Source organism: Dipteris shenzhenensis, chromosome 23, assembly GCF_047967505.1.
Source record: "Dipteris shenzhenensis isolate YYH24624 ecotype China chromosome 23, Dip_SZ_1.0, whole genome shotgun sequence".
Lineage (NCBI taxonomy): Eukaryota > Viridiplantae > Streptophyta > Polypodiopsida > Gleicheniales > Dipteridaceae > Dipteris > Dipteris shenzhenensis.
Window position 1 is genome coordinate 50,450,849 of NC_141618.1, and position 144,179 is coordinate 50,595,027.

Consider the following 144,179-nt stretch of genomic DNA (forward strand, 5'->3'; position numbering starts at 1 on the left):
ATGGGTGGAAGAAGAGTAGGTAGAAGTGGAAAATGCAAGAAACCAAGCTTGAGTAAACTCTTGGTACAACTATCAAAATCATGGGATGGCACCCTTGATGGAATAAGAGTTCCTGCTTGTTGGGAGCAACTACCATATATCTTAAACAAAATAGAAGGTATTCCGAAGCACTTACATGACTTGGGTATTTTGTTGATTGATATTGCACATAGTTTCTATAATTATAGCCGTGACAATGGTTGGTCAAAGGAAACTATGAAAACAGTACGTGCTTTACTCCTTGCTTGGAGAGTAAAAAAAGAAGAGTCATTGGGAGCAAATTCTTCACCATTAGAGCATGTTGCAGGTTCGGATACCATCTTACTAGATGTAAACTTGTTGAACATTTGATGACTAGTGTTCCTTTTGTATCTTTGGTGTAGTCTAACCAAATTCTCTTATGTTTACAGGCAATGCGGAAATATTAGATGATGTTTATAGACATGGGATGCATGATGTATTTTGGTGCTATCTATTTGAACGCCTGGTTTCATCTTATGTGGGTGTCAATACCAATAATCGAAATAATGAAGTAACATATGCTCACTTCTATATGAGAACCCATTTTACTAAGGTTTTTATACCATGCAAGAAGAAATGGATGGTCTCATGCCACATGAAAGGTTGTTAATGGAGGTACATGGATCTATTTATCTCCCTGATGGTTATGAAACAACCAATCAAGAAAGTCCATCATGTCATTCAATACATGAGTTTGGACTTTTAGAGGTTTCTTCAATCATGAAAGCTAAGGATTTTTGGAGAGTTCTTGTCATGCATAATGGAAATCTTCCTTGCTACAAAATGATGAAACTAAAAGGCATTCCAATAACAAGGAAGAGAAGAGTACATCGATTGCTCTCTCAAGAAGAACAAAAGTATCTTGACAACTTTGGTGTACTGAAGTGGGTTTTCTTCAAGGACGTCATGTCACAATATATCAAAAGGTCTTTTATAATGGTGATATTTATAAGGTTGGAGATGATGTAGTGGTAAGAGTGGATGGAAACGATGCAACGGAAAGTGTAGGTCATTGGAAGGCACACATTAGGGAGTTCTTCTCTACACAATGGGATGGAGAGTATATGGTTTTTTTTAGTGCAGAGTACTATAAGCAATGCATTACAATGATAAATGACAAGGAGCATTTGTTGATAGACCCAGTAACAGGAATGAGTGTATTACAAGCTCAACGTCTTCCATACTATTGGGATTGTATAAGATCCATAAGTTCTTTGTTGCATAAGTTTATGCCTTTGCCTATTAGTAGTAAACTTATTGCATATGAAACAAAAGACTTGGCTAATCTCCTCAAAGCAATGCAGATAGTGGTATGCATGTATCACGAAAAGGAAAAGAGAAGGTAGACCAGCCCATGTTTGATGTGAATGCAGGTCACTCTTATGTGGATGGTGAATCCAGTGGCTCAGAACAGAGCATTGATGATGAGTTGGGTATTCCTTCTGTTGTTACACCTGGAGTAAGGAAGACCTGGGATGTTTTGAGAGCACCTGGAAGTGAACCCATTTTGCGCAGGTCTACCAGAGTTAGGTATCCTGTGGATAGGCTGAAATATGATGGATTTACAGCCATTCACTATGCCTATATGGTCAAAGTGATACAGGAACCAGAACCCACTTCTTTTGAGCAAGCCATGGGAAATGAAAAATGGGAGAAAGCCATGGATGAAGAATGGATGCCTTGGAAGCAAATGCTACATGGGAATTGGTGCCTTTGCCTAAAGACAAGAATGCAATTGGCTGTAAGTGGGTTTACAAGATCAAGCACAATGCAGATGGTTCTGTGAATAGATACAAGGCAAGATTAGTTGTCAAGGGGTATGCACAGACATATGGCATTGATTATGAAGAAACATTCAGTCCGGTTGCAAGGATGGCAACTGTAAGAGCAGTCATTGCTATGGCTGCATCAAAGGGATGGTCTTTACATCAGCTGGATGTAAAGAATGCCTTCTTGCATGGTGATTTGCAAGAAGAGGTCTTTATGGAGCAACCAGCAGGTTATGTTCATGCTATTCATCCTGACTTTGTTTGCAGGTTGAAGAAAGCCTTGTATGGCTTGAAGCAAGCACCTAGATCATGGTCTGACAAGATAGGACAGTATCTTGTCACTATTGGTTTTCAGATTTCCAAGGTAGATTTCTCACTCTATGTGAGAAAAACAGAGAAAGGGATTATGCTGCTTGTCATTTATGTTGATGATTTGATCATCACAGGTGATAGTGATGAAGATATCCTTCATGTGAAAATGCTATTGAGGCAGAAGTTTGAGATGAAGGATTTGGGAGAGCTGCGTTATTTCTTGGGCATTGAGGTGATTAGATCACCAAGTGGGATACAGCTCTTGCAGAGGCAGTATGGATTGGACATGCTGTCCAAATATGGGATGACAGGCGCTGTAAGCCTATTTCAGTTCCTTTGGAGCAGAATAAGAAGCTGAGCAAGGATGCAGGTGAGCTTTTGGAAGACCCTACTATGTATAGACGCATAGTAGGAAGTTTGATTTATATGACTATTACCATGCCAGATTTAAGCTATGCTGTTGGATTGGTAAGTCAATTTGCTCCCCAGGAAAAAAAAGCCCCTCCGCTTCTTCGCTCCTCGCCCTCCCCGCTCCCAAAAAAAGACGACAAAAAAAAAAGGACCGAAGGGTAAGGAGAGGGAGGGAGAGGATTCACAATCGAAGGGGGCAAGCAGGAGAAGAAGAGGGGAGGGGGAAGTGGGAGGAGAGGGGAAGGGAGGGGAGGGAGGAAGGAGGAGAGGGGAAGGGAGGGAGAGGGGAGGGGAAGGGAGGGGAAGGGGAAGCGGGAGGAGGGAGGGGAGGGGGAAGTGGGAGGAGAGGGGAAGGGAGAGGTCAGGATTCTCAAAATTTTCAAAATGTTGCAAGAGGTGAGTTCATTTCCAACCTATTGTGTATGCAAGAACTTCTAAGAATCATGTTTTTGTAAATTTGAATTATTTTTTTTCAAATCCGATTCGTTTCTCAAAAACCTGTTGCGTACGCAACAACTTCAAAAAATCATCTTTTGCATTAAATCTTTTTTCCCACAAATTTCCCTCTTTACCTCAAAACTCTCACAACCTATTGTCACAAATTTCTCTCAAACTCAAACTCTCCCATCCTATTAGCCACGCAATAAAAAATAAATTAGAAAACAATCTATTACAAATTTCTCTCTCAACCTCAAAACCACTCAAACCTCCCTATCTATTGCGTATGTAACAACTTCAAAACAAAATTTAACCATAAATCTCCCAAAAAACTTGTAAGAAAACAATACAACATCTGTGCTCAATAGATAACAGGATCTCGTATGCAAGAGAGAAAAGCAGATAGTATGGAGAATCAAAAATTTGATTACTATAGAATTGATATAATAGATGGTGCTGCCTCCCAGCCATGTGCTCCTGTGTGAGAAGCTTTGATGGTGTGCTAGAAACAGTAGAGGACGGAGGCTGAATGCTAAGGAATCAGGGTTGCTATAACCAGTGATGATGATGGGCTTCATGGGCTTGCTCTTATATAGCCACCAGTCATAGTTAGACCCAATTGGGTGACCGACCCAGTCCGCCCAAAACGGCAGACTAGGCATCGGTCCCAAAATAGGCCACTACCCACACGATAGAATCGTGGCATAAAAAAGAGCCATCCGGGATCATCTGGGGCTCCAAACAGGCCCCGCAACCTGAGAGTGGGCTACCCCAGGAAATGCTTCGTCTACCCTTAGTGCGATCAGTCACGGGATGCCTTCCTACACTTGCATGTAGCCTAGTTGGCAGTGTGCCAACTCTATCTGAAGCCATCCAGCCATCAGGCCACACATGGCCCCCATCTAGTGTCTAAACCAAGACCTACCGGATAACCCGCATAGTTACATGAGAGTGGAGCATTGATATCTAACCCCCCCTCAATGTCCACTCGCAAGTGAACTTACTTTTTCAGCCCAATGCCAAGTCGATGAAGATGCCTCTCCAGCAAGTCTCCTCCAAGAGCCTTCGTAAAGATGTCCGCAGCATTATCTGTGGTCGAACAGTACACCAAGTTGACCTCTCCATCCATGATGAGCTTGCATACAAAGTGATATTGAATCTCAATGTGTTTTGTGTTAGTGTGGAATACAGGGTTCTGTGCAATCGCCATGCAACTTTGATTATCACATGATAACTGCGTAGGCTTGTTCTGTACTACACCCATGTCCCCTAAAATCGTCCTCAACCACACTGCCTCACAGGAAGCAAAACATGCTGATTTGTACTGAGCCTTGGTAGAAGAAAGAGCAATTGTAGGTTGCTTCTTGCTGACCCATGACACATCTCCAGATCCAAGTGAGAAACAGTAACCTATCACTGATCTCCTGCTATCCACGTCTTATGCCCAATCCGAGTCACGGAATCCGGTCAAGCTGTTGCCCTTGGTATAGGTGATGCCATAATCAAGTGTGCCTTTGATGTATTTCAGCACCCGCATCCCTGCCCTCCAATGGTTCCCCTGGGGCTTATTGGAAAACCTGCTTAGTACACCAGTCGCAAAGCTAATGTCCGGCCGCGTGTTGCACAACTAAATCAAGCTGCCCACAAGTCTTTTGTACTTTGCTTCGTCCACTATTATGGATAAATTTATTTAAGGAAAAAAGGCATAAATATGTGTGTGTGTTTGTATGTGTGGCAATAGTATAATAAAATATGGAGTGCATAGGGCCCAGGGTTGAGGTGGCAGGACATGACCATGTGCCACCCTTCCACGTAAGAGGACCCATAAGTTGTGTTGTACATAATCCATGGTAGTAATATTATAAAATGTTGAGGTGGCATGGCTCCTCCGTGTGCCACTCCTCCACCTAGGCGGTCCCATGCCTACATTAGTGAGATATGGCTCAAAGTCCATGGGAGAAGTAATATAAAATAGGTGGAGATGGATATTATATTGGGTTATTCCCTCCATATAGGATAGGCCCATGTGGGGGAGGTATAGAAGGTCCAAGAGTGCAAGTTAAATAATGGAGAAAGTAGGATGAGGTGGCAAGATTCTTATGCCAACCCTCCACTTGTCCTCCTAGATGTTTGAACGTATTATAAAATTGGGAAGAGACCAAGGGAGTATCATAGACTTGGGATATGGGAGTCGATATATGTGGAAAAATGTGGCCAAGCATTATCGCACACAATTGAGAGTGCGTAACCGCCTAGCCCACATGGGAGACTCTTCCACACACACCATGCATGTGGGAGGATGCATTTATTGGGAGAGACCCTCTCTCTTGGCTATAAAAGGAGGAGGCTATTCCTTGATGAGACACGCTCATTCTTGTAAAGCCACCTAGCTAGTACTTTGATTTCCCCTTCCCTTCCTTTTAGATAAAGCATGGCTCTCTTCCCTTGATGTCTCCATCCTTACATTCCTCCTCCCATCATGTACATGCTTCTCTTTCCCCTCTCCCTTTCCCCTTGTGCCATAGTCTCCCTCTTCATTCCCTCCCCTTCTAATCTCTTCTCCCCTCCCATGATAACGTTTCGCCCGCACGTTCTCCTTTCCTCTATGGCCATTGAGCGTCGCCATGCTTAGTGTCTAGCCTCTTGTCCTGATTTCTTTTTCGGCTAACAGAAATGGTGTGGCTGCTAGGATCGAAATCTCCACAGCTAGTGGTGTAAAATATGTTACTCCTATGATTGGGTGTGGCTCTGCGGCTTCTTCCATGTGCAGTTCTCTACTTTTGCACCTCCAAATTGTGTGCCTTCCCTCTCTCTACGACTGCAAAACCTCCCTGCTTCTGCGCTTCCAGTCTGCCTGCTTTCTGCTCACGATTGCTATGTGTATTCTGGCTGGTGAATCTTCTGCTCATACCGGTCGCATCTGCAAAATTGTAACATCCGTGCTCCCCCTGAGTTCCTGCACGTGCATTCGTGCATCTCCTATGTACACCCACGTGCATCACGGTCAGATCATGACAATTTTTTGGGCTCCTGTGTGTTCTGGTCGCAGACAGTTTTTTGGGCTTCTGCAAAACTGTAACAGATCTCGTGCCCCCCCTCTCCTCTCTTCTTCTTCTCTTTCTCTTTCTCTTCTCCTTCTCCTCTCCTCTCCTCTCTTTTTATTAAAGAGTGGGATTTGAACCCAAGACCTCCCCCTTCACAAAAGGGAGACTTATCATTGGGCTAGCAGATAAGAAGTGATGAAAATGTAATGTTTTTTGCTTATATATTGAAATCTCGGGAATTGTAACTCTAACCGTGGGGAGTTTTCACATGCTATAAAAAGCAAAAGTACTTCACTTCATGTGCTCTACTCATATCTCCTACTAGATCGCAAATTCTGAACTTTTTCAAGTTCACTTCACAAACGCACGCCACACGAGGAGGGTGGATATTTATGTCACTTCTTGATGAGTTTAAGGAATTGGTGTGTGGTCCTCCACGCCTTATGGCTACCAATGGGCGAGATCTCTTTCTTGATCTTCACGTCAATCTGCAACAACTGATTATACAGTGCATTGCTCAAGGAGACGACGGGTGGGATGACACACCGTGGATGATTTAAGGTGAAGAACTAGTGATACACTGGGAGGACTTTGATTTCAATTCTACTCATTGTGCGGTGATCGAGCTACTTGCTACTTCAGAGGTAATTAAAAGGGTGTCCTTATTTGAAGGGTGGGATGCTCCCCAAGCTTGGGGGGAGATTTGGCACATCTGCTTATTAATTCCTATGGATAAGCTCGTCTTGAATGGTTTATTCCTCACTACAAAGGTTTCTAGGGCTCGGCTATGGTTGGTAATGTTTCGACCAAGGAATCCCTTTGTACCTAATCAACCCTTTGTGCCTCATTTTGAGCTTCAAGTTGTAATTCTTTTTTGTCTAAAGATAAACTATCAACAAAGGATTGCAAGTTTATTTGGTGCTGAATGTTTGGCTCAAGTATTGAATTCTCCCCACCCTCTCCTTCTACCTATCTTGGACTATCGAGAAACTTGGGATGTCTGGATTTTAGTCTTGGTGTGATCACATCTTGGATCCTTCAATTTGATGGAGCTTACAAACCTTCGACCAAGGCTGTTAGCATGGGTGTGAAGCTCACTTCAGCGGGTGGTGAGGAGTATTGTTATAGCAAGTCTACACCTACAAGTACTTGCAACCAAGCTGAGTACTTAGCACTCATTTTTGGGCTACAAAAGGCACAAGAATATCACGTCAAGCAACTTGAGGTACAAGGAGATTCCCAACTAGTGTGTGAACAAGTTAGTGGAAGGTGGAAGGTGCGGAGCAAAAAGGCTTGGTTCCACGACATCAACAAGCATTGGAACTTTGCAATCAATTTGAAGAGGTAAAAATTTAGCATATCCCTCGAGCTGAAAATCTAGTTGCTGATTTCTTAGCACATGAAGCTTGTACTTCAATCACGCATGAAGTGAGTGGAAGCACCGCCCCAACAAAGCCGCAAGCCACGAATGAGGGTGATCATTTGTAAGTAATGCAAATGTTGTGGTCATCATGAAACTAAGTGTTGGGCCTATTTGATACGAGTTTATTGACTTTGGAAGATCATCAAAAAGGTCCTCAAGGACATTGCTCAAAAGAAGGATGCCAGACCGCACACCCCTTGAAGAAATAGCATGGCGATTACAAGAACTGGAAGAAGCTGAAGGTGATGTGCAAGCTCTCCAACTGTTGACATTTGTCATGGCATTCTTGTTTGCCTTGATAAACAACCTCATGCAATGCCGTATCTCTAACCCTCACTTGTGAAGATGGCTGCGATATCATGAGGGTTGGTCCTTTTAAGATTGTCTATGAGCTATTCTAAAAATTCTTCCCAGGTACCCTATCTATGTGTGCTTTGTGAATGTATCTTCACTCGATTTTCAGTTCAAGTTACCTCTTTCCATTGTTTGCCCATAGATAAGCCTCATTTCATCTCTCTCTTTTCCATTTTCCAAGCATGGCTGACATTCCCATGTTTTGTGGACAAGTTGAAGAAAATCCAAATCAGTATCTTGTGGCCTTCAAGCGCCATTGTGTTTCTCTCAACTTTCTTACTGAAGACAGATGGCTGTTGGTTCTTCCCACATTTCTAGAGAATTTGGCTCAAGTGTGGTATGAGAAGCAGGTCAAAGACATCCGCCAAAGCTGGCCAAGGTTGACAGCAGCGATGATTGAGTATTTCGGCAAAGAAGAGGAGTCGGAGAATGTGTACCTGTAGGTGGCAAACTTGAAGCAGTCAGAAGGTGAGACATTGCATTGATATGTGGACCGAGCGGCCGTGCTCCTAGACCGTTTAATTGCCACACAAGAGGACAATGCTGAATTTCGAGCTGCAATGACTCAGCATGTGTTGGGCTACCTTGTAGCAGGAGCAAGTGACAAATTTCACCTCAAGCTTAAATGGGCACGCAACCCCCTCAATTCTTGCAACAACAATCTGGGGGGTCTAACTCAGGGGCATACCCCCACCCCTCATTAGGGATGTATCCACAGCCTCCACCTCAAATGTATGGTCCTCCCTTAGATGCTTACCCTCAACAAGGAGTATATCCTCAACCTCCATCTGGAAGATTTCCCCAGCCTCACCCACGAGCCTCCCTCGTTCCTACTCCCCCGGCCCCTCCTGCTAAGGAACCTGGAGTCAATGACCTAGCCAAGGCCCTGAATGATCTTTGGCTTGAGATGGTGGGCATTAGAAATCAAGCCAACCGCCCTCCAGGAGACCGTGCTAATGTTGAATGCTACGAGTGCCACTAGAAGGGTCACTATCACATGGAATGCCCCAATATTCCAAGGGTGAATCTTCTAAGTGAATCTGGCACTGAGTTCTAATTTTGATGTAGAGATCCTTGACTTGGGAAAAGAAGTCGTACCACCTCAGACCCCTCTCCAAACCATGGACTAGGCCACCCCAGGAAGAAGGTGTCCTTAGAGTCCTCAGATGCTGAGATGGCAGATCCACCAATAGAGAAGACTAAAAGATCTCGCAGGAGTAAGTGGTCTCCCTCAGATTTTCCCATCGGCTCAGGGCAAGAAGACTATTCGATCGTCTAGGACCTTGCTCGTCGTTCTTTGAGCATCACACTCCCTCAACTAATAGCATTAAGCCCTAAGGTAAGACGTGAGCTACAGCAAGCGCTCTCAACAAGGAGGAGCAAGAAAAAGGGAAAGTTATGAGAGGTCTCTTCTATCTCTAAAGAAATTAATTGACACCCACATACAGTAGATGTCATCATAGATAATTGTCGTGTCAAAAATGTGTGTTGATGGGGGAGCTGCATGTAATATCATGGTGCCCCAAATCATGAATAAATTGAATTTGAAATGCACAAGGCATTCCTCCACTCGAATCAAGGTAGCAGATGGTCGACGACTCGCCACCCTGGGAGTCATTCAGGATTTTCCCATCACTGTTAATGGGTTGACCATCACTGTCAATTTCTATGTAGTGGACATTGAAGATACAGGCAGGAGTTACCCAGCCATACTTGGGAGACCATGGTTGAGAAAGAGTGATGCAGTCAACTATTGGAAGACAGGACACATGTCTTTTGGTGCTTCTAAGGAGAAGATCCCAGTGCAACCAGGTGCCACAGAACCAGAAGAAGAAGAGGAGCAAGATAGTGATACTCTCTCATCCTCGGTGTTTGAATCAATGGAAGAATCAGACAGGGGGAGGAGTTCTCAAAAGAGGAAGTTTACATGATGGGAGTGTCTCCGACCTCGTCGCCTGTAGAAAAGGTAATAGCTAGTCCTCAACAGCTTAAATCTATGCTTTCCCTAGATCTCACTCCAAGTGAGAAAGATGAGTTCCTAGAAATGTTCAAAGATTTCCCTGACCTCTTCGCAACTAGCTACCGCCACCTTCACCATGTGACTACCATAGAGCACAAGATAGAGCTGAAGCCTGATGCGAAGCCTGTGGCTTAGAAGTATCAGAGATTAGGGCCCCTACAGACTAATGCTTTGTGCTCAGAGTTGCAAAAACTTATAGAAGCTAGGTTTATTGTTCCGGTTCACAATACTGAATGGGTTTCACCAGTGGTAATCACCCCAAAGAAAAACAACAAGTGGATCGACTATAAGAAACTCAATGCGGCCACCAAGAGGGATCATCATCCTCTGCCCTTTCAAGACCTCATTCTTGAGAAGGTAAGTGGTCATGAGATGTATACTTTCTGTGATGGTTACTCTGGGTCTTATTAAATCAGAATTGCCGAAACAGATGTGCTTAAAACCACATTTGCCACATCTTGGGGGACATTTGCATTCAAAGTAATGCCATTTGACCTCACCAATGCTCCTGCTACCTTTCAAAGATTTATGCAGATGATGTTTTCTCCTTATTTGGGGGATTTCTTGGAGGTGTTTTTAGATGATTTTTGTATATTCTCATCACGTAAGGAGCACGTCATGAAGGTAAGGTTGGCCTTCCAAAGGGTCAATGATGCAAATGGTAGTCTCAACCCTAAGAAATGCACCATTGGAGCCACTCAAAAGAGGTTAGTGGGACATATTCTCTCATCTGAGGGCGTCAAGCCTGACCCCGAGAAGGTAGAAGCCATCCTCAAGCTCTCCCCACCAACAACCAAACATCAAGTATGATCATATGTCAATCTCGCAAGATACTATCACCGCTTCATTGATCAATATGCTGCTTTGACATGACCCATGACTATGCTATTAAAAGATGGGGTTGATTTCTCTTGGGATGAGGATTGTGATCATGGGTTCGCACAAATCAAGAATTCTCTGGCTTTAGAACCCATTCTACACAATCTTGATTGGTCAAAGACTTTCTATATCAATCCTGGGTTTGGTGAGCACACTCTGGTGAGTATTCTTCTCCACCAAGGGGAGGATCGGTTCATGTATCCTAATTCGATTTACTTCTTGACAATTGCTCAAAATTGAACGACGCTACTCTGAGGCTGACAAGCATGCCTTGTCTTTGGTGTTTTGCATTGAGAAATTTAAGCATTATGTGGCTGGAAAGTCCTTCATTATAATCTCTAGCAATGGTCTTGTAAAGCAGGTTCTTCAATCACCAAATCCCATGGGCCGGTTAGCCAAATGGTTGGTAGTTCTACAAGAATATGATTTTTCTTTCAAAATTGTAAAAGGGGGTTGTTCCAACTTGAAGAATGCTTTGATTGATTTAGAGGAGTGCCTCGATGTAACCCTTGTAGCTGCTATAGAAGTTGGGGATCCATGGTATGGTGGTATCTACAGGTTTTTGACTGCTTTCTCCTTTCCTCCGAAAAGTACTAGCTATGAGACAAAGAAGATCCAAAGAGATAGTAGGCGCTACACTCTCTTTGATGGGGACTTGTACCGTCAAGGCATGGATGGGGTACTAAGACGAGCCATTGATGCAGATGAAGTGCCTAAGGTATTGTAGCATCATCATGATGGATTTTGTGGAGGCCACTACGCCAGTGACTATACAGTAAGAAGATTTTACATGCTGGGAGGTCACGCGTACCAGATTGATGAGGTCTCTCTAGCTTACCAGATATAGGGTCAGAGCATTCAGAGGATAGGGCTCCATGAGGCGGTCACTCGTGAAAGCCCAGATCCTCATCCCCCTCCAGAGGATAGCGTGTGGGAGGTAGTAGCGAGTATCACGACATGGAACATTTGGGTTGCTTGTTGTAGTCTGGTGATGGGCGAGCATCCGGTTCCACCCTCGGCTACCTTGGTCGCCATCTAGCAAGATATCATCTACACCCTGTGCTGCACTTGTGAGTGTGGCCGGACCCGAGCTCTAGGGCGATTGTCGTGAGGTGTGCACGTTTTTGCAAGGCTTGGCCCTACAAGAGTTTTCTACACTTTTACTCTGCGAGGGATTCACTGGCTGTATAGTCCCCCCACGTGGCTGTTAGCCCCTGTACTAGATTTTTCTTAGGCTGTGAGCTGGGTTTCTTTGGTACAGGCTAGTTTTTCTTCTTTCAACCTTGCTCCGGTTTTTTCCATACTGAGCACCTTTGGGGCTGCTGTTTTGTATGAATTTTTTCAAGCATTAATAGACAGTTCCTTTCTTTGCCAAAAAAAAAAGGGATTGCCGCCTTAATCTGTGCAAAGATCTCAGAAAATGAGTCTTCCTCCTCGTACCAGCCATTGGATAGCCCTTCATCTTATGCATTGCATTATCATGCATGACCTCGTGTTCTTTTATCTCTTTGTTGGCCTTTGTATCCACCTCTACAGTAACCTCTGTCTTCATTGATTGCACTTCTGCATTAATCATATCCTTTACTGTAGAACCACTTAAGGAGTAGTGGGAGAGTCTTGCATTTTTGTATTACCTCATCTATCACTGCTTGCTTTGCAGTCCCTTCTAGATCTTGTAGTCATGATTCCATTGCTACCAAACGTAATTCAAGCTCTCAAATCTGTTGTTGTAACTTTAAAATATGTTCGTGGGATCTGCTAATGAGTCGATTTTGCCTTTGAATACATCTTCCTGTATGGAGTGGGGGTGTGCATAGCAATTGCATAATAGGAGATTCTATTCGATGGAGTCAAGGCAATGGGGTTCATGACATTTGGCATTTTAGGGGAGTTTGGCTGCTCCATTTTGCTGATGATATGAACTATACCCCCTAGCTGGAGCTAACTCTCGAGGTTGGGGCTGGGGTTTCTATTTCGCATCCTGATGACTACATGTGCCTTATTGTAGATGGCATGGATCAGAATACAACAACATTGCCTCGTTATGTTGCCACTCCACCTAAATTACAAGGAAAGCACTTTCTAAAGACACATCTATGTGGAGTGTTAGTGCATGGAATTAAGTTCTTTGCAGATATATGGATTGATTCCTTGCATCTACATGATAGCAATCAAGTTGTAACATCTATTATGAAGGCAATTCGCAATGTACATGCAGAAAAAGGTTGCCTACCACCGACTTTGAGAATACAAGCTGATAATTGCTGGCGAGAAAATAAGAATGTACTCATGTTTGCATTCTGCTCCATGCTAGTTGCTCATCGAATCTTCAATGAGGTTGAATGTGGATTTTTGTATGTTGGGCATACACATGAGGATATCGATCAGGTTTTTAGCACAGTCTCAAGGGAGCTTAAATGCAAGGATGTGGAGACAATAGATGACTTGGTAAGAAGATGTGGCAAGCAAGTTGGTGGTCGCAAGAAAAGTACAGTATGTGAGAGGCTCGAAAGAATGTATGATTGGAAGAGCTTCATTCTACCTTTCATACAAACGGGTGGTGATGCATTGACAGGTCATACCAATCCACACTACTTTCGGTTTTTTTTTTAAGATGAAAAACCCGTAATGCAATGGCAACAGTATTCTCATGATACAAAATGGGAACCTGAAGAACCTTATAGTCTCTTAACTTCAATTCCCAGCAAGGAAAGGTATCCAACATGGGCTCCTATACAAGAATTCAATGAGAGGTCTAACTGTGAAATAGAAGGATTAAAAGCATTATACAAAGAGGAAATGCTCCAGAGATATCCTGATTCGAAGCCTACTTGGAGAGAACACACTACCACTGTAATTAACAAGACACGAAATTTAATAAAGGACCTTGAGAGAATGCGAGGCTCAAAGGATGTCAAGGAAGAATGCAATATGTTTTGGCCAAATGCTCATAACGATTTGCGCCCAGCTCCAGTCTTTGAAAATGAATTTGTATCATTACTTCCACATCCATATTGTGGACCGAAGAAGAGAGAGTTTATGCCACAAGTAGATATAGAGGTCGATTGTTTTGTTGTGGTTCGGCCATCGGATCATGAATATGAGAATGTGACGTTTTGGGTTGCAAAAGTAGTTGATGTGCAAAGAGATGACCAAGGGAGAGCTACAACATTTACAGCAGTATGGTATGAGCCAAAGGGCAGGAAGGAGAATATGGATAACAACACATTGTATACTAATTGTATAATGAAGGAGTGGGTCCCAAATGATGAAGCGATCTCTCAAGTTTCGACGGAGACAATCATAGTGTCTCGGCATTCAAAGGCAAAGAAATCAAAGAAGCGCATGGGATATGAGGTAGAAGGAAAAATAAAAATACCACAGCAAACTATTTTGCATATACACGAATTTTTAAGGATGCTCGCCATGGAGGAAGTAGAAGGAGACAACGCAAATGAAGAATGTCCATGATTAAAGCTTTGTATTGAAGTCCATTGAAGGATTTTATTTGGATACTAGGCAAGAAGCCAATCCAAGACAATTATAATCAGAGTCATCACCTCCTATGTCAAATGAGAGTCAAAATATGCACTGGATGTCACCCAAGGGTCAAGGCTTGCCAAGACAATAGGAAGTTAATGCAGAGGGCACCTAGCAAGGGACTATCACATTGAGCAATAAGACAATGGGGACTCAATGCACCCAAGGGGCAAGGCTTGGCAAGATAACTTGTGGGAGTTAATGCAGACGGCACCTGTATTTTGCACTGGATGTCACCCAAGGGTCAAGGCTTGGCAAGACAATAGGGAGTTAATGTAGATGGCACCTGGCAAGGGACTATCGCATTGAGCAATAAGACAATGGGGAGTCAATGCACCCAAGGGGCAAGGCTTGGCAAGACAAGTGGGAGTCAAATTATGCAGATGGCACCTGGCAAGGGACTATCGTGACATTGAGCAATAAGACAATGGGGAGTCAAATTATGCAGATGGCACGAATTGAGGCTCTTTAAGAGCAACAATTTAAATTGTAAACATATGTTCAATCTAGATCATTTTGGATATAAAGACTCTAGCTGAGAGCAACGTCTCTCAATGTAATCATATAATAATAGCTATAATTGCTATTATACCTCTTTGGTTCAATACAAAACTTGGGTCTTATGGCATCATGTCTTTTTTCTATTTATTAAAAGTTTTAAAAATTTTGTGCATATTGCGAGTGACAATGTTATTTTTATGAAATATTTAAGTCTCCTTTCATGGATTTATAAATTTATCACATCAAGGAAAAATATTAAAAATAATTAAATTAGCAAATAACTTAGATATAGCTAGAATTTCTAATATAGGATTATTTCAAATTCTTGCATGTTGATGCAAAAGTATAGATTGAAAAAACAATATTTTTATGTGAATATGATAGTGCCACAAAGTGAACTTTTGATTTGGGAAGAATATTTTCAGAAAGTAAAAACAATATTTTTATGTGAATATGATAGTGCCACAAAGTAAACTTTTGATTTGGGAAGAATATTTTCAGAAAGTAAAATTTTGATCTGGGAAGGATATTTTCACAAAGTAAAGTTTTCATTTGGGAAGGATTTTTAGGCTTCGTCCAAAAACAACACAAAAAGTCCAAAATTAATGAAATAGGTGTTGAATACAAGCTGATAATTGTTGGAGAGAAAACAAGAATAAATATATATTTGCTTTATGCTCTATGCTGGTTGGTTTGAAAATATTTAAAGAAGTGGAAGTTGGCTTTCTTCTTGTCGTCCATACACATGAATACATAGATCAAATCTTCAGTGTTATCTCTAGTGAGTTGAAGTCAATGGATGTTTTGACAATGGAGAATATGCTATTTCGAATTGGGAAAAAAATTGGAGGGTCTTGCAAAGAAGAATCAGAAGTGGCTATCTTAGAGAGGATGGTAGATTGGAGAGCATTCATAGAGCCACATTTACAAATAGGAGATGATGCCCTAATAGGACACATAAATCCACACTACTTTCGGTTTCACATGCATAACAATATTCCAGTGATGCAATGGAAGCACTACTCAGTAGATGGAGATCATTTATGGAGTGAGTCATATGCTTTATTACAACGAATAATTCCATTGGAGGAAACTAGATTTGTTCTTGCAAAAAACAAATCACTTGACATAGATGAAATGAAAGGCTTGAAAGCCTTCATTAAACATCTTCAAAGTATGATGCAAAAATATCCTAGGCAATCAACTAAGAATTTGGAGACAACTAAATCAACTGAAGCACTTATCCAATCTTTAGAAAGACAAGAAAACTTAATGAGCATTGAATACTGTGAATCCTTTTGGCCGGAACAAGCTAGATCACCAAGTTTTCCTTTGGATATAAATATGTTAGTAGATATGGAGGAAGCAGAGGAATGCCTTTTACCTCGAAAATATTGTGGCAAGAACGTGGCAAGAAGGGAGACAAACCCTTACCAGAGTTTATACCATCTAATGAGATTGAAGAAGATTGAAGAGGGTCTATTTATTGTAGTTTGGGCATCTGATCCAGGTTCAGAGTTGGATGACCAAGGTGGCCTAATTTGGGTTGCAAAGGTTGCTAAGATTGCAAAAGAAATGTGAATGGGTTCCAAATAATGAGGGATTAATAGAGGTGGAAGTTAGTAGCATTATTCATTGCTGGAAATCAAGGACACGAAGTTTAAAAAAGAAGCATGGATACAATGTTGAAAAATGTATCACAATCCCTGATCCAAGTCATGTCCATATTAAACATCATTTGGCAAGACTTGACCCATCAAGTGCAAATACATTACATGAATTTGATGACTCTAAATGAGATTCAAATGCATAAGATAATGTTCTGTATGCTTTTTTCCATAAAAATGGTATATCTATACACCACCAATAAGATAATGTATTGTATGCTTTCTTTTTCAAAAAAAGGGTGTATCTATACACCACTTATATATTGAATTCAACAAACTCTTTTTTTTTTTTTAATGGTGTATCTATACATAACTTATATGTTGAATTCAACAAACTCTTTTCATATGGTGTCACATTTTCACTTGATAGTGTTAAAATTGAACTAGAGTTAGGAGACTACTATTATTATTATTATAGTTATTGGATGGGGGCACCATGCACAAGTTTGGAAATTATAGCTTCATTGAGCCTTTTTTTTTTAAATTAGAGGTCACCACTTGACTTTTTAGCTTAATAAGGCCATACTTGTATATAAGTGACCCATCTAGTGCTCTAAAAAACCCAAATTTTTAGCTCACTAAGTGAAGTTGAGTGGAGAGGATATGCTCCAAAAAAAAGTCCAAACTACAAGAATTTTGAATAGTGTGTTTAAAGATAAATAAAAGCCCACAATCAATGGCAAGTACTACAGGCAGCTCATCGGATCTCTTATATATCTGACTATCACACGGCCGGATATTTGTAATGCAGTAAGTTCACTTGCACAGTTTATGGCAAATCCAAAATAGTGTCACTGGAATGTAGCCAAAAGAGTCTTGAGATACATTAGAGGTACAAGACAATTTGGGATAGAATACAGAGGAATTCATCCATGGTTGCATGGATACTGTGACAGTGACTATGTCAAAGATCATGAGACTAGGAGATCCACACAGGGATATGCATTTTTCCTTGGTCAAGGTGCTATATCATGTTTGTCAAACAAATAGCCAACTGTTTCTTTGTCTTTGACTAAAGCAGAATATAGGGCACTCACAACAGGTGCATGTGAGGCTATATGGCTCAAAAGACTATTGTCAGAAACAGATTACTTTGACGAATCAAAGCCAACAACAATATACTGTGATAATCAATCGGCTCATGCATTGGCCAAAAATCCAGTATACCACTCCAAGACAAAGCACATTGATGTCAGAGAGCACTTCATCATAGAAAGAGTGTTACTTGGTGACATCACACTGCAACATTGTGATAGCAAAGAGAATGTTACAGACATCTGGTCTGCATTGGCCTTTATCTACTTGAGATGTGCTGACATAGGGAGACCCTCTACAATAGATTAGAGAGCAGTAGGAGGTGATCATACCATAGGACAGAGAGGTTGATAGAGCACAGTGATACATCACAGACCTCTATGCATTTGAGTCAGCTTCAGGACATAACAGGATGTAGGTGGAGGAGATAACTGACATGTGGGCAACCTGGATTACTAAGAGAGGGATACAAAGACCACCTGCAACACGGAGAGTGACCAAAGCACACTCTATTGAGGCCCGTCCTATCACAACTTTTCTTAGGGCAGACCGCCTGAGGCGAGGGGTCACTCTAAACATAGCCTACCAAGTTCAAAGATCGAGGAGACCATGTCCCTTCCAGCAACACAGCATGATATAGCTTTTAGAACACAAATCTGAGATTTTTTTGCCACTCATAGATGAGCCACCACAATAATGGGCTTTGGCTTTTGAGCCTGAGTCTTGGCACTCAACATGCTATAGCTCTTAGATAATTGCTAGTCTCTTGGTTATATCTAATTTTGCTTGAGCTTTTGAGCTCTGTAGATTGATAAGTTTATCAGTTTTTTTGTTTATCAGTTTAGTAGTCTTGGCACTCAGCAAGGGCCTTAGCATGCCTTGTGCTCTAGCCCCCATTAGGGCTTGTATGAGATAATCCTTTTTGGTGTACTTTGTACCTTGTCCCATAGGCCCGTGAGGCCTTCCGAGGACGTTAATACATCTCTCTCTCTCTCTCTCTCTCTCTCTCTCTCTCTCTCTCTCTCTCTCTCTCTCTCTCTCTCTCTCTCTCTCTCTCTCTCTCTCCTATTTATCTATCTATCTATCTATGTGTGTGTGTGTGCGCGTGTGCAAGTGCGTGCACATGTGTATGTATGCGTGCATGTACGTGTACGTGTGCCTATGCATGTGCATGTGTAGAAGTGCACATGCGTGCACATGCATGCATGCTCGTGCGTGTGTGTGTGTGTCCATCCATCTATCCATACGTTCATCCATCCATTGATCGGGGGGCCACTATGTATAAACCCTCTATATCACATGCGTTCAATGCCTTTTGTAAACTCCCTTATCTGTAAAATTTTCCTTAATAAAATGTACCCTTCTTCTATACAAATCTATAAATTATTTTTAAAATTATTTTAATTACTCCCTTATGTAAATTACTTTTTGTGAAATTTAGAAATTAAAAATATCCTTCTGTTGGACTCACTTGATAGGGTTACATATGATGAGTGACTCACCCAAGTCCGTTCGTCGGTCCATCCATCCATCCATCCATCAATCTATCAATCTATCTTCCTATCTATCTTTCTTCTATCTATCTATCTATCTCTCTATCTATATCTACCTACCTACCTACCTACCTACCTACCTACCTATCTACCTACCTACCTATCTATCTATCTATACTATACACCCATCCATCCATCCATCCATCCACCCATCCATCTATTTATCCATCTATCTATATATACTTATTTATTACAATAATAAACAAAATGTGAACTATGATAATAATCAATTTCTTGTGTTTGTGTTGGTGTTTCATTTGTTTTCTTATATGTATGTTGGTTTATTTTTGTTACCTCGTGTTAGAACTGCATGTTGTTCCCCTGCCCTCTCTCCTCCCCCGACCCCGTCCTTTTTTTGTTAGGCTATATTGTGGTGGAAATTTAACCTAATTTAACTCTTTGTCTCTCTCTCTATCTGTTTATATCTCTCTCTCTCTCTCTTCTACATTCAACAGTTGCAAATTTTAAGAAAAGTAGAATCAAGAAAATGAAATAGAATCAAAATGATATTTTATTACATTTTCATAACAAATGTATGTAAAAAATATTTGCCTCCTATTAATACTCTGCAAGCTATGGAACAAGGGCTGCATACCCAATTGCTCATCACATCTAAACACCCCCATTGCTTCATCAAGTGTAAGCCTCTCTAATTGAGTTTTTTCCATCATCTTCTAACCAAAAGGGCATTTTCAAGATGAGAACACCCAAAATTGAATAATTACAAGCATCATAGAAAAACCTAACCATTTTGGTGATAATGCAACCAAGGGTAGACACATTGGACTTTGGACCACCGTATCCCCCCTATTTTGCACCTATAACTCTACCCGGGGGATTCGCATGGGGGAACTTATGATATCACATGAGTGTACAATAGGGGGTTTTTTTGAAATGAGGAATAAGCTTATACATTAGGGGTGGGGGCCCTTTTTATTTTTTCCCAATATTGAATTTAAGTTAGGGGGCCCATGCCATATTTAAGAGGGGGGGACATAGTATAGGCTACCTTGGGTAACTAGTCCGAACAAGTTTGGTTTTGTGTATGGTTTTAAATAGTGACAAGGAAAGTAATCTAAATTTTCTTATTGTGTAATCTAAATTCTTGAGAAAGAACGCAGATTTAAAGGAAAGGGGGAGACATAATAGAATTTTGGTGGTATCTTATAAGCTGAAATAGGGGTGTTTTATCATCCTACATGGATCTTAAATAGGGGGTTTTCTTGAAGTTCATGCACACAGGTGACATCCCCCTTTAATGAAGAGTGAATCCCCCAGGTAACTCTAGTGCGAGCCAATGTTTTTGAGCATGGTCTTGCTCACATGGAGAATCCACTCATGCCCAATTCTCATCACTCTCATCTTGTAGCCACTTCCTTTTTTTAAAGGCCTCCCCACAGTCCTCTGAAATGTTTATGCCTATTCTCGAATCAATTATTCCAACTCAACAAGCACTGTTTGGAGTAAAATCGAGCAAGATGTTGCTAGGGTGCAAGTCTATATGGAACCATTGGGCCCGATGCAAGTGTGCTAGTCTAGCATGGATTAAAAGTCGCACATTGACACAAAAGAAGTCAATGCTCTACACCACATCTCCTGACCCTTTGATTTTTTTTCCTCTCTTCTAGCATTCCGTGCACAACAACTGGGATTGGATTATTGATGTGGCAAGCGGCTACCATGTGGCAGTTGAGCTGGAGTGACTCACCAGCTAACACAGAATCGAGTCTCTGTGAGGATGATTCACTCCCCCTCCAACCCCTCTTCCATATGCATGTGGTGTCTGCATGTCGGGCATGCACAAGACTCCAAGTCCAACCTCACTAAGAGTTCCAACATCAACTAGTGCTAAGTGCAGGAATCCATGCATTCTTGTGAAGGCATGATGTGGACACGTGATAGTGTAATTCTTAGTTAATGCAATTCGAAGCATCAATGTTGGAATTTACACAATTAGAACTAAGGATTGCAATCGAAACTAACGAAGATGTAAGCAATCCTATATTTTTAGGACTCCACAAAGGACAAACCTCTGCTGGCCTAGAGGCACGGTGCCTGCTACTGCTGCCCACCCAGAGCACGATGCCTGCTACTGCTACCCACCCAGAGTAGGCGTGGGGACCTTCATGTGCCCGCCGTATCTGATATGTCGAGCAAAAATGTCATAACTAATTCAATGAAGCAAGGCATAGGTAGCTAAGCTGCAAAGGAGTTGGTTATACACATTAACAAAACTTAAAAGGATGCTAATAATAACATTATTGTGAGGATCAATGCATGTTCTTACTCAAGCAAAGAGGTCCTCGGCTACATAATGCACACATCCGAGGGGAAAGGAATCAATGCGCTGCCCAAGCTCTGTCAAAAGCTGGTGGGAATTCGAGCGCTCCGGTTACCACTCACTTTGCCCGACATGTTGCTGTCCAATCGATGGAAATGGTGTAATTGATGAAGAACTCCATGCAAGAGGAGAATCAAGGGGTGGAAGCATCGAGCTGGGAACGTTGTGTGTAGGTTCTCTAGTGGACGTGAATCCCAAGAGCGCCCATCGTTTGAAACAAAGTTGAATGCCAATGCAAACATTTTTGAGTTGTCCTCAAAAAAATTTTTGCGAGCAAGAAAAGGAAAATTATAATATGAAAAAAAAAACGCTCACTTACATGTTGCTAAGGCCCAAATGGCAATCACGTGTGGGCAAACTTGAACATAGGAAGACACAATTATTGCGATACAACCAAATACAACGAAAAGAAACCGCCTTGATCAAACAACAAACAATATTATACTGCGAGTTAGTGAGAGCTCGATAAGCATTGGAAGTTAAGTGGAGATATACGAATTGAGGGATATCCCCACAATAGATGGAGGTGATCTTCAAAATGTAACTGATGAGACATAGAGAGTTGTCCTGAAAATTGAAAGTGCCAAAGCTAATAACCAAACCAGAAGTGAGACTCGGGGATTAGTGGGTGCTTAGGGACATTTGTCAAATAAACCAAGTAGTAAATATAAGTGAATGCATACACTTGTGACCAAATTATAATCCTTTAGAATGACAAATTGACGAATCCTCATCAACAATGCGATGTTTGGAACATAGCTTTTCTTGCTCAAGCATGGGATTACCATATAAGGGGCCCATAAGGTTAGATGATAGCCATTTCGCAAGATCACCACCATTAGTAGGCTCTCCCATAGTACTCTTTCATTTGCATATATAGAAACTAGCTTTATTGCCTAAATTGCAAACGATTCCTTGTTATTGAGCACAAACTTGTAGTTATTATGATTCCATTCATTCGAGGAATTGATGCCAAGTTGTGGGAGAACTTTCATATCAATAAACTACGACTAAGGTGTTGACTCTCCACGCTCTTCCTACCATCTTCATGGCAGCATGTTTTTTACCAAGACTCGGGGAATCACCTATTAGTATGTTATGATGAAATAACATGAACAATTAAAGTAAAATAACAATTAAAATAGCATAAACAATTAGAGACAAGCTCAAGGTTGCAAGTTACAGTGCACGAGAGACTAGAAGAGATGTTGGAAGTGAAGCTCACAAAATTCAAATTGACATGCTAAAGCAGTCGTTCTGCCAAGCCATCTATCCGCCAATGGATCGAAATCTGTAGGCAAAGCTCTTCCTACAAACACACTTTGAGTTGGAGGTGCACTGGAGGGATACTACGACAAGACAAGGAAGAGCGCAGAGTATGAGAGCAAGAGTCTTTAATGCCATGGAGAATCTATCGAATGAGAGGATTATGAGAACAACACTGGCAAGAGAGAGAGGAGCAAATATGTGCTAGGGAAGACGCTCGAGCAAAGAAAAGAGATGCTTTGTTTAGTGCTCTGTATTTGTCGAGCTTACCGTCTTGGCATTCACACACGAATATTTTTGTGGGGTGATTCAAGGAGCCTGCATAGTGCTGCTTTCTGTCACTACTCTGGTAGAAAGTGGATTTCTGGAGCGGATGCCGAAAACGTGAACAATGGATGGATGGAGACGATAAAGCTGGGAGCGAGGTCGCCACTCACATCATAGTTGCCAATTATCGTGTGCATTTGAAGACCAAACAAGAGGATTCGTGCAAGCGTTGAAGTTGCAGTTGATAGAAAAACAAAGCTGGAGCGACGACCCTCATCCGCCCTCTAAATGCTAGGATATGCGTGCAACAATAGCAGGACGCAATGACTGCAACGACACACAATCACAAGACTCACAACCAAGATCTTCTTCATTCTCAGTCTGACCTTAAGTTCAAGCGGCTAAAATGGGTGAGGTTCTTTGTGAATCTATGATGATGTTCACGGTAGCTGTTTGTTTTACTACGATTAGTATCAGCATCAAGTTTAAATTTTTGCCCAGCATTCAAGTTTAAAAATTTGCCCTATTGGCTAACTAATGAAGGCGGCATGCACGAACTATTTTGAAAGGTTTCCATTAAGTTCTTGAGAGTTTTCTTCTATGCAGGAATTCATTTCGTGGCAAAGCCACGGGTGAGCAACCAGCTAGTGTAGACTGACGCAAAGCTACGTGATAACATGTAGACTGATGCAAAGCTACGACATCTTCCATTGCACAAGTGTTGGCTTCAGCAAGCAACTTCAATCTCTTTTTTCAAATTTAGTATCAGAGCCCTGGCGAAGACTCGCAAGTGCGTGAAGCTTGAACTTTGGAAGGAGATCTCAATTCAGGATAGTAGTTCAGTCATCTCCTACATTTGAAGGATAGGTAACATACGCGCTGATACGGCCAACTCTACTTTGAGGGAGACAAGATGCTTCGCCTTGTATTCCCGACTTATGACAAGGTGGGCATGAGCACAAAGAACGTCAGATTGTAGCACAAGTTTTACACATGGAATCCAGTGGAAGGAGGTTGGAGAGAGGGGAAGGTGGAGTGGTGATTCTTGCAAATCCAGCTTCTTCAATTCCTACACTGACTTCGCCTCTCAAAAACCAGCGTAAGCTCTTCTCCCTATGACTTCGCCACTTAAAAACCAGCATAAGCTCTTCTTGAGAAAGCCGAATGTACTTACTATTCAGTATTTGGACAGCAGCACTGCATTCTGCGTCATGATATTTGTTGATTCGATCGCGAGAACATTGAATGTGAGGTAGTGCGCCCAGATCTTTAGGCAGGCAGCATAGTGCCATCAAACACAAAATCCAAGCTCTCCTTGAGCCACGTGTCCCTCTAAAATCCAAGCTCTTTAGTTTCAATCCTCGGGCGCTATTTTCAGTTTGGATTCATCTAATTCAGTTTCGTCCCTCGCTAAATAAGGTGGTGCTTTTCTTTACTTCCTCTGCCTTTTCCATGCCTTGTGGTCCTTTGCTTTACTTCTTCTCCTTTTCCTTAAGGCACCTTTGATTGTTGCTTTCTGATCTCGCATCATCATCTAGTGGCCTGTTTTCTCAAAGTGGCAACAAGCTTTTATTCCTTCGGTATCTGCGTCTCTACATCTCGTTCAGCGTTCATTCCTTCGGTCTTGGCCATTCACACTCTATTCTGCCTAATCATCTTCCATAGTATTAAGGTGTCTACTGGCTACTACCAGATCGTCAGCTTAGAGTTTTCGCTGTTGAAATTGCTTCTTTTTCGCAATACTTGATCCCCCACAACTGTCTATATTTGAGGACTGCTAGGGAGTGTGACATGAACGGCTAGTCCAAGACGTTGTTGAGGACATTCGATCGAGGAGATGAGAACTCAATTAAGTGAAGCTCAAAGGCCTAGATTTCAAATTGACACAGAGTCAGATTTTTGCATCTCGAGATGCACGTACTTCGCAAATCAAGAGGTCTTTTCTCACAAATCTTTTGCCTAAGAAGGTTCTTTAACAATAAGGATTCTTCTCCATGCTTTTTCAACACAACTATGAGAAGTGCCACCATGAGCCTTTATAGACTGCCGGTACATGTTGAAAGCATACGAAGCATGAGACACTAAAGTGTTGGGCTGAAAGCACGGATGGTTGTTCACCTGGAGCGTTTCGCAGAACAGCATTTCTTGTCCACAAACATAGTCAAGTGTAGCTTGCAGAGCTACGGGGCTCGCTTCAGGATTGGATACACACTATTGTTGTTGTTGAAGCGTTGATCATGAATCGTGGTGTTTTCATATTGCGCAAGACTCACGAATCCTTTGCCTAAGAAGGTTCTTCAACGATAAGGATTCTTCTACTACCAGATCGTCAGCTAAGAGTTTTCGATGTTGAAATTGCTTCTTTTCTGCAGCACTTGATCCCCACAACTCTCAGTCCGTGAGAAACTATGAAAGAAGAATGGTGGTGTTTCCATGTTGCGCAAGACTCTGAGGATTTTTCCGAGATTGATGAAGCTTACCAAATAACAACTTTCCAATATCTCAACGTGATGGGAAGATTGTTGAACTGTGCTATGAGTAAAATTCTGGTGCGATGGAAGAGGATGCATTGATGCTAATCTTCCTGGGCAGACGACCCTCATTGCCAAAAGTAGATTCGGCTTTGGGACTTGATTTAATGGGTTTTGTGTGGCGCTCGATAGAGTTGACGTGTGCATTGAGAAGGCAAGTTAATGAAGGATTCAGCCATGGATGAGGCAAGGCTAGTGTACGTTGCAAGGACATATGCTAAATCCATGAGCTTCACATAAGTTTTTACTCATAATTCATTCCAAGCGTAGGTGTGTGGCAGTGCTTGGACAATGTGGACCTCGAGTACCTCGCCTCAAGTCACTGTTCCACTCCCTAAGGTACTCGGATGAGATTTCGCTCCTTCAGGGAGACTGCCATGTTGAACTCCAATTGATCTGGCAGGTAGCTATTACGAGTTTAAGGCAATAACAGCTGGTTTCTCGCATGCATCATTTTTTCTCATGAAACTTTTGAAATTTTTTTTGATCAGGAAATCGGTGAAGACAAGTATCAAAAGCTTGAAGAGCTCCGGCAATTGGTATGAGCTGTAGTGGACGATGTATATGAAAAGGTGTGGACTTCTTCTGCTTTTTCACTCCAGAAGACCTTCTTGTGATCACTTTGCTTCGTCATTCCTTTCTTCTTGCTAGTTGCTTATGGCACATCATCAGTGCTCCAATTTGTTTGTCCGATGAGATAGGGATGCTCCTCAAGTGCATCCTTAAATGTTACAAATTGATGGGTGTCTCAGGGAAGCTAGAAAGTAATTGGAAAGAATGAAGCAACTGATACGGAGCGTTGACCTTCCTCATCAAAATAAAAAGAACAATATTCTTACAAAATATACATATTATGCAATGTGCAAAATACATTATGTGATTTGCAAAATACACAATGCAAGATCCCAAGGTACATTATGCAATTTGCAAAATACACGATACAAGATCCCAAGGAATGGCACATTCCTTGGTCTTATAATTTTTTGAGAGAAAGTGTGCCAGCTCTCCCCCCACATGAACATGTGGTTATATATCATGTGAAATTTGTGCCCAGATGATCATCTTTTCACATGAGTATATGGTTATATGTACTCCCAACTTTCTATCCACATCAATGTGTGGTTAGATACAAGAGGTTATCTACACACACATCTAAAGACCAGATACTCTATCATTCATAGAAATGAAGCGAACATTTACTTAAAAGTGAATATGTGCTTATTATAATAGTATCCAAAATAATAAAAGACAATTATATCCTAGTGTTATATCATGGCCATTCATCGATACATATTTACAAGAGTGGCAAAAGATGTTCTCCAAATTTATAACAAAATTGAATACTTCTTGAGTTCTACCCTCGAACATCAACTCATCATTCACTTTCACAATCTTACACAGCTACCTACTTGGATCTAGTTCCTCTTGCTATCGATGCCCAAGGAGATAAGGTAAGGAAGAGAGAACAGTTGCCCATCAAGACAATAAATACAAAGAGAGAGCTTGAGAGTTGAGAGGCCACACTAATAAATGCAAGTGCTAGAGGATGGGTTGATCAACTTGGAGACTGTGCATGCGGGCAACGAGGAGAACAAAAATAGGATATTTGCTTTGGGCATGAGAAATTGCCATGTGGTGTTTCGGCGGCCGAAATGCCACGTGGCATTTTCATAGATCAATGTTTTTAAAAACAGTAAAAATTGCATGGCGTTTGATGTTTTTAAAAGGGGTGAGGCAATCGTGTGTTTGTGTCTTTCTTGGGGGGGGGGTTATAAGTAGCACTAATAAAGCATATTTTAATCATTTAACACTCTCTACCTATCCTCCTCCCCTCTCTTGCTAGATTCATGTCCCTTCCTCTCTTCTCTTCTCTCTTGGTAGTCTCCCTCTCTCTCCTTTACTTTCCTCCCCTCTCCTTTCTTGTCCCTCACTCCCTCCCTCACCTCTCCTTTCCTATCTTCTTCTCTCCTTTTTTGTCCATCCCTCCTTTACCTCTCCTTTCATCTCTCTCCTCTCCTTTCTTGTCCCTCCCTCCCCTCTCCTCTCCTCTCCATCACGTTTCTTTTTGTCCATCTGTCCCTCTCCTCTATTAGGAGTTACTTGTCCCTCATTTCCTCTCTAGATCTCAATATGTTTTGTCCTCCACTTCAGTCCTATTCCAAGTAACTCGGCCCTCCATCTTTTTCTCTCTCAATTTGCATCATGGCTGCCACTATAATGTTGTGCTCTTGAACTGGATCCTCTTTTGTTGTCTCTCTAGGCAATGGGAAAGCCATTGTGAGTAAGTCATACTTGCAAAAATTACTAGGAGTAGAAGCCACATTCACAACATTGGTGGCAGTGCAAGGAAATTTGCCGAATCGATGCACGATGGAGGTAACCCCACACCGTGATGTGGAAGGTAGGGATTCTTTCATTCTTAAAGAGAGTAATTCATTACAGTACGAGGTAATGTCCGTGCTCCTCTAGAACAAGATGCTAAATTCAATGAGTTTCTCCTCGTACGTTGTTCTCTATTCTCTTTCATGTTAAGAAGACCATTTCAATGTTTTAGTAAGGTACATGTTGAACGTGTCTAAGATTACTTAGTCTACAAAATGCAAGCCATCACACAATGAAGATGATGCATATGGGAGGGCCATGAGCTAGCAATAAGCATTGAGAGACTCCATCTCAAGAAATGTGAGCATTTGCTTCAAAGGAAGCTTCGACTTTCAAGGGCAATTGCAACTCTTCAAAATACAGACCATCACACAATGAAGATGATGCATATGGGAGTGCCCATGAGCTAGTAATAAGCATTGATAGTGGGACTCCATCTCCAAAAAAGCAAGCATCTATTACAAAGGAAGCTCCGACTTTCAAGATTGCTTGCAACTTCTCAAACCCTAACACATCTCATTGCAAAAATGTTTTGGGTGTCGAGGATGTTATGAAATGGGGGCCTATGGGGATGATGAGAGGTTCATTGGACAATGTTCCTTCCAAGTTGAACATAGTAAGATTCCAATCTTCAAGCATCGGTGTTAGGGGTGCCCTTAATGCAAATGAGGAGCAAGGCAAAGAGTTCTTCAATTCACAACCCTCAGGCAAGGACCCACCTTCATTGGACACTCCCATGGTGCCAATCAATCTTGATAGCCCTGAACATGGTCCAATGGAGAGATTGCAAAGGAACTTAGTAAGTATTTTGTTGGCCTCCAAGCAATCAAACACTTTGACAAGGCTCTTGCAACAATCACATGGTAAGGAAGAGTGGTGGAACTTCCAAGGATGTACAACAAAAACATTGTTTGATTTTCCACCAACATTTGGAAAGTTGGCCCCAATGGATGCCATTTAGCACAAGTGCACCTCTGGACAAAAGCACGCACAAGCAATGTAAAATTTGTAGGGGTTGTGCACATAAGCTATTGTGTGGGCGTTCTTGAGTGCCAAAGGTTGGCATGCCCACGTTACAAGGCAACAGGGAGGCATAATCAGACATTCTTCAAGGGGACCATGAAGAACAAATGCCCACTTGGACTACCAGCTAACATCCAAGGAATCATTGCTTGCCATTACTGCAAGTCCAAGGATATGCATAGTGACATGCGGGTGCAAGGTGTATTTTTGGGGGTTAAAGGTCACTGTGCCTTTACCCCAATTATGTACAATACTCAAACACATATATAAATGAATGAAAAAGAAGATGAGGGTGTTCTGCACCCACCAAAACTTGTGTGGCTCTTTGTTTCTCTCTCTCCCTCTTCCGTTCTTACTTTCGTCGAGAGCACTCTCAACTGGTATCAAAGCCCGGGTGATCTAGCTGAGCGTGCGTGAATGCTTGAAGCTCAACAACTCTGTGGGAGGAAGAAGAAGCTCTGTGGGAAGCTTTGTGGGTGACTTTACTTGCATCCGAGTGTGTAGAGACCTTGGAGGAACCTTTGGAAAAGTCACTTTGGTTTTGCGAAGTGGTTTTGAGAGCCGGTTAAGTGTTTTCAAAGAAAAAGTCGTTTTTTGAGCTTTTCCCTATTGTGTTCGATGACAGAGACTCCGTATTGACTTGTAGAGGCAACTATGGCTTGCTTTTGGTGTCCACTTCACTTCAAGAGCTTGGAAACACCTTCATTCTTGAATCTAGGATCATTTCATTGGATTTCTGACTCACTGTGTCAGTTTCTGCGTTTTTCTGCCCGGGTGTTGGAACTCAAGTTTGGAGCAACCATTTGTAGATCTGTCAGTTCCGGTGGACTCAGGAGGTCCTAAAACTTTTATGTTGCTCATCATTTGCACTCCGGTGGAGTTTATAAATAGCTCTGTTTCCAAAAACGTTTTTCAATCCATGTGTTGGACCCAATGATTGAGACCACGGTTTCCAAAACCGTCTGTCCCATTGCATTCCGGATGACCAAAAACTTCTGCCTGTCAGTTCTTACATGATTCGGTGGAGGATTTCCAGAGTTATAGATCTCTGTGTATTCGATTTCATCTGATTTTCAGAGTTATAGATCTCTGTGTATTCGATTTCGTCTCTCTATTATGCATTTTTCATTCTAAGGTTTTGAAACCTTAGATTTATGCCACATGGCAGTGAATAAGTGTTGACTCCCATTTCTCACTCATCAGTTGGGATTTTGGAGTTCCGGCGGAAGAAAGATATTTGCAGATTTTCTTGCTAAGTCCGATTATGCAATGGCGCCCATGTTTTGAGGCATCTCAGGTTCTGTTTTCAGTAGCGGTCATTACCGTGGGACTACGATTTCTTGAGCATACCTTATGCAGATCACTTTGGTTGCAGTTTGAGCAGTGCGCACTCATTCATGGTGTGCATTGGGTTACAGTGGATGATATATAGGCCATTTGGATGCATTGCGGTCCTTATTGGACGCACTGATAAGCCCAAATTGCCTTGTGGGATGCTATTTTTATTGACGCTTTGCACATGGATGCTATTTTATGCTGAGGGACAGGTTTGACACATTGCAGGTGATGCACTGATAGTGCTATGCTCTCTTGGATGAGATATTATTAATGCATATGCCTATGGACGGTGTTTATGCTTGAGTCATTTGGCACTTATTAGCATTTTGGATTGGCATTGCAGTTGGCATTTTCTTTTGGGCTAGATTTGCTCATATGGATGCATAGTATATGCACATGAGTCAGATGCTTTGAGACATGAGTTTTGGTGATATTTCACTCTATTGTGGCATACACATTTCGGTGCACCTGGTATTTGGTGTGATTCTCTCTTGTAGGCACTAGCATTTGGGATTTTTGCTTGATTTGCATCATGGCATCCTCTTCCATGTCTGAAAAGGAGTTTTTTTAATGCAGTTTGATGGGACAAACTTTTCTTTGTGGAAAGAACAAATAAGGGATGTGCTTATTCAAAAGAAGCAGATTAAACCCTTGGCAGGGATTGAAGCTAAGCCTACAAATATGTTTGAGGATGATTGGAATGAGTTGGATGCATTAGCAAAATCTACTATTAGACTTCATCTTGCAGAGTCAGTTTATTTCATGGTAGTAAATGAGTAGACTACAGAAGATTTGTGGAAGAAACTGTGTGCCACTTATGAAAAGGAAACTGCCTCTAATAAAGTTTACCTCATGAAGAGGTTGTTTGAGCTACAGATGAAGGAAGGGTCTCCATTGCTTCTCACTTAATTGAATTCAATATTATTTTCAGCCAGCTTCAGGCTCAGAAGATGAATTTTGATGCGAAGATTCATTGCCATCCCTATGGGATACCTTGTGTACAGTTGTCAGTAACTCTGCACCTAGTGGAGTACTGAAATTTGATGATGTTGTGGGTAGCTTGTTGGCCGAGGAGATTAGACAGAAGTCTATGGGCAGCAACAAGTAGGATGCAGCCTTAAATGTGCAAAGGGTAGATCACAGTTCAGGGGGAAGTCCCAAGAAAGAGGAAAGTCTCATAGCAAATCCAGGGCATGGAACATTGAGTGTTACCACTGTGGCAAGAAGGGCCATATGAAAAAGGATTGTACAAGCTGAAAAGAGAGCAAAAGGATAAGAAAAAGAATGCAAATTGGGGTGCAAATCAAAAGGAAGAGAGTCCAAGGGAGGACAAAGGAAAAGTGAAGATCGAGGAGATCAATGCAGTCACACATGATAGTGACAATGATGTTCTCTTCATGTCTAGTTTATCTGCAGAGTTCCTTACCACTTCAGATGATGCATATTCCTAGGATTGGATTTTGGATTCTGGTGCTTCATTCCATGTTACTCCCCATAGGGAATGGTTCTCCACTTATGACAGTGGAAAGACAGGTTGTGTGCATCTTGGAAATGACTATGCATGTGACATAGTGGGAGTAGGTGACATAAAGTTTTCTTTTGCAATTGGGTCTGCATTTATTTTGAAACATGTGAGACATGTGCCTAAGTTGACCAAGAGTCTTATTTCAGTGGGTCAGCTAGATGATGCTAGTTTTCACACCACTTTTGGCTTTCAGAGTTGGAAAATTCAGAAGCGCTCTATGCTTTTGGCCAGGGGTGCCAAGTGTGGGACTTTGTATCCCTTACATGTATCGAGCATGTATCAAGGGTATTTGATCATGTTGTTGCAATAACCGAGCAGCCAAGCACTTCTTTGTGGCATTGCAGGTTGGGGCACATGAGCCAAAATGGAATGAAACTCTTATGCCATTTGGGTTATGTACCGCATTTGAGTTTCTCTGATTTTGAATTTTGTGAGCACTGACTCTATGGGAAGCAGACTAAATCAGCCCATAAAAGAAGGGGAAAGAAAGAGTTTGAAAATCTTGATTTGGTGCATTCAGACGTATGTGGTCCCATGCCTACACAGTCATTAGGCGGGGCTGAATACTAGGTGATATTCATTGATGATGCAACTAGGAAAGTTTGGGACTATCTGTATGACTCAGTTTCACATATGGAGGCAATGGAGTACTCACTGCCTTCCCCCCCTCCATATTGAAATGCTACAATACTTTTGTAACATAATCATTCTGTGAAAGCCAAAGGAGTTTCCTACTCCGATCACGCGTGATGCGCATACCAAGAATATGACCTGCCAGTCCCAAATCCTTCATATCAAAGGCCTCATGCAACTTGGCCTTTAATGCATCTAGCTCATAAGTATTCTTGCTAGCCAATAGCATATCATCCACATATAGTGTCAAGAGTATCAGGCTATTATCCTTAGCCCTTTTAGTGTAGAGGCAGTGATCAATTTCACTCCTTCTAAAACCCTGGGACCGAATGAAAGCATCAAACTTTTGATACCATTCTCTAGGCGCTTGCTTAAGACCATAGAGACTCTTCTTCAGCTTGCAAACTAAATGCTCTTCGCCCTTTTCTTCAAAGCCTTCCGGCTGCACCATGTAAATTTCCTCATGCAAATCCCCATGCAAGAAAGCTGTCTTGACATCCATCTGCATAAGCTCCATATCCTTTGATGCCACTAGTCCAAGCATGCATCTAAGTGTGGTCATCTTCACAACCGGAGAGAATATCTCATCAAAGTCCACACCCTTCTCTTGCTTGAACCCTTTAGCGACCAAACGGGCCTTGTACCTAGGCACATCATCACCTGTGACCTTCATTTTGTAGACCCATTTACATGGCAATGCTTTCTTTCCATGTGGCAAAGAAATCAAGTCCCAAGTCTTATTCTTCATAAGTGAACTCATCTTTGATTGCATAGCATACTCCCACTTGCGTTGATCCTCGCGCATCATAGCCTCTCTGTAGCAAGAAGGCTCCCTGCAAATCAGTAAGCATCACATAGTCTACCCCTAGAACAAACCTATCAGGCAGTCTAGACACTCTAGATGATCTTCTCAAGGGCATTTCAGCTTGCTGTCCCACTTGCATATTAGCCACATTTGGCTCATCATTTCCACCAATAGATGATCCATCATCTACCCTTGATTGTATACCTGTGGGAGTACTTGGTGGTACCATTTTTTGCACATTTGGTGCATGGACATCTTGCTGTCTATCAACATATGCAGGTGGATTCACATCCTAGAAAGTGATTCTCCTCATTTCCACATCCCTCATGGGTGCCTTATGCATCTTCTTCTCATTAAATACTACATCATGGCTGTGTATGATCTTCTTTGCTTCTCGATCCTAGAGACGATAGCCCATCTCTCCACTTTCACCATAACCCAGAAAGATGCATTTCCTAGACTTAGGATCTAGCTTCTTTCGAAGCTCTTTTGGCACATGTGCATATGCCTCACACCCAAATATATGCAAATGAGAGTAAGAGGGCTTCTTGCCACTCCATGCCTCTTCAGGAATACCGCCATCCAAACTCTTACTAGGTGATCTATTGATCACATGCACTGCAGTCTTCATTGCCTCAGCCCAAAAACCACCTGAAAGACTTGCATTTGAAAGCATGCATTGCAACCTTTCTTGAATGGTACGGTTCATCTTTTCTACAACTGGATTTTGCTCTAGAGTACGAGGGGATGTGAGCTCCCTCTTAATCCCATGTGTATCATAGAAATGCTGAAAGTCATGAGAGAGAGACTCTCCACCATTGTCAGTCCGTAGGCATTTAAGCGTTCCACCTGACTGATTCTCAACCAAGGCCAGTCATTTCTGAAATACCTGGAACACATCACTCTTCCGAGCTATAGCATAAGCCAATCAGATGAGGAGAGGGCCATGATGGCCAAGGTTCCTTATGCATCAGCGGTTGGGAGTCTTATGTATGCTATGATAGCTACTAGACTAGACATTGCATTTGCAGTGGGAGTTGTTAGCCGGTATATGGCTAATCTAGGAAAGAGGCATTGGGAGGTAGTTAAGTGCATCATGAGGTACATGAAGGGTACCAAGGAGGTGTGCATCTGCTTTGGTAGAGGAGACATGCGTGTACTTGGGTACACAGATTCAGACTATGCACGGCATTTGGATAGTAGGAGATCCACTTCTGGTTATGTGTTCACCTTTGCAAGTGGTGCAGTGTCATGGATGTCTCGTGCACAAAAGTGCATTGCTTTGTCTACCACAGAGGCTAAGTATGTTGCAGCCATAGAGGGTTGCAAGGAGGCTATATGGCTTGATCCGCTAGTGGGAGATTTGGGGATTCATACAGGTGTACCGACATTACATAGTGATTCCATGAGTGCTATTCAGCTAGCATGGAATCCGGTCTTTCATGCAAAGACCAAACACATTGAGGTCAGGTACCATTTCATCAGGGAGGTACTTGACAAGTGCATAGAGCTTGTCAAGGTTCATATAGATGATAACCTTGCAGATATGCTGACGAAGAGTCTACCTAGTCAGTGGTTTGAGTATTATCATGTATTGATGGGCATTGGATAGTATGCTCACTAGTTGTTCTCCCTTAAAGGCACATTGTCCTTTAAGTGGGAGGTTGTGGGGGTTAAAGGTCACTGTGCCTTTACCCCGGTTATGTACAATACTCAAACACATATATAAATGAATGAAAAAGAAGATGAGGGTGTTCTGCACCCACCAAAACTTGTGTGGCTCTCTGTTTCTCTCTCTCCCTCTTCCGTTCTTGCTTCCGTTGAGAGCACTCTCAGTATTATGTCATGCCATGGTCTAACACGTCTCATGATTCATTTCAGTACCCACACTCACTCTGTGCAACCTGGCACCTCCAAGTTGGCAATGGAGAGGACCCAAGATCTAGTCCAATCAGTCGACAAGATTGTCGGTGCACGAAAAGTCCAAATGACAATTACCAAGGATATACTCATGTTTAGCCTAGTAAAGCAAGGCTGTGACACTCGGAGAATGTAGGAGAGCAAGAGTTCTTCCACATATTGGAGGAGATCACTCCCTTGGTAGAGAGTAGAAGGTAAGGGCTAATTTTTAAGCATAGATATTTAAAGAATTGACTATGGAGCTTTTCTCTAACCCATTTTCACAAAACGGGCTCAAATGGAAGTAGGTGAAAGAACACAAGGATATGACAATATTTTGAAGCTAAAATAGGACTCCATGTACAATTTTTTACATGGTAGCAAGTTTCCAGGCCAAGGGTCCCCTGAGGACAAGTGCTTTGTCATGAAGATGTCTATAATGGGGCCTGCCTCTGGGGTTGACCTTGTGAATAGGATGCGATAGAATGGAAATGGGAATTCGACCACACAAGGCGATCAAGAGAATGGGTTACCATGGGCTGCCATGTGTATGATCCAAGGAAAAAAAGATTCATTTTCAACATACCATGATGTTTGTGTGTTCTTGTAGTTAGATGTAAGCTTATCGTTGATTTGCACACATCTAGCTTGCAGGAGCTGCTTTTCATCGCAACATGTGAAATTAAGGAGGAGGACACAAAGTCACAAGTGTTGTTTTGTCAGATGCTAAATGAAGTCATGGATGAGTAGGGTATGATACAACTGATTTCTTTGGATTTATGGTAGATGAGGCACAAGCAAATTGGAATGCAGTGCACATGGTTTACAATGATGGTGTCATAATGGAAGGCAGGGAGTGGTCTTGCCTTTTCCATTGGGAGCAAAGCTTACAACTACACACCGTCAAGTATGTGAGGTGAATAGATCAACAAGAGCACAAAAAAATTTGTAAGAGGTGGAGAATTGCCACCACAAAGGAAGAAGCATGCTTGCAAAGATGCTTGATTAGACAATGGTGGAAGGCAAGTCTGATGCATGATAGTGGCATCCCTGCAATGGACTTATGGTTGAGCTGGTGGGAAGTGCGGATAGCTCATTGGGGAAACAATATGATAGTGGTAAGCAATCCATATGGGAGGAGTTTTGCTCATGGGTGAGAAGTGTGGATAGCGCATTGGGAAAACATTATGATATATGTAAGCAATCACATTGTGAGCATCCATATGGGAGGGATTTTCCTTATGTATTCTAACATTCAACACATTGATGTAGGTGGAGAGGAGTGAAGATAAGGCGAACACCCCACGTACAAACATGGTAGAGTCAAAGCACAAAATTTGGCTAGCGGGGGAGGGATTTCAGAGCCATATATCTTTATACGACACTTGTGTCTCTGATATGGCAGATGCAGTGCTCCAAAGTTATGCTTATAGTAGAGGAAAGCATATTGGAGAAGGACCTTCCATGGAGGAGCTCATCCAGAGGTCAAAGGCATGTGAGGCACCAACACCTGCACGGGTAGCACGAATAGTGCAAGATGTTGTGTCTGGAACTCCAATGTTTAGAGGTCCATCCATGCTAGAGGGGGATAGGGAGATGACACGATGCAAAATAAAACCAAATGTTGTTGTCGATGTGGAGGATGATAGCACCCATAGACAAGAGTTTGTTGTGCACATTGTCAATCGAAGACCAAAAGGCTATCCAAGGCAAATACAATTTGAAGGGGAGGTGGATCCTACAAGGGACAATGATTGTGCAATAGTTGTCATAAATGGGGAGCTTGTAGTGGAGCAGTCGATGCACAAGACATTTTGGGCACTAAGGAGGACCCAGATGAGAAGCCGTGGGAAGTGCATGGGGTGGCTGGATGGCAAGAGGTGCAACACATTTGTTGGGAGCTCATCAAAATCTGTAGTTGGCTTCCTTCTATGCAACAAGGGCACACCCCAATGGAATTCGTTTAAGATTCATATGGTTTTGTAGCAGCGATGTGACACACACTTGGAGTCCAGATAGGAGCATTAGCCCCATACCCTCAAAATGGCCAATCGCAAGTGGAACTAACATCACACAGCTAGAGGTGGACCTATTGATGGTTGGGGGATTCACTTTGGAGACATCAAATAATGCTAGGGCATGAGTCAATACTCCTGAAGCACATGTAGATAACATTCATATGGCCTCCGATTCCAACAACAATAATGAGTGTGAGGGACGACGGGCAAAATATAGAAGTGGCATGTCACAAGCAGTTCTACGCGCATTATCCTTACAATGAATGGTACTCAATGAGAAAGTGATTGAGGAGACAATGCATGAGGTGTTTCAAATTGAGTCTGTGGATGACTCATTGCATGCAATGGAATATGAAGTGCACATATGTGTAAGGCCTATGTGTACATGCCTAGACTTTCAAAAATGGCTACAAGCCCAAAAAGCATATCTAGCATGCAAGCATATCTACTTTGTGTTTTTAAGAGTGATGGGTCATCTCCACCAAAATGAGCACCCATCAGCCTATGCTCTCAATGACAAAGGTGGCTATGGCACTATCTTGTGAGCGGACTCACCCATGACTTTATGTGAATGATAATGCAAAATCAGAATGATATTCAAGGAGAGTCTTTGGGTTGTGAAAGTGTGACTTGAAAGGAATACAAGACTCCATAGTCTAATATCTCAAATAATTATAAGTTCTTTTTCAGTTTCAATTTCTTCTACTCAAGAGTCATTCATGTGTGAAGGTTACTTATTGTGTTTCTTTCTGCAATGATATCGTTATTTGGTGCAAGACTCCATAATCCAATCTCAAAAATTTATAAGCTATCACAAGTTTCAATCTCAAAGATGGCAAGATATTAAGAGAATACCACAGTGCAATACCCTTGACAAGGAATGCTAATAAATTATTTCCATGGAGAGAGAGAGAGAGAGAGAGAGAGAGAGAGAGAGGGGAGGGGGGGCAAGGGAGTGGGAGAGAACTTCAAAGAACCCTAAATCCTTAGTGCGATCCATGCAAAAATTCCATGCAACAAAATGAAAGAAGTGGATGGAATAAGTAGACAATAGGCATCAATAATAGCATAAACAAAAGCAAGAGTAGTAGCACAATAAAACACAAGAGAAGTAGCATGACCAAAAGGAGTAGTAGCATGATGAAAGTTAGGAGCAGTAAAGTACTGTGGAGGGTGGAGAGAGAGAGAGAAAGAAAGAAAGAAAGAAATTTTATTAAAGGTCCACGGAAGGCCATACATGGCCTATGGGACGCAAAATCATCCGAAAGGAAAATACATCATCAACGATGCGCCAACTAGGTGGCCTCATCGTAATACCGCTAAGATGCCAAAAATGGCTACAAAAATCCTAGATACAAAATGAAATGAAATAGAGTACCAAAATTGCCTAGATACAAAATGTAAAATATGGAATATGAGGAACATCGTCTTCCCTAAGGGGTCTGTGATCCAAAGAAATGATGGAAGTCATGGCCATCGACCATGCCTCCTACCATGAGTGTGAAGATCTGGGCAAGTGTCAAATGGGCTGCTGGCGGTGCCAAGTCTCCATGGAGCAATCTCCTCCGAAAATCTGCCATCATCCTCCATCGTCTAGAAATAAAGCGACGGGTACGGCCTCTGTGTAAGATCATCCTGCGGTGCTGCCGGATCATGTCATATGTACATCCTCGGGGTGGAACCATCGGTGCTCTCTGGCAAGATGGGCTATCTCTGTGCTCATGGTCCTGCGCCTCGTCCTGCTCCTCATGAATAACTAGGTCTCTGGCAGGGATGCGACGGTGCTCTCTGAGGAATCTCTCTCTGTATCTGGTGATCTCCCTGATGAACAACGCTAAGCAATATTGATCCTCATACTCCATAATCCGAGAGAGAGGTCCAAATCCGTGCCCAAATAAACAGTGAAATCTGCCACGGATCTCATAATATAAAGGGCATCTGCAAACAAAGTGCTCCTCAGTCTCCACCTCCCCCATAGTGCAACAAGGGCATATCCTAGTCTCTCGCCTGGGTCTATGTCCGGTAGCTGTACGACGCATCCTGCCGGCCTCAACGTCTAATTTGTGGGAAGATACCCTGAGCTGGCCCAAGGCAATCCTGAGTGAGTGCGACATATGAACGCTGATATATCCTGGGGATATGATGAAGCCATCCTCTGAAATCCTGAGAAAATGGTCACGATATGTGGCCATCTTCGTAGGAAGCTCCGAGAGAGAGAGAGAGAGAAAGTTTATTAAATTCTTTAGAAGGCCGATGGGTCTATGAGACTGTGAAAAACGTGGTACAATGAGCTGTGGTAGTGGAGCTACTAAACGAGCATCCACACCAATGCAAAATACAAAAAATAATGGCAATACTAAGTCCTAAGTACAACATAGTCATGTCGATAGTCGACTATATATCAATCTCAGCATCATCATCATCATCATCAGCAGTAGCAAGACGTCAGGATGGATGAGGCTGTAAGAAAACAATACGTATGTGCTCAACAGGTAATAGGATCTCGTATGCAAGAGAGAAAAGCAGATAGTATGGAGAATCAAAAATTTGATTACGGTAAAACTGATACAATAGATGGTGCTACCTCCCAGCCGTGCGCTCCTGTGAGAGAAGCTTCAATGGCGTGTTGGAAATAGTAGAGGACGGAGGCTAGGTGCTAAGGAATCAGGGTTGATGTATCCAGTGATGATAATGGGCTTCACGGGCTTGCTCTTATATAGCCACTAGTCATAGTTAGTGGTTAGACCCAATTGGGTGATCGACCCAGTCCGCCCAAAATGGCCGACTGGGGGGTCAATCCCAAAATAGGCCACCAACCACATGATAGAACCATGGCACAAAATAGAGCAACTTACCTACGATGTCTATTCGGCCCAGAGCCATCCGGGATCATTTGGGGCTCCAAACGGGCCCTGCAACTCGAGAGTGGGCTGCCCTGGGAAATCCTCCGTCTACCCTTAGTGCTGTCAGTCATGGGATGCCTTCCTGCACTTGTATGTAGCCTAGTTGGCAATGTGCCAACTCTATCTGAAGCCGTCCAGCCATCAGGCCACACATGGCCCCCATCTGGTGTCCAAACCAGGACCTACCGGATAACCAAGCTACTCAAATGCCTTCTCCCCATATGGGGGGCTTACAACTAGAGTTAGCTGGTTTCCGCGTAGTTACACGAGAGTGGAGCATTGATATCTAACACCCCCCCTCAATGTCCACCTGCAAGTGAACTTACTTTTTCGGCCCAATGCTAAGTCGATGAAGATGCCTCTCTAGCAAGTCTCTTCCAAGAGCCTTCGTGAAGATGTCCGCAGCATTCTCTATGGTTGGACAGTACACCAAGTTAACCTCTCCATCCATGATGAGCTCGTGTACAAAGTGATATTGAATCTCAATGTGTTTTGTGCGAGCCTGGAACACAGGATTCTTTGCAATTGCCATGCAACTATGATTGTCACATGATAACTGCGTAGGCTTGTTCTGCACTGCACCCATGTCCCCTAAAATCCTCCTCAACCACACTGCCTCACAAGAAGCAAAACATGCTGATTTGTACTCAGCCTCGGTAGAAGAAAGAGCAACTGTAGGTTGCTTCTTGCTGACCCATGACACAGCTCCAGATCCAAGTGAGAAACAGTAACCTGTCACTGATCTCCTGCTGTCCACGTCTCCTGCCCAATCCGAGTCATAGAATCCGGTCAAGATGTTGCTCTTGATATAGATGATGCCATAATCAAGTGTGCCTTTGATGTATTTCAGCACCCGCATCCCTACCCTCCAATGGTTCTCCTGAGTTGCAAAGCTGATGTCCGCCGGCCATGTGTTGCACAAGTAAATCAAACTGCCCACAAGCCTTCTGTACTTCACTTTGTCCACCAGTGATGATGAATCCTCCTTTGAGAGCTTCATGTCAACCTCCATAGGGGTGCCAACTGTCTTGCACTCAGCCATGCCAAATACCTTTAGTATCTCTCCAGCATACTTCAGTTGTGAGATGATCTGTTTTGGCTCTTGCCAAACTTCAATCCCAAACAGAAATGCATCAGTCCAAGGTCTGTCATTTCAAACTCTCTTCCTAGTAAATGCTTTGTCTGCAAGATCTTCTCTTCATGGTTCCCTATTATGACAAGGTCGTCCACATAAAGGACCACGATCATACACTTGCCTCCTTCTCTGTAGTTATACAAATTTGCATCAGATGGGCTCCTCCTGAACCCGTTTTGTAGAAAGTAGGCATCAATCCACTGGTACCACACTCGTGGGGCCTGTTTCAGCCTGTAAAGTGCCTTCTTCAGTTTACAGACTTTACCTTCTGAACCGGGGATCACAAATCCTGGTGGTTGTTCCATGTATACCTCCTCCTTGAGCTCTCCATTCAGAAAAGCAGATTTTACATCCATTTGAAACACAGGCCAACTTTCCTGTGTTGCTAAAGCCAAAACACTGCGAATTGTGGTTAGTCGAGCTGTGGGAGCAAAAATATCCTGATAATCAAAACCATGTACCTGTGCAAATCCTTTTGCCATGAGCCGAGCCTTGTACTTATCCAATGTGCCGTCGGACTTATACTTGGTCTTGTACACCCACTTGGTGCCGATTACCTTGTGTTTTGGTGGTCGATCCACAAGGTCCCAAGTGTTGTTCTTCATTATGGAGCCATACTCCAACTGCATAGCCTCCATCCACCTATCATCACCCTGTGCCTCTTCAAGACACTTGGGTTCTTCAGCACGGATCACCTCTGTCATCAAAGCGTAGTTGACCAAGTGTTCCTGTGTCCTTCTTTGCTCCTCTAATCTCTTGGACCAGTGGTGTTCAGATGGTTCGTCCTCAATGGATAGAGGTTCTGTGCTATCCAAAAGCTGCTTTACCCACTTTGGGAATGGCCGTTGCTGTTGTGGTTCTGCAGGCTCTTCTTCCTCCTCTTTATCTTGAATCCTCCCAAGCACCGTTGGGGGAGTTCGGTCTGCTGTTGGTGGTTGTACTGGATGGATATCCTGGTCCTGGTTGTCTAGGAAGGAAGCATCCTCCTCCAATTGATGTGGTTGTTCTGAGAAGACCACATCACGACTTACTATTACCTTCTTGGTAACAGGGTTATAGAGACGGTAACCCTTCGCCTCTTCACTGTAGCCCAAGAAAATACACTTCCGGCTCTTCGGTTCCCATTTGGTCCTGTTAGCATCAGGGACATGCACAAAACAGTCACATCCAAAACTCTGAAATGTGCAGCTGAAGGTTTCTTACCAGAAAAGGCCTGCAGTGGAGTCATCCTATTCACAGCCTTCGTGTAGCTACGATTGAGAATGTAAACTACCATGTTACATGCTTGAGCCCAGAAAGTCTTTGGCAAATCTTTCCCTTTCATCATACTCCTACCCATTTCGCAGATGACACGCATCTTGCGCTTTGCTACTCCATTTTGTTGTGATGTATGTAGCGGGGATTTCTGCATCTTGATCCCGTGACTTTTGTAGTAACTTTCGAATTCACTTGATGTGAACTCTCACCTTTGTCTGATCTCAACTTCTTAACCTTCCTCCCCTTTTCTTTCTCGACCATTACATGCCATTCTTTGAACTTACTAAAAGCCTCATCTTTAGTCTTCAGGAAGTATATCCATATCCTTCTACTGTAGTCATCAATCAACGTCATGAAGTAGTAAGAACCACCCAAAGCTTCCGTCTCCATCTTTCCGCAGAGGTCCATGCTAGAGGAGCCTTTGCCCTACTGGCCTCTTTAGGAAAGGGCTGCCGATGCTGCTTGCCCATCATGCAAGCTTCACATACATCGGGTAGATTTGTAATTTCTGGTAGGTCTGCAATCATTCCACTTTTATCCATCTCCTTTAAAGAACTAAGGTTTAGATGACCAAACCTCTCATAGATGACTAAGGCTTAGTGTTCTTCACATCGGCTCGAGCACTGAAAGCTGAGAGTTCATAGATGTTGTTGCACCGTGTACCTTTACCAATGACCTTCCCTTGAAGATCCAAAATCTGTGCACCATTCTCATCTAAGTGAACTTTGAGGTCCCAATCCATGATCGCAGAAACAGACAACAAGGTCCTCTTGATATCTGGCACATAAAGAGCATCGGACAACTGTTTTACAACTCCATCTGACTTGAGAGCGATTGTACCTTTTCCTTTTGCTGGAATTTTGCATCATTGCCAACTGCTTCCAGGATGTCATTCCCTACTGGATGTAGAGAGGTATACCAATCCTTACAATTGGTCATGTGGCGCGATGCACCACTATCAATAATCCAAATCCGCAGGTACATGAACTGCTTCCGTGCAAATCTCCTCAATTGCTACAAATAGCTCTACTGGTACTGCCTGCGCGCTGTTGCTGGACTCTTTCTTTACTCCATTCTTCTCATCTGCAATCTTCTTCCGGCACTCATTCTGCTTGTGCCCTGCCTTGTTGCAATAGAAGCACTTGATCTTCTTCTTTATCTTTTTATCATCAGAAGAAGATGGGTTACCAGAGTCCTTACCCTTACCTTTCTTTGATCCAGCCGAGAAAGCCGAATCTTCTCCAGTCCTCGTCTTTTGACACATCTCCTCCTCCAGAAGCATCGCGTTGAAATCCTCAAAGTTGAGGGACGGATTTTTGTTCTGCGTATTCAGCGTCATAACAAGACCATTGTACTTTGGTGGGAGACTCCGTATGCACCTTCGTGCTAGATTCTCACTGGTGATGGTGATGCCAGTCGTAGTCATCTGATTGCACAGATTCTTCACCCTGATGATGAACTTCTCTGCCATTTTAGACTCAGACAGTTTCTCGTTCGCGAGTTGAGTCTCCAGATTCTGAATCCGTGTCTGATTCGTGGTCTCGTACTGATTTTTCAAGACCGTCCATGCCTCCTCCACTGTGGTGACATGTTGAATTAACGCCATGACAGAATCACTTACACTGGAGACAATAGAACACAGCGTATCTGCATTTCTTCTTGTCCACGTGAGAATCTCATCTGCAGTTGGTACTATCTGTTGTGCTGCATTGGCTGGATTCGATCTCGCAACCAATAGCAGTATCCCAAAGCTCGTATGTGCTTAGGATGGTCTTTAGCTTGAACTTCCAGAGTGGATAGTTAGTGCCGTCCAACTTTTCGCTTTTGCCGAACGGTGGGATTCGTAGTCTTGCGGCTAGGCCATCTCTCACAATCTGCTCACAAACAGAAACACACTACCAAATCTTCTTGCTAGAGCCCAAGCTCTGATACCATGTAAGAAAACAATACAACGTCTGTGCTCAACAGATAACAGGATCTCGTATGCAAGAGAGAAAAGCACATATTATGGAGAATAAAAAATTTGATTCTTGTAAAACTGATACAATAGATGGCGCTGCCTCCCAGCCGTGCACTCCTGTGAGAGAAGCTTCGATGGTGTGCTGGAAACAGTAGATGATGGAGGCTATATGCTAAGGAATCAGGGTGGCTGCAACCAGTGATGATAATGGGCTTCACGGGCTTGCTCTTATATAGCCACCAGTTGTAGTCGGTTAGACCCAATTGGGTGACCGACCCAATCTGCCCAAAACGGTCGACGGGGGGTCGGTCCCGAAATAGGCCACCAACCACACGATAGAACCATGGTGCGAAATAGAGCAACTATCCTATGGTCTCCATTTGGCCCAGAGCCATCCGGGATCATCTGGGGCTCCAAACGGGTCCCGCGACCCGAGAGTGGGCTGCCCTGGGAAATGCTCCATCTACCCTCAGTGCAGTCAGTCATGGGATGCCTTCCCGCACTTGCATGTAGCCTAGTTGGCAGTGTGCCAACTCTATCTAAAGCCGTCCAGCCATCAGGCCACACATGGCTCCCATCTGGTGTCCAAACCAGGACCTACCAGATAACCGAGCTACTCAAATGCCTTCTCCTTATATGGGGGGCTTACAAGTAGAGTTAGCTGGTTCCCGCATAGTTACATGAGAGTGGAGCATTGATATCTAACAGAGGTAGTGGAGGCATGAGGTCAGCAATAGAGTGTTGTCGGCCCCTCAAAGGTGCAGTCCTAGCATGTCTCCTAGTCGTACCTCTACGTCTAACCAAAGCCACTGTGACCCCCATTGGTCGGGCTTTGACTCTAAACAAGGAGGGATGTTCGCAAGTATGATCTGTGGGTCAACCCTCTGTTTGAGTTGTCGGGTCACAGGCTCTAGGTCACGGTCATATCGAGGCCTCATCTCATGGGGGCCTATGTGATCTGGCTAAAAGAACTCCATACTAGAGCTCTGAGAGGGATCAGCCGAGGAAGAAGTCTACTCCTGTCTCCATGCTTGAATTATTCTCTTGCGGTGTCTAAGTACCTATGAAACCTGCCAAACACCGCTAGTTTGGGTAGGAGAGGAAACGGGCAAAAATCCCATAGCTATCTCTAAAGAGGCACCCTCGAATCTCATAGTAAACAGGACACCTGAAGAGAGAGAGAGAGAGAGAGAGAGAGACAGAGACAGAGACAGAGACAGAGAGAGAGACACACACACACACACATAAAGGGAGGGAGGGAGGGAGGGAGGGAGGGAGGGAGAGGGGCATGGAGGAGATGAGAGAGGAGAGAGGAGAGAGTGTGTGCTCGCCATTTTCTTGCAAGCTCGCCACAAGATGCTCGCCAAAAAAATGTGCCCGAGTGGTACCCTCGTCTGCCAAAGTTCTCTAGCATTTCATAACCCCCCTCCAAGAAGAAGGACCTGCTTTGTAGTGCCATGCCCAAATTGTCATTTCAAATAGATATCCAAATAATAAGCTTTATGTGGGCACACATAGTCACAACATAAGTGATAGGATATTATATCTTAAGGTTATGTATGACTATGGAGATACAAGGGGAAATTATGAACTACTCTCCAAGTGAGAGCATAGGAGTGGAGAGAAAGAAAAGAAAGAAATAGAGATGTATTAATGTCTTTGAGAGGCCTTGTGGGACTATGAGACAAAGTACGATTGCAAAGTGACCCATATAACCCACTGTGTGCTGAGAGAGAGAGAGAGAGAGAGAGAGAGAGAGAGAGAGGGAGATGATATATTTGGAAGAACTCAACCTAAAATGCACATCAGGCTGATTGGGTCTCGCTGGACGCACTACGGTCAAAATTTGCCTTGACACAGGGTGAAGAGGATTTGATGGCGGCAGTTTTGGAATGGATCCCGAAAGAGTGGCCATCTAATTAGATTTGAGGGTCTCCCAATGGAGGTTAGGGAAAACCCGCCTCCTGAAGATTTCAACAAAAGGCCATTCCTGGCAACCTACAAAGTGCTAACTCAAGGCCTATTCCCCGCAAAAGATCTCAACAAGAGTGGTCGATGAGACGGGGACCAAAGTGGTGTGGAGAAGTAGATTCTGAGAAATTTGGAAGCAATGCACAGTTGAGAAGGCCCAATTTTTACTGTGGAAAGTCATCCACCAATGGCTTCCATTCCGGGGCTATCTAGCCGGTCAATCCTGCATGCCCTCTCTATGGCAAGTCCAAGGAATTGGAGCAACATACATTGTGGAGCTACGTCATCACCAGGCAGGCATGGTTGAAGTTGGAAGCTACCATTAGGGCGGTGGGTCTGATGGGGCACTTCTTTCTGGGAGGTAAGTGGTATAGGGATTTGCTCGGGGATGTGTCCAAGCTCCCCTCCACGTTGGCCACCAGTTGGCCTTACATTTGTGCAGCAGTTCTGCTGTTAGTGTGGGAGGTTCGATATAGCATCGTGTTCTGCCAGTTGGCCTTACATTTGTGTGATAGTTTTGCTGTCGATGTGGGAGGTTCGAAACAACATCGTGTTCCGCCAGCAACTTGGCCTAGGTCTGAGGGAGACATAATTCTTATATTGATCAGGAGTTACTTGAAAGATTTTAGTAAGCTATTGATGGAGAAAGATCAGATAGTGAGTAATGCCCTTGTTGCAGTGGAGGATTGTATGATCATAGAGTAATTATCGGGGTCCAGACTGCTTATAGCATAGGTCATGGGCTTAGTTCCCATTTTTAACCCAACTTTGTACTCGATTTTGCGTTTAGAGATGGCCACCCTCTTAATATAAACAAAACCTTTTTTGGAAGGAAAAAAAAGGGCATGGCTCATTGCCAGTGCATGAGAGGAGAAGTGGGGAACCCATGAGGTAGAGGGAAGAGGAAGAGAGATGTGGAAAAGGAGGCTCATAATTGGAATGAAGCTAAAATAGGACATGGAAGCTAAAGTACTGAGATGGTAGTGAAATGTAGAGGCTAGCTCAAATATCAAGGCTTAGTTGATTGATGGCCCTTAGTTTATAGCCTTTAGGAACCCATAGCCTTCAAGCAATGGCCATTGATATGTTTGCATGGTAGCATCTTTTATGAGAGTGGCATCCAAGTAGAGGAAGGATCCTTGTGTGTAGGATAGGGTAGAAAAAATCATAAATGTCACATCTAGGCATAGTAAGGATCGTTGCGTGTAGGATAGGGTAGGCATGTCACATCCAGGTGCCAAAGTCAATCTCATTTATTATGTGAGATGCCCTTCTATGCATCTCCCAAATCTCTTGGCCTTTTTGAACTTGAATTCCTCCATACTTCTTTTTGGGCTATAGGGATAAAATTTATTGGCTTCTTTATTTAATTCCTACATTCAATTTCTCTATGTTACCTTTTACAACGTATAAAAATTTTAGTACTCTAACAATGCTCTTCACTCACATGATGTAGACTTCAACTAATTTATATATAGCTATTATTTTTTTACATGATGTATTTGTTTGTCCCTGCTTATTCAAGAGTCCATTACTTTACCTATAAACCACCTCATGATGGATACTTGGGAGAGTTTTGAGTTCTTATCAGATGTACTTACAAAAATGTCAAAAAAGTACAATCAAAGTATAATATAATATGTTCCAACTTTCATGGTGTTCTTGTGTCATATATTCTTAAATGATACAATCACTCAATTTAGAAGAGATAATCTCTCTCTCTCTCTCTCTCTCTCTCTCTCTCTCTCCCTCTCTCTCTCTCTCTACACACACACACACACACACACACAAGAAGTAAAATATTCTATATTCCAGTGTTCATGGTGTTCTTGTGTCATATATTCTTAAATGATAGAAGATCCCCCCCGCCCGCCCCTCCTCTCTCTCTCTCTCTCCTCTCTCTCTCTCTCTCTCTCTCTCTCTCTCTCTCTCTCCTCTTGCAGTTAGATCATTGAAAAGGGCCTTTGTGTCCATAGCTATATATTGGGGTAGTGTTGCAAACTTATTGGGTGCATGAAAAGGACTTTAAGAGGATAAATTGGTCTTGATCAAGAGCCAAGTGTAGATGGAAAAAAGACAAGCCTAAAGGCCATATGACATTGTGGTAGTTTTGTGGGAAATGGGAAATTTAATGCAAAAGTGGCATGTGGTCCCCCACCACTTTTTTCTGCCATAATAACTTTAAGTTCTTAAGGTCACTGGTTTTGTGGGAAAAAGGCTTTATGAAGCATTTGAGGGTTGAAAATGACATAGAATCCACATTTTGACCAAAACATTATGATATTTAACATGGGGAATTAGTCTTTCACATCCAAACCCTTTTCCCACCATGTCATTAGGGATTAAGGTCCTTTTGATGTATATGCCATGTGGGATTGGCTCTGCAAAATGGGGAGAATCCATGCAACTAGAGAGCCTCAATCCTCTTTCCATCCCCCACCCATCCACAAAATGTGTTGAAAATGGGATTCGAATCCCTCCCAGCCAATAGAACACCCACAAGTAGCCATGTTTGGTTGTTATTATGATTGCCTTTTTTTTAAATTTATTAGGACCATGTCTTAAGTGGAAGTGTTCTAATTGGATTCTCCTTTGTAAATTTCTACATGTAATTGTTTGAAAAAAGTTAATTGAGTTGGATGTTTCAAACTTTCTTTTATGGAGATCATCATACAAAGCTAAAAGTGCCTTTTAACAGCTCAATGTACTCCCAAACCCACTAAAAAAATTGTTTGCTTTCTTCTTTACATCTACAAGAGTGTAAGAGGATGTTTCAAGCTTCCCTTTATGGAGATCATCCTACAAAGCTAAAAGTGCTTTTTGACAGCCCAAACTATGAAAAAATTGTTTGCTTTCTCCTTCGCTATCTAGGAGTGAGTGCTATTAGCTAGAAGGACGTTTCAATCTTCCTTTTATGGGAGATCGTCCTACAAACTAAAAGAAGCCTTTTAATAGCCCAAACTCCTTAAAAAACCGTTTGCTTTCTCCTTTGCTATCCAAAGCGAGTGCTATCTTTTAACAGCCCAAACTATGAAAAACTCATCTGCTTTCTCCTTCACTATCCAAAAGCAAGGAGGCAGAGCCCTGCCCAACAGTGTGGACTTGTGCATTGAATGTAAAAACAAGATGAATGATATGTATCATTCAATAGGCCTATCCAAGAGGAGGAAGAAAGAGAGAGAAAGGAAGAGAGCGAGTTGGGACTCGAAGGGAGGGGGCGGTGGGGAGAGAGAGAGAGAGGAGAGGAGGGGGCTAAAAATGTGGAGGGAAATAAAACTGGGATCTCTAGATCTCTACCAAGTGGCGCAGGCCAAAAAACTCGTCCACTTTCTCCTTCGCCATCCAGAAGTGTGTGCTATGATATGAGCTAGGAGGTAGAGAGCCCTTCGCAATGCGGACTTGTGTAGGATTGGCTATGTGCATGAAAAAGTAGGCGAAAAGGAGCACAGACGTGAAGGGAAGGGAGAGGGGGGTGTGACGTGGAGGGGCAAAAAGAAGATATGTGTGTGTGTTGGGGGGGTGACGTGGAGGGGCAAAGGAAGAGATGTGAATGGGGTGACGTGGAGGGAGCCACGTGGGCATGATCTTCATCTTCATATATATATATATATTGCAATATATTGCTAAGCTGATCATCTTCTTCATCTTCATATATTTTGTGTGAAGCTCCATAGCTTCAATTCAACAGAAAGCTTCAAGTTCAAGCTCTGATTTCGTTGCATTTCTGATTCCTTGAGCTTCTCCATCGCCATGGATCCTCACCATCGCCTCCCCTGGCGTACCTCTGCTTCCCCCTCCCTCCTCCGCTCCCGTAACGCCATCCGTGACTTCCTCGAGCCCCTCTCTTCCCTCCCCCTCAATTGTAAACCCCTCATCCCTCTCGGCCAAGGTGATCCCTCCTCTTTCCACTTCATTAAACCCCCTGAATCCGCCGAGCTCGCTCTTATTCACGCTATCAAGAGCCGGAAGAACAATGGATACGCGCATTCGGCTGGTTCCGACGACTGTCGTAGGTAGGAGCCTTCTGCTTTCTATCCAACAATGAAGCGAAAATTCTCTGGATCATTCCGTACCTAGAGTCGCCGCAGTTTAGCTGATGATTCCCATTCTTAGACAGCTGATGTAATTGCCAATTTCCCATTCTTAGACAGGATACCGTTCAGCTGATATAATTTGCGTTCTTAGTCAGGTTAGCCTTTAGCTTTCATCAAAAGTGCTGAACGTGTAAATTCGAATTCAGCTGCGCCTAACAGCTTCAAACTGAGTAGAAATACGCCTTCGATTCTATTTGCCTACGAAAGTATCCAAGCAACTGCATGCATGCAATTCTCGGTTTACAACCACAAGTAGAAGTTGTACTTTTACTTTTGTTGCATAATCAGCTTCGCGAAGGGACATTAGGCTACACGACAGGCTGGGACTCGTGTCTCAAATAACTTATTGGTAGGATTGACACCTGCCCTGTTGTTGAAATAAAGGAACCCGTCATGTGATCGCCAACCTTGAACCATACTTGCCTACTGCGTAGCTCTTCTTTTTCTTCAGCGAATACACGTCGCGTGCATATCAATGAGGAGTCGATCGGCTACCTGCAGGCTGCAGAGGAATTTACAGTGTCGTGATGTTTCCATGCAGTTTTTCCTATCGTAGATTCTATCAAGTTTTGACTTGAGCGGAATTCTATCAGACGTAGAGCCTCGTGACAGACCTCTTTGCCGCTGACGATTTTGTAATTTCTGCCGTTAGAGAGAGTCATTAGATGTGACCTTAAGCATCTGTAGTTATCTGTACTTGGATGTGACCTTAGCCATCTGTAGCTATCTGGTGCTATTATTGAGCACGACATGTCGATACAATTGTGTAACCCCTGTCGATACACGTTATACTGGAACCTTTGGTCTAGACATGGCGTTCTTGGGAATTCGTTACTTGAATCCATGAACAAAAGGGGGCCATGAAGATACACAAAATGAGGTAGAAAATGAACAAGTATGAGGAATAATAGCCTTCAAATCTTGTTGAGAAAGCTCACCTTCAATTTCCAGACTTTTCTGAGGATTTAAGTACGAGAAACAGTGATAAAGTGATGGATTGTGATGTCAAGCCTTCATTTCCACTCTTGAAAGAGCCTTTAAAATTTTGAGTTCCTAGCGCCATCAAGAGCTGTCCTCTTAAGATAAATAGGCTTCACACCCATGAACTTGACACCTAGTGCCCAATTCAGCATAGGCTACAGAAAAAGCCAACTGCTCCATCTGAGGCACACAGAAGAAGCAAAAGAACTAGATCCCTCCAAACTGCACTATGTGTTGTGTGTGTTGTGTTTTTAAAAAATGAGTTTGGGCATGTTCCTGGATTCATCTAGATATATGCTTCTGCCGTATTAGCGGATCTAGATATATGCTTCTGCCGTATTAGCGGACATGCAAATCCCACTTTGTGAAGTTTTCATCTATGTTGCGGCCTGCTGATATTGCGATAAATTCTTTCTATCTTAAGTGGTGCGTTGCCCAGATGTCAGATGCTCGTTTGGGAGAGACTAAAAGGAAATTGTATAGACTTCAGGAGTAGTCGTAGCTTCAATGAAGAGAATGTGGACCTCGTTTTTATTAGCCTTCTCCTTTAGTGCTAGCCTTTGTCACGGCTGCGTTTGCCCTTCACCTCCAGAGTGCCGACAGAAACTTAGTACGAGGACCTTTGTATAAATGGATGCTCAAGTATGTGTGGGTGTGTGGATTTGTATATGTGAGAGCATATGTTTATACTATGGTCTACACCCACTGTTGGGCGCTAACGACATCAGTGGGGATGTCATAGTAGCTAGTCCCTGCTATGTGTGATGAAGTTTATGGTTTTAACCTTATGAATGACTATCATGAGATCGAAATTGCACACTGTGTTGTGTTTTAAAGGATGAGTTTGGCATGTTCCTGGATTCATTTAGATATATGCTTCTACCGTATTAGCGGACATGCAAATTTCACTTTGTGAAGATATTGTCCATGTTGTGGCCTGCTGATATTGCAATAAATTCTTTCTATCTCAAGTGGTGCATTGCCCTATCAGCTATATGTCAGATGCTTGTTTGGGAGAGACTAAAATGAAATTGTATAGTCTTCACAAGCAGTCATAGCTTGAATGAAGAGAATGTGGACCTCTTTTTGATTAGCCTTCTCCTTTAGTGCTATCCTTTGTCATGGCTGAGTCTGCCCTTCTTTCCAGAGTGCCGATAGAAACTCAGTACAAAGACCTTTGTATATTCAAGTATGTGTGGGTGTGTGGATCTGTATATGTGAGAGCATATGTTTATACTATGGTCTACACCCACTGTTGGGCATTGATGACGTCGGTAGGGATGTCATAGTAGCTAGTCCCTGTTGGGATATCTCAAGGTGTATGCCTCAGGCACACCTTATGTTTCTATGTGTGAGTGCTAGAGGCACAGTTAGGTGCCCACAAGCACAGTTAGGTGGTGGAAAAGCCACATAGGATGATTGAGTGAATCTAGGAGCAGATTGAGGAGATGATTGTGGAGCTTTGAGGTCATCAGTGATGTCAGTGACCTTGTATGAGGTGCCTACTTAAGGACCTCTTTCTTCTTCATTCTACAAGCAAGTATTCTGATTTTGTGTCAACTCTACTCTTTCCTTTCAGTGTTCCAACATGGTATCAAAGCCATTTGATCCCCCTTGAGCCCATTTCTGCCACATCATCATCTTCTTCCTCTTCTTCTTCTTCACCATCTCTCCCTCTTCTTCCAAAAATTTGCTTGAGCTTGTTCTCCTCCAATTCTCACCCATTTCCCACGCCCTTCCAGCTGAAGATCCACCTAGTTGGGGCGAACTCCTGGCTGCAAGGAATCGACGAATCATTGCGTCTGCTCGTCGCCATTACAGGAAGATCGTCGAAGTTCTCTGCTGCGATTTCTCTGCGCCTGCTCCGTCTTTGTCTAATTCCTTCCAGGGCAAGCTTCTCCATACCTAGAGCTACCTTGTGCTGAAATCTAAGCAGCAATGGCTGCATATTGAAGGAGAAAACAGAGAAAAACCAGTCGACTTTGTTCAAGAAGGTGAAGGCGACCTGACGCATATTTTCGCCTCTTCTTCCCAGAGAATCTACTGTGGTATACCAGCTTTCTTTTGCCTCAGAAAGCCCCCTTTCTTTTGCTTTGAAGAGTGTGATATGAGCCCTCGAAGTTCAGCTCTCTAGTTTTGACAGTTTTGACATACTTTTGAAAATGATGCTACATAAAATGCTACTCTAGCATTTCTGGTCTTTTGAAGTTTTCAATAACTTCACTACAAGTGTTGCTTCAGTTTTGTTTTGACTTGCTAGACCTGGTTGTGATTGGAAAGTGTTTATTTCATCCACTTCTATGAAGCATGCAAAAAGTAGCATCATTGTTTGAAAACTAGTCACTACTATTTGCTACATCAAGTGCCTATACTTTGGAAGCATTTCAGTTATTTTTGCCTTGTAAGAGAGATAGACACTGCCCAATATCTGGGTTAGACCCTCTCATGGCTACCTTATATAATCTTGAGAAGTTCAATGGAAAGGGTTTCCATACATGGCAAATGAAGGTAAAATTTGCATTGATGCGGGAGAACTTATGGGGACTTGTCAAACCTACTCCTACCGCTTCTTCTACGGCCTCAAATGCTGGACAATCTTCAACTCCGACACGACCGGCAAGGGATCCAGCAAGAGAAGAAAAAGCATATGGTATAATTGCTTTAGCTTTGGGTGATGATTACATACATCATATATCTGACTTGGAGTCTCCATCGGAAGCATGGCAGAAGCTAGACTTGATTTGGTGCAAGCTCTCACATATCTAAACTATCACTTAAAATCTCTTTCTTCGAATTAAAGATGGCAAGTGATACTACTTTAGCTGCTCATGTCAACTATATGCGGAGTCTTATGACTCAGTTAGCTTCTATCAACTCTCCTATCACCCCTGATGATGCTATGGCAGTGTTACTTAAGAGTATGCCTGAAAGTTTTGATCACATTGTTAGCACTTTGAAGAATCTTCCCAATCCTAACCTTGAAGGCATTATCTCAGCTCTCCAAGAAGAAGAAAGACATATGGAGCTAAGGAAAGGCAATGACACTGCTTATGTCATGAAATTCCAGAAGGGCAAGTATTCTCCTTGCAATCACTGTGGAAAGACAAATCACCTTTCAAAGGACTGCTTCAAAGTTAATCCATGCAAGCACTATGGCAAAAACAACCATAGTGAGAAGTTTTGCAAAGCCAAAGCAAAGACAGAAAATGCAAATCTACTTACAGTGAATGAGCTTCCACAAGATGAGGCATCCTTTGAAGGTTATGCATTTTAAAACATCTCTATGTATGCTCCAGATCTCTCTTTTTATGTTGAGTCAAGGTACTCAGCCTGGATAGTCCTCCAAAATGAATGAAAATAAACTATTGTGTGTTGTGTGTTTTGTAAACACCTCTGGTCACCTTATGATGTAGGCCATGTGTATGTTTTGTTCCATGGTACCTCCTGCAGACATTATGTGCATGTACATGCAGGGGAGATAACCATTGGAAGGTCTATTTGTATCCCTTTCTGTTTACCTTACACCCAAGGGAACCCTTGCTAGCATGAGAACCTAGCCATAGATTTATCCTTGACCACCATGAGATGGCATGAGAAACTATGAGACTAGATGTATCCTTGACATAGCCTGAGGCATTTCCTTGAGGGGGGGTTTGTTGGGATATCTCAAGGTGTATGCCTCAGGCACACCTTATGTTTCTATGTGTGAGTGCTAGAGGCACAGTTAGGTGCCCACAAGCACAGTTAGGTGGTGGAAAAGCCACATAGGATGATTGAGTGAATCTAGGAGCAGATTGAGGAGATGATTGTGGAGCTTTGAGGTCATCAGTGATGTCAGTGACCTTGTATGAGTTGCCTACTTAAGGACCTCTTTCTTCTTCATTCTACAAGCAAGTATTCTGATTTTGTGTCAACTCTACTCTTTCCTTTCAGTGTTCCAACAGTCCCTGCTATGGGCGATGGAGTTTATGGTTTCAACCTTATGAATGACTATCATGAGATTGAAACTGCACTATGTGTTGTGTTTTTAAAGGATGAGTATGGGCATGTTCCTAGATTCATCTATATATATACCCAACGCCCAAATGGGACTCATCTATTTGCACCATGACCAAACTCCATGCTGAGTACACTTCGAGAACCCACCACGACCTAGCAAACCTCCCTATCTTGTCAACAACTTGCTTCCAATAAGCACCTCCTGCAAACACAGCCAAATCCATGCACACAAATTGATCAAAAGAGCATTAGATTGCAAATTGCAATCTTTTCAAGACTCTTTGCTGCAAACCACCATCAATCAGGCTGCTTCTACACTAATCGCAATTGCAAGAAGCCTTTCCCTGTGAAAAGTGGTTTGCTCCAAGCTCAGCCTGCCCATAGAGTGATTCGGCAGTAGGCATTTAGCCTGCGATTTACACCTGGCTGACTCCGTGCTCACCTGACACCAAGCAGATGCCTTTGCCAGCCCCAACACCAGAGATTTCCCAATCGTATCCACGATTCATTTTGGCGGATGCTAGATGCATCAAATTTCAAGTTGTTTGGATCAATCAAGCAGGTGGCCTTTTCTTGCATCCAACAAGAAATCTGAAACGGCCCCACAATCACTCAGCGCTAATTGATCATCTTCTCTCTGGATTTCTTCCCAAAATCTGGCTCGGATACCAATGTTAAGTCCCATTCATGCAACCGCTGAGCGTCCAACTTGAGAAGACATAGGTTTAGAAGATAGATGACAGGCTCACCTCCCAGACATAGATCCAGAATTATGCTAGATCACTCTTGAGCTAAAGGTCTAGGCTATCTCTCTTCAGCAGCAGGAAGAAATCACGGCATCCCATACCACCATGATCTACCTCGAGGATGTAATGCGACTGCCACAGCCTATGGGCTATTAGGGAGAAGTCCAGGATCCACAATGATCAATTCCCAAATAATAAGAGCCAAGCCACCTATATAGCCACAACTCCCATAGCTGTATTTAGTGGGATTTAATTAGTCTCCCTAGACCTCCCCTTAGATTCTTGCTGTTGTATCTGTAGGTGAGATATGCCACTCAGGTTAGGTATGAACCAACTAGGGTTAGTTCAGGACGTAACATTTTACCAGAATCACCTTGCTCACTGTCTTGGAATTTTCAATGATTTCTAAACTGAGACCTCCTTTTGACATATCCTTTGGCAGCCATCAATACATGTGTAGGGCCAAAGGAACTGCAGAACTGCGTATAGTAATAAGTGTGTATGCTGCTTCGTTTAACATTTGTTAGCAGCAAGAGATGCACTCAACAGGACAGCTGCAGAGTGAGTAGGAGCACCGAGACTGAAAACTCTAGACATGCATTCCAGGAGAGAGGAGGTAGCTGGCAGATCAGCAGGGAAAGAGTCCACTTGTCTTACACAAAGCACTCCACCTCCGTGTGCCTCACATGCAAGGAGGTGATTACAATTAGCTGCCGCATAGCACCCACATGAGCCTAGCACATAACTAGAACCTTAGACAACCCACTCCATTTAGGTACACTTAGCCCCATTGGCTATGATAATCTATTTCTCAACACTCTCTTTTGATTAGGCATCCATGCGGTTGTGCTTTGGCCAAGGAACCACTAACTGCTTCTTGAGATAGTCCTCAATGACATGTCCAAGTCTACTTAAAATAGTTACAAATTTGCGGCTTCTTCACAAAGAGAGCTTGCTCACCCGGACGTTTACTTCTTCATCCTTAAGAGAGTTTGCATCTTTCTCTTTTTCTTTGCCATTCTCCTTTCTTGAAGCAATTTGTGTCTAACCAAGATAAGAGTAACAACAACATCACTAAGAGTTAAGGTGGATTGCTTTGCAAGAGTGGATACACATGCTTCATAATCACTCATGCTGGCTAGAAGAACGAACAAAGCTTCTTCATCCCTTAATAGTTAGCCTAGCTGACACGACCCCGTAGGATCTGACCCTATCACTGACCTAGAATCTCGTCCTCGAAACAACCAGAATCATAGCGCAAGTGCCTCGATCCTCCCGACCACCCCCGAGCACGTGGGCTACAGCTCGACTCATCCATAGGCCCGTATCTAACCCAGGTGTCCCATACCACCTGAGCCCGTCCAGAGGACCTTCGATACACCACCTATGATCCGCCATGTAGATGGCCAGAGTCCCGGCCTGGGTCCAAGTCCCATCCATCAGTTCAGGAGCGCTCAACTCATCTGCACAATAGCACTGGCCCTCCCTCTATATAGAAGGAAACCCGCTATCGATAGCACAATGCTATGAATAGCTCCCTCCATATAAAGCAAGCACTATATATGAATTAATCTCTATATATAGCAATCTCGGCTAAAAATAGCCATCCAGCCCTATGCTATCCCGTAACCCACGTTAACCTGTTGTCCAACCCTAGGTACACCATGCACATGACATACTCCCCTTCCTCTAAGAACTCACTCCTAAGTTCACCAGAAAGCCCGAAAACTCTCTGTGAAGATGAGTCCATGCGAATAACTATACTCTAACTATAGATAGCACAATGCTATGAATAGCTCCCTCCATATAAAGCAAGCACTATATATGAATTAATCTCTATATATAGCAATCTCGGCTAAAAATAGCCATCCAGCCCTATGCTATCCCGTAACCCACGTTAACCTATTGTCCAACCCTAGGTACACCATGCACATGACATACTCCCCTTCCTCTAAGAACTCACTCCTAAGTTCACCAGAAAGCCCGAAAACTCTCTGTGAAGATGAGTCCATGCGAATAACTATACTCTAACTATCAGTTTGAGTGTGCTATACTTTCCATGAGATTCAAATCAAAGAAATCTAAGGCCAAAGCCACAATCTTTGATAACCAACCCAAGGAAAGTAAATCTCTCAATCTAAACAAGGTTACGTATCATCGAGTATTCTCCTCGAGAAATCAAGTAATGCCTGAATCCACAGAGTTAGTTCCGTTGACATATCCATACACAAGCATGGTAAAATCCGTACCTGAAGGTAAATGTTTCTATCAACCTTATCTATTGAGTATCCTTGAACTCAAAATCTTAGGCTGAGATCGAGGAATCATTGTTCGAACAACCCCATCAATTGAACCCCTGGAGGCCAATTTTTGGGTTGCAATTTCTATCAACCCTAATTCTTGAATTACTTAGTATTCAGAAAATCCCTTAACGGAATACCCTTGTAATTCAAATTCTTGGGTTGAAATACATGTTTCCATCGCATAACAATTAGGTATCCATTCATAACTCATGATGGAAGAATCTTCATGGAAATATCAATGGGCAAAGTCCTGACAAAAAATATGATCGCCTTGATCTATCCTCGAAAGGCCCCTACATGAGGATAATCAGTAAAAATTCAGTTGGCTATATCCAGTCAATGGTACTGTTCTAGACATGAATATAGTCAACCATCATAGGAATAACATTCAACTCCTTGGTCCGACCTGCAGGCATGTATGGCAACCCTTGTTGAGGGCCATACCTCTCCGATACAGAGTGGACTCGAGTTGAGAGACTACAGGTTCTCTTGCTATCACGGATGATCCGAAGTAAGCCATCAGTTCCCCATCAGATCATTCAGGCTGAGTGCAAGGCATCTCCATTGCAGTTAGATGCGGCATTCTAGACTATCACTTATCTATACCGCGTTTGAGACTATGGCTCCTGTACTCTGCAGGCGAAGCAGACTATTCTGGTTGGCGTTGTCCTTTAGCAACTCCTCAGGGTGATCAGAGATGTTGGTATGCACACACATGCAGATGGTTCGAGCAATAGGGTTTCCATATAGACAGGCTGTCACTCTTCCACTATAGCATTGACGCTCTATTTATCCCATTTCGGGACAATGAGTTCAACCTGATCATCCAAGAGAATCTGTTACAGCTACACACATTCAAGGTCTGGTTGGCACAGATATAGCTTCATGTGAAGCCCAGCTTCTATAAGGACTACAGCCTATGCATCTTCGAGGAGGGGTTCATTGTCTCACCAGGGTACACTCATATCCACCTAACATACTCGCTTAGAATTGAAATTAGGCAGTTCCGTGTTTCATTCGCACCAACTCAGTATCGAGAGCGGGCGAGCAGAGGGAATCCCCAAAGACAATCGTATCTGCACACTGTGTTGTCGGCATGAGGTCGAGTAAGCACTTTGCCTTCCATTGTCCAATCAACTACAAGATTCGTGGATGATACCACTTCCTCTTCAGAGACGGCTTCGGGGCCCAGACCCAAACCAGAGGTGCATCACTGCTTTCATTCATGAGGCGGTCCGACATAGAAAGTTTCTCATCAAATCACAGAGACAGGGACGGGGGGCCTTATCAGACCCATCTCAGAGTGTCAAGGGATGATAAGTTTGAGTTGCATTCTGAGGACTTCAATGGGGTGCCCCATGTGCGAATTTGGTGTCATGAGTGTAATGAACTTTATGGTAAAGGATTGATAGAAGGCAAGCATGCAGCATACAATTGCTTCCTTAACTTCATGAGATTTCACATATTAGAAAGTAAAAAGCATGAGCTCAAGTATATGGTTGCTCGAGGACTACGAAAAGAAGATATGCCTAAAGTAGTGCATCAACCGACAAAGGATGACAAAAGAGAGATAGAAGATGCGATAGAGAAGATGAAATCTTTTATGTCGACAAATCTCCATGATCACAAATAGTAGGTGAGACAAAGACCCGGAGACTAAGATGCGACACACTCAATAGAGGACAAATGCACATATCATGCTTGCTGGCATCTCATCTATGTTTAGACCTAGGATACAACCTACTGGGGTTACTGACGCGCTTGTCAGGCGTCGAGCCGCTGCCAAGAGATCACAACCGACTACACTTCCAGATAGTAGACAGCGATCTATCACGAGGTTTTTGCTTGCACAGCCTAGTCCGTCACCGCGCCTACTTTGACATTTCATACCGCATCTGTGTTATATTGTATTGGTTATGGCAACATTGATGATCATGACATTGACTATGTCCTACACAGTTCTCTAGCATGGGTTAGGATGCTCGTTTAGAAGCTCCACCCTTTTCCTCATTGTATTAGGTTTTCTATCAGTCTCATAGACTCGTCGGTCTTTAGTAGACTATAATAAACTTTCTTTCTTTCTTTCTTTCTTTGTCTCTTGAAAATTTACACTCTCTCCCTGCTACTCTCTTTGCAACCTCTTCTACAACTCCATGATCTCCTCCTGCTGTCCAACTTGATGAATTGCTGGAGTTTCTGCTTCAGCCTACGTTTCTTCCTTTCCAACGCCCAAGACGAGTCACACTGCAAGTATTCTTCGCGTACTTCGCTTCTATCAATCAATGTACTTTTTTAACGCTGTTTTTCTCGAATTCAGTTTCATTTTTTGTCTTCCAGGCTATGAAAAAGGCCAAACATATTGGCAATCTCCATGCCTTGATGGATCAACTTGCTAGTGCTAGTGTCATGTGCATGGTGTACCTAGGGTTGGATAGCAGGTTAACGTGGGTTACGGGATAGCATAGGGCTGGATGGCTATATTTAGCCGAGATTGCTATATATAGAGATTAATTCATATATAGTGCTCGCTTTATATGGAGGGAGCTATTCATAACATTGTGCTATCTATAGCGGGTTTCCTTCTATATAGAGGGAGGGCCAGTGCTATTGTGCAGATGAGTTGAGCACTCCTCAACTCATGGATGGGACTTGGACCCAGGCCGGGACTCTGGCCATCTACATGGCGGATCATAGGTGGTGTATCGAAGGTCCTCTGGACAGGCTCAGGTGGTATGGGACGCCTGGGTTAGATACGGGCCTATGGATGAGTCGAGCTGTAGCCCACGTGCTCGGGGGTGGTCAGGAGGATTGAGGCACCTGCGCTATGATTCTGGTTGTTTCAAGGACGAGATTCTAGGTCAATGATAGGGTCAGATCCTGCGGGGTCGTGTCATCTGGTATCAGAGCCGTCCTATCACGATTGAATTCAACGCGAGGTATGCAGAAAAGATGTCTTCCAGGTACGCTTTTTGAGATTGCTCTTGCAAAACTGAATTTTCGCTCATGTATGGGCTGAATCGTTGGCTGATGATGTGCGCTCATGATTGAGAGATTTGTGGAAGAAATAGAAGTCAATAGGCTGTGTGCTCTCTCGGTTTTTACGTGTTTGGAAATCGTGATTCCTTGAGAAGGGTAGGCGATGAGAAGACTCGATGCTTTTAGCGCGATGAGAAGACTCGATGCTTTTAGCAAGAGATATGAGGATGGATTGTTTCTGACCTATAACTTCCCACGCTTGGGTTGTTGATGTGATTGGCTGTGTGGGGACGCGTGAGAGTGGGCTGGTTAGGGAAAGAATTTGCTCTAGGTTCTCAAGGATGAGATTCCTACCCTAGAGACCTAGATTTGCCGCAGTTGAGAAGTAGGAGGAAAGAGAGGGCGTTTGTAAGCCAGAGAACGGCTTGTCTAGGAAATTCGGGCATCAGAGAGAGGGGCGATATGATTGGGGGCAGGCGCTTGGCTTTGGGAAGGAGTGTATGGCCTGATTTTAGCGCGTTTTGGCTATTTTTGGCTGGCTGGAGAAAAGTGGGACCAGATCTATTAAAAGCGAGACTGTTTTTGTTAAAAAAAGCAGGTTGCTTTTTTTTGTTTTTCTCTAGTAAGGAAAGCACTTGCTCTAAATCAAGCACCCACCCTAAATTCGCCTAGTTTTCGATGGCCCTTCCTGGCTATTTATATACCCGGGATTTCTCTCTCTTTCTCACTTCAGCACTTCAGCGCATGAAGGCGAATTTCCCACCCTCTTTCCGTCTGAAATCAGCCTATCAAATTCTGCCATCTTTCTTGCTGTCCTCTACTCGCCTTCTTCCTTGATTCCACGCAGCACCAGATTCTCTTTTGCTAGTGTGAAGAGCACGTGTTGGACGCAGCTGTTTTTCTTCTAGTCCCTCTCCCGTGCGAGATATTTTCCAGTCATGGAAGGACATCAAAGTAATGAGACACCTACGTTGGATTACTGTTTTATTGAGATGGAGGATGAGGCTACATTGGAGATTAATCCTCGTAGACCTCATGACCTGCTACGAGAGATGGATTCCTTGATGGATGAACTCTGGGCAACTCTTCACTACTATAAAACCCCTCAGTACCAGAAATATATTGAAGAAGGCTCATGCTGTTCTAAATGTAGAGAGCTTGTTTTAGAGTCTATACCGCTTCGGAGTTATTGAGAAGCGATGAAGAAGTTGAAATCCTCAGTTTTGACCGACACCTAATTATTTTTTGCTCGACTTGATCTTTTGAACCACTCTCGGTTCAAGAAGCTCCCCAATTTTGTATGAATTATGTCCTAAATTGTCTTGTTATTAAATTGACTAGGTTTTGGTTAATTTGGATTTGATTTGTAACTAAGTGGCATTTATAATTTGATTGGTTTTTTCAAATTATATAACGTGTACCTTTGTTCCATATATCTTGCAGTTTTTTAGATATATGGTACATTGAGGATGCCTGAGACTTTGTTACATCTTAAATTGGACTTAACTAAGACAATTGGATTTCCCTTTCTCGAATCTTGGTGCGTAGATTCCTGTTTGGTTTCTATTTGAAGTTTTGATCTCGATGTGATTGTGAGTTATGGTGTTTCTTCGAGTTACGTCTGGACATATGAAGGTTCTTATTGATTAGACCAAGATGAGTCTTGTTGGATACCTTCTTTGAATCATGTCCAAAGGCGGGGTCATTTTGATTCTCTCTCTTTTAATCCGAGGTCATGGATAGTCAAGATTCAAGAGTTGTTAGGGATGCTACTACCTGCTTGTTTTCTTCTTTGACCTATTGGTTGGGGTATTGTAACACAAGGGGGTGATATAATCACATTAAGAAAAGGATTGAGAACGGATTCACCATCCTGACTCAATCTGGGATGGTCTAAGTAAAGAGGGATTGGCTACCCTGATTCACTCATATTGTCCACCGAGTTTTTTATTTGCAGTATACTTTGGTGGTATGGGACACTAAGGTATGTTACATTTAAGATTCTCTGATGTGGTGGTATAATCCAGCGTGAAATAATACCCAAGAACCTCTAGGGTGAAGTACAAGTAGGCTGAATTGAATTGGGGGCAACCTGATTAGATTTTTTATGAGGGCTGACTAAGATTCTTTACCTTGAGAGAAGCCATGTATTTTTTGGGTTCAACCATGGAGCTCCATAGTTTAGAGTCAATCTCAGGGAGGATTAAAGCATCTCTTCTAATGATGGTTTGTCAGTGCCTTGTTTGGAACTTGATGTTCCTAGATAAGAGATCCTAAGAACTGGATGATCCTGTGATCGGAGCGGTTTATTGTGCACAGCCTTAAGGACCTTGGTTTGTGGGTCCTAAAAATGTGAGTGGAAGCACTGTCTCTCCAATCGAGCAAGGGAGGTGTATCCTCTTATCGGGCGGGCTTGCACCGTCAGTCTCATCATGAAGATAGGGCCAAAAAATAGAACCCCAAGTATGTATATGATGAAACAATCTCAACCGGTGCCCCGTCAAAAGTAAATTGCTCTCTGTGTACAACTGCTCGATAGGTATTGAAGATCATGACCTTGGTTTTACCCAGGTTGACCTTCAAGTCATGGGACTCACAAAAAATCAGCAGTGCATCTAGGTGTCTCAGGAGCCCCTTAGCGGATGATGATAAGAGCACCATGTCATCAGCATATAATAAAATCTGGAGCAAGGAACTGGGAAGAGAGCAACTAGTTCCCCCTAGTGTCCTCATGAAAGACTCAAGCTTGTATATATAGAAGCCAAATAAGGTCAGAGAAACCAGGCAGCCTTGTTTAACCCTAATGGTGCTCATGATCTCATCTGTCCATCCACCACCCGTCTGAACTCTGCCGAAAACTGTCTCGTATAATGCCATAACAACCCATTCAATATCCTGTCCATAACCAAGCTCCTTTAACTGCCTAATGAGGCATGCTTGTGGCACGGTATCAAAGGCTTTACGGAAATCCACAAAGCAACAATAGACCCTCTACTTCCGTGCCCTGGCCCCCTCTATGACACTCCTGAGTCGGTCCATGGTCGCGTGATCACGTTACTCTGCCCCTCTACCCGGAGTCCCTGCATCTATGCATACCGGCTAACCTCCATGTCAAGTATTGAGGCATGTCTCTTGGACATGCCCAATCATAATGGTCCTATAATTTTATGGGCTCATGGGATCCCCTGTCTTGTGAAAGGTGTGATGGTGTTGAGGGTCTAAGCGTGTGGGAAACTAAGGCACACTACTTCGTTGAACAGCTGCAACAAACTCGGTGCATAACCATTTTTTATCTTTCACTCGGCCATTATGAAGCTTCATCACCGCGTCCTTGACACCCCCCTTTGTGATAGAGTGCAAGAGGTAGGTCGTGGTATGTTCTAAGTAGCAATTTTACTACTTAGAGCTGATCCCAAACTTTTATAGACCTTGGATGAAAGCTGAGAAAGCACAAAAAGCAGGCTGAAAAAGCTATGAAAAGCTGAAAAAACATTCGTGGAATGCTTGGAAATTATCCATGGGTTCTTAGCTTGGAATGGAGGATATGCAAGGGAATATGTTTGGGGGTATGCAGCCCGGAATGCATAACATATTGAATGGTAATATTGGCATGCATCTAGGAATGCAAGGTGGGATGCAAGGGAATTTTGGAGCTCCCACGGGTATGTTTGGAATGCTTGGGGCTGGTTTGGCAAGTCCTCCAATGGATAGTGGTAGTGCTAGATAGGCTGGAGAAAATGCATGCATCCTCCATTTTTGCAACCTGTTTATGACAATCTGACACCCCAAGGTAAGGTAAAGGATTACAAGGTCAGGCAGCATTGAAGTTTGAGACCTCTAATGAGGCTCAAGATAGGCAGAAGGCTCTAACTTTTGTGCAACAGATGGATGCAACCTTCTCAGGAGGAAACTTCACTGAGTCCTCCAAAATGCGTAAGGCAGCCACCTTTCTAAAGGGAAATGCTTTGCAATGGGGGACCAATAAGTACAATGCACAGACCAGTTGGGCTTAGTTCAAATAAGTATTCTCAGCTACTTGGCTGACCACTACATTTGAGGTGGACGTTATGACAGCATGGCATAAGTTGGATGCAACCAACTGCCACAACTTGGAAGAGTACAATAAAAAGTTTTTGGAAGCCCTATTGCCGGTTAGCACTTATTGGCATGTGCCTTTGTGCTGTGGGCTACCAAAGGAAATCAGAGACTATTGCACAAAGACAAGGGTAACCAACATGTCTCAGCTAATTGAAAAGGCTATCACAACTGATGCATTGTTGCTTGGAAAGGCCAGTAGGTATAAGAGCAGTAAGTCTAATAGCTTTAAGAAAGCAAGGGAGCTAGGGAATGCTTCCAAGTCTCCATTCAACAAAGTTCGTGTGATAGGCCAGGCTCTAATTGGCTGTCACGTGAGGAAAGGAAAGCTTTGATAGAGGCCAATAAATGCTTTCAATGTAAGGAAGAGGGGCACATGGCATAGCTTAAAGGGAAAATGGATGATAGGGATGAGCAGAAGGGCAAGAAGCCTAATGTAGGATTAATGCCTGAAGTTATCAGTGAGCAACCCAATGGGGATGCTATGGAGCTTTGCAGGGCATGGGACAAAGTGAGAGATCATATCTCATTGATCTTCTTTGACCTAGGGACTCATGCAAACTTATATCTCTCTGGAGTTGGTAGGCAAACTTGGAATCCGTGCAGAGGAGATGGTGCCTATCAGTGAGGCAGGCTTGGCTTGTCCTAGGTTTAGCACTCCAGTCACCCTTATCATGAAAAGCTCCGTTTGCACATTCAGATCTTTGTGGACAGCAAGGAATTTTATATTATGCCTCTTGAGGGTTGTGTGTTTTTCTGAGTATGCCTTGGTGTCATAGAGTTCATGCTTTGGTGGATACATATGATTAGATGATTACTATGGAGCATAGAGGAAAGACACATGTATTGGATGCCAAACTTAAGGGAGAGTCAATCCCTGTTGTATCTGCAGTATCATCATAGAGGAAAGACACATGTATTGGATGCCAAATTTAAGGGAGAGCCAGTCCCTATTGTATCTGCTTCAGCTATTTGCATAGTAATGAACATCATAGAGGAAAGACACATGTATTGGATGTCAAACTTAAGGGAGAGTCAGTACCTGTTGTATCTGCTTCAGCTATTTGCTCAGTAATGAACATCGTATTTCTGCGTATTTAGTTTTTGCAAAGGATAATAAGTTTGACGATCCACAATTTGTAATCTCTAAGCTGGATAAAGAGCGGACATATTTTCTTAATTAGGTTGGAGAGTGTTTTTGTGACTCATTTCTAGGGGAACTCTCACCTGAGAGGCCTGAAGATCATGGGATTGATCTAGTGCCAGGAAGGAGTTGACCCCAAACAGGCCACCTTATAGGGTGAGTGCAGCTCAACAGGAAGAGATCATGAGCCAAGTGAGGGATCTTTTAGAGAAGGGGCTGATTCAGCGTAGTTCATCTCCTTCAATAGTGTTGTTAGTGCAGAAAAAGGATGTTTCGTGGAGGATGTGAGTTGACTATCATGCACTGAATAAGATCACTGCCAAAAATAGATTTCCCATTCAAAGAATAGATGATATCTTGGATAGATTAGAGGGATTAACTATCTTTAGTCACAATGATCTTAAGAGTGGGTATCACCAGATACACATTCGTCCAAAGGATTTGTCCAAGACCAGCTTTGGGTTGTATGAGTTCTTGGTTATGCCATTTGGGCTTACGAATGCTCCTACCACCTTTAACCAGATGATGGACAGAATCTTCGGGAGCACAGATCTTTTGTGGGCGCTTTCTTTGATGACATGATAGTGTACTCAAAAGATGAGACAAATCTTAAGAAGCATTTGGCAATAGTATTTGTTCAGAATTCAACAAACATAGGCTGATCATAAATGCATTTGGCCATACTTGAAAAATCATGAAGTACAAAGCTTTTCAGGCTTATGCTCGTACTACAGGCGGTTCATATGCCAGCTTTTCATATGGGCTGAAAATCAGATTGTAGCATTTGAGACGCTAAAGGAAAAGCTTACTTTGGATTTAGTATTGATCCTACCAGATCTCTGAAAAGCCTACTTCGGATTCAGTATTGATCCTACCAGATCTCCAAAACGCTTTTGCTGTCCAAGCAGATGCATGTGGAAAGAATGGCCTTGGTGCAGTCATTATGCAGGGTGGATGAGTGGCGGCCTATGAGAGTAGGATTTTGTAGGATGATGAAAGACATCTGGGAATTTATGAGAAGAAAATGTTCACTGTAATTCATGCCGTTGCTACATGGAAGCACTATTTACTTCGGGCTGATTTCACAGTGTAGACAGATCATCAGTCTTTGAGATATTATTTGAGAAGCATATGCATTGGGCCAATTTCTTATCGATATGTCACTTTCAGATAGTGCATGTGGAGGGAGGGTAAAAAGAACGTAGTGGCCAATGCATTGTCAAGGAAACCTCAGGGTTCCACAGTAACCATTTGATTTGCTGAAATGTTGTGTGTCTAAGCATAAGACACAATGGGAGCAAAATTTGCCACTAGTGGAGTTTGCTTACAATAATACTGTGCATACTTCCACTGGAGAAGCTCCATTTTGAAATTGTGGAAGAAGGGAGGAAAGTCCCGACTTTCTTGCATACTAGAGATAAGATCTTTGAGGCTGATAAGTATGTTGCATGGATGTGGCATATTAGAAGGTGAAGCAAGCTCTCCAAAGACTCAAGCAAAGCAAAAGAAGGCAGTTGACACCACCATGAACTAGTTTTTTAAGAAATTGATTGGGTTCTTTTGTGCTTTGAAAAGACAAGGCTGAAAAGAAGAGGGGCAAAGACCGGTTGTTCCCCAAGCTCAGTATGAGATACTATAGGCATTTTCAAATTTTAGAAAAGATAGCGATGTAGCTTACAGGTTGAAGCTACCAGATCATTGGAGGAGTCACAATGCTTTCTATGTGAGTTTGCTTAATCCTTTCAAGGGGGTGTGCCAAAGGATATGCCTTTTGAGATGCAACTAGAGGTTGAGGAGCTGGATGTGATCCTCATTCCAGAGCAGATTTTGACACATTAAGGAAAGGAAAATCAGAGGTAGAGTTTCCCGTTGCAACTTGGTGAAATTTCAGAAAACAGCTCTATTTGGAAGCATTTCAGCTTGAGCCAACTTCGGTTGTGGCTCCTTCAGACTCAGCAGAGCCTAGATCTAGAGAGCATTGCCTGATGCTCAAGATAGGGGTAGTACCTTCGTTGCTTTGATACAGATAGGCTCAGATCTCTAGAAGTTGCTTGGTGATATTGTATGTTCACCCGAGGTATTGCTTGCGGATGGGACTTCTATGATTAGTGTACTAGTCACTATGAGAGAGTTTTTGTAGGGTATATGGATTGCTATCCTAGGCTTTGAACAATCATATTTGCTATGTCAATTTGTAATACATGCTTCTATGATGGCATATTCACAAGTATTTTAGTTATTGCATATCCTTGTAACATCCAGATGCAATCGAGGTCGCTTGCAGTGTTTCAAGAGAGGGGTATGTCATGAGGGCGTGAGTTTTTTAACTTGCATCTGGGCAAGACCCTGAAAAACCAAGTGGGCAAGGCCATGGGATGTGGATGTGCAAAGTTCTCTCTAGGGATTGCTGTCTTGGGGTGAATTAGTGAATTGGTCCAAAGAGGGAGCAAAGGGTCCGAAAGTTGTTAAGTTGGGCCAGTGGTTAGGCCCTTAAAATTGCCCCACTAGAGGGGGAAATGATGGAATTAGCAAGGCTTCCTGTGGAAGGATCTAAGGATTTTCGTGTAAGGCTGTTGGTGGATGACGAGGGGTACACGTCAGAAGAATCCAAGAGGCGGATTCATGTTGCACTGCTATGCACGGATTGGCACATGGGCTGTGCGGACTTCCAATTGTAGTACGGGTCCTTTGGCTGGAGTGGGTAAACACTGCGGCTATTGTATGAATTGATACGAAACATCTGTACAGCGTGTACGGGCTGGTACATGATTGATGTATGTAGCCTAGTACAAAGTTGTAGCACGAAACGGACTGTGTACGGGTTGGACAAGCTGCAATGCACGGATCAACCATACAAGGCATACAGTCATCGTACGGGCTGTTGTAAAGGGACAGCCACATAGTTTGTTCAGGCTTGAGACGGACTGGTTGAGGGCCATTTGCAGATGCATCGGGTTGCGTGCACAGGCAAGTGGGTCTTGGTTGCACGGGCAACTGTCTGTGAGGCAAGATGGAAAGGGTGCTTCCAAATTGGTTTGCCATAGCTCGTGAATGAGCTTAGTGGAATACTCTGAAGTTGTTGGCCGGTCATTTATGCCTTCTTTCGTGATTGAGAGCATATCAATGGGTCTGTGACCATTTGTTGGCAGGCAGGGGAGCAGTGTGATCCAGAAAGGATTGCTAGTAACAGTTCCAGGTTTATATGCCAGTGCATGGGATAGATTTGGATGCTTACTGAATGCTTGATGAAGGCAGAGCCCAATGGCAAAAGGGGCATTGATGCCTAATGGAATGTGGGGTCCTCTGAATGCAAGAGGATTTGTGACCATTGTGTAATCTTTTTCAGGGAAATCCAATTAATAAAGAAATTCCGAAAGGGGCACCAAGGGTTTGGGGCCAATCTGTGTCCTTGTTCTCGAGGAGGAGCATTCTAGCTCCCAATTTGTATTTGAAGTATTTGCTGAGTATTATTAATGTGAAAGTATTGGCTGGTTAGTTGTCTATTACCACCCTCTTGTTGGCCTCCTTGAGGCCGGTTTCACTATCTCTTAAATGTCACAATGAGGAACATCAAAGACCATGGTTTATTGTAGCTGCAAGCTGATTGCCTTTTCCCAAGACCTTATTCCTAGTACCTAGGGGAGTGATAGGCTCCAAACTATTGGATAATCAATTTTTTGCACCTCCCTTGCAATAAGATGAATGAGACCCTCTGTTAGTGGATCGGGTATAACACTAAAGAAAGCGGGTGTAAACTCATCTAAACCAAGACATTGTTCTTTGTGAAGGGCAAAAAGAGCAGACCTGAATCCTAGATTGGTGAAAGGTGCATCTAGACATTAATAAAATATGCCTTTCACAGTGCCTTTCACAGTGTTTGGACTGAAAGAACAATGTTGTTCCATCAAGAAATTAACGAAAATTAACAGCTCCATCAGTGTTCATGGATTGAATTCCGTCACGGGTCTACTTTTGGGTTCCTTTATGTCGTGGTCACACGCCACTATGGGTGCCTCTACAGCACCATTATACATCTAGGAATTTTGAGGTTGTTGATAGAAGTAATCTTGCTGTTTGTGAGATCCTTGAACAGAGTACTTTAAGTGTCCACCATTTTTCCTTGATTGAATATAATTTGGTAAGGCATGAACTTGGAGGTGTATTCCCAATATGTGCAATGTCTTGATTTGGTTCTTGATGGGTGCAAGATCTTCCAAAGGTGTGCTTCTTGAAAAGTGGAGCTATATGTATATGAAACATATCCATTAAATAAGGGTTTTGTTTCATGCATTCTCTTGTAGGATTTTTAGTTTCAGGGAACTATGAAGTGGATGAGGATGATTGATTTACTCATAAAATTTGGAAACTGCTTTAATGCCAAAGGCTTCAATCAGCCCTTCACATCTGCTAGGGGTCAGCAACAATTAAACAATCAGTAAGAAGATTAAATGATACTGTAACTCGATCTTTATCGTGAACTTATGTACTTTTTTGGGTTTCAGGGCTGTTGCTGAATATCATTCTGAAGGCTTACCAACTGGTCTTACGGTGGATGATGTATTCATTACTGTAGGTTGCACACAAGCAATTCAGTTTTGTATTGCTGCATTGGCTTCTCCAGGCTCAAATATTCTATTGCCACGCCCGGGATTCCCTCTTTATGAAACTTTCTGTACTTTTCATGGCATAAAAGTAAGATATTATGATCTTCGGCCAGAATGTGGTTGGGAGATTGATTTGGACAAGCTTGAGGCATTGGCAGATAGAAATACTGTGGCAATGGTTCTTTGCAACCCTAGTAATCCTTGTGGTGCAACTTACAGTTTCGAGCATCTGTCAAAGGTTCGTGTACAACAAATCCTGTGTTGCATTAGACAAACAGATGTACAAGATGCTGCTGCTAATTACCACCCCTAACACTTTTCTTTAACGTGAAATCGAAGTAACCTGAGAAAACTTTTATCAGTTATTTCTTGCATTATTTTTCTAGGAGGTGCTTGTTCCCTCAGTATGATCGAGTTTGAAGTGGTTTATTTTCTGTGAAGAGAACTTTGGTGTCATTACTCTGATGTTGACTAGTTGGATTGTCAATTTGTTGTTGAACTTTTGATTAGCCTTCTTCCTTTTTGAAGACTGCAGTAAAGAACCTTCATTTAACTATTTCACATAATTAATGCCTGTTTTCCATACTTTGTGTCTTAATTTTTAATGCGCTTTATACCACATATAGCACAGAAGGTTCATCTTGCTCTTTCAACATTATCGTGTGAGGTTGTTATGTTCTATAAGTTTTTAAATCATACACTTTTCTTTGCTTCACTCCAAAGAAAGACAGCAGTGGACCAAGACATGAGAGAATCTGCAGATGATGAGAAGAATGGCTTAATGAGAAAGGGAAAAAGATGTTGACTTAATGGGAAAAATAGGAGTTCTTTTCATGTACGTGCCACTGCAAAGGAGAGCTGTGGAGATCAAAATGCATGTGGAAGAGCAGGAATGATGTCATGGTTGCTAGATCAAATCAGGGTGGGCATGCACGGTAGTTGGATTCAAGCCTGAGCTGATCTTGGCATAGTGGCTCTTTGCTCCTCTCCTCATACTCCCTATTCTCTTATTTCCCACTACTTAGCAAGGGCATCAAGTGAGCTTTTCGGATGGAGGCTCACTAGATTGTGATGCACTCCACATACATACACAAGTAGAATCAAATATGCACACACTGAATTCCTTCAATATGAAACTGCCAATCGTTGGCTACAAGCTCTCCTATTGATGGAGGGTGCGCACATAAAAAATGCAGCAGCAAACTGCTCACACATGAATCCAGTGTTTGGAACCAAACCCTAATGTGAGGAGGTGGGGAGGTGTGAGAGTTGAGCTACCTGCTGGCTTCACACAGAGCTAGGGCCTCAGCCCCTCCTATATGGCAGTAACAGAGTGTGCCCAATTAGAATGTACTAACACGCATGCATGGATGCAATATTAACATCAGATTGGATGCCCTAGAGTGTGTGAGATGGTGAGTCCGTGCTCGTCTGACATGTGGCAAAGCCACCTAGGTTAGGCCAATGACATCGTGTCATGTGGCACTGATCCACTCCATCCAAGGATGCATGTGGGTTTCTGCCATCTCATGTGGCCCGTTAAAAATCTGTAACCACCAGCAATGACATAATGTCATGGCATGTTTTCCTAGAATATAAGGTTGAATTGCAATTATTTTGGAACCTTTAATAAATATAACCACCAAATGACCCCAAGGGTGGGTTAATGAACTAATCCATAGTTGATCATTAAAATTTCCAACACTTCTTTATCAACAATGGGTTTGGCTTAATAACACATCGTGTTAGAAAACTTCTCTTGCTTGATTTGGCATGAGTCTAGTCCAGATACACGATCCTTAGTAGGACAATATAATAGCTCTATTGCATTGCTCAAAATCTTCTCCCCTATAAGGTGATGTTGCAACTTAATGTGCTCGGTTTGTAAGTGTGCAAGCAGTTGTAGCTTGAATGAAGAGAATGTGGGCTACTCTTTTTATTAGCCTTCTCCTTCAGTGCTAGCCTTATCTTCGATAGAGTGGGTATTAGCCCACGGTGGCTCGTTTAGAGGGGTGTTGGAATGTAAAGGTCGTCCATTCCCTACCTCTGAGCCCCCATATGAGAAGGGACAAGGGGAGTAAGACCTGTAAGTATATGGGTGTAGAAGGTGCCATGTGGGCACACGTCATGGGTGCCACGTGCACATGTAGGGGGTGGAATGGAGCTGCCAGGTGGTCAGCAAGCAGGCTGCCATATGGACAGCACACAATTCTCCTTCTCATGTTAGTTTTGGGGCAGCCACATGGGCCACCTAGATTAGCACAAAGGGCTAGCAATTGGCCTTGGATTAGGGCACATAGGCTGGGTGATGCCCAACAAAATGGCACTAGGAGTGGGAGCTTTATAGGCTTCAAGAAAGGCTGGGTAGACTGCTTTTAGGTTGGCTAGAATGGCCTAGCCCACAAAGGGATACTAGCAGAGGCTCCTAAGTGGGTCGGCAATACCCTAGTCAAGAAGGTCCCGTGTGGTCCTTTAGAACCATCTTCATGTTCACCAGAAGCGGTGTTGGATTTGGATGTGTAATTGTAGTACCTGTCTACATTGCTTGGGGCTTCAGATGGATTCATTTTCACCTTCATAGTCTGAAAGATGTCAAAAGACTCTTGACCTTAACCTCCCATTCAAGCTTTCCTTTCCCAAAGCGGAGAAAGGGAAGGCACTTGATTGAGGCCATCTTATGTTCCTTGCCTTCATGATATGGTCAGTTTTGTAGAATTGTGAGTTGTCTAGAGTTAGATACAAGTTGTCTAGGTTCTAGGGTTGATTGAGTCCTAGGCATCTAGATTAATCAACCTTGGTGAAGGGTGAAATAATAATAATAATAATAACCATATTCATAAAGTTATTGAAGTATTAAATTATTAAAAGTTGATGCTTCCCTCAAGATCATGACCCGTATGGAGAGCCTTCAGAGGGACTACACTTGGGGGATGGTGGCCTGGTTGACTGAGGGAGGACACGTTGGCTTACCGAATACAGGGTCAGAGCATTTAGAGGATAGAGCTCCATGAGGCGGTCCCTCCTGATAGCCCGGATCCTCATTCTCCTACGGAGGATAGCGTGTGGAAGGTAGTAGTTAGTATCATGGCATGGAATATTTGGGTTGCTTGCTGTAGTCTGGTGATGGGTGAGCATCCGGTTCCACCCTCCGCTACCTTGGTCGCCATTTGGCAGGATATCATCTACACCCCGCGCTCCACTTGGGAGCATGGGACCCCGGGCTCTAGGGTGACTGTTGCGAGGCGCACTCGTTTCTGCAAGGCTTGGCCTGCAGGAGTTTTCTACACATTAACTCCATAAGGGTTTCGCTGGTTGTATAGTCCCCCCACCTGGCTGTTAGCCCTTGTACCAGAGATCCCCTAGGCAGTTAGCTGGGTTTCTTTGGAACAGGCTGGTTTTTTTCTACTTTCAGCCTTTCTGTAGTTTTTTCCATACTCAGCACCTTCGGGGCTGTTGTTTTGTATGAAGTCTTTCAAGCATTAATAGAAGGTTCCTTTCTTTGCCCAAAAAAAAAAAAAAAGGGGTTGATGCTCCTCTAAAAAGTTAGCTTAGCTTTTCTGCTTTTCCAAAAAGCTAGTTTAGCTTTCCTGCTTTTTGCTTTTGCAAAAAACCTACTTTAGCTTTTCTGCTTTTTGCTTTTCCAAAAAGCTTGTTTAGTTTTTCTACTTTTAGCTTTCTTATTTTTAGAAAAGCTACTATAATTTAGCCCTACCTCTCCTATAAAATAGTGGCCTAGCCCAACTGCTCCACATCTTCTCTCTCTCTTGCTGGACACCTTATCCCAGCCTGCCACCAGAGCTCTTCCACGTTGCTACGCTGCTGAAAGTGCTGCCCCAGCGCTCTATCTTCGCTGCCCTGTCCACCCTTTTAGCTTTCCTATTGATTGCTCTCTCGCATGCCTAACTCCTAGTCTTTCTACTCTTCATCCACCTAGCCTTGTGCTACATCCAGCGTATCTGTGCGATCGCATTGCTCCTTTCATCTGCCAGGATGAGAGTGAGAGACCGACCAGTTTTTCTTGTCACAATGATGACTTATTGGCTTATTGGTGACTGACTTTGCCAGGGTTTCTTTCTTGGCTGTCCCGACTTGGGATTTTCTTGTATTCACCATTATGACAGAAGATTGAACACTGGAAAACCTCAATCCAGCACACAAGGGATTTTCCCTAGGATAACCTAAGACCAAACCCTAAGTGTGTCCTCTAAAACAGCTAGGTGGTCAAAAAACGAGATTTAAATTTCATACTGCAGGCTGACAAACAATCAAGATGATGAGAGAGAAAAATTGGTTCGTCTCTCACTCTCAGCCTGGCAGATGAAAGGAGCAACAAGATCGCCCGAACGGATGTAGAGCAGCAACAAGAAGATAGGCTGGAGCAGCACCAGGCTAGGTGGATGAAGAGTAGAAAGGCTAGGAGTTAGGCATGTGAGAGAGCAATCAATAGGAAAGCCAGAAGGGTGGACATGGCAGCGAAGGTAGAGCGCTAGGGCAGCACTTTCAGCAGTGTAGCAACGTGGAAGAGTCCTGGCGGCAGGCTGGGATAAGGTGTTCAGCAAGAGAGAGAGTAGATGGCAGGGAACTGGAGCAGTAGCAGCAGCTTGGAAGGCTATGGCGGCAAGGTGGAAGTTGTTGCGCAGCAAGAGAAACAGGAGATGTCCTAGCTGTGGAGGATGAATTTCTGTGGGTAGGCTAGGCCACTATTTTATAGGAGAGCTAGGGCTCAAATTAGAGTAGCTTTTCTAAAATTAAGAAAGCTAAAAGCAGAAAAGCTAAAAGTAGAAAACTAAACTAGCTTTTTGGAAAAGCAATCTGAGCTGCACAATGTCATGCGAGCCTCTCAAGCTGATTACGAGAGCTGCACATTGGATCGCCCCCTTGTCACATATGCAAATGGTCGGTCACTTGTGAGACTAGCCAGGCCAGGACCTACTACTTCATTTGCAGGGTGCCAGGCCACTGCCACAGGCTGGTATGAAAATGCACGTAACGGTAGAGTGAGCATACAAAGTGTGTAGCGAGTTTTGATGCAGCTAGGTATCCCTGTTATGCTTGAATTTCTGATCACATGCATACCTCTCTTTTTCTATTTCTCTCTATTTATATCACATCGACCTGGGATGCTTGCTTCCTTCTTTTCATATAGTTTTTGGGTTTGCTAACGCATCTTCTAAGATAATAAGTTTTACCTGCTTTTTCAAGGTCGCGGAAAAGCAAAATGCAGAAAAGCTAAACTAGCTTTTTACAAAAGCATCGACTTTTAATAATTCCATACTTCAATAACTTAATGAATATGGTTATTATTATTAAATTTTACCTTTCACCAAGGTTAATTAATCTAGAGGCCTAGGACTCAATCAACCCTAGAACCTAGACAACTTGTATCTAACTCTAGACAACTCAGAATTCTACCAAACTCTCATGAGACCATCTTTTATCTCTCGAAAGGCTCTCGAAACTAGATACTTAAGGACTGGGTTTTGGGATCGCTCCCAACTCACTAAGCTATGCGATCTAGATCCGTCCTCATTGACTAAGCATCATAGCCCAACACACCAAGGCTCACCCCCAAGGTGTCAGGGAGGAACGGTCGGGTATGGAGAACCCTTGTGGATGTGCGAAGCATCATCAGTTTCGTACCGCATGTTGGTAATTTAATACCAGGTGGAGGTTGATCTGGTAAGGTAGTCAATCGACTCGTAACTTCACTAGTGTGAAGTCCACCCCATGCACTAGCTTCCGGCATCCTGTCATTGAATGTGACTGATGGATACTGAAGATCCATGGCCATACTGAAGATGGCAGAGAACCATACTGAAGATGGTGCATCACACTGAAGGTGATTGGTCGCGCTGAAGGCGATAGATTGCACTGAAGGCGATAAGAGCTCTGAAGTCCGAAAAAAGGTCACACTGACGGTGACAAGTGCTATATTAAAGATAGCATGCATGGTGATCAGCCATGAAAAGAGAGTACTCGAAGATGCAGGAGAGTATGTGCACATGGTAGCAGAAGATGCTCGGCCGAGATGTGAATCCTGCAATGAGAACTCACATAGAAGAATACACACGTGTGATTAGTTACAAGAGATCTCAGTAATGGAAAATAAAAATATGGCTAGAAAAAAGAACCATGGTTACAAGGGCCTTGCATGTTGAGCATTTAGACCTAGGTGGATGTCCAAAGGGTGGAGCATGGAGCTTTAATGGGTTGTGATACTCCACCTTGTTGCTTTTGGAGTTGACTTTCAGCCATTCAAAGTGGGCATATGGAGTGCCTGTTTGCTAGTGGCTATTCGTTGGCCACTGCTCTAGTTGGAGTTTCAGGGGCAACTCTTTACCATTGTGGCGTCCTCTCAATCTTTTCTGGCTTTCCCTATCCTTCGTTGCTTGAAGCACTTGTGCTTTCTCCCTCCTTTGTTGTAGCTCGAGCTCTGCTACCTTTTGCAAAGATTGTGTCCTGACTCCACCCCTTAGCTGCTCCATGGTATGGCAGCCCTCTTACCTCCAGGTTTGGTTGCATGGTGTTTTTCTCCTCCTGCATATCTTTTTGCATGCTAGTCTCTGTTGGGTGTTGATAGTTTCATACATTAATCCCCTTACTTGCTTCAGCCTATGCTCATCAACAGCTTGGAGTTGTTTTCGCTCATTCTACTACTGCCATTGTAGGCTAGCAGACCTGGCCATATTTCTTTGATGGCTTTTGCGGTTTGGCCTTGTCACAATTGTCCATGGGAGCCATCATTCGCAGATGGTTCCTTCATTGTGCCGTGTTGTGGCTTGCATATTGTTTGAGCATGTCTTGGTGCTTCTAGTCTTTCTTTGTTATTAGAATGGCCTCTTTCCAGTTCTTTTCTGCTGGTCTTTATAGGACAACTCCTGAAGCTCTAGTTCATGATGCTGGGTGCCCTCAGTTGGGCCTGATATGGGAGTAGCTGATTTCTTCATCCTCCCATTCTGTCAATGCAGGCGTTTCAAAGCAGGGGTGCACTCTCCATTTAACTGTGCTCTTTGGTCCCTGTCTTGGGTTTTTAGAGTGGATTCACATCTTCTCACTCATTAGGCCGTGCTCAAGGTGATGAGTCAGAGATTTTTTTCCAGTGGTATTTCTTACAAGCATCCAGCATTGTTCTCTCTTTCTTTAATTTTTGGATTGTCGTTTACAATTCTTACTCGTATCATTTAAGAATTGCCATTTACAATGATCACTTGTTTCATTGTAGTACTTAGCTTCTGGCACCTTTGGGAGGCTTGTTTGGCTATTCTTTGAAGACTTTTGTTTTAGTTGGGTTATCGGCGGTATTCTCTCCTTGTTCTCTCAAGCTGAGCAGTCCTTGGCACGTCCGGTGTGTTGGTACAGGAATATCACTACTTGTTGTGTGAGTGTTGTACTCTTGGATGCTTTTGACACTTGAGAGAATAATTGACTCTGGTAAAAGAAAAGGGGAGAGGATCACACTCCCTCATATTTGGGCTCATATCTTTTGAAAAAAAACATGGACAGGAGGATATTGCAGTTGGTTTGTTTGCTCTTTTAAAGATGATTTCCAGATACTGTGATGTTGGAAATAAGAAGAGAATGCTCCAGCTTTGATGATATTTTAAGTTTAACGCATCTAACATAGAAATTATAAAGCATAATGATAGATTATATAACTGAGTTGGATGACTTTTTGCATTTGAAAGGAAATACAATTCCTGTATGTCTGCTTATTCTCTCTGCTCGAGAAGCCCAAAGATAAATTTGATAGAGTGCATATCTTCCACACACAGATGAAGAATTGTTGCCAACATTGTTTCGTTGGATTCGTGCAAAATCAAGCAATTCAAACTCGAGTTCATCATACAATTTCAACTTGCATTGATTGTGACTATCCTGGACAAAATCCAACCCAAAATTTTGGTGTTTTCAATTTTAATACTTAACTTTTCAAGTGCTCATGAATTTTTATTTTGTCCATTTTGGCTCCCTTTGTAATGCAGTGAAATGTATAATGTGGATAGGTTGCAGAAAGAGCAGAGCACTTGAGGATTCCAATTATAGCAGATGAAGTATATGCACACATAGTCTTTGATAAACAAAGCTTTGTGCCCATGGCATCTTTTTCTTTGCGAGTCCCAGTGCTTACTGTTGGAGGACTTTCAAAGCGGTGGCTTGTACCTGGTTGGCGCCTGGGGTGGATTCTCATATGCGACCCATGTCACATTCTTGCAAACGGAAGGGTCAGTAATTTAAGTGCTCCACTTCTATGCATGAGTTTCATATAATGATAGGCTTTGTTATTCCAAGAGGATGAATCAATGCATTTTTCGTTTAATTATGATTCCACTTGGAAGAACCCCCCCCTCCCCCCCTCCCTCTCTCTCTCTCTCTCCCTCTCTCTCTCTCCCCCCCAATCCTCTACACTGCTTGTCACACCTCCACCTATCTCGCGGGTCAGTTTCAGGCCTTGACTAGGCTGCGTGACTGCTGTGAGAAGTCTCTAGGTGTGGCCTAGGCCATGCATTGCTGCTAGGAGTGCTCTAGGCAGTGTCATACCTGCTAAGAACAATGCGCAAGGCGTGTTGCCGTAGAGCCCCTCAGGGATCACCGTGCAGCCCTAGGCCTGCCTAGCCACTGCGTAGTGCCCTAGGGCCCTTATGAGGCTGTCGAACCTGCTCCAGGACAGTGCGCTTGTATTGTTCACCCTCTAGCACATGTGGACCTGCAAGGACCTACAAAACAAAGAACTCGAAATGCAATGTTTGCAGAAGAAACAAGAAAATCAAAAATCAAAGTCAAGTGTAGCCAAGTGAACATATGACAGAGATCATTGGCTTCAAAATTAGGACCTAAAATCAAATGAGGTACAAATCAGAGTTAGAACATCGCATGAATCATTGACAGGACAAATGCAAAAATCTAGATTTCAGATGCAGACGGATTTCAAATGCAAAAATTAGAGATGCAAAGAAAGAAAGAAAGAGAGAGTTAATTAAAAGTCTTTGGAAGACCAAAGGGTCTATGAGACTTTAAAAACCTTGATATAGTGATCCAGGTAGTGGAGCCTCTTAACATGCATCAACACCCATGATGAACACGGGAAAAATCCATGATCATAATGATACCAATACATAAAAAGAGAGAACTCTCTGAGCTCATGGAGAGGGTGAGGATTGGCGGCGCTGTGATGAGCATCTGGGGAGGGCTAGTGGAGAAGTCAAAGCCTGAGATGGGGTCGGCGATAAGCATGGTTGCTATGGCAACATAAAACTTGTGATGGGACGCTGCTGGCTATTAGTACGTGTGGTCAGCTGTGACCCGTGATGAACCAGTGCCACTGCCACCACACCACTGGGTCATGTCTCCTATCTGGCGAGAATGGAAGGTCCCCTAGTTTGATCCATGTCTCGTGAGTCTACCATGCCTCTTGCTCTGGTCTGTGGGCCCACCTTCTCCCTGAACAATGCTGGTGAGTGTTGTCTGGCTAGAACAACTCAGTAATCGTGCTTTGAGTGGAGTCTAGCTATACGCCTTGATCTCGCCTCTGTGATCTGAGCAAATGCTCCATGTGTTGAACCTTCTCATGGATGGAAGCTGCCAGGAACCTCTAACCTGTGTAAGACAAAAAGCTGGATAGGGTTCTGAAACCATCCCTGAAGAACATTGATAGCAACCTCCGATCTCATATAACACTGGGCATCTAAAAGCGAAACGCTCCTCCGACTCGATCTCCTGATGATTTCATTGGATGCAAGTGTGACCCTCTCTGGGTATACCCTTTGCTCGTCTGCTCTCAATGCAAAGTCGGTGCGATGAGATGCAAAGCTGCTTGATAGATATCCTTAGGGAGTAGGAGAGGTGGATCCGTGTGTACCTTGGTGGATCGATGAAACCCTCTACTAGAAATCTGCAGGCAATGGTCTCTGTAAAAGCTAAGCTTCACAGGGAGCTCGTGGGATGCCAAGTAAGTCTTGAATGTGTGTAGCTATAAAAGATCCTCTTGGATGACCTGGTTCACCTTGTGATATGTGAGTGGGATGGAGGGGGCCTCAACGTTGTATTAGAAGGGAGGTAATCTGTCTATGTGGAGCCCTAGGCTCTGAACCATTGGCATGTGATGTTGGTTGCATCATGAAGATCGTGGGCCGAAGGAATAGACCCCCACTTATGTGTAGGATGCAACCACCTCCAATAGCTACCTATCCAAGGTGAAATGCTCTTTGTTTATGGATGCTTGGGATGTGTTGAAGGTCATAACCTTGGTTTTATCAAGGTTGACCTTCAAGTCATGTGTCTCATAGAAAGTATGAAGCGCATCCAAGTGTCATTGGAGACCCTCTGCTAAGGAAGATCGTAAGACCACATCATCTACGTATAGGAGAACCTAGAGCAAGGATTTGGCTAGAGAGCAACCACCCCCCCAGGATCCCAATAAAGGTCTCAAGCTCATCTATGTAGAGGCTGAACAAGGTTGGTGATAATGGACAACCTTGTTTGACCCCAATGGTGCTCATGATCTCCTCTGTCCATCCTGTATCTGTTTGAACCCTATTAGAGACTCTCTCAAAAAGTGCTAGGACTACCCAGGTGGCCTCCTGATTCTATCCTAGCTCCTATAGACATTTGATGAGTCGAGCTCTCGGCACTGTGTCAAAATCCTTGTGGAAATCCAAATAGCAGAAATAGACCCTCGGTTTTTCATCCCCTGACCTCCTCAATGACCTCCTTGATTGTAAGTATATGATCCATGGTCTCGTGATCTATCCGGAGCACACCTGCCCCACGGCTCCGAGTCCTTGGTCTACGACCAGGCTAACCTTTTTGTCAAGTGCTAATGCATAGATCTTCGACATGACATGTCCAATCATAACGTTCGTGTAGTTTCCCGAGCTTATGGGAACTCCTGCCTTGTGAATGGGGGTGATGGTATTAAGAGTCAAGGTGTGTGGGAAGCCCATGCAAACCGCTTCGTTGAAGAGATTCACTAAGATCGGGGTCTAGGTATTTATTCCATATGCAATGAATATGATCTTTCGCTCGGCCGTTGTGAAGATTCAAGGCTATGTGTTTGACACCACCGATTGTGAAATGTGTGCACGAAGTGGGCATTGTACATGTGAGAGTGGTTGATTAGGGACATCATAAAGTGTGTGTGCATAGGAGTGGCAAATTTTGGTGTCTATGAGAGGGGATGGGGCTCGTCGCTCAAGCAACCTCTTCCCGGAAGTCTTTAGAATTGTTACTAAGAAAAATGTTTCTTAACTCCTCGTTCCGTCGAATGAAAGTCTGCTTCTTTCAGCGAACTAGACGATGGTAGTCTCAATATCATCCCTTCCTCACTTGGAAGAGGATGCTTAGTTTCGAATCGGAGTTCTCAGCTTAAAGCCTTACACTCATCATCATACCAACTATTGCAGGATACTGAGCAAAGAGGCGGAAGGGGCACATGGATCGAGTAGGACAGCTGAGAACGTGTGATCAAGGCGGCTCGCTCCTGCAAGAGCGGTATGTGTTCAAGGTCTCTGAGGAGATTGGAGAGTGTGGAGTATTCGAGTTTTAGTTTGTGATCAAAGTGTATGTTGCGGGTGTGTGAGTGGTGTCGTAGTGTGTGATGTGGGTATACCAAAAATAGGTGTAGTTTGCTCCTGGAGGTAGTGGTGAGCCCAGAGAAGTCCGCAATATGTAAAGTCAAGTAAGAGATCCCATGAGATAGTCAACTACACTAGAGCACCCCCCATCTGGGAAACAAGTGAACTTGTCTTAGGAGGGCCCACCGATCCAGGCCATTATAGATGATAAGACCATGTACCTTTCCCATGTCTAGTATTGCATGTCCATAGGATTTGACTGGGGTCTGTCAGTCTACTGAGACTTGAGACATCCTAGCCTCTTCTATATCTAACGTTTGGTAATGAGATAGAATCATCACGAAAATCCAAAAGTGGCACATGGCATACTTGTCCTTGCATTGAAGTACCCAACAAGAAGAACTTCCCCATGGCTCAAAAAATCCATGATGTCTAGGTAGAGGGCTATATATGGTGATGTCCCACCCTCCTCTCGTAGGTCTCGAGCAAAGTGTGAGGTCTTTGGGGGAAGTTATAGATTGCAATGAAGGCGTTCTCTCGAGAAGGGCATCAGATCCAAACCCACAGAAAACTTGGCGCGTGTATCTCTCCTCTCAATGGAGATCACTCTAGTAAGGAATTATCTATTAGTATTGCTACACCTCCCGATGCTCTAACTTTTGTCTCCTTGGTCTTATTCGAGTTTGTTGCCTCCCATGTGTATCCACTGACTACCGGCAAAGGGCGCTCTGGACTCTGATGTGTCTCTGTGTACAGAGCTATGTCTCGACCTCTGTAAGACTCCGAGAAAATGCCTGGGTCCAACCATAAGGTACCGGTACAGTTCCAAACACTGCAGGTCAAGGTCTCGATACTCTGAATCTCATAGTCCTCACCCCCCTATGTAGGGGGGCCACCAGATGCCCCTTGGGAACCTATCAAAAATCGCCCCTTTCTGGAATATTGCCCGCTTTTCCTCCTTGTGGGCAACATCCCGCTGTTGTATGAGGGTGCGCATAGAGGTGTGAAGTGGATGCTCAGGCTCACGGAAGTCTCTACAATGGCTGATTGCATGGTGGCTATTTGTGCCTCCATTGGCTCAACTGCTGGCCCACTACTCGAGGCTGTCATTACATCTACCACCTCCTTACAACGTTGGGATATCTCTTGGCCCAGCTATGGATGAGGTAGTCCCGCTCTTCCTCTTGTGTACGAAGGCGGTGTATCTTTATGAGAAGGTGGTCCCAGGCATCCGAGGGATCATGTGACCATGAATTGTCGGGTATGGATATGGTATGAAGGGGGGGCTGAGTGATAGGGGGTAGATGCATGGGGACTGGGGGCTGAGAGTGGTGAGGGGACATTTGGAATGCAGGTGTGGTGAGACCGGCTGAGGAGGGGAAAGGTGACTGGCTGACAGGAAAGAGGCATATTGTGGTGGGGCATAGAGAATTGGGCTACCCAATTCTAAAAGTGACGGTGGTGATGCTGCTACAAACTCTGGTGCTGGTCCTGTCACATCTAGGGGGGGGGGCGGGGGGGTTGTAGTCACCTCTAGGGGCTGTATAGCGGATGTCGGTGGTGATGAGGATGACGTATAGGCGGAAATGGAGGTTGAAGCTGCTTGGGTGGAGCCCACATTGACTACCTTCTATGTGGCAGTGCTGTTGACTTGCAAGCCACTAGGGTTGCTGCATTTGTTCACATCATTGATCTTGAGTTGTTTTGTAGTTCTCCTCCTTTAGTTTCTCTTTCTCCTGCTCCTCTTTATTACCTTTTTCCATTTCTTTTTTCCTCCCTATTTGTGTTTTCTTTTCCTTTTTTTTTTGGCTACTCTTGGTAGGAATCTATGGAGGGGAGAAGGGGACACAACCCCGCCTACCTTCCATTGTCTGAGGGGAAAAAGACTATTAGGTGGTGGACTAAAGGGAGTGCCTATTCATAAGAATCTGGACAGTAACGCTGCAGCTGGGCCCCTTGTTGGAACGTTGTTGGTGGCGAACTACAACAATTCTAGTTCCGGTAGGTACCTGAGTACCTAGAGCTGATGGTGCAGCAGGATCCAACCTATTCTTGGAGTTGTAGCAGGATATGCAGCTCCAGTAGTAGTTCGAGGCAACTCTGGAGTAATGGTGCACAGTTTCTTGGGAAGTTTCAGCCTAGGTCCCTGACGAGTTCTTGAGCAGGTTCTTGGAGCCTCCCAACCATTCAGCTAGCCTGGTCCGTGCACCAATAGTCCAATGGAGAACCCAAGCCTTGGAGAGCATGTCGTGGCGGATAGCAGTGCCTTCTGCAGATTGTTGTCTGCATGTATCAGAGGCTTCTGGTGCTCCTTGGGAAGGATGAGAATACACTGCAAGGAAGGTCTTCGGATCGCAGGGTATGCTTTGCTATGCTTATCTACGCAGCTGATGTGGTATTCTTCGCAAAGAACAAGGAGAACTTGCAACACACACATTTGGATGCACTGAGAGAATTCTGCAAACACTCGGGAATGCAGGTCAATATAGATAAGACAAAAGTAATGGTGATCGGGGCATGTAACAGACATGTGATGTCACCTTTGAAGGGGTGCGTATGGCCCTGGAAACAACAACACATAAATTTCTAGGACTGGATTTCACAGACAATTACAAATGGAATGCATGCATGGAAGGGAGGATTTTGGGAGGCTCAAAAGATTTATATAGCTTCCAAAATAAACGCAGGAAGGCACATCTGTGGAATTGGAAAATGAGAGAGTTTCTGTACACCATGCTTGTGCAGACAATAATCCTTTACGGATGCCCACCTTGGGCACCTGGGCTCTCAAGAATTTACTGGAAAGGAAAGAAACTTTACATAAACTTTTCCTGATAGGGGAGTTAGGGGTTAAATCACATACACCCTACCCCATCCTATTGGCTGAAACAGTTATGATACCTCTAGAAGGGGAAGCATTATGCCAATTCATGGCTTACCTCAACAAAGTTGAGAAGATGGACACCAGTAGGATACCACACAAGGCGATGGAAGCGACACAAATCATGGGATGGAACAGATGAAGTGGATGGAATCATGGGTTATAATGGCTCTTGTATATCAGAAGATGCATGTGAAATCAAGGAGATAGTGACACAAAAAAGTCCGCAGAAACTATGGCAAAACTTGGGGACAAAAATGCAGCTTTACAAACAAGAAATTAACTCAATGGACAGTTATAGAATGGAGAAATATCTCGAGGAAGACATCAATATTTAAAAGGCATCTCATCTGCAAAATCAAAACTATTGACATGATCTCGAGGTGGAGAGGGCAAGACCTAGGATCACTAGAGAAGAGAGAACCTCCAAAATCTGCAGGAGAGGTCGAAAATGAGTAGCATGTACTCCTAAGATGCAGAGCTTACGTACACATCAGAGAAGGTCATTAGGGAAGCATAGATAACTTAAAAAGTTTGCTGGAGCAACCATCCAAAAAGCTAGGGAGCTACTTCAAAGAGGTTTTCGAACATTGCAACGAGGTACTGGGACTAGCACACAAGCTAGCCTAGCAAGTACTCACTACATAACAAGTTTTACCTAGAGGGAGACTTACTGAGGTGGGCATTGGAGTCATCTATACAACTAGTTGAGAGTGGGGTTCTCACAGCCTGGTACGCACGCATATCTAGATGGTTTGGTAGCCAGGGTATTTAGATGGACCGTCTCCCCTCTTTTAGTACAGCTTGGATGCCACTGATCCCTTTCCATGGGATAAGATCAACCATTATATGTGATTGGACCTACTCTAGTTCTACACGTCACGGAGGGGGAGGACCAAAAATTCCCCATCATGACCCAATTCTACCACGACCACTTCTTGAGAGTATCAGAGGAATGGAGTCATTATCAGACCCCAATATCTAGAGGACAGACGAGTCTCACACGCCTTGAGTATTGCCATTGGACAGATGCGGGTCTCGTCCCATCAGCTAGAGATCGAGGCAAGGAGAGCCACAGGTATGTCCAGAGAGCAGCGACGGATCTGTAGATCATGCACGTTGGGGGAGTGTGAGAACAAAGAGAGCAATGAGCAAGAGAGAGAGAGAGCTGAACGTAAGTGTACTGAATAGTGGACTGAAATGAAGTGAGTACAAAAGAGAAGTGAGGGGTTTTGTATAAGTGACAAAATCCTATCTTATCCATTAACCGTAGTTAGGGATTAGACTGTGGTTAGGGGGAAAAACCTCATAGAGGGAAAAGTGCCCCTAACCTACTTATTACAATACATTTGCCACTGCCTAGAATATGATAATAATTCTAACACCCTCGTGTAGTGCCAATGTGGTGTACAAGGTAGTGATCAATCACCAAAAGGAGATAAGTTTAGGGCACTGCGAAATGCCTCAAAGTTCTCACATGGAAGTGCTTTGGTGAAAATATCTGCAACATTGTCATGTGTTGACACATAGATCATACTGATCTCCCCTAAATGCAACTTCTCTCTAACATAATGATAATGAACCTCAATGTGCTTTGTGCGAGCATGAAACATATGATTCTTTGTCATTGCTATAGCACTCTGACTATCAAGTGAGAATTGGAGAAGGACCCTCCAACAAGAGACAAAGATCAGCGAACAAACGTCGTAGCCAAACACATTCAACTGTCGCTGTCAAAGCTGCCCGGTACTCAGCTTCACATGAGAAACTAGCCACTGTAGATTGCTTCTTGCTCAGCCAAGAAATGCAAGCTTTGCCCAAAAAGAAACAATTATTACTAGTGGACTGCCTGGTATCATAGTCTCCAGCCCAAATCTGAATCACTGTAAGCATGCATCTGCAAGTCACCCTCCTTCGGAAACATCAAGCCATAAGACTTCGTGCCTCGCAAATAACGGAAGATGCGTTTTACAGCCTGCCAATGTGTTGTCTTTGGGCTGTGCATATACATGAGATACTGCATATTGAATATCGGGCCGAGTATTGCACAAATAGATGAGGCATCCAACAGCCTGGTTGTAAAGTGTGACATCCACTGATTCACCTACATCATACATAGTAAGCTTCAGCCCTGGCTCCATGGGAGTGGCTATAGGCTTACAATCACTATCCAAGAGCTTTTGCACATACTTGGATTGAGACACAACGATGCCACGCTTGTCTTGTATAAATTGGATCCCCAAATGAAAATTTAACATGCCCAAATTTGTCATGTCAAATTTAGCTTTCAACTCAGCTTTGAAATCTGCAATTATTTCCTCATTTGACCCTGTGAGCAGCATGTCATCTATATAAAGAATGATGACCAAAATATCCCCCCCATCCTTCTTGATGTAGAGGGTGCTTTCCATGGGACTATTATGTAACCCCTTACTTGCCAGGAATGCATCAATCTTGGCATACCATGCACGTGGAGCTTGTTTCAGCCCATATAAAGCTTTGTTAAGCTTGCAAACCTGAAGTGCGTTGCCAGAAAGTTCAAATCTAGGAGGTTTTTTGACATAAACCTCTTCCTACAAGTCCCCATTAAGGAAAGTTGTCCAACTGGTGGACATTCCAAACAAAATTTGCAGCCCTGGCAATAACTAGCCTTATGGTGGTCATCCGGGATGTAGGAGCAAGAGTCTCCTCATAATCTATGTCCTTCTTCTGTGCATAGCCTTTGGCAACTAGCCTTGCCTTGTATCTGTCAATGGACCCATCTGGTTTCCGTTTCACTTTGAAAACCCATTTGGTACCAATGGCATGCTTCCCTGGTGGCAAATCCACAACATCTCAGGTCTGATTTTTCTCAATGGACTGCAGTTCATTGTGCATGGCATGCATCCAATGCACATTATCCTTGGCTTCTTCAAAAGAGTCAGGTTCTTCTTCATCAAGAAGAGTACCTGCAAGTGAAAGAGCCCCCCCTACGTGCCTTATTGCACTCCGAGTCCTGCCAGGCAACGTATGCTGCCCCTTTCCTTTGGGCCTGAATTTCGAAAGCATGGCATGCTCACCTGCTCGTGAAGCCATGTTCTTCCTGGTTTGCTCTTTTTGCAACAGAAGTCCTATCAACTCATGAAATGTGAGAGGATTTGCACCTCTCCTCAAAGACAAATTCAGCGAGGTGTGGAAACCAAGATAAGACTGAGGAAGAGAATTCAGAGTGATGGTAATCATCTCTGAATCAAGAATGACCTCATCTATATTCAACAGTTGCTCTCTCAAGTCCTGCAACTTGGTGAGGTGCTCTAACATAGAGTCACCCTCATTTATGTGCGTATGAGTCAGCTCTTTTTTTAAAAAGGACACCTTGGCATCATTCCAGGCTGCAAACATGTTCTCCAAAATATCCCATGCTGCCTTCGAGGTCTTGCAAGACTGTATGTGCGGGATAATAAATCTCTTTACTGAAAGAGATATAGATGACAAAGCAAGAGCATTTCGTGCATCCCATCTCTTCTGCTTTGGAGTAGATACAACAGCTGCACCAATGCCTGGGATGCACCCTGTGCATGACCTCTTCCTCCTCCTTGTTGGGGAGGAGTGGTAGGCGCCACATTCTTTGGCCGGGTCTTGTCCCCACTGACATGGTCCCACATATTGCAAGCAACCAGAATGTTGCGTACCATGAAACTCCACAGGGAGTAGTTGGTACAATCCAACTTGTCCTCTTGCGAGAGGACACCAAAGACATAATCATTCTGATTGTTTTGGGCCATGTCTGTCAAAAAATTGCAGCAAATGCACAAAACAAGATTCCCTTTTTGGGAATGAAGGTGCAGGGTTTTGTCTAAGTGACAAAACCCTATCTTATCCACTAATTGTAGTTAGGGATTAGACTGTGGTTAGGGGAAAAAAACTCATAGAGGGAAAGTGCCCCTAACCTACTTATTACAATACATTGGCAGACAGAGGAGCATTTCCTATGTACTTGCCCCGCCTACTATGAGATGTGAGGATGACACCGTTGACTTTCCAGGAGGGACACGGGTTTGAGCTTCTCTCCCAACTGATTCATTTCTAGGACTAGGTTTGCATTGGCCTCTACATGATGGAGATGCAATGACATAGAGAGACCCTATTGCACGAGACTAAACAGCAGGAGGGCACAGTACCATGGGAGACAAGGATAGATCGATCTTAGCGACACGTCACAGATTTCTATGCATTCGAGTCTGCCCTTGGACATGGCCAAGCCGAGGAGGAGGAGATAGATGATACGGGATCAGCATGGGTCAGTTGAATGAGACGAGGAGGAGGAGGGATGCAACGAGAGACGTAGGGACCACACACGATGCAGAGACAGACCAGGGCACACACGATGGAGACTCAGCCCATCACAACTCTACTCGGAGGGGACCACTCGATCAGAGGCATTCACTCTTGATATGCCCCACCAGATATAGGGATCACAAAGACTGTGCCTCCTACCACAGCAAGAGACGACCCAATAGACATAGATACGAGATATTTCTGCAGCCCGCCATTATGGCACCTGGTTATGTGTATTGACTCTGAGATTGAGCTTAGAGTTTTGTGGTTAGTTTAGTATAGCACTCAGCAAAGGGTTTGAGCTTAGAGTTTTGTGGTTAGTTTAGTATAGCACTCAGCAAAGGGCCTTTTTCTTCAGGCCACAGCAGCTTGTATGAGTTCTCTAATATCGTACTTTGTCTCATAGGCCCGCGAGCCTCCCAAAGACGGTAATACAGATTTCTTTCTTTCTTTCTTTCTCACTGGATGAACAGGAACGCTTCATGATAGTAGACATGAAACTTGAGATGTCCTGCTTAGCAAATTTCATGGGGGGCAAATAAAAATGTTTATAGGCAACCAAGATTGATTGGCCTATGCGAAAATGGATGTGTAATGGCCAGGTAGCCAACTTTCAATATTCCAATTTCTTTTTCAGCTTGTCAAGCACCGAGTCCGTTTGTTGGCAATGAGTAAACATTCAAACCAAAGGGTAACCAAGATGATGCACAAGCTGTGTAGGTAAGACAATTTCTCCAGGCCATAAAATATGATGCCAATCTTTCACATGTAGTGGAAGAAGCTTGGACTTTTGAAAAAACACACACGCACGCACGAGCACAAAAAAACACAGACGCGCGCGCGCGCGCACACACACACACACACCTGCTAAGACGGAACGTGACATCGACTGCAAGCCTGTTCTTCAAAAATGGCAGTTACAAGATCACTTGGGGTCTTAGTTGGTATATATAACCCAAGGCTGGGGCTGTTACTCTACTGCCTCACTAGAGCCTTGCAGAGGGCGAGGCAATTTGTATATATAATTTGGAGAGACAAGCATGTACTGCCTCTGGTTCATTTCATCAGTAGGATGGAGATTGAGTGTCATTTTCCAGAGACAGGATAGAGCCAGATTTTTCAGGGATATTTCTTGGGATAGAGATCACTATTGTTGGCTCTTCTACCTTCGTAGACTGTTGATTTAGCTTTTTCTTGATGAAGTCATATCCCTGTTATGATGTACTTTGTATGGGCTTTGGGCTTCTACCGAGAGTCCATGGACATGACGCACAGGAATTCCCTTTGCATATCCTTATCACAATGTGATTTTTTCTCCAGCACAGCCTCGACACACATTTGTGTAAGTCGAGTGACTCAGATACATTGCAAAGAGATAAAGATGTGGTTATGAACCTACACATCTTCTGCAGATGTTGGTGCGCAGGGACTTTCAAATCCCCCAGTAATCACTGGAATCAGTAGCACATATAGTGGAGAAAACTGGCTCAATAGTGGAGAAAGATGCTCCTCACTGAGAGCAACTCTTTGGAATCAGTAGCAGAGAATCCAGCCCTTAAAATGGGCAGCAAATCAGGTAGTATCCACAAGTAGCTTCATCTTCTGGTAACAGTTTTGAACTCCTTGAGGAGTGAGAGTTTGAAAAATTTTCACCTTTCTTCTGAGTAAGGTATGAGGTGGCATTAAGAAGCAGTATAGATGGCTGTATATGCATCTTTCTCTGGTGATATCACTTGGTTGGCACTTCCTCACTCAAATACCGTAATTTTACATGCACATCTAACGTGCTAGCTCTTGCCAAAAACGGAAATTATTTGTTTGTTAAAGATGATTGTGAAACCAAGCAAGGAATACCTTTGTGATCGACCTCATTATCATTTTTTTCCCCTCTTTCTCAGTTGTTTTAACTCTCTTTCAGGTCGTGGAGGCATTGACAAAAATTGCACAAATGACTGTCAATACTTCCACAATTGTACAGGTAAATGTGATTTCAGATCTTATAAGCGTTGGACGTCTTGTGATTATGGGACTTTTAAAACAATGTTTTACTTAGCAGCTTCTCGTATTCTCACGTCGCCAATTTTGTGCACAAACTATTTCCACGTCAATTGCTTGCGATCGCACGAAAACAGGAAGCGCTCCTTCCAGTGCACCGGTCCTTAGCATAATTCGTAACTCCTATACTCACAGCATCAAGTGACGCGTCATCTGGAAATCTCTATCAGAGGCGTCACGTAGGCATTTTCTTTCGTCGTTAGCACGGCCTTCATGCAAGCTTTTGGAACGGCAATTCATTGCTGTTGCTTCAGCCTGTTCTCACGTCGATATATGAAATTGGATGTTTTAAAAATATTCATCGAGTTAATGAAATCTTTCACATTAATGTTATCCTTTTGATACTGTGTTTCAGGCTGCTGTTCCTAGCATTTTGCGGAACACTTCAAGTGAGTTCTTTGAGAAGACATTGCTCTTGTTGAAGTCTGGAGCCGATCTTTGCTGTAGGCGCATCCAGGAGATCGTTGGCCTCGATTGTCCGTCCAAACCCATGGGGGCAATGTTTATCATGGTAAGCAAGATGCATTTATTTCTGAGGCCTAGCCAATGATTGCTTGTAAGGGTTTGCGAACTTCTTTGCTCTCTTTCAATGTTATCTTTTGAGTTTTAAACCATGGTCACATAAGCCTTGGGAAGGCCTTCAAGTCTTGAGGAGAAAAAATTAGGATCACCTTATATTGGAAATCATCCTTTTGAGGCATCTCTTGGTGGATGATTTTTATCCCATCATGACACATGTACTCTTTGTATTAAGTACTGTAATTTTGAGTTTGTATTCCATGATGTGCCACGCACCTTTTTAGTGGACTTGATCTGCTGTTTGCTTCAAGGGATCATCACCGTCACCATCACTTGAAGTTTTCATCTCTAATGTGATTCTCTAGCTATGTCTTTACAAGCTGGTATGCACAGAAAGCTAAGTAGGTAAGGAAATGATACTGGAATGCAGTGCTTCCCTATCCATCTATATCAGTATCCAACTTTGTTGTCATGTTTAGGGCACGGTTAAAACAGACAGAAGGAAACATGGTTCATGACATTCGAGCCAAGTTACTAAATATTAGAATGGGTGAAAGACGGCTGGTTTTGTGAAAAGAACAGATGCGGAAATATTGCTTCTCAGAAATAGACAAAGTCATTCCCAAGATTCCTGGTCCCACTACACCATGTGGGGAGGCAATGGGGCACTCAACCCAAGCATGAGAAAAATATGAAAATAGCATCAAGGGGGTACAGGGCTAGCAAGGGCGACTTCAAAGCATGAGAAAAGTGAAGAAAACACTTATGCTGTGGAGTGTAACGCCCCCTTATACCATATTTGATGAAAATGCCACACTCCCATATTTTGAGAACCATTTCGTGGTGGCCTAGGAATCATCTAAGCATCGATTTTATCCATTTCATAGAGCATATATAATCTCAACTTATATATATGAAGCAATTTGAATATCCTTTATTTGATCAACTCCTTTGATATTTCTATAGATAAGTTGTCCTTAGGGGTTATATGGGATGTGATCTTTCATGAGGACTTATGGTGGATCAGTGTTCCAGAAATGTTAACACATTTTGTAGGTTTTGAACAGAGACACACACTTTTTTGGGGGAATCCATGTAGCTTTATATTACAATGAGCAGTTCCCAGATAGAAAACATGTAATTACCTCATTAGAACATGTCATTATAAGACAATTATGTAGGATGATATATTTGACAAACACACAGATAATTGTTGTAGTGACCACCAAAGACACTATGATTGCTGTCTTTCTACAGAAATAATGAACCCAAGTGAAAAAAATATCAACCCCCTGCCTCTGTGGGTGGATTCCAAATTATTAGAAACGCTTGCCAAAGCAAGTAGTAGGAAATCGAGCTCAGAGACGTTGCAAAAAATGAAGAAAGTCAGGAGTCTCTGGACAATGCCAAAAGAGGTAAGGCAAAGATTCCCTTGGAGCCAGACATATGTGACAAATAGCAGGAGCAATGTGTCTACAGGCCAAATGGAATAACTCCCTGCAGCACCCACCACAAAAAATCCTGTTGTCGAAGAGAGAGTTTGCAGCTCCAAAGCTGTCGCAATCTTTTCCGTCACCACTTTGCTGATTTGCTCAATCTGAAATCCAAGGTGGAGGCATCTGAACCTTCATCTTTACATCCTTTGTCTTTAATCCTTGGACTTTGTAGATTTTGTGCATTATTTAATGAAAATACATATTTTATTTCATAGATCCAGAAAAGGCAGGAACTGTCCATTACTGAAGGCCACTACTAGTAGATAGAAAATATCAGTGCCAATAGCCATTGGTGCAGAATACCAGTTGAAAACCAATTTGTATATCCAACTATTTCCCATGATGGTCTCTTCTTCCACCACAGCACGGAGCCCATGCTTGGCTTCAGGTTTATATGAAGCAAATGTAAAATGCTGTGACAGGCTCTACTCACATCAAGAATTCGAAGTGAGCTTCGATATCAAGTAACCAGATATGTGTCTTTTAGGCATGGCTATTTGCATAGGCAAACAAGCTGCAAAGCTCAGAGAGAATTTTGAGAGGCCCAACTGATCTGGGTGGGCCTTCAGACCAGCTTAAGCTACAAGTGGGGCTTGGAATGACTGTCTAAACATTAAGAATGTCCTCTAATACTTCTGATTCAGGAGCTCCGACCTAGATTCCAATCAGTGTCTTCACACCCAAGTGTTGATAGAGACAGGAAAATGTACTCACACATCTCCACTTTTTCTACTAGATTGAATTTTATCAGCACATATTTGATTTAAATGATTTGGCTAAGATAAGGAAGTCTACAATAATAGTTGTGTAGAGATGCTCCAGGGAAAGAAAGGTATAAAGAGGGTGATGATTGTTTCTAATATTGGTACGAAGGCAGGTCTGAAGAGCTAGAAATAAATGCCAAAAGTATTAATTGATATCTTTGTGACTTCAAAATATGTAAATCAAATACAAAGATGCAATAGTTTACTTCTGCAGTACATTTCAAAATAATTTGAATGGATAGTGCATGCATGGATCTTGAGACTAGAATTTCAAGCATAGTTGTTTTAGATCTTCTGTTTAGTGGTGGGCTAGAAACTATGCAGTCCAAGCAATATGGATATTTGCAGTCGATTTAAAGCACTATGGAATGAATGCATATGAATCGTTTTGGTGACTTGCGCAGGTGAGGATTAATATATCGCTTTTCCATGACCTTCACAATGATGTGGAATTTGCTTTAGCCCTTGCAGAAGAAGAATCAGTGATTGTAGTCCCAGGTGATTATCTAAAATCCTTAAAAAATTTATTTCTTTTGCTTGAATTGATCTATTCTTTAATTTTCAAAATTTATGGCACATGGCGTTCCATTCTGTTTCTACAACTATTTTAAAATTTCCACCTTTGTCAGGCACTGCATTCGGAACACCAAACTGGGTTAGAGTAATTTTTGCTGCACCATCTGCTTTGCTGGAGGAGGCATGGGACCGGATTGAGGGCTTTTGCGAAAGACATAGGTCAATATCTTAGTCCCTAGCATCAAATTATTTATCCTGTACAGTATTCACTAAGGGGAGTAGTGAAGAAAGAAATTAAGGAGACAATACTGCAGCTTGCCGTGCAAGGCATGATGTAAATTCAGATGTCAAAATTATTGAGATACCTCCCCTTCATTCACTTGCATTGTGAATAGAATCAGATATATGATTTTGTACGAGTACCATGGCCCAAATGGCTGCAGGGTCTCTCTTTTTCCTGAAGCAAAAGAAGTGGATCTATCTGCATTATTTAGTATATACAGATTGAGGCTCATTCTGAAGTCGAATACCACTTCACATGTCATAATTGCAGCATTGTGTTGATCTTTGAGATTTGATCCAAGGGCCAACACTCTACTGAATTGAATCAGGATGTTTCAGTCCGGACTTTTATAAACGGGAATGGACATGGCGATACAGTTTGTGCATAAATTTTTATCGGATATTCTTAATTGATCTGTGTGGGAAGGGCTTAAAGACATCACTGCTTGTTTTCACGTCTCATTCCCTCAATTGCTAAGATTTGACAGAGTTCAGGGTTAAGGGTTTTGTTTAGTATTAAGCTTCAGGGTTTTGAAGTATAAGATGGCTGTCTTAATTTTTGAAGATGTGAGGATATGAGTATTTCTGCAGACGGTTTCATTGCTCACTGTCTACTGGGCGACAGAGTCTTGGATATGTAAGTCTCAAAAATCCATCATACAGACTGCAATGGTAAACATAACATGGCTCCAATCCCCACCAAAATTTCCATGTGAAAGCTACTAAAGTATTGATGCTGGAGTATTATTATACAATTAATCTAAAACACATTTTCTTGAGTAGAGAAATGGCTGGAGGTCAAGCTTCCATAAGATAAATACCCCTGAAGGAAATGCATTTTGGTGGGGGTTCAACATGCCTACCAATCCATGTGACCTTATCTTCTCACGTGCCATATTGGGCTTTAGGCTTTCTCACCTCCTCACTTAACGTATAATGCTTTAAAAAAACCAAAATAGAGATTTGTAATAGAGAGGAGAGTTGATTACATAACACAATTGTGTTTTTTTAATTCATACAACAGAGAAGATCCCTTCTGCTTTCAGCAAACAGCAAGCATCTCACTCTTGCTCACTAATGGGTGTCCTTAATCCATAAAGGCCTCCTACATGTTTCTTTTGGTTAGAGAGAATCTCCTCCATCAACCCTCATCGACCGTCTCCCTAGCCCATAATTTTCTCAATCTCAAATATTACAAACTTCAAATATATCCAGGCTTTTAAAATATAATAAAGTTGAATTTCAATTCACGTTTCTCTAGTGTTGCAAGGAAATTTCATTTTTTACTATCCCTACTTGCACTTGGATTGCGATAGATGATGGGAGCATAATCTGCCATGATTTCCCCTTGAATTTAAAACATTGGTCATAGACTGAGGTAGGGGCCCTCTTGATGTTCCTACCAAATAGGGGTTGATATATTGACGGAATTGATATCTTCCTCTACAAAAGTGTTTGGAAGCAAATGGTGTGCCCAACTTGAGATTCAAAGAGTAGGGATAACCAAGGACCCACCAATGAGGGTTACAATGCAAGGAATTGGGCATTAGACTATTATGATATCAACCAAAAAGTAAGTGATACGTAAACCACTAGCCTTGTTTGGTTGGATAATGAAAAATAGCTCAGGCAAGACTAAATGTATTGAAAATGCAAAGGGTGGCCGACGGAGTAAAATGTATTTCCATTGCAAGGAGTGGCCAAGGGCCAATAATTTATTATGTATCATAGTAGTGAAGGTAGATTTGAAAAAAGGAAACCCTTGCTAACGTGCCTACCCCACTCACGTGGCAGATGGAACTGGGAAACTAGTCTCTCCAACGCGAAGTCAAGGCAGTGTGTGTGTGTGTGGAGGGAATGATGAATAGAGGCATGAGAGAGAGAGAGAGAGAGAGAGAGAGAGAGAGAGAGAGAGATCAGTGGAAGGCAACATTGGCGTGTGAAACCCCTCCTAGATGAAGGTTGAGTTCTATCATGAAAAACAGCGTGCAGTAGGGAACTTGAGGTCGTCTTTAGTACACCTCTAAAGATCTAAACTAAAATTGAAAGAAAAATATACACTATGAATGTGGATCCATACCAGTGTCGTGTATCAAGTTAGATAAGTGTTGTTCACACCTGAGGTCTCATTTGGAGCTTGCTATTCTAGAATGTTACTCAGATTTGCTAGTGTCTCTTTGCTTCAATGCATGGTAGACTTGGAGGCATTGCCAAAATGCCATCAGATATATGTTGAGAGCTCAGAGTTGTGACGTGAGACATGCTCAAGGAATGCAGGTGAAAGCCTTTTGAAAGTCTTCGCATATACTCTGTTTTTCGTGTTTAACCTCCTCTATGAGTTTTCAAGGGAAGATGTGGTCCTATATGGAATGATGGTAGGTGCCTTTGCTTGGCGAGCCATCTGCATGTGTACTTGCTCAACGTACTCACCAATGTGTATATCTAGCCTCAATTCATACAATTGTCCATCAAGCCTTCTTTTTCAATGGTCCAATAATTACATGATTCATAAAAAGCCTCATTAAAGCTTGGCCAAAACCTAGGCAAGTCTCCCCCAGCCATGAGTCAGGAGCTTTGACTAAAAGCCTTCGTGACCCTTGGCTTTGCTATTCGACAATTTCTTGATGTCCTCCTTTAAGTGTGGAATTGGTGGAGAAAGTCAAGTCTGGTAGAGGCTAGACATCAATGAGGGTGTTAGTGTAAGCCTTCCACCACTGACTGGGCTCCTAGATGTTGCATATAGTTTCATCCAAAATTCTTTGGATGTTAAAGAGTTTGCTCTTGTGTCACAGAAGGAACCGTCTCTCACTAAGCATCTATATTCTTTCTCAGTTTATATTTTGTTTGGATGTCCTTGTTTGGTGTTGGAATGCTAGTGTTGCTTTAGTGCCTTTGCACTCAACATTGTATTAATTATTTTGATGAATAGGCCCCTTGGGTGGACTTCCAATGGATGGTGCTATGTAGCTAGATGAATGGAATGAGTGCATAGTTAGGCTTTGCATCTAGGGTTGGTTGGTAATTTATATCCTTTAGAAGTGCGTAAAGATAGTCTATATCCTTTAAAATAGTAGTGGAGGTAGCTTGATAAGCTTTGAGGGACTTGAATTTCATTTTCAACCTTGAACTCTACTAAAATAGTAGTTATAAAACACAATAGATTCCCCAATATTGTAAGATGGGATGTGATGTTATTTAATAATGAACACCATATTAGGGAATTTGGGAATTTCCATGGATTTTGGGAATTCCCAAAATGGTGAAGAGTTGGCCACATGGTCAAATAAGAGGTTAAGATTTAGCCACATGGTTAAATGTTAACCCATTATTTGAAAGTGGGACTTGGGAGATTCCCAAATTCTCTGATAAATGGTCAAAATGTCGTAGCAAACCTTGAGATCTCTTCCTCCACTCTATGGAGATATGTTGTTTCTTATGCTCTCTCTCTCTCTCTCTCTCTCTCTCTCTCTCCTTGCAATATTTTTATAGAGAGTCTTTAGTATCATGCAATTAAACTCAAACTTTGTAGCCTTTTATGTTTTTGGCCTTGCGAGGGTCTTAGGGAAGGGTGAAATTTGGGAGCTGGTCAACTTGACCAACAACACCCTTTTCCCAACCCAAGTTATTGGAACCAAAGGGTTAGGTTATGGTTAGTGGAATGGGTAGATTTTTAAATGTATGTTTGTGTGTTGTGGGTATTAGATGTGCTCACATCACCGTCCTCTCCGCCTTTGCGCCCTCTCCACCCTCTTCGCTTGCTCTATCACCACTTACTGGTTTTCCACTTGCTGCGGTGCATCAGTATCTGTCCGCTTTGGTAGGACTTTTTGGAGCGTTTGGCTTGCGGGCATTTCAGGTGTGGCAAAAACATGGGGTAGGGCGTGGTGGAAACCTTAGCTGGCTGCATGTCGATTCCTTTTGTGTGGGTCTCTTGGCTTAGTGTTGAATGCGAAGGAAGGCTGAGGACTTTGTCGTGCTGCTCTCATGGGTTATTGCTTTTTCTCAAATTTTCGGCGTGCATATCCCCCATACATACATGCCAGGTACTATTCTTGGATGTCGGTGTCGAGGGGAATAGGAATAGGGTCTTCTAGACTATGACATCATCGTGTGTTGTTCGGTTGTGTATGGTGTGTTGTGTAGCGTGTAGAGGGAGTGATATTTGTTTTCCTGTATGGAGGGGAGGCGGGGAAATTGTTTCCAGAAAGCGGATGATTTAAGTATCTGCTATTTGGATGGGTGTTCGTCATGCCTGTTTGGCTATAAAAGGACAGGTTTATGCAGTCGAAATGAATGTGTAGTTCTAAAGTACAGTGGTTTGAAATTGGGAGTAAGATCTTGAAGGATTTGCAGTTGTAAGCGAAATTACTTGTTTGTGATGGCCAATGCTTGCGAGATGGACATGGTGGAATCTGGAGGTGATTCTTTATTTAGTTTGTTTGTCCGGGTCTTTGGTCCATGGATGTTTTGGTGTAGATGGATGGTTGGTCCCGATCTGTGTTTTGTTTGTTCGGGTCTTTGGTTCTATGCTGTTTTGGTTCATGGATTTTTAGTTTCGTTTGTTCGGTTGTTTGGTTTGTGGCTATTTGGTTGTTACCTTGGTAGGAATATCATTATGCCAGCAGCCGTCATCGAAGTTCATCGCATAACTGAGTGTATCGTGATAAAACCCCTGAGGCGCAGGCTTGGATCAATTCACCTTCCTTGTCTCCGCCTTGTATTTCCTAAGGAAAGTTTTCAACGGGGGTGTTTGTAGTAGGGGTCATTGCCGACAACTGTGTCGTCCTCCCAGGAGCTATTGGCAACGTTGGATTTCCTTCTGCTGCCTGCCATGACAATTTGTTGTTGCAAGGGGGCATCTTTGCAGACACGGCAAAGAAGGAAATCCTTGAGATTAGAGGCAATGAGGCTTATGTGTCGCTGGCATGTCGTGGCTCTGAGTATTCTTTTTTGAAGAGTTGGGAGTGCTTTACATGAGAAAAATCATACCTTAATATAATCCCCTCCTTTATTTGTAATGTCTAGCATGTCATGTCTGCCTAGAGAGGAAGAGTCTTGTCCATTTTCGCATACTCTAGAGCATGCTCAAAATTTGTTCTCCTTGAACCTCTCAAATGCCAATTCTTGGTCACACAAAGAGTAGTCTAAGGACACATATTCTATAGACATGGGATTGCTACCGACACGGATAAAATCAAGATCATTATGCCTCCAAAAAATGCTAAGTGTCCAAGTTTTCATGAGCCATGCAAGATACTATAGAAGATTCATACTCATGTTTGCAAGACCCCATATGAGTTGTTGGTAAATTTCATCTCGATAGAAAAATGTGAGGAGACAGTCAAAGCCCTCAAGTGAAGATTGATTAGAGTCTCATACTAATGGCTCCAAATTGGGACATTGAATTCCATGTGCATATTGATGGTTCCAAATATGTAGTAGGGAGTGTGTTGTGTCAATTGGGAAAATACAATAAGGACTATCCAATTAGATTTACCATCAAGCAATTGAATGATGTCGAGGTCAATTACACCATCGCTGATATTATTTATTGATCATTGACTTTGTATTTTACACTGATCATCAAGCCTTGTTGTATCTTGTAAATTGACCATGTACCACCGATCGTACCACCAAATGGCTTCTACTATTCCAAGAATTCAATTTTAAGATAGTGGTAAGGAAAGGATCTCAGAACTACATTGCAGATCAGATGTCACGGTTGATGGCATGAGAAGAGTTAGAAGGAATAGAAGATTACCTACGAGATGTCGCTTTGTTTCAAATTGATGTTATTCTCGAATGGTGTGCATATAGAGTCAAGTAGCTAGCCCCTTATATGAGGGGCACCTCCATATTTTGCCTCATTACCATATTTACATTCCCTTTCAACATAGTCACACAAATTGATTCCAAACTCCCATTTTGGGTTGACCGACTTAAGTTGTTTACTCCAACTACTTGTCGCTCTCCTTCGTATTGCTTGAGAACCTTAATAAAGGATCTACATATACCTTGACAAAAACTCTCATGAACATTATGCAAGGAGGTCGTTGCATCCACTTCTGGTTGTGGAGCTTCATTTGGACTTGCATTAGCATTAAGAACTCCAATCATAGTCTCATCAACCATGAGTGAGGCCTTTGTGTAATCATCTTGATTTGTAAGAGCTGCCTCCTACTTGAACTTTAGTCTCTTGCTATGCTTCCTGTACCTACGCATCTATTTCTCATCTCCATACTTTATAGGCTATAGCTTTTCAAACAAAAGCATAGAGACGTATCAACGCAATCTCCCCAAATACAATTGTCACCTCACACAAATATAAAGGCAAGTTTCACGAGGATTCACAATTCAAAAAATTAGGCAAAATAAACCTCTTGGAAATCTTGATAGCTCACATAATCCCCTTTGCTTTCATTGGCTTGCAATTGTTACCCCAAGACACTAGATATCGGAGCAATCAACCACTTCACCAACCATAGTGAACACACTCCCTCACGACTCAGTTGTGGTCCACCTTGCCCCACCATGCTAGCTATAAGAACTAGGGATTGTAACCTTGCTGAATAAAGAGTGCATTCGGCTGTTACAAGCTTTCTGTGCGCAAGAAATGGACAAGAAAGCTGGTCAAATATACCACCAGTACATGTAAAAATACCATTGATATTAACCTTTATACCGTCAATATAATGGCATTTACCACCCACAATATTGAAAAACCCATTGGTATTTGAACTTATATGAATGGTATCATGAATACTATTCTTGATATCATGTTTATTACCATTGGTATATGCCTAAAGTGTGCATTTGCAATGGGTTATAAGAAAATTTTATATTGCAATGGCATAAGGTGATACTATACCTAAGCACACTTGAGTCACAGGTATACTTGAGTTCTTTGGAATGCGTTATAAAAGGATTGTATACAACAATGGCACAAGATATGTAGGGTGAGTCTATATGTGAGCAAGCATGGAGGGCTTAATTGGAAAGCTCCCGGTCAAAGCCTAGGGGAACTGCATGTTTTACACTTAAGTGAGACAAATGAATTCTGTACTTGAGTGAAGGATTGGTGGGTACATTGGAATCACTTATGCTTGAGTTGCAAAATGAAAAAAGATTATGCTGGAGCACAATCCAATTAGTAGCATTGATGGCTACCACATAACAATTTTGTGGATAAAGTACACTTGAGCTGCTAGACTAGACATGTGCTACAATTATGCATGTCGCATGACCTAAGATCTGGCCTTATTTTAAAAAGACAGAGAGAGAAAAAAGGGGTACTATCCTTTGGTATCAATCACTTCCTTCTTAGCGGTCTATATTTCAATGTGAACTAGATCTTTAATTGTAGAGACTAGTTGGGGCTACGGGGGGAAGCCTTGCAAAACTTTACTACCTCATCACTTACTGCCTGCTTGCCAGGTCCTTTGAGAGCCTAATTCTAGCTATTGCATCTGCCAATTGCATCTTTAACTCTGCTACCTGTTGCTGTAGATTAAAAAATATGTTCATGGTGCCCAATTATGGATGATTTGGGTGCCACTCGTGATTGGCTACACTAACATTGCTGATGATGAGGGCTCTTTGAGGAGTGGTGATGAGGGGATGTTGTAGGCTGACAATGAGGAGAGTCTTGCACAGTGATGATGGCAACAGGGGGGATGTCAAAGGCTAGTGATGAGAAAACACTGCATTACAAAATAATATTTCGTTTCTTTGCATCCTTCGGCCCTACATCCATCTCTAGTGCATCCACCTACTCTGCACCTAGATCCATCTCTAGTGCATCCACGTACATCCATCTCTAGTGCATCCACTTAAATCCCTCTCTAGTGCATCCACATTCACCTTTCCTGCATCCACTGGCTCTGCATACACCTTCTTTGCATCTACCTACTCTGCATCCACTTGCCTTGCAGCTATTTTTGTGCATTTTCTTGCACTACATCCACCTACCCTAAAATCTTCCTTGCATTTGTCTATCTTCTGAATCCCCCTTCCCTAAATCAAAAAAGTCTTGCATCCACATTCTATAGTAAATCACTAATATATATTGATATAGTACTCTTATAGTACTAATATAATACTAATATAGTACTCTGTTTCTATTCAAAGCTAAGGTGGTGATGTAAGTCAAACCATCGAGTGACTGCGTTTGAGCGAGCCCAAAGTTCGAGCGATGGTTATGAGGAACTTTGTCTACACCTGTAGGAGCAATAAATTTTTACTAAAAATGGTTGAATCTACATGACACTATTACAGATTGTTTTTAATTATTTTTTATATGATTCTTGGCAACTTACAAAGATTAAACTTACTATTGGATAACTCCTAAATCCATGCAAGTCAGCAATCATTCAATGAATACCAAAGGGAAAATTCTTGGCAACATACAAAGAGAAAACCTATTATTTGATAAATAATAAATACATGCAAGTTAGCAATCATTCAATAGATACAAAAGGGGAAATGTTGCAATGTCTACACCTCGAGGCCATCACTCAAAATTATGTAAGGTAGCACGTGAGTTGAAGGGGTTTCTTTATTTTATGGAGTTACATACATGGAAACAATAGTCCCATCGATGATATAGACACTCCTCTTAGCAAAATCCCTCACAAACAACTATTTGTAGCTCATCGATTTTTATTCTACCAACATGATTTGATCCATTTTGTACACAAATTGATCACATGAATAAAATGTTTAAACTATGGAACTAATAAATTATTGATCACCTTATGACCAAGATGATGCTAACTAAATATGGATCACCTTCATATGTCCTTGACCATGTATACACCTCTAGGATGAAGGGAGGAAACCAAGGACCCAAACTCTATATGAGAAAAATCCATGGTCATAATTAAATATAGAGTTTGATAAGGTCCAACTCTCGTGAAACAAAGATAAGTATAAATTTTCTGAATATCTAGAATTTTGACACTTTAACATGATAAATGTATTCATTCATATCATTCCGATCATTTTGACTACAAACATGACCATATTTGGACTCCGATTGACCAAATTATGGCCCAAATAAAATTGGCAAGAGGAGCCTCCTAAGAGGCCGCGATATCGCGGACTCTAAGGAGGCTCCTCCTCCCATTATTTTTTTGCCTTGACAATGGAAATTGCACAAGAAAAACACATACTTTGACCCCCTTTCTTCCACCCCTCCTTCGTTGACCCTTGAAAAACATTGCCAAACATTTTGAGAAATTGTTGTTTGTTTATAAAACAACTGATTACTCACAATATCATGGGTAGGACAACAACCATAAAAGTAAGCAATGCATGCTCTTTTTGAACATAAAACATCACACTAGAATGTCAAAATTTATGAAATTCCTCACTCGAACCGTCGCCTCGCTTGAACGCAGTCGCTCGAATTTTGGTAATCCTCAGGTGGTATAGGTGGTTTAGTACTAAATCATTTCTCTATATTATTAAAAGAAAATGCAGCTAGAGTTTATGTTACAAAAGATATGGAGAAGTCTAGGAGAGTATCTATCTAGGATGATATTTAGCACTACAATTTTGTTTCCTGAAGAAAGAGTGGCATGGATCCGCATAGGCCTCTTGTGGTGGTAAACTCATCGATGATATTATGGACAACCACTTGGAGAATGAAAAAGTAATTGAGAGAGAGGTTGCAAAGGGGAAAAGAGGGATATGGGAAGGGAGAGCCTATAGATGCGACCTTCGATAAAGGTAGGCTGGTGCCTTTGGCATTCTTTCCTTTTTTCTATGCTATTATTACATTATATATGGACACTAAGCATGTAGAGCTCATTGTATTTTATTATCCTTTATAGCTAATAAAATCATGTTAAAAGATGAGGCTATTGGTGTGGTGAAGGGAGGAGTAGAACCAAAAAAGATAAGTGCTATAATATCCTTGTATAATAGTAGGGAAAAAAAAGATAACAAGGCCATGTAGTCCTATCTAGGATGATATTTAGCACTACAATTTTGTTTCCTGAAGAAAGAGTGGCATGGATCCGCATAGGCCTCTTGTGGTGGTAAACTCATCGATGATATTATGGACAACCACTTGGAGAATGAAAAAGTAATTGAGAGAGAGGTTGCAAAGGGGAAAAGAGGGATATGGGAAGGGAGAGCCTATAGATGCGACCTTCGATAAAGGTAGGCTGGTGCCTTTGGCATTCTTTCCTTTTTTCTATGCTATTATTACATTATATATGGACACTAAGCATGTAGAGCTCATTGTATTTTATTATCCTTTATAGCTAATAAAATCATGTTAAAAGATGAGGCTATTGGTGTGGTGAAGGGAGGAGTAGAACCAAAAAAGATAAGTGCTATAATATCCTTGTATAATAGCAGGGAAAAAAAAGATAACAAGGCCATGTAGTCCTATTCAAATATTTTGAGGCTTATACATGATTACTTTAAATTGCAATCCTGATGTAAGATTTAATTGAAACTGTAGACAAGGGAAACCAAGCCACAGACAATGACTACCTTAAAGATGATGCACAAAAATCAGATGTCATTGCATCAAAATTTGTGAAGATTTTGAATGATGACATGGATGTCCAACTAGAAGACATCCCTGTTAGGATGGCCAAGATACGTGGAAGGACAGCCATGGTATCCAAAAGGATAGCTCCAAAAAGCTTGTAGAGGCTACTAAAATAATTTCTACTACCTTAAGTTTTATTTGTGAACAGAAGACATGCCATATGACACTCTTCTCTGTAGCTTTCTCTGAGCTGGCTCAAAGAAATGAGAATTTAGTCTCCTAAAGAATCTTAGGGATTCTATAAATGATCCTGCAAAATGCCCAATCCCCAATCATAGGATTAGATCCTCAAGGCAATGAGAACATTGTATTTAAGCTAGTTTTCCTTTTTTGAAATGAAATGCTCTTTCACCTGGTTTTGTGCTTTTTATGCATGGTCCTTTTGTTTTATGCACCCCGATGGAGATCTCTTAACTTGTTCTTGTTGCCATACTTGGGATCAAAAGCAAATTCTGAGGAAACTATCCCAAAGTTTACTTTAAGGCTTCCCCATGAGGGCCATTTCATTGATGCCTTAGCATGTGATTGTGGCGAGCGTCCATTTCACTTGTTCCTTCAAGTATTTTCTAAAGACTATGGTGAAATGGTTGATCCTGAATATATTATTAGATGGTAGCAAAGAATCTCAGAGTTACTAGTTGACATGTTAAAAAAAGTGCTTGCATGAAACCCATTTGGTAAACGCTATCCTCCATTCTTTGGAATTGAAGATGGCATGTACATGGACATATTATACAAGTGCCATTTTCCTTTTATTACTATTTTGGCTAAATATAGAGCCAGTGGAAGTAGAGAAGTTACAGGCAAGGCAGGTGGACACATAGTTCTAAAACTAGTACACTTAGCATATAATAATATGTTAATGCAATCAATATAAGGCTACTACTGAATTCAATCAAGATATAATACTGAATATACAATCAGCCTATAATGCTAACATAGTACTTTTTAAGCCTTATAATACAATGTTTTTTATACTACAAAGTACTATATTGGTAGTCTATATCAAAGATTGTAAAGATAGTGGAATTTCAACACACCTGTTGCAAACAAGGCTTACTATTTTTGTGAATCCCATGGCATCCACCCACTCTTCTAAACATATTTCTTGTAGGATGAAAAAAAGCACTGGTATGCTTAAAAAATGAGCTGCTGCACACACCATATAGTATGTGTGCAAGCATGATGCAAAGATTATAGCGATGGAGTTTGTACAAAATCCAAGTCTACACAATACACACTAGCATATGTATGGAAAGGATTAGTACATGTAAGGACCTAGGCCTAAGATTGCATTGATTGCATGTGCTATCATACATATTTCTTAGTGACCCCCCTGGGGATGCTTCTAATGTGGTTTAACAACAAATCACTTTATGTAAATAATTAGTGGTATGAAGAATGAGGAAAAAATATAAACTTTTGAATTTCCAAGGTATAAGAGATGCATGGATAAAGCATGTTCATTAGCACAACAATTATAACATGTATTTCATTAATTTTGGACTATTTTTCCTATTTGGACTTTGCTAAAAAATCTTTCTCAAATAAAATCTATAAATATCCTTCCCAAATCAACTTGAAAGGAGATGGGTTTTCATATTTTAGTGTATTTTTTGTTTTACCCCCCCTTGGGCCTCACATATTATGAAAAATATGTACAAATCTTAAAATCTTGCATATTTTTCAAGGCATATACCTTATATTTTGTTGGAGGGGGGACATGAAATTTTCATATTTTTCCCTTGCATATTTGAAAATTTTGTAGGAAATCCATGCATATTACAAATGGACCTTGTCCCCCCATACCCTGGATTTTGGACAAGGGTAGTAACATATTACATATTGAGTTGGCGCCCCAGGCTCTCCCTAGTACAATTGACAAACTTGGTGAACAAAGTTGTGGAGTTGCAATAAATAATGCAATGTGTGTCAATGAGATGGAAAAAAATTTTTTTTCCATGGAGTTCAAATTATTTTTTTCATTTGAATTATTATTAATTTAAGAAAAGCCAAGATATGAACTATTCCTAGGAACGCCCAAAAACTCGATCTTTCTACGATGTTCCCCGCAAAAACCCAATTGATGGTTGAAATCCAACCGGTTGGGGATTGTGAAGGTAGAGAGTGGCATTTTTCTCCCATAAAAAGTGATTCTCTAGAGATAAAGCACTGAGTTGCTAGGGTTCCCATTAGGGAACCAACAAGTACCCCCGACGGCGCAATCTCGAAATTATTAGTGCAAAATTATAGTGTGAGTATATAAAATTTTTATATAGAAAGGATAGTGTCATGACATAACCACTAGATTCACCATCCACATAAGAATGACCTGCATTCCCATCAACCATGGGCTGATCTACTTTCTCTTTTCCTTTTTGTGATACTTGTATACCACTATCTGCATTGCTTTGAGGCAATCCTCCTGATCTCAATCTACTTGTCCATGGCAAAGTATGTGAATTACTGTTACAGGATGTGAAGAGAGTGGGAGAGAAGTAAGGAGTCTCACTTGCAGCTTTCTCACATACACAATGGGGGAATATACACAAACGTGGAGGCTGAAAACAGTTTTCCTCTTCTTAGTAGTGAAAGCCAAAAGAACTCTCTCAGTACAAAAGGAATAGGTGAACCCTATATGTGGGTCTCAAACCAAACTCAGCTAACTAAGGTGGCATACTAACTGAGCCACTAACTAGAGTACATAAAGATAGCTGTCATCCATCTATTATTCATGGGCGGTGTACCAACCGCATCTATAGCCAACAAGTCGGTGACATAAATGCACAATGGTCACCCTGGCATATCACAAGTGGAGCTTGATATCTCAACACTCCCCCTCGAGCTCAATCCCAATTCCTACACACATCAAGCACGTCTCTGAACTTGCACAGCTTCTCTACGCCCAATGCCTTCATGAATACGTCAGCTACTTGATCCTATGTAATGACATAAACTAGATTAATACAACCTACTAGAACCTTCTCCCGCACATATTGATAATGCACCTTAATGTGCTTTGTTCTAGCATGATAGACTGGGTTATTTGCCAAGTGTATACTGCTCATGTTATCACAATAAATGACAACTGGCCCAACTGTAGACTGTTGCATATCATAAAGTAGCTTATGCAACCAAGCTACCTCACATGCAACCATTGCTACACCCCTGCACTCAGCCTCTATGCTTGACAAGGCAATTGTAGGCTATTTCTTATTGCTCCAAGTGACTGCAGCACTCCCAAAAGAGAACACATATCCACTGGTAGATCGTCTAGCAAAAATACTACTAGCCTAATCAGCATTAGTGTATCCATGCAACTGTATCTGAACCCTAGTCTCATAAAATAGTCCATACTGCAATGTGGACTTCACATACCTCAGTATGCATCTAGCCGCATCCAAATGTGGTTTTCTTGGAGCCTGCATAAACTGACTTACCAACCCAACATCATAGCTCAAATTTGGCCTAGTAATAGTCATATAAATCAAACTTCCTACTATGTGTCTGTACATAGTAGGGTCTTCCAGAAGCTCACTTGCTAACTTTTTCATGTGTTACCCAAATTTCAAGGTGTAAAGACATATTTGAAGCTCTTTTAGTGTAGAACACAACCATAATAATTTGAATAATTTCTACTCATGGCATATTGTTAAATTCATATCATACTCAAGATTTTGATAGGTTTTCTTACTAAAGAGAGTGGGTGCCCTAGGAGGGAGAGTTGCATTAAATTTCTTAGAGAGTATTGAGAAGCTTCAAACTCATCTACCCTAGAGAGAACATTACTCATTGACACACTTGCATAGTTGTCACAATTCCGCAACTTCTTTAACCAAGTTTGTCAACAACTGTATTGTTCCTTGAGAATTTTTAGAAGCTTGAAACTCATCTACCCCTGAGAGGACATCACTCATTGACACACCTTGCATGAGTCTTGGATTTTCACAACTTCTTTCACAAGTTTGCCAATATACATGAAATTCTCTATTGGAACCCTTTTCTTTCTCATTGTCTATGAATTCATCCGCTCCAGATAAGGCATCACTTTTAGAACCTTTCAAATCCTCAAGTTGAATTTGTTGTTTCCATTCCATATTGTAATATATCCCCTGGGGGGGCCACTATGTAAAACTGCATAAAGTGACAAAATATGAAGAGGGGAGAGGACAAGAGTGGAGATGAGGAGGGCACAACTAGAGAGCACACCACAAATGACTAACTGTACACTAGATTTAGTTGAAAATGTAGAATATATACAAACCCATTTAGGGTTAGGGCATCTAACCCTTTTCTTTATAGCACCTTATTGGGTTAGTGCTATGCACATATGATCACATGATGGTGCTATGCACATATGATCACATATGATGGTGCTATGTGCACATGATCACATGATGTTGAGTGTGAACTCTCAATACCTTCCCTCAAGATGATGATTCTGGGGAATTGAAGAAGGACTGAGCATTACATTCCATCACACCCCTTTAATGGGAATGTCCTTCCTCTGTATCAAACCAAGAGCTAGTCAGTGTTTCTAGAAAAGCTCTTTACCAAGTGGTTTGGTAAAGATGTCTACAACATTCTCTTTGCTATCACAATGCTGCAGTGTGATGTCACCAAGTAACACTCTTTCTCTGATGAAGTGCTCTTTGACTATTTGTAATTGACATTTTAAAATCATGTTATTTGCATTAGCAAAACAGTCCCCTTCTGTACCTATTCTAAATTAGCTAGTTTAACAACCAATTTGATTTCAACTCTTACATAAACTTGGCATGACAAAATCATTTTGTTGGCAAGCTTTCCATTCAAGCGACTTCTTTGCCTGTTTTAGAACAAAACTACAACTAGCTTTTATTCTAGTGCATTGAAGGATATTTCTTTAAAATTTATCACAATCAAATTAAATTGTATTGAATAGAAAATGGTAAATTTGCATGACAATCTATTTATTCTTTTTGTTGGAAAGCTTTGCATTCAAGCCTCTTCTTTGCCTGTTTTAGAACAAAACCACAACTAGCTTTTATTCTAGTGCATTGATGCTTTGTCCTGGAGTGATATAGTAGATTGTTGGCCAATGCTTGAGCCGATTGGTTATCACAGTATATTGTTGTTGGCTTTGACTCGTCAAAGTTATTTGTTTCTGACAATAGTCTTCTGAGCCATATAGCTTCACATGCACTTATAGTGAGTGCTGTATATTTTGCTTCAGTCGAAGATCAAGAAACAATTGGTTGTTTGTTTGACAACCATGATATAGCACCTTGACCAAGGAAAAATGCATATCCTTGTGTCGATCTCTTGGTCTCATGATCTCCGGCATAGTCACTATCACAGTTTCCATGCAACTATGGATGACTTCCTCTATATTCTATTCCAAACTGTCTTATACCTCTAATGTATCTCAAGAATCTTTTAAATGCATTCCAATGAGACTCTTTTGGATTTTCCATAAACTGTGCAAGTGAACTTACTGCATAATAAATATCTGGCCCTATTATAGCGAGATATATAAGAGATCCAATGAGCTACCTATAGTACTCGTCATTGATTGTAGGCTTTTCGGAATCTTTAGTAAGTTTCAAACTTTGTTCCATGGGAGTGGCTGCAATCTTGCAACCTGCCATATGAAACTTCTTCAGGAGACTATCAACATACTTGAGTTGACTCATGAAAGTGCTATCGGAATCTCTCCAGAACTCAATACCAAGATAATAATGCATAAGTCTAAAATCTTTCATGTTGAACTCTGCAGATAAGTCTTGTCTTAGCTTTTTTGATGAAGCTATCCTTGCTTCCTGTCACAATTAGGTCGTCTATGTACAAAAGTGCAATAGTAATGTCTTCCCCTTGAACTTTGTAGTAGAGAGTATGATCTGCATTGGATTTCATGTATCCTAGATTAGCAAAATACTTGTCAATTTTGTTGTACCAAGGTTCTTGGTTTAAGCCATAGAGACTCTTTTTGAGATGGCAAACCTTATTCTCCTTTCCTGGTTCAACATAACCTGCTAGTTGTTGGATGTAGACTTCCTCATCTATGTAACCATTGAGAAATGCATTTCTGACATCGAGCTAATACACATTCTATTTGCTGAGTGTTGCTAGTGATATCAAGAACCTTATGGAATCCATCTTTGCTACTGGAGCATAAGTCTCATCATAATCTTGACCATATTGATGTGCAAATCCTTTGCACATTAGTCTTGCTTTGTATCTTTGAATACTGCTATCAGGATTGTACTTCACATTGTATACCCATTTGTTTGCTATGGCCTTCTTTCCTAGTGGAAGGTCACATAATTCCCAAGTATTATTCTTATACAAAGCATCCATTTCTTCATTCATAATAGTTTGCCATTTTGGCATGTCTACTGCATCTTCGAGTTACACTGGCTCTTCTGTAGCCATGATGGTAGTCATAAGAGCATAGTTGTGGTTTCAACTTGAATTGCTTTGCCTTTTTGAGCATATGTCAATCTAGCTAGAGGTTTGCTTTCCCTAGTAGACCACCTAAGCTACTGTGGCTCTGTAGATGACTGTGAAATTGATGCTTCTTCTATCTTCTGTGTGTTTGAGGTTTTCCATTCTGATTCCTCATGTAGCCAACCATGATACATTTGCATGACTTTGCATCCAATTTCCTACGATGATCATTGTGTATGTGGGCATATGCTATGCAGCCAAATATGGGGAGATGCCCAATGTGTGGCTTATGTCTAGTAAATGTGTCATAAGGTGTCATACCACCTTGTATCGGTTCGGTTGGAAGCCGATTAAGCAAGTAGTTTGCAGTGGCTATTGCTTCTGCCCAATACTGATTCGGAAGATGCTTCTCACTAAGCATTGCTCTAGCACTGTCTGCTAAAGTCCCATTCTTCCTTTCAGCTCTTGCATTCTGCTGAGGAGTATCTGCACAAGTGAATTGTCTTTGAATGCCATGATTTTTGCAAAAGTTCATGAATGCTGAAGACATGTATTCACCTCCTCTATTTGATCTCATGACTTTGATCTTTTTGCCAGCCTAGTTTTCTACCATGGCTTTGAATTCTTGAAATCTAGAAAACACTTCAGGTTTCTCTTTCCGAAAGTAGACCCAACAATATCTGCTATAGTCATCGATGAAAGTCAAGTGGTAAAGTGAACCATTGATGCTACAGGTCTGGGCATAACCCCATACATTTATATGTATCAAATCAAGGATACCTCGTGCTCGAGAGGTACTTTTGCCAAAATGGTTCGCTTTTGTTTGCTGAAGCAGCATGCTTCCCAAAATTTTCCAAGAAGTTGTAGCTTTGGAATCCCAATTGCCATATTCTGATTCTTGAGATCTAGCAAGTACTTGAAATTGACATGACCATATCTCTTGTGCCATTTTGCAGATAGTGGCATCAGTTGCGATTGAGTTGACATGGCATGCTTCTCTGCTAAGGTAGCTAGCATTCTGTACATGCATCCTTCTTTGACACCTTTTGCTACTAGCTGACATCTTCTGGATTTATCTCTGATAGTGCATTCATCTCCATCGAAGATGACTCGGTAGTTGTGTTCCATCATTTGACCTACTGACAAAAGATTCTTGTTGAGCTTTGGAACATAGAGTACATCTTTCACCAATCCTTTTGTACTGGTGAAATTGTTCATAGGGATAACACCTATCCCTTGAACTAGATTTGGTGTATTATCCACTGTGTAGATGACATTATTTTATCCTTCTAATGGTTTTAACTCTGCGAATCATTCTTGATGATTTGTCATGTGAGATGATGCACCGCTGTCGATATACCAAGGATCTTAATTTGCTTGGTTGACTTGATAGTTGAAATCCTCTTTTGGATTGCAATCAGTGTCTAGGTACACTGTATCAGTCTGTTGCATTTCCTTGTTTGCAAGAAACATATTCCCATGTTCATTTGCAAAACGACTGTGACTAGAATTTCCACCATGATGATTTCCTCTATCGCAAAAATTCCCTCAATTACTATTAGATTGACCACCTTGGTCATACTGCTTCTTGTGGCAATCTCTTTCATAGTGTCCAAACTTATGACAGTAGTTGCACTGGATGTTTAACATGTTGGTGGATGCATTTCCTCATCCTTGAAATCTTCCTCAGTTGGAATGATTTCCTCTTTGCTGATTCTGATGTTACTGAGGATGATGCTGATGTTGATTTTGACTTTGTTGATGATGACCACTTTTTTGGAATGATTTGCCTCTGCCTCTACCTCTGCTTCTGTCTGAAGCTATGAATGCGTGATCATTAGAATGACCTTTTCGAGGATGAATGGCTTGAGTCCTAAGTTCTTCACCAAGTAGGACTAACTAAAGTTCTTCTAGTGTTGAAATTTGCTGTTGGATGGTAATACTCTGGACTAGATTCTCGTATCCCTCTCCTAGTCCCATTTAGGATGACTTGAACTATTTCTGCTGGATTTATGGTCTCTCCTATTGTATAAGTGGATTGTTGTAGTCTTCTATCCAAAGTACATAAGCATGACTTGTTTCGTTGCTGTTGCGGAAACTCTAGCTGATTTGGTTTCTCAATGTGAGAATCTTGGATGTGTTCTTGGACTCGTAGAGAGTTGCAAACATATCCCATGCTTCTTTCAATGTCTTGACTATGTTGAGCTGTCCTAGCATGACATCTTGCACGTTTTGCTTGATCAAATGATATGCATATTTTTCTTTCTTATCCCATTCTGCTTGAGCTTGGGCAATGGCAGGATCTGCTATAGGTGCGATAATGGTTTGTGTAGCTGTAGATCTTGCTGTGGATCCTATTGCTAGTGCTGTGACAATAGGTGGAGTAGAGCTATTGCTAGTTGGATCATCCAATAGTCTAGGTGTAGTACCATCGACATACTCCCATTTGTCCTGAAGTACAAGAATGGTCTCGATTCGGTATTTCCATGTGCCGAAATTGGAGTTGTCTAGCTTAGCAGATGCCTCTAGACTGAGGTTGCGAGTTGTAGACATGGTGTAGGAAATGTACTCAAAGTGTCGTGAAAATCACTATATGGATCAACTGCAAAACACTAATTGTGCTAAGTGAAATCTGAATTGTCAATGAAGTAGAACTGCAATATATAAAATTCGATCTGAATTACAAGGCTTGTGGCAAATGATGCCAAGAATAGCCAAGAGGCTTTACAAGGCTGAAATGATGTGCACAATGCCATGAAATAGCCAAATAGGCTTTACAATGATGGCATGTGTGTGTGAAATCAAATCATGTGCCACTGAACAATCGGCAATGCCTCTGAACACTTTGAAGTCTGCTCATTGAACTGATGAACATCAAGTTTCGGGTAATGTGATGATGTGAAACTGTATGTGAGTGTATGGACTAACTCTGAGTAGGTACTAGTCAAGAATTTCAGGCATGGCTTAGATTGGCAACTTGGGGAGAATCAAAGCATCCCCTCTATGGCGATCTAGTCTACTCTAATCTAGATCTATACCGACCATCGATCGATGAAAGAATAGCAAATAATTTCTTTTCTTTTGTTCTTTTTAAGTGATGGGTCAGATGCATTGATGTAGAGGTTGATGTGCATGTAGGAAGTGGTTTTGCCGGGTGAGGCTAAAAAGTGAGTGATACTTATACTGAAATGTGCGTGTGATAAGATGAGCGCATAGAGCACAAAAAATCAAGCGACTTTTCTTTTTGGAGCGCCCTCAAATTCTTCCTGGATCAAGAGATACGACTTGATCTAGGTGGAGGGGCAAAAGGAGTGCAAATGTGCTCAATGATGATGTGGCCACTATGTTCACATGCAGGGGTGTGCCTACCAAGGGGTGTGGTAGTGGAGCAGTGTGCTGAGGTGGCATTGAGATTCACATGCAATGCCTGTCAAGGGGTAACTGTGCCTGCAGGATAGTTGAGGTGGCAGTTTGGCTGACCTACCCATGGTCAAGTTGACCTAACCAAGGTAAAGGTAACCATGATGATGTGGCAGGATGACAATTGACAGGTGAGTCAGCAATGATGTGGTAGGATAAGGGTCTACCCATGTGGCATGGATGACATGCTTGGATGGTAATGTGGCTACCATGTGTCAGGTGAGGTGGCAGGAATGATGTGGCAGAGTTGCGACTGACATGGCACTTCGGGTGATGTGGCATTGTGGATGAGATGTGCTAATGTGGCAGAAGATAAGGTGATGTGGCAGCCTCACGGGATTGCTGACATGGTAGCTAGAGGTGGTTGCTGACATAGTACTCGAGGGTGGCATGGCAGACCTTATCTACCACGTGTCAACTTTGTGGCCAAGCCCAAGGATGGCCTTACCTTGCCACGTGTCACTGAATGGGTGATTGAAATCTATGAAGATTCACTAGAATCTTTGTAGATTTCGTTGGCATGGTGCTAGCTGAGTTGTTGGTGGCAGTGTCATTAGAGCTGAATCGCCCATCGTCAGAGTGCCTTTGCATGCAACCGGCTATTATAAGGATCTGGATGAGGTTGGACCTTGGAGAGCGGTTGGAGGCGCATGAGCCTGGGTTGGGCGACTGGTCAACTTGTTGGAGTCTACCGGTCATTTGGTGCTCAGGTCACTGGCTGAGGAGGAGCTAGTGCCCGTGAGTCTTCCCTTGTTGGCCTTCGCACAATTACTTAGCCTTCGCTGTCGAGGAGCTTGTGTTGTTCATCGCGTTGATTGCGGGGAGGAGCTTTGACGTTGATTGCATGGTAGAGCCTTTTCTTTAGAGTGCATGGAGTAGAGAGGAGGTGCAGTCATTGCTATTGAGATCAGTCGAGTGCTCGTAGCTGTGTAGGAGAAGTATGCGCCTTGCTTGGCAGATAGAGGTAGTTCGTGGCTTTGCTGTGCAGAGGAGGTCGCCGTTTCAGAGGGAGCCAAAGCTGCAAGTTAGCTGGTGTCGAGAGTTGCTAGTATGGCGCCCGTTGGTGGTCGGTTGAGGCTACCTTCGTAACGCTATGGAGGCATGCAGTTGGAGCACTGTATGGCATTAAAGCATCGTTGTGAGGTGACCTTGGCAGATCCGTCAGCTAACTGCTCCTGCTAAGGCTGTTGGAGAGGTTGTCGTAGGGCGTCGAAGCCCTTGGAGTCAAGGACACAGTTGTGAGCTGCCCGTCATGCAAACAAAGCCATGATGTTGAGGCTATGGTAGCTTTGCTTTGCTTGTAGTAGGCAGCTCAGTTGCTGCTTTGCTTGAAGTAGCCTTTGAAGAAGCCCGAGAGTTTCTACAGCTCTCTACAAGATGCGTTGTGGAGCAATAGCTGAAGATGCACAGCAGATGATAGATTTGTGTGAAGCAGTTGGATATAGCAACATTGTGTGAAGGAGATGCCTCTTAAACCCTTCTCAGAGCTGGAAGAATAGACCTCTCTCACTCTCAAATCATAATGGAAAAAGAATACACCTCTCTCGCTTTCAAATCACAATGGAAAGAATAGACGGAATTCTTTCAAACAAATGAAAATCTCTCAATCTCTCATGAACAGAATTCTCTCACCAATGGACATAAATTCTCTCAACAGAAGTGAACAGAAGAAACTCATGATCACTCAAGAGAACTCTCAAGCAATCTCAATCTATCACTCTCTCTCATGTGGATCGCAAGGCCTGAGAGGAAGGCAAGGGAGCTCTAATACCATGACAAAATATGAAGAGGGGAGAGGAGAAGAGTGGAGATGAGGAGAGAGGGCACAACTAGAGAGCACACCACAAATGATTAACTGTACACTAGATTTAGTTGAAAATGTAGAATATATACAAACCCATTTAGGGTTAGGGTTAGGGCATCTAACCCTTTCCTTTATAGCACTCTATTGGATTAGTGCTATGCACATATTATCACATGATAGTGCTATGCACACATGATCACATGATGTGAACATGAACTCTCAACATGGAGCACGTGCGATCAAGGGATATTTAGAAAACTCCCTACTGATAGATTTTTATAACCTATATACACCCCTTCTATAAATTTTTATGAAAATCTTTGCTTTTTGAATTAAAAATACCCTTGTGTATGCAAATTTTCTGCAACTCCATAAAAATATTAAGCTTCTTCTATTGACATGATATCTTACGTATGTCTTAGTGACCCCCCTTGGAATATATCTTGTCTTTGTCATTGAAAGCCACATGCCTCCTTGTAATCTCTAGAAAATGCATACTTGATCTCATAACTCTGCATATCTCATAGTAGGTCTGCTTTGTTATCATCCATACCATCATGAGTGACTTTCATGATTCTCATCTTTGCAAATGAGAATTGCTCCCTTGCTCAAAGCCCATTACTTTTCTTTCTGCTACACCCTTATTTTCAAATGACTTCATTTGGATAATATCTCCCACTGTAAAACCCAACAAGATGTGCTTTGTATTTTTGAAGTCTTTGGATAAGTGTCATCTTTGCCCCATGTAATCAAAGCTTGATTGGATGTATTATAGGACATAACATCTCCAAGTGTTTCCATATCTCCACATTTATGCTTTAGCTCAACATGCAGGCTAAGAATCCTCGATACAATATAAACCACCTTATCTTCACCAAGTCTTCTAAAATGGCATATAAAATTTGGACCACTATCATGGATAGTTGCACTCCACCCCTGAAACAAACTCTGTTGCCATCTCTTTTGTGATCTTGATGTGCAAGTAAGTGTAGCAACCATTATAGAAAACATAGTCTCTATTCAATAATCTACTTATAAATTATAGTCTTTAATAAATTAATTTCTTTTAGTTTAAATTTCATAATAATAGAAATGTATGAGGGTCTTATTTAGAGCTACTCAAACTTATAGGTTTAGGATATAGGGTTTAGGATTTTAAGAAATAGAGCTTAGGGTTTGGGATTTAGGGTGTTGGGGTTTATGATTTAGGACATAGGGTTTAGGTTATAGGATTTAGGACATAGGGTTTAGGGTATAGGGTATAGGATTAAGGATATAGGGTTTATGATTTAGGATATAGGATTAAGAGTTCAAGGAACAAGGAAATCTGCATGCCCAACCTTGAAAATGATATTGGATGGGTTTGATGGGCCTTAAATTGGGTAAGATTAAGGAACATTCAAAGTATCACACCATCAAAGATAAACAACTATAATAGAAGCCCCCAAATGAGTCCTTTCCAAACTCATGCATGATGCATGGTCAGAAATAAGAAAAAATGTATGCCCACCATGCAAATGATATCTGATGGGTATCATAATTTGCACATGCCTTAAAGGGTAGGATTAATTCCTATGCAAAGTTTCATACTCATCAAAGATAGACACATATGATAGATGCACCTTGATGCATATTTTTTTATACTCATGCATGATGCATGGTCACTATAGGCCCAAGTAGAGTACCAAATCTTTTCATATCCATGTTAAGCATTGATGATTGAAATAAGACCAAAATTGGTGGGCCTTTAAATAATGATGGCATAAAGATTCATGCTATGTTTGGAGGAGTGTGAGGCCTTGTTTTAGGGTGTAACTCTTTTTTTACTGCAACTTCTGCTCATAAATTTTTGATAGGGAAAGGTCAGGTCTCTATGTCTCATAATGGGACAAGACTTGATATTTATCTAGGTCACTATGGGCTCAATCATTGTATAAAATCTAGTCCCATATATAGGTCTATACATAAACTTTTTAATGAAAAGCCCTAGGTGCATATAGTAGGAGATGTGTAGGTTTACAATGGTTTTTCATACCCATGTTGGGCACCTATGGTCAAAATAAGACTAAAATTGGTGGGACTTTAAATAATGATGGTATAAAGATACATGCTAGGTGTTATTGCATTTGGTGGAGCATGAGGCTTTGTACTTGTGTGTGTGTGTAACTCTTTTATTACCGCACCTTCACCTAATAAATTCTTGATAGGGTGAGGTTAAATCCATGGCTCTCTATCCCGTAATGGGACAAGAACTAGTATGTGTTTAGACCAAAAAAAGGCCCAAGCACTGTAAAAAAATATTGTCCCATACATAGGTCTATACATGCACTTTTTAATGAAAAACCCTAGGTGCATACACTAGGACACGTGTCTGTTTGCAACATTGGTTTTTCATACGCATGTTGGGCATGGGTGGTCGAAACAAGACCAAAATTGGTGGGAATATAAATAATGATGGCATGAAGATTCATGCTAGGTGGATTTGAATTTGGAGGTGTGTGAGGCCTGGTATTGAGATGCATAACCCTTTTTTATCCGACCTTCAACTAATACATATTTGATAGGGTAAGGTTGGATCTATGGCTATATGTCTCATAATGGGACAAAACTTGGACTAACTCTAGGCCACTTGCACCAGGACATGTGTGGGTTTGCAATGTTGGTTTTCATATCCATGTTGGGCATCGATGTTTGAAACAAGATCCAAACTAGCAGGACTCTAAATAATGATGGTATAAATATTCTTGTTGGGTTTTATTGCATTTGTAGGAGCATGAGGCCTTGTTTTATGGTGCATAACCCTTATTTATCATGCCTTTAGCTGTTGATAAATACATGGCTCTATCTCTCATAATGGGACAAGACATGGTATTTCTCTAGGCCATTATATGCTCAAGCACTACAAAAAACCTTGTCCCATATATAGGCCTATACATGCATTTTTTAATGAAAAACCCTAGGTGCATGCACTAGGATACATGTGGGTTTACAACATTGGTTTATCATACCATGTTGGGTATCGATGGTCGAAACAAGACCAAAATTGATAGGCTGCTAAATAATGATGGTATAGATATTAGCCCTAGGTGTTATTGTATTTAGAGGAGCATGAGGCCTTGTTTTAGGGTGCATAACTGTTGTCTCTGTGCCAATATGGACTTAGGTAGTACAGAATGTGTGTGTAGAGTACCAACGGCAAAGCTCCGCTTGTACTTGCATAAGGCTAGATATAATCTCTCTTAGGAATCCTCAACATGCAAGTTCTACTTTGCGATTCCTATATGCAAGTCCTATACACAATTCCTACATGCATGTTCTACTTGCAACTTCTACTTGACATGCAACTCCTACATGCAACTTCTACATGCAAGTCCTACATGTGATTCCTACATGCATGTTCTACATGTGAGTTCTACATGCAACTCCTACATGCAACATGCAACATGCGAGTCCTATATGCAATTCCTACATGCGATTCCTACATGCATATTCTACATGTGAGTTCTACATGCAACTCCTACATGTAACATGCAACTTGCAAGTCTTACATGCGATTCCTACATGCATGTTCTACATGCGAGTTCAACATGCAACTCCTACATGCAACATGCAACATGCAAGTTCTACATGTAACTCCAACATGCAACTTCTATATGCAAGTTCTACATGTAGAGAGAGAATGTCTTACAATTCCTACATGTAGAGAGAGAAGCTCTCCAACTTGTATAAATACCCCATAATGGAATGAAGCCCACACTCTTTGGGGCATTGTGTTGAGTTCTACTTTGGTATTCTAAGCAATTGTCTCAAGTGTCTGTGCTCCTTTGCACTCCACGTCCAAAAGCATGTCTTAACGTTATAACTCCTCCTCCCCTCTCCTCCAACCTTGCAACTCATCCTCTTCCTCTCCTTCTCTCCTCCTCCTCCTCCCTCCTCCTCCCTCTTCCTCTCCTTCTCCCCTCCTCCCTCCTCCTCCCTCCTCCTCTCCTCCTCCTCTCCTCCTCCTCTCTTCTCCTCCTCCTCCTCCCTACTCCTCCTCCCTCCTCTCTCTTCTTTCCCCCATGCTCTTACACCTTCTTCCTCTCCCACTCCTATGCTTTCCGTAAACCCTTACTTCCTCAACCCTTGACCTCCATCATCTACGAGGGAGATGAGTTCTCCACCATGTACTCTACCCTGAACCTTGGAACCTCCTTCTAACCCTGGAATCTCTTCTAAACTCTGGAACCTACTTCTAAACCCCAGAACCTCCTTCTAAACCTTGGAACCTCCTTCTAAACCCTGAAACCTCCTTTTATACCTTGAACCTCCCTCTAACCCTTAAAATCGTCTTGAACCCTGCAACCCCCAATGAAGGCAAAAGCCTTGATTACGTCAACCATGATGATGCACGTTCCTTTCACACATGCATGTACTATGTTTGCTTATCACACTTAAGTCTACATCTCTCACTGGAATATGACTCAAGGTCCTAAGGTACACGTATACTACAAACAACAACCTCGATATATCTGTAGGGTGACAAAAAGCCTCAGAACCCTGCATATTGAGAAAGCATTGCTCTTCTTGCAGAAGCCGTGGGAAAGGGCCAACATTTGGTGCCACTACTGGGGAGGAGTGTGGAGAGGAGGGGAGGGGGCTGGTGAGGGGAGGTTGGAGATGATGGAGGCGAGTAGGATGGTGATGGGGCGAGCGTGAGTAGGCAGAGTAGGAGGGGCGGGGAGGAGGCACAGTAGGAGCAGAGGGAGAGTCGCAAATAGATGAGAAGGAGGTAGAAGAAGTATGCATGAACCAAGCTCTCCAAGCTCAAGAGGAGGCAGTGAGGAATGTGACCTCCAACCTCCACTAAAGCCAAACACAACTGACAGTAGCAGTACAAGCAATAGCAATCCTACAGACCTACTATAACTCCTTGACCTCCACACATGCTTAGCAACAAATAGAGGTAGTGGCACAAAATTCACAAAGAAGAAGAGCTCTAGGATTGCAAGGACAAGCTTGAAGACATGAAACAGTCTTTGGTAGTGTATGCCTTCAGCATTGATGAGCTTACAAGGGAATGCAGAATCTTAAAGGACCAACTTGCTATTGCTAAAGAGGCCAACACTTCACAAGCACAAGTCTTGGACCAATAGTCCAATACCACTAAAGACATTCCTCAATAGGTGAAGGTCACCTTGCAAATGAGAAAGTTTAAGGAGGCACATACATCCATCTACCAGATATACAAAGAAAAAATGGAAGAGATGCACTCCCAAAAGATAATCATCTCCAAGATTGAACTCCAATTGCTAGTGCACAATAGCAATGGAAGAAAACACTAATGGCCTAGAGCTTGTGGCTGCTCTACAAGTGGAAGATCACCTCAATGCATGCATGCTTATCCAATTAAAGCAACTCCAAATTAGGATCATATCTACTCCTCCAACAATCAAATGGGAACATTCCATAGGGACCAAAACTCTATGCATAATTTGCCAAGACTTATTCAAAGATGAGAAAAATATCTTCTGCATGTCTACACATGCCAGGTTTATAGCACTCAGGATGGATGCTTTCATTGCATATGTATGCCTCATGGGTAGTCCTCCTCTTAGGGTTATTTTTGGTTTGTTGCCATTACTATTATTTGCAAGGCATAACATAACCGACATCCCACCCATGCAGCTGATGATCTCATCACACCAGCAAAAAGAAGTGTCGAAAGATGACAAGGCCTATCTCACATCCAACTTTCCATATCTAACCTCTCTCTCTGCCAACCTCATAACATCCTCACCCTTGCTGCTACCACCCTCTTAACCTTCCCCGAGATCCATCCTAACATCTATTCCCTCCATCATCTCTTTGCTCATGCCTGTCACCATTTTCAACGAACCCAACAGTCACAAACTTACAAACCCTCACACCTAGCTTCTTCCCTTCCCTTGCTAATCCTACCCTCGAGGATTACCAAGCTGATCAAACCATTTGCCGAGTTCTTCCCTTCCTCCCCTCTGCTCCCCCTTCCACAACTAATACTCTTCCATATTTCTCCCCCATGTCCCAAGATTCTCTCCCTGCATCATCACCTCTAACACTACTTGTGCTTCCATCAGCAAAAAATGACACAGTATTTGATTTTGAATATCAGGATCCAGATAATCCAATTCATACTCCCATGCCAAGTTCCATTGATGGGTATGATTTTGATGAGATACCACTTCCCAGTAACCCCATCAAGGAATTTTAGAGCAAATATCCTGATATGAAAACTCGAGGTGGATGGAACTTCCCTACCAACCTTCGTCAGCATCAAATTAGTAAATATTGGATAAGCAAGTTGGATCCACAACCTGATTGGTGCCATCCCAAGCTCTTTGATGTAATCTTCTTGAAAGAGTACCTACGTGCACCTCCATGTCTCAGAACCCATCCCAAGTTCTATGCAGTTCCATGACATAAAAAATGGGAAGCCAACATACACACTTTGGATGAAGGTCGCACCATTAATTGGCCAATGATCGAACCATACTCTGGTGTAGAATGGAATATCTAAGACACAATGGTCTAAGCACTTCAGTAGCATGAGCAAATAATGCATGGCAACATTAATCGCTTCCTTTGCCTAAGTGCTATCTTCTGCAAAACATTGGAATGGATTCTGGAGGTCCCATGTTACCTCAATGGCCATTTGCCTCCACTTAGTTTCAATCCCAATGAACGGGTTAATGCTCAGATTACAAGCCGACTCTATCAAAGAGTGATCTTCTTAGAAGCATGCCACATATCTCTATTCAAACAAATGGTGGATACAGGCTACCTAGAAACTGAGCAAAAATTGTATGGTGCCAAGGCTTTACAGACAAGTTCCATAGCCACTAGACTAAAGGCATGGCAACCTAGCTACGTGCTCACAACAATAAGCCATAACCCAAGGACGGGTAATAAAATGGATCCGAGAGTATGTTGTCTCTGTGCCACATGGACTTAGGTAGTACATAATGTGTGTGTAGAGTAGCAGCAAAGCTTCGCTTGTACTTGCATAAGGCTAGGAATAATCTCTCTTAGGAATCCTCAACATGCAAGTTTTACTTGCGATTCCTATATGCAAGTCTTACATGCAATTACTACATGCATGTTCTACTTGCAACTTCTACTTGTAACTCCTACATGCAAATCCTACATGCAACTCCTACATGCAAGTCCTATATGCAACTCCTACATGCAAGTCCTACATGCGATTCCTACATGCATGTTTTACACGCGAGTTTTACATACAACTCCTACATGCAACATGCAACATGTGATTCCTACATGCATGTTCTACATGCAAGTTCTATATGCAACTCCTACATGCAACATGCCACATGCGAGTTCTACATGCAACTCCTCCTACATGCAACATGCAACTCCTACATGCAACTTGCAAGTCCTACATGTGATTCCTACATGCGAGTTCTATATGCAACTCCTACATGCAACATGCAACATGCGAGTTCTACATGCAACTCCTACATGTAACATGCAACTTGCAACTCCTACATGCAACTTCTATATGCAAGTTCTACATGTAGAGAGAGAATGTCTTACAATTACTACATGTAGAGAGAGAAGCTCTCCAACTTGTATAAATACCCCATAATGGAATGAAGCCCACACTCTTTGGGGCATTGTGTTGAGTTCTACTTTGGTATTTCAAGCAATTGTCTCAAGTGTCCATGCTCCTTTGCACTCCATGTCCAAAAGCATGTCCTAACCTTGCAACTCTTCCTCCCCTCTCCTCCAACCTTGCAATCCATCCTCTTTCTCTCCTCCTCCCCTCCTCCTCCTCCCTCCTCCTCTACTTCCCCCCTCTTCCTCCTCTCTCCTCCTCCCTCCTCCTCTCCTCCTTTTCTCCTCTTCCTCTCCTCCTCCTCCCTTCTCCTCCTCCTCCTCCGTCCTCCTCCCTACTCCTCCTCCCTCCTCCTCCTCGCTCCTCTCTCTTCTTTCCCCCATGCTCTTATATCTTCTTTCTCTCCCACTCCTATGCTCCTCCTAAACCCTTACTTCCTTAACCCTTGACCTCCATGATCTATGAGGGAGATGAGTTCTCCACCATGTACTCTACCCTGAACCTTGGAACCTCCTTCTAACCCTGGAACCTCTTCTAAACTTTGGAACCTTCTTCTAAACCCTGGAACCTCCTTCGAAACCTTGGATCCTCCTTCTAAACCCTGAAACCTCCTTCTAAACCCTGAATCTCCCTTTAACCCTTAAACTCCTCCTAAACCCTACAACCCCCAATGAAGGCGAAAGCTTTCATTACCTCAACGATGATGATGCACGTTCCTTTCACACATGCATGCACTATGTTTGCTTACTACACTTAAGCCTACGTCTCTCACCGAAATACGACTTGAGGTCCTAAGCTACATGTATGCTATAAACGACAACCTTGATATATCTGTAGGTGACAAAAAGCCTCGGAACCCTACATATTGAGAAAACCTTGCTCTTCCTACGGAAGCCGTGGGAAAGAGCCAACAATAACCATGTTATTACTACAACTTCAGCTGATAATATTTTGATAGGGTAAGGTTAATCAATGGTTCTATGTCTCATAATGGGATAATTCCTAGTACGTCTCTAGGCTAATATAGGTCCAAGCACCTTATAAAGTCTTTTCCCATTCATAGGTCTATACATGGATGTTTTAATGAAAAAAATAGCACTAGGACACGTGGGTTTGTGATGTATGTCTTTCATACCCATGTTGGGCATCAGTGGGTGAAACAAGACCGAAATTTGTGGAACTCTAAATAATGAAGCTATAAAATTCCTTATTATGTGTTATTGCATTTGTAGGAGCATGGGGCCTTGTTTTAAGGTGTGTATTTCTTTTTTTAACGAAGCTTCTTCGATTAATAAATTGTTGCTAGAAAAAAAGGGGAAAAAATAATTGTTGATAGGGTAAGGTTAAATCCATGGCTCTATTCTCATTTAAAACAAGACTTGCTATATTTCTAAGACACTATAGGCCCAAAAATTGTACAAAATCTTGTCCCATGTATAGGTCTATACATGCAGTTTTTAATGAAAAAGCTAGGTGCATGCACTAGGACATGTGTTGGTCTGCGTGGACAATGGATTTTCATACCCATGTTAGACATTAATGGTCGAAGCAAGACCAAGATTTGTGAGCCTCTAAATAATGATGATATAAATATTCTTGTAAGGTGTTATTGAATTTTGAGGAGTGTGAGGCCTTGTTTTAAGGTGTGTAAAATTTTTTTACCGTACCTTTTGATGATAAATTTTTGATAGGGTAAGGTTAAATCCATGGCTCAAGACCTAGTATATCTCTAGGCCACTATAGTCGTAAGCACCATACAAAATCTTATCATGTATATAGTTCTATACATGCACTTTCTAATGAAAAATCGTAGGTGCATGCACTAGAACACATGTGAGTTTGTGCATTGGTTTTTCATACCCATGTTGGGCATCGATGGTTGAAACAAGATCAAAACTTGTGGGCAAAACTAGATAGAGTCCTTGGAGGTGAAATTTCTTATCTTCTTGGTAAAACCCTTCCAATTAATAAAATCCCTCATAATTCCCATCCCTTCCACATAACCCTCCACATACCCAAGCCTGTGGTAATACAAGGCTCATTGGAAAATAAGGCAAACATTACTGGGTAATCCTTCCAGATTTTGCATGCTTAAAGATTCTAGTATGCTTAAAGAGGCTATGTAAAAAAAAAAACCTTATTTTGTGGAGGAAAGGGATAATTTTGGCTCCTTATACTCAAATACTCTAAATGAGAAAGCATTAGCCACTCATCTAGGGAGGAGAGATTGCACGCAGTTTATTACCATCTACTTGTGTCTTTAATTCTTTCATAGTTCTTCAAAGGGTGCTTTTGTTTGTGAGAAATTCTAGGACCTAACCTTTTGATTGCAATGGTATCAGAGAAGGCTATGCTCTAGGCATATTGGGAGAGAGAGGATCATCACTTCTTTGATTGTATGACCAAAATTGAACTAGACGGAAGAGCTCTAGGCCTATCAAGAGAGAGAGGGACATCACCTCATTGAGTGCATGACTAGCATTGAACTGGAAGTAAGAGATTAGGTAATTAAATCCTCCCATGCTTGGGGATTATACTTCAACAAATTATGTTGGTTGTTTGGGTACTCTGCATTGACATGAGATTATATATATATTTTAAAAAAATTAGAAAATCCATGTCGTGCAGGCACAAGCTTCTAGACTTGCAGCCTTTGCAAGCAAAATAGTGATATAATCTTGCAAGTCCCATGCATCAAATTTGCAATTAATGTTTCCACTAACATAAACTTGGAACAATAGCAGGATAGAGAGGGTTTTGCAAGCTATAGCAATAGCCATGCTTATGCTTAGCAACAATTGGTTGTGATTGGAGATTATTACAATAGATAAAATTTGGCAAAATTGACTCCAAGTCCATGGCTTACTAGTTGAGGCCTTTGGCAACTTCAACATGCAATCAGCCATGAGGAGAGCCAACACCAGTCAACCACATCAAGAGGCTTAAGAATTTGGAACACTAGACCTTGCAAGTTGAAAGTGCATCAAAGAATCGAAATAGATTAGAAATGTATTAGTCATATCACATCTGCCACATCATTTTTACAACAATTGCATGACATTTTTTGTATCTCCTTGCTAGAGAGTTTTGCAGTAGGCTCCTACAAATTTAGAGGTAGATTTGCATCAGAAATCCTTGATCCAAATTTAGGACCTTCTGCAATAGTTATACATTGAGGAATTTTCTCTTAAGATTACAAAGTTGCTTCAAAGGAAACTCTACTACAAGGTCAACTAGCTCTACAACCTACATCAAGTAGGAGAGAGCTACATGTGCTATGACTTACATCTAATGGGATAACTTAAGTAACAACTTCAAAAAAATGTCACGTCAAGATCATGATTACTAAGTTTTGCAATGAGTAGAATATGCATTGAGTGCCTTGGAGTCCATGCAGCCATAGCTACAAAACCGCAATGTCATGGTGAGACTTCATAAAATGTATATATATATATATATATATATATACATATACACAAAGTCATTTTTCCTTTGCAAGGAAAAAAAGAGAAGGATATCTTTGTTACAGAGGACTCTTGAAGGCAAGGAAAAAAAAAGAGACATTCATAAGATTTTTAAAAGGACATCAAAGGGAATCTTGCACTCCATTTTGGTCAAGTAAAAGTGAGGAATCACTCAAAAATGTCTTCAACTCGATTGGAAATCCAACTTTGGTCAAGAAAAAGTGAAAAGTGAAATCCATTGGGAATTCAATCAAATAAAAGAAGGAATTCAAAGCCACAAAGCAACCAAGAGGTGAATTTGAAAGCACTTGGGCAAAAAGGAAATTGGAAGCAATGCAATTTGAAGACTCCATTCTATTACATGAGCCAGATAATTTATTTCATACACCTAGTGTCTCTCACCATTCTCCTTTTGATCATACACTCGAAGTACATACCTATACCTCATTTGTGAATATTTTCATACACTTAAGTATATTCATTACCTTTGTTTTGCTCTATGTTTATTTACAGCATCATCATTAGAGATCTACCACATGCACACACTCCAAGAACAATTAGACACACCTGAAGGATGGTTGGAACATGAGCATGAGTGCAGGAAGTATTTCAAGTGGAAGTTTAATGTAGGAAAATAAAGTGGCATTCATTTGATGAAGAGTTATCCGATATCAATTCTGAGCCACACCTAAAGCTCAAAATTAAGGAAAATGGAACAAAATTACTAGAAAAGCTTTTACATTCTAACATTTCGATGGAAATAAAGATGCACACATTATTATATGATGGATTGGTAAGCTCAATGATTATTTTTTAAGGGAGAGATTCTATAAAAAAGACAAGATCATAGTGTTGCTACCTATTTGATAGAGAGTTCCACTCTTTGGTGGCATATCACAATTGAAAATGAGATACTGAGGGAAAGGAAATGCATTCCCAAGACACACAATCCATGCCCACACAATACAACTCACATACATCCTGAAAATCTGACACACTCCTCTCCCACACACCCAACAAGGATATAGTCCAAGAAATCTAACAAACCCACATAGGGAAATAGGTGCACATAATTAAGAAAGGGAGGGAACTAACACAGAGTCGATAAGTCTAAGATATAAGACGAAAGACAAGATTCTTCACCTCTTACCTTAATTTTGACACTAGATCTCTCACCTCTCACCTTAAGTTTGACACAATATCTCTACTCACTCACTCTCACGTTCGAAGATGAGCTGGTACAATGCTAAAGTGATCACAGAAATCATGTACTTGACATGCATAGTGATGAGGAGAAGAGAAGAAGAGAAGACACCATCCTATTGGCTATACAAAATGTACTCTTCTCTCTTCTCTCAAAAAAATAAATATGATACAATATTTACATAACCCTAATGTGGTTACCCTAAGTCCATAAAGACTATTCACACCTATAGCTTTGGATTACTTCTAGGGTTCTTTAAATTCCTATCCATATACCCATGTATATGACATATAAATATATATCCCACCATTTGTACATGGATGATGACCAACCCAATAACCCATACTTTGTAAAACATTATTTATCAAATTTGTTAGCATGTGCCACTATCATGATAGTTAATTGGTCGCCATGGCCACCATGGTAGTTTACATGGACCATTGGGAAATCATCATGATGGTTGACATGGCCACCAAGTTGGTTGAAGTGTGACACCATGATGGCAGTTACCATCAACTAGGGTTGACATGGACACCACAATAGTTGGAGACCATAGGACAAATTCTAGGCATTGTGGCGGTTGGTTTGATGCTACACAATACCATGTGTCCTCCACCAAAAACCATGACTATGGCTTTAAGTAGTGCACTTGCATGGTGCAATGTGTTCCATGTTACGAACCAATATAGTATTTATAGTAGAATAATTATAGCTTCCATGTGGCACAATATAGTGTTTACAGTAGAATAACTATAGCCTCCATGTGGCACAATTGATCTAATGACACTAGTAGTATTATGTAGATAAGGAATCTACAAAGAGATGATAGCTAGTAAAATATCAAGGTAGTTTGGAAATTGGCGTCCTTTAATGTGATAATGATCTTGTCACTAAAAAATGTTCATGAGCTTGTGGGATGTTACACATGAGCACCTATTGATTTTTTAATCCCACACATTAGCACTCATCACAACACATCCCTAGATTAGTTATACAATTAATCATGATTTGACCCTTCATGCACACATTTGAAAAATCTATTAATGCTTTGGATGTCTAATTTATACCCTTATTGTAAGAAAAATACTTCTAGATAACACTACATTACCATGCTAAAATGCCCTAAATACCTACTTGGTGCCTTGGATATCTAATTAGTTCCTTTATTGGTAACAAAATATTTATAGATAAATACTAAATGACTATGCCAGTGCATCAATCGATTGAAAAAAGGTTGTTACAAGATTGAGTGGTGTGAACATGACACACTTTTGCATTTTTGAGAGTTTTATTTAGTCTTTCTTTCATGTTAGGGGATTTGAGAACTTAATACTTTTTTAGGCCCCTACCTCAATGACTACTATGAAATGTTAGCTTTAATTTTGACTTTTTTTCTTTTAATCCAAATTATTTTTGTGCTAATAAGTTTCTATTTCATGAAATTTAAACTCAAAGTTAGTTTTCCTTTTATTTTCATTGCTTCCTTTACTATTAGAGATAGTTCCTAATTGAAGGAATGATGGATACTATTGTGGATGTTGGCTCAACACTAGGATGGCTTCTAGTGTTTATGACTTCAAAACCATTTTGTGTAAGAAATGCATGACCAAAGTTAGATGGATGGGTTCTCAAAGCTAAAAAGACATGACCAAAGTTAGATGGATGTTTTCTCAACATTGGGATAGTTTTAATATATGCTCACTTAGAAACCTCTTCATGTAGAAATTTGGTGGTATGGAGAATGGGGTAAGACTATTGACTTTATATACAATTTAACTTAACATTTACACATGTTTGTCAATAATTGCCCACTTTCATCTTTGATGTGCATATGCCTTGAATATTTATGGCACCTTTTAACATGTCTGGCCTCCGACTTGCTAGGACAATCTCTAGTGTTAACCCACATTGGTTAGAAATTACATTTTGAGAGCTTTAGTGGTAGAATCGATAGATTTTGAATAGTATCAAGTATATATGAGAAGTTGGTATAGCTAGGATTGTGCCTTGGAGCCAATTTAGCCCAAAAAGATTGTGAAATTATGAGTCAAGAGAGTGGTATAGAGAGCATAGGGTTGGCCCTTCCTTCAAAATATGGATTGTATTTAAGAGAAGCCCTTTGAATTTGGTCTCCAATTGTTGCATGCAATCTTTTGGAATACCAGCTCAAGCTCTCTCGCTCCATGGTGTTTTGTTTTGTTTCCATGTTATGCCCCTTATGATTGCCATCTATTCCCCCTTCACCATGCTCATTACCCCCTCTCTCTTCTATCCTTCCTCTCCTCCTTCCCTTCTCCTTCTTGCAGAATCACAATCGCAACAACCCATGGCACCATTGCTAGGGAGTTTCTAGGTATACTTTTTCTTGCATTTGCTTCTCTCATCAACCATCCATTGCCCAACACTTAGTAGTTTAAATAATGGCTATAAGTATGAGACTATAGGAACTGTGTGAGTGAAATGAGAGTGTTTTTAGGATGTACATGGAGTAGAATAGTTGTTAAATCAAAGGGATAGATAGGCGATGGGATTGCTAAGGTAGTAGTCCTATCAAAAGCAAAGAAAAACATAAAAAATAGGGGATTTTATGGAAATTATGGGCGTGTATATTAGGACTTCTAAGGTCTTGCCAACCACTAGAAAAGGCCTTCCTCCCTATCTTCAAATGGAGTTTGCTAGATGAAACCATGGAATGTAGCTCTTGCTAACTCCATGGAAGATGCAGTCAAACAGTGATACACAAAGTGAGATAGTTTTGAGAGTGAGAGTTCTATGGCTCCCTAAAAGTGAAAGTGAGAAATGAATTAGAAATTGCCTCTTGCCTCTATATATATCCAAAACCTAAATCCTAAAATCCCAAATTTAGACATGAAAGTAGGGATGTTTTTATCGAAGATATAGAAATATAGTATTATAATATACTAGCAAAATTTTTCATAAATTATTTTTAAAAGTTTCAAAGAATTGGTGAATTATATCTTTTGTTATAATTTTTGTTTTAAAACTTGGCTAAATATTCTAGGACATTTAAAAAACTTTCAATTTTCACAAATATATTAAAAACTAGTTATATTAAAAACTCTATCTTTTTCGTTTTACATAATTTCAAAATACATCAAATAGCTAGCATTTGGGATACTGTAGAGTATGCAAAACATAAAATTGTTTAAGGATAATGAATATCCTTCAAATCCAATGGGGGAAGAAAATTCTCAAAGTCTAGTTTAAATAGTCCAAAAAAGCTAATTATAGCCTTTTCTTTTACAGCTTGACTTCCAGAGTGCTAATGCTCTATCATACAGAAAGCTACTAACATCATAAGAACAAGAGTATAATCTCAAGCTAAGATCTAAGTTATCATCTAGCTTATTACGAAGCTTATTTTTCAAGTAACTGAGAGTACTAAAACACCTTTCATCCTCAACTGAGCCAAGAATAAAGGTTTGACATAAATTTGCAATCTTGAAGTACTCAGAAATGTTATCTTGTAGGAATGTACTACGAGAGAGCTCGTTCCAAAGTCGAACCATCGAACCTTGAATTTGAACGTTTTCCATTAAATTACTTTGCTGGTGCATGACTTCTCCAAAAAGGGAAGACTGTGAATAAAGCTTTCCAAAATCCAACAAACCATTGTACTTTATATTGTCCATGTCAATGTCCCATCCAAAGTGTTTTTTGAGAGCATCCAAATGATTCTTTAGACCTGCTTTGATATTTTCATAAGATCCATTGACCTAAAAATGTGGAAATATGATGGTAAATGGTTCCATTAGGTCATTTCGTGGAAACCTACTTCTAATCTCATCTACCACTGCACTTGCAACTTTACTAAGGGCATTTTTCACCATTTGTACTTTCTTTAAAAAAAGCCTCTTTTTTAATGTATTGTAGTCTTTTGTGTTTGTTTTCTCTTATCATCCTGAAAATCTGATTGTTTGCACGAAGGCAAACATATCCTTCCTGGTCACATGTTAAAAGTGAGGAATCCCCATCTAGGTCTATTAAACTTCTCCAATCTTTGAACAATTTCTCGTCTTGAAAACTAGAGCTTGACTTCTTATCGTATGCTGTTGTTATACTCAAATTAGTGAGTTTTATTGCCTTGACATATTCATTGATATAAATATCCTTCGATTGCGACATTTTACTCAACATATTCATTTTATCTAAAAGTGGAATAATTCCACACAATCCCAATATCGAATCTATGTTGGTCAGTTTATGATACAAAATATCTGCCTTTTCAACCTCTTCTTCTGCCTCCATGTGCATTAAATAGACCAAAGTCTTGTATTCATCCCATAATCTTTTCACTGGCTGAACCAAAGATATCCATCTAGTATCCACATTCTTCAAAATCTTCCTCCCTTTTGTACCCAGTGCTTCTGCAATAACTCTAAATTGATTGTATCTTTTTGGACTCTTGCAATAGTAAGAGTAGCTTTTTTTAACCAACGTCTCGATTCGTTGTACTGATGGAAATGTGGACACAACTTTGTAAGCTAGATTTGTGCGATGAGCCATACAATGTATCCCAACACAGTAAGGAGCATATTTTGTTTCTATTTGTATAGAGACACCATTCTGACAACCTTGCAAGACTGAAGCACCCATGTTGTAAACATGTTTATATTAGTGCCCAATGATGTAGAAGGTAATAAGCTTGAACTTTCTTCTTTCTTCCCATGATAAGTACCTGTTTAAAAAATTATGTCTTTATTAGTTGAGCATAAAATAGAACATAATTTCTTTTCTCTAAACACATGCTGAAAAAATAGCATAATAATTCTTATCCTTATAAAATTATGTGCACTTCAAGTGTGTTGCAAATCAAGTATAACACATCTTCCAAGAGAAGAAATACTTTAATTTATTTTCATACAAATCTACTATATGAATACAAAATGAATATAAGTCCACCACATGAATACAACAACAAGATATTGCTAGCTTCAAAGCAACATTCATCTCATCAAGGGGCCGCATTGCTAGACTTGCATTACATCCAAAGCAACATTCAAAGGTAGACTGAGTATATTTTCCATGTTGCTAGCTTCAAAGCAACATTCATCTCATCAAGGGGTCGCATTGCTAGACTTGCATTACATCCAAATGTTGATAGGATTCTATAGGTATCCATAAGTGCTATTCTCTTTAAAGAATTCTCAGTCATCATCTTTTCAAAGGCATGTTTTTTAATACACTTTAATAGTGCACTATCAGGCATGTGGCGAGACTGTTCAAAATACCCAACTGCATCTTGCCAAAACTGTATAATCTCTGTAGTTATCCATCCTAATGCATATATGTCTGACTGAGGGCTATACACACCTCTCCTAGAAAAACATTGAAGCTCAGGTGCAAACCACTTCTTTCATGCATGATCTTGCTCTTTCTTATGCTTCCTTTGTGTAAATTGTTGGTCAATCTCTAGAGGTGTCTTCTTCATATCCTTAAAAGCTTTTCTAGTCTCTGAAGAAACTAGTGCCATCCCCCAATCAATTATGCCAACTCTACATGCACCATTTGCTGTGAAATCTAACAGAATGTTACTAGGATGTAAGTCTGTATGAATCCATTGACCCTTATGTAACCTTGCTAGTTCAGCAATGAGTGCATGTATAATGTGGTGCACATTTGAACTAAAGTAGTTAATTTTCTCTATTTGCTCCCTTGTGCATACATCTTCCAATGTTCCTTGTGCCCTTGCCTTCGTTTCTTTGCCTCTTTTTAGGACTATGTCAACATAGCGCCTAAACCTGCCTTGCTCATTTGGTAAAGTTCTCATGAAGTCCATCAAGCTACCACCATTAAAATATGGTGTGATAGTCCACAAGGGCTCTTTTGGAGTTGCTGCAATAATGCGAACAAGCACAGGATGCCGAATTTGCATTTGTGCCTCCTTCCTTGCCTCTCATGTACGATCCCCTATGTTATTCTTATATTGCTTTCCAGCATAGCATATATGCTGTAATAATCCTAGAGCACCTGTGAGTTGTACGTTGTAGACAAATCCATATGTGCCAGAACCTATCTTTTCACCAACTTGGATCACATTTTCAGTTATGTACATCATGGACACATTGCTTATATGACTTGCCCTAATCTATAGCTTTTGAGAATCACTACCGTGTACTTCTCGTGTTTTTCCATTCAAAATCCTTGCACTTTCTTCTCCTTTTGCTACTTCCTCCGCCCTTCCGAAAGCAATTGCTGACTTTTTCTCCCAACTTACAACTAGTATGGTTTTCACATCTGACTTTGTAACCTTTGTCTTATTTTTAGCCCAAAAGGAATTCCATAAATGCATCTTTTCCTCATTAATATCATTTGCAAATGTTGGGTTCCTTGTGCATGCTTCATTAAACCAGGCCAAGACATTCCCAATGTTGCTCTCTACCCATAGCATAACATCAGTGTCCCATTTTGTGATCCCTACAAGGTGTTTCTTTTAGGATCTAGTTCTACTTGATGCCTTGTATTCAAAACAACTTTGCTCTTTAGAGTATGCAATCTAGAAGTGCTTTCTATGGTCATCTCCATCTCCTTTGCACTCATGTTATTTATCTCTGCAAGAAGCTCATCTCGAAGGACTTGAATGACATACTTCCGCTATCCTTTAGATAACTCAAAATCAATCGCCTTACGCTTAGATCCTTCCATCCCTAAACCATATGTAGGATCAAAACAAAAGAGCATTCAAAAATAGTTCTAAATCTAAGAAATGGAACAACTTTATCATAGCCCAACATACATGAAATTGATATCAACTTATTAAAAAAAGAATAATCACATCACATCATGCATAACAAACAAGAATGCTAGCTGCATATTCACAACATAAACTTTAAAAAAATAAATAAGCATATATTTCTGTAGGTTGTCAGCTATAACTAAGGAACTTGGTCCTAGGTCATGGTGCCTCTTAGCCCCCTGCCTTGTGAGCGCAGGAACCAAACACCACTTCCTGAACCAAGCCCTTCTTTCATGTTTGAGATCATAATACTACACTACATAAAGCATGCCAAACCAATTTCAACTTACTCTATACAATGCACCAATAAATACATTAAAAAAGAAAGAGCACATCACAGACAATGATGCATATGCATATTCACAACAGAAACTCTTAAAAAATAAATAAGCATACGTTTCTTCAGCTTGTCAACTAGATCTAAGAAACTTGGTCCTAGGTCGTGGTGCCTCTTAGCCCCCTGCCTTGTGAGCGCAGGAATTATTTCATGTTTGAAATCGTAATATTACACTACATAAAGCATGCCAAACCAATTTCAACTTACTCTATACAATGCACTAATAAATACATTAAAAAAGAAAGAGCACATCACAGACAATGATGCATATGCATATTCACAACAGAAACTTTTAAAAAATAAATAAGCATACATTTCTTCAGCTTGTCAACTAGATCTAAGAAACTTGGTCCTAGGTCATGGTGCCTCTTAGCCCCCTGCCTTGTGAGTGCAGGAACCAGACACCACTTCCTGAACCAAGCCCTTATTTCATGTTTGAAATCATAATACTACACTACATAAAGCATGCCAAACCAATTTTAACTTACTCTATACAATGCACCAATAAATACATTAAAAAAGACTTGCTACCCATGTGGTAGCAGATTTGCTGCCTACATGTCAGCCTTAATTCTTTCTCTACTGTAGTCAATCCTCTATAGCTACTGGCTATGGTGTATGAAAGACCAAAATTCAAATAGACATAGATAAGGGTCTATTGGGAAAGGTTCCTCTTCATTAAAGACTGCAGATTGAATTCCATTTTATGTCTTTGGAGGATGCTGCACGATGCTAGCTTATGCAAATGTATGCTTTTATTCCTATGTACTTTAAGAGTGGCTACTTTCTGCAAGTAGTTTTTCTCGTTTCTTTTTTCTAGACTTTTGAGCATGTTGAGCAATGAAGGTGCTTCCTTCTACTCCAAATTTTAAGAATCACATCTGGTAAGCTTCCTGCTTGATCATTAAGCTTTGCCATGGCTCACACACCTATTTCTTAAGGAAGGATAATGTCCATTCTTTCCAGGGAATGACATGAATGTTATTGTGTATTACCCCCTTCATATGTCTGACAATGTTCTGTAGTATGTACAAAAGAGTTTGTATTTCTTTTATGCATAATGAGTTTGTATTTCTACAAGCAGCCTACAACTATGCAGATCAAGAGAGAATGTCACCAAGCTACAACATAGATTAAGAGAGAATTTTGTTAACGTGTCTCTACAAATATGCAAATTAATAGAGAACGTCATCATTGGAGGGAGAGAAAAAACTTCAATTGCTAAGGGCATCCGTGAGCTTGTAGAACGAACCAAGAAAGAGGCAATGATCTGAGTTCTCACCAGATTTTTCCTGGCACAACCAACAACCAACAGTAGCTGATTTCAACACATCAACAGCCCCTAATCTCCCTCAAAGCTCGACGTGTTGGCAGCCACAAATTCAGATTTATGTATCTGAATACATCTTCAATGCCCTGATCAGTACTTTGGAGACTACCAAGCAACTTTACATACACTACCACATAGAAACATAGCAGCCCCAACACTTGGATTATACAGTGAATTAACGACTCAAAGAATCAAAGAACTAGCTCAAAAAAAACACGAATCGAACGAGAAAACTACACGTCTAAAATTAGAGGGAGAGATGCCTGAGTGGGACACTCACATACGAGAAATTGTGACACTACCAATTGAAAGATGCAGAAAAGATCGTCACTGCTGGATCATGAGAGAGAGCGAGAAGAAGGGTACCGGCCCTTCTGCTGAGAGCAAGAATCGGGCTGCATCGTGATCAACGGGGCGGTGATCAATAGTGGATGGTCGATGGAGGGAGTCGATTGTGTGGATATATTATTATATCAAAAAGGAAAGCAAGAGCTCTGGTGCAGTCACTATCGGAATCCTAGTCACGACTCACGACTCACATGTCTGCGTAGTGCGGATTGTGCTCTCAATGAAAGGTGGTGCGCGATCTGTGCATCTAATACTCCTAACACAAGTAGTTGCCAATGCGGTTATCCCGAGCTTGTTTCATCAACGTAGCCTCAGATCATGCATTGCAAAAGAGATAGACCGGATCATGAGAGACAGGTGATTAATCAAAGGCAGAAGTCAGGGCAACCTCAGAGGCCCAAAGAAATGCATTGCAAAAATGAGACACACAGACTGTATAAAAAGCGTGCAAGGGAGAATTGGTTTCCTCTTGCGATATGAGCTACAATCGTCAAGATGGGCTTGAGCTCGGGCCAAGACTCAGAGAAAGCCATTGCAGAGGCCACGAGTCCATGAAGCACCAGGATACCACGTTTGAGGGACATCCATTCATCTTCACGACAGAGAGTCAAGACTTGCCTCAAGAGGTGCTGGTACTGCGGTTCCCATTCCACCGTGAAGCTCCATTAATTGTGAAGAAATTTGCGTGATAGAAAACTCTAACCTAAATTTTGAGGAATGAATAGTTTCCTTTGTCTAGAATCAAGGAACTGCTATGCTCTCATACAAAAAATGATGAATATGGGTATATATGCACTGCAGCTAGATATAGCTCTGCTCAAAAACTAGTGCGGGCTCTAAGATGCTATAAATCAAAGCCCACTGAAGAAATATATAGAGCAGTCATCAGTTGGCTCAAGAGAAACAGCAACAAAGAGATGAGCATTGAGCAGATGAGCGAACTTCCGGCACACAACGTAACGTGAATCGTGATCACGCCCATATTTTCCCACACTGAAAAATCGAATCACAAGTATTCACAAATCACAACGACACAGAACACTACGAGACTCATAAAACCACCTCCAACTTACACAAAATGGCGAAGCGTCACGATAGCAACCTACACCCTTGAAGCGACAGTATGAAATGCTTGTCCCAATAGCAGCCCAAGATAAATCTTTGCACAAGGATCCAAGAACAAGGTGTCAAGCATGGGAGACGAGAGGAAGGCACACACTTCTCTCATCTACGAGAGCAAAGGCCAAGCATATTGTAGTCTGGCACAACCTAATATCTCACAACGGCCTACATTATGACCACCTAAGTGGTAGCGCCATCGGCTTTAACCCATTCCTCTAAAAATAATCAAATTAAAATAATAAAATTAATTAATACACCTTAGAAAAAGGAATGCCCTCCTCCCCACCTCTAGAATTTGATCCCATAGGTGGTCTCCTTTAAGATCTAGTGGGTAGCTCGTGGCAAGCCACCATGGTCTCATATTATATATATAATTCCACAGCTTTGCAACTACTTGTTTTTCAGAATTGTGAAGTATAAATCGTTACATAGTTCGAATTTATGAGCTTCTGTAATACAATTGAATGGACCCAAATCAGTTTCATTGGCAATGGATTCCGGGTGCTGTTACTTCTGTCCATGAAGATCCATGTACTTCTTCAAATTTGTGTCCATGTATTCAAATACTAGGTTTAGAAGCAGTTGCTCTTCTTCTGAACATGCTCTACGCATAGCAGCCTGCAAACAATGGAAGGGTTGCTCAATGTGAAAATGGAAGTAATAGGACACCACAGTTAGCGAGGAATTAGTGAGCAAAAAGAGACAGAAGAGAAGATAAAAGTAAAAGAGGAGTTGTTACGACAAAAAGCTCCAACGAAAAGCCGTAGCTACTATATCAACACATAGAAAAGGGACAGCAGGACCAAGCTACTCGTGGATAGCCTAGCTGCCTATGAGAGCCATAGTGCTAGCAGTTGCAAGAGAGGGAAGAACGAGACCTTGCGAGTTGAGTAACGACCTTGAATGTGGAGTAAGTAGTAGAATTGCAGAGGAGATAAGGCTACAACATAGAAAATAAAGCCCACAGGAAGTTGGCGCGCTGATAGTCGAGCTACAAGTGGACACAAATAGAGGCTTGAATGAAGGGATGGGTTGTTTGTAGAAGGAGAGAACCTGTTTGAAGGAGGCATGGTAGGGAAGGCACTTGAGATGGTAAGAAGGAGGAGGAGGAGAGCAAGTCGATTGATGAAGTTGGGATGTAGTGAAGCATAACCAAAGGAGTCGGGAGCTTAATAGAGATGCAGGAATTTCAAAAAAGGAGGCAAAGAGTAGGATGGAGTGCACCAAAAAAAAGGGGTTACAGAGGTGAGGTGCAAGTGCAAGGATGTAAGGATAAGAGCTAGAAGGTGGCAGTGCATAACGGTGCATAATGGCTCCAAGATGGCGGTGTATAACAGTTAGGGGGTGTGGTTTGGTGGGTGTTGTGTGTAACTGAAGGTGCATGTGGAGATAGATAGCACCTTTCATTTGCATTGAGTCCAAATGAGTAAGAAGGTTAGGCTATAAAAAACAATGATAAATTAAAAAGTTACATGGTAAACAACCATAGGAAATTAAGAAGGAAGCAATTAAAGGAAAATAATCACTATATAAGTATATATATAGGGAAAGTATCTAAAGACTCAAATGCAAGTTTAAAATCACATATACCATAGGAGCTCATTAATCATGTATTTTAGATTACGGATTGCATTTACATTTTATGCAATATCAAACGGCTTCATGTTCAAATGGATAAAACCTCTACATTATTATCATTTTAGCAAACATTAAATGTTAACACTAGATTATACTTGATTGCACAAGTCTTCTTTTGGTGCTTAATTCTATAGATCTACCCAAAATTTTAAATTGTATATATAATATGTTGGCAAAAGTTTCCAAATATATTTATCTATTATATAAAACTTTGGCGAATTTTCATGGACTTTATTTATAATTTTATAATCTTAAAGGCTAAACCTAGCTCTTTTTTTAAATTTAGTTTCAAATTCTGGCAAATATACTAAGCTCTTATTTTTATAAAAGCATATAAACTTTCACAAGCCATATAAAACTTTTGCTTATTAACGAAACTAACGCGAAAAAATCATCCCTGCATGAAAGCACAGTAAAAACATCAAAACAAATTACAACGCATTTTTGATGTCCTCCATTTCTTGAAACAAGGACTTGGAAATGCCAAATAATTTAATGTTTGGACTAGTTAAACACATTATTTACTATCTTCAATGTTGCAAGAAGGATGTGATTGGCACTATGCATGCACTTCTCTACACGTTTGCCAATCTTTTCACCATTTAAGGTAAAGTTGAAGGACTCTGATGTGACTTCCTCCATGACCAATATGTGTTTTCGCACATCCCTTAGAGTCCATTGTGATGTGACAGTCACACTCTTGATATCTCTCTAATCAACATCAATACATAAACTTACCTCTGTATTGTCATCATACTTGGAGTCAAGGGGAAGCCACCAGCCACTTGTTTTCTTCCAATTCCCGTATTGAAAAGCTAAATACAACATTTGGTGTGATATTTGGTACCCAATAATAACCACATTGTCCTTACATGTATGACATTGAACTACATAATCCTTTTGTTCACTTGACCTAGTTCCCCAATTCATCTTAAGAAAATCTTCAAGAGCATTTTTGTCTACTCACTCTCAGGACCACATAGTATTTGTTCTTTGCATATGTATATTTTAAAAACAATAAACAAAAATGTGCACAGGCATAAAATGAGACAACCTTTCCCATTTGGATCCAAATGTGAAATTCATGGCCATGCACACATCCTTTGTGATCTTGTCCTTGTAAGATTGCAATGTCCTCTCCACTATGCTGCAATCCATGTCTTGAAGTTGTTGTGGTGCAATGCTGTGTAGATGGCCATAGCTTAATGATGTCCTTAGAGTGATATATGTTGCATTATACCAATACACATTCTTCTTTTAATAAGAGGAAGACTTCTCCCAAGCATACATTTGCTTACCTAAATCCTCATGAATCATAGTGAACTTACCAATGAATGACTTGACTAGTTCCCACTCCTCAAAGTTCGAAGGGAACACATCACCATGAATAAGAGCTCTTATAAAATCAACACAAAATTTTCAAATGGACTCATTATACTTATAGGTGAAAATTGTACATAAATAGAAAGACTTACAGTGTGATGGTATATTAGATTGATTGAATGATGGAGGAAGGCGCATGTCTTTTCCCATGTAGACGTGCTGCACCTTTGCAAATCATCCTTTCTTCCCAAACTTGAACTTCAAGATGCAACCCTTCCATTCATACAAGATATCACCTCTCTTGCTCTTTGGGAAGCTTATGTGGATCTTTGGCTAATTCATGACTATCCAATCATTCAAGCTGTAGGTACAAGAGACCCACTCATCCAATGCATTTTTGGAGTTGAAACACACAAGAGATCACAACATTGCATGGTCTTGTGACCTTGTTCTTGACCATGCTTGCAATGCAATGAAGAGAAGGAATAGCGAGCACAACAGCAACTCCAACACAAGGCAGTGCAACTTGGAGGGAGAGAGCAGCTCCAATAGAGGCAGAGGACAGGGGGAGAGAGAGAGAGAACTAGGTTGCAGTAGGCAGCCTTTTCGTCATGGCCCTAGCTCCAAATCGAACCTAAATCCTCACTATTATCCAATTGGAGTTTCAGTGAGCTTTGTCCAACAATTACTCAATCAACTGATGGCAAGAAACAAAACATGCAATTATTTCCCTCCTTATATAATAGATTTGTAGGAAGAATGAATAAAAAAGTATGCTTTTGGATCAATTTTAGAAGGGGTGTTTTAGTCCTTTAGATCAATCTAAAATCAAGGGCCTAAAATTGTACATGTGGCTTAAGGAGAGCTCACAAAAGTTTTGCTTTTCTAAAAAACATGTTTCAACCCCTTAGATCTTCATAAAGATCAATGCCTATAATCACGACACATGGCTTAATGAGTTTCAACCCTTGGATCTTCATAAAGATCAACGCCTATAATCACGACACATGGCTTAACGAGGGCTTAGAAAAGGGAAACTTCCTTCTAGGCTGCCTACCGTAAAGAAAGATCTATTAACGTCTACAGAAGACCTCACGAACCAAAAAATGGCTAACCACATCTGGATAACCAGAGAGTGCATGGGTTAAGGGGGGGAGGGATGGTTTCCTTAATGTGAGGGGAAGAGCCAATAGGGGCTCTTTGCATGCCTCCCCACCCTCCACCTCTGCCCCACACCTTGGAT

General features: G+C 41.8%; 1 protein-coding gene across 1 annotated transcript; it reads left to right on the top strand.

Annotated features, from left to right (window-relative positions):
- The first annotated feature begins 49,919 nt into the window (after nt 1–49,919).
- On the top strand, nt 49,920–96,048 carry LOC147887501 (putative aminotransferase TAT2). Its single transcript, XM_087394547.1, has 7 exons — nt 49,920–50,273; nt 71,101–71,440; nt 79,206–79,424; nt 91,889–91,948; nt 92,381–92,536; nt 95,209–95,302; nt 95,434–96,048. Exons 1-7 carry the CDS (start codon nt 50,011–50,013, stop codon nt 95,550–95,552), a joined length of 1,251 nt encoding a protein of 416 aa, XP_087250673.1. The 5' UTR covers nt 49,920–50,010; the 3' UTR covers nt 95,553–96,048.
- Nucleotides 96,049–144,179: the final 48,131 nt, after the last annotated feature.

Excerpts from the sequence above, each read along its gene's own strand:
- LOC147887501 (XM_087394547.1), top strand. The coding sequence starts at position 50,011 with ATGGATCCTCACCATCGCCTCCCCTGGCGTACCTCTGCTTCCCCCTCC. Across the intron at positions 79,425-91,888 it reads ACATTCTTGCAAACGGAAGG|GTCGTGGAGGCATTGACAAA; the intron begins GTCAGTAATTTA and ends ACTCTCTTTCAG. Across the intron at positions 95,303-95,433 it reads ATCAGTGATTGTAGTCCCAG|GCACTGCATTCGGAACACCA; the intron begins GTGATTATCTAA and ends CACCTTTGTCAG.